The sequence below is a fragment of the Corvus kubaryi genome, unplaced genomic scaffold (genome assembly GCF_017639235.1).
Source record: "Corvus kubaryi isolate FWS band 111438036 unplaced genomic scaffold, C.kubaryi_AGA036_p1.0 75, whole genome shotgun sequence".
In the NCBI taxonomy this organism is placed as follows: Eukaryota; Metazoa; Chordata; class Aves; order Passeriformes; family Corvidae; genus Corvus; species Corvus kubaryi.
Window position 1 is genome coordinate 1 of NW_024582062.1, and position 113,234 is coordinate 113,234.

Sequence of the window (113,234 nt, forward strand, 5' to 3'; positions counted from 1 at the left end):
CACAGAGAGGTGACTTGGCCAGGGGATGCTGTGGCAGAACTAAGAACAGAAGGCAGAAAAACCTGTTTGTCAATTCTACCTCTTACCAGCATTACAGCTCCTGAAAACAACATAATGGAAATTTGCCTGCAAATAATCCAGCTCCTATTGCCCGTTATACCACCCCGGATGCTCTTGAGTGAAAAGATGCTATCACTTCCATGCATACTGTAAAAGAAATGCTAGAATCTGTCATTGGAAGATAGAAAAAACCTTTTCTGAGTCATAGAGTCTTGTGGGGACAAATAACATTCTAGCAATTTCCAGATACAAATTTACCTCCTTGTTTCTTCCTCTCTCCATGTGAGAGCTGGCTTCCATGAGCCATATCCAGATGAAACATTAGCTGTTTCCTTTTAAACCAATCATGCTAGTTTATCAGGATTGCTGTGGTAGCCCTGTGTATGGATTCTGTCAAACACTTCCCAGTCTGGGGTTGAGAAAGAGCAGTGAAGCACCAGGCTCCAGCGAGTAGACAAACTACAGGGATGTACCAAATGACCCACAGCCAGTTTGCTTCAGGAGAGGTAAAAGTGGGAGAAGACCAAATGGAGAAAGTACACCTGGCTGCTCAACAGGAACAAAGGGCAGGTGCCCAGGAGTGTGAGATGTGCTTGAGCTGACAGGCAGGCAGTAGGTGAGTCCCATACTACAGGACTAATCTTCATGGCCCACTGGCCCCAAACCCAGGCAGACAGCTGGAGCAGTGCAGGCAGGTCTCCATGCTGGGGGCCACCTGCTCCACCCAAACTGCTTGTTCCCACAAACCCAGCTTTGTCTGCCACTTGCTGTTGGAATGGGCTGTTTTCTACCACGCTCCACTGAGCCAACAGGGTCACAAGTGTGACAATGCTACCAAAAAGGAGAGGATGTGCTGAGCCAGGGAGACCCACAGAGATGTAAATGGGGACCAGGCTGCTGTGAATCTGTTCTGGAATTAAAGAGCAGTAATAAAATAACTGTTACCTTGTGAGCAGGGGTGACTTTGGAGACAGTTTCTGCTCACATACACCATCACGAAGCCTGTGGCCCTGCTGACAAGAACAGCACAGCCAAAACCTGTATGTCTGGCCTGGGCAAGGCTGAGTGTCTCTTCCCAGCTGGGAAGGAGTGAACAGGGTCACATCAGAGCACTTACATTCCAGTGCCCACAGTAAGAATGGATCTCTAAATCCAAACAAGTTCCCCCTGAGTTCTGCTACAGCTTCCCTCAATATTGGGCACCTCTTTTCCAGATTCCTTCATATTCCCTAGTGCCCTTCCCTCACATTCCCTCTGCTGCTTCCCCTATGTTAGTCTGTCCTCCAGCCTCTTTGCAGATGCTGCTGACCACCTCCCCACCACAAGATAGAGCACCATCTCCTTCTCCAAAGGAAGTAAAATAACTCTCTGGTGATAAAACTTGCTTTTTTTTTTGTTATCAGATAGAGTTCAACATATAGCACCAGGATTGTTCATTGCTACTGTTCCTACTCCATGTGCATTAGTTGTCTGACCTTTAAGAAGGCCTCAATTTTTATTTTTTTTCCCTAACCCTTAAATGCTTAGGACCCTGTACAGGAAATGGTAAAGGTCTTCCCTTGGAACAATAAACATTTCTGATTATTCTTTCCTCTTACCACTTTCTCTGTTATCTGACTCACCCCTTCCGAAGATGTTTTCCTTGATGCTCTCCTACCCTCAGTTGTACATGGCCTGAGTGGATTTCTGTCATTTCACAGTGAGGGCAGATCTCTCTGAAATCAGTGCACCTGTGAACACAACTATGGGAACCTGGGGTGGGTATGCTCCAGAAGGAATTTCTGCATACAATAACTAGAAAAGGCTTGCCTCTCCAAGGATTTTGTCTCACAGTTAGCATGGCTCCAGCATAGATGCAGAGTGGGTTCAAAAGTACAGCAGAATATGCTTCCACAATCACTCAAGAGAACCTCCATCTTTTTGTGATGAAGGCTGCACATACAACATGCAATGGGAGAGGTTTTATCATTCAAGAAAGAGGCCTCTGACCTCTCCTCAGATTGTCTGTGCAGCAGCAAATACTGGGCACTGCAGGAACACAAGCTATCACTGTGTCTGGAACCAAATACCACATTAAGGAATGAGATAACTTCTCAATTGCTCTGCTCTATGGCCTGGATATTTGCTGTCTTTTGCCTGTTTGTTGCCTGGTCTGGGTTTAGGCCACCATGTTTTAAAGCACATAGCAGAATCACACCAGGCTTCCAGAAGTTTCTGGTTCCTAAAGGTAAGGCACTCAGCTGCAGCTGAAAGAAGAGTTAAAATACTTTCCTGTCACTGGAACCTGTTGGGGTTTTAGGAGCTCCCCTGGGTTTTTTTTGTTTTTTTCTGTTAAAGGAATTTTCCCCCATACATGTTGCTAGGGGAACAAATAGCCAGGTGCTTAAGAAGAACAAAAGACCTGGCTGCTCTTTTTGTTTCACCTGGGTGTGTGGTCAGTGGGTCTCGGTGGGAGAGAGTCTGCTTGCTTGGCTGCTTTTCCTCTCTACTGGAGAAGCCCTGGGATCCCAAGCCTGCCTTCCCTGCCCCGCTCGGAGCCAGGCCGTGGCCGCCCGGCCCCACCGCTACTTTGAGCCTTCGCTACGTTGTAGCCCTGCTTGCCCTGCCGGCCCAGACCTCCGGGGGTGGTTCCCCGCTTGGATACATCTCATCTGCCACCCGGGATTTGTGCTTGTCCCTGCCATTCCAGCCTGCCGTTCCAGCCTGCTGTTCCTGAGGGTCCGGCCGGACACTGGGATCAGCTGCCCAGGGGTTTGTGAAGCCTTTGTTCCATCCTTCCCGGGATCCCAGGCCACCAGTGCCGCGTGCTCCCCGAGCTCGCTCCGGAGCGCCCCCTGCAGCCGCGGGGGAACCATCGCACCTGCCCTGCTCACCGGGAGCTGCCAGCGCCCCTGCCGGCTGCGAGCGGAACTGCACCCGAGGGGAAAGGGCCTGACAGCCGAGAAGGCTGGGACTGGGTTTGTGATTGTTTGCTGTTACTGCCATAGTTGTTGTTTGTTTGACTTGTTATATACATATAGACATATAATAGTAAAGAACTGTTATTTCTATTTCCCACATCTTTGCCTAAAAGCCCCCTTGATTTTAAAAATTATAATAACTCGGAGGGAAGGGGGTTGCATCTGCCATTCCAAAGGAGACTTCTGCCTTCCTTAGCAGACACCTGTCTTTCAAACCAAGACAGATCTCTTGCTTTCTGCCCTCAAGTTACAAAGGCAAATGCAACAAATAAAGCAATAGTTAGCTGACAGTTGTGAGCCTTCCCGGAAGGAGAAACCAACTCGTTCATAGGCTTGAAATCACAGCTCATTAAACAGGCCAGGTTTGCAGTTTTGCCTGGCACTGTGCTCCCCAGGGCCCTGGAGGAATATGCAGGTGGCTGTTTTAGCCCTGGCTTTTCATTGGCACTAATCTAACAAACCCAGGAAAAAGACTGCAGGAGCCTCATCCCTGCTCAGAGCAGGTGCAAGGAAGAGGAGGGGAGGAAGGATTGTGGGGATTCTGCTCTCACAGCATGCATGACTACAAGCCTGTCACAGTTCTCTGATGAGGGGGAGTTGTGCTACCTTCTCTGTCTACCAACCCCAAAGGGACTGCAAGAGGATGAGGGGAGGGCAAGCAAAATGCTTCAGGAGTAGGCTCAAAGCCTTCTGTTATTTTACTGCATGCAAAGTTAAACATTTCAATTATTCCACCAAAAATCTTCCTCAAAAATAACTACTCACTATGAAACACTTCAATTTAAAAATACGTGTTTTCCACTGAAACATTTTGCCTGGCTCCAAGCAGGCAGCATTCAGGCTGTGCAGTCTGGGGTTATTATCTACTGCCATGCACTGACCTCTGTTACACCAGACTTGTCCCATTGGTGGCAAGATTGGCTGGACAAGAGTTGGATAGAAACATTCCTTTACAATTTGGATTACCTGAGGGATTGCTTATGCACTACACCTCATGGGAATTCCAAGAGCTCACCAGGGGCATTAACACATGGGCCCGTGAGACTGTCAGCACTACAGAAGGCACTGCTCGGCTGGAAGAGCCTTAGTCAGGAATTGCGGATAGTGTGGGGTTCTGGATACTCCTCTCCTACAGCTTAAGAAGGCAAAACACATGCAGGGGCATCATATACATCATCTTGTTCTTAACACAGAATTAGCTATGTTTAGTAAATTCCTTGCTGAAGATGCCTGGCTGGGGGTTGCTGCAGCAGCCCTCAAGTACCAAGGAGAGGCCTCCTGTGGGGTCCCTGCTTCAGCAGCCCATGGTACTTCAAGCCCCTTTAGCCACAGAGCTGTTGTCTTTGAAAGGCCTGCACTGAGATCCCTAACATTTGTAATAATACCCCCTTATAATGCCCACTAATAATACCTGCTTCACACATCACTGTGCTGTAACTGCAATTCCCTGACTCCAGCTCCCCATCTTTCGCGTATTTTAAAAGCACTAAACTCCTACACATGAGTAGGAAAAAGTATTCCGCAGACTTCTCAGTATTTAACTTCGATTTTTCATCTTACTTTGTTAACAGCATTTGGTCTGGTTCTTCTGGTAGACCCAAGCTGTTGTTTCATGTTGTCCACACTTCTCCCTCTTCTTCCCCCATCATTTTAACAAGGGAACTTTCTTCTCCCTGAACCCAGTTGCATTTCTTAATACTTTTTTGACTGCTTGCTTACTGAGGCTGCTGATGAAAGATGAATGTCATTCTTCAGCAGCCTCTTGCTCCAGTCAAGCTTTATCAATAATTCAGCCAGGCCTCAATAACATTAGCTCTAGGTGAATATGACACTCATGCCAATTAACTGACTGAAAGGGCTCAAGAGGTACAGGCAAGAGGTTTCTGTAAATTTTTTGAAACACTCTTCTGAACTTCTAAAAATTGAGTTAGTTCAATGAGTAAAGCTCAGAGCAGTTTGACACAGTTCAAAAGGTGCCAAGAGACTTAAGCAATGGATGTGCTAAAGCCCATCAGGCTCTATTCCCTTGCTTGTCTCCACCTGCTCTGACTGACATTACATTGTACATTACCTGGGACAAAGCCTATCCCTGTTCATATGCTCCTGGCTTAATGAGATGCTGGAACATGACTGCAGCATGTCTAGACAAACATCATCTTTGTGACTCTTTGCTTATGAACAACCTTGCTTAACTAGCCTTAGGCAAAAGGCAGCTAAAACTCTGAAAAAGGTTACTCAGGTATTTTAGTTGCCCACCTAGAGACACTGCCAGTGCTCAGTTCTACATGAGACTCCCCAGTTTCCTCCTGTTGAGCATTACCCAAATTTCCAGTGTCTCTTCAACCCCCAGCATCCCTTGGCCACCACATTCTGCAGTATAACACCTCAGACACAAATTTGTGGAAGAGATGATCGATCTGTAGACACAACTGCCTTGCAGGTGCCAAACACCATCCCAGTAGCTCACAGGGCACATAGACCTGTGGCAGTGCTCAGCACAGGGGTGATTTTAAGTCGTGAAGCTTGGAGCTGCTCAGGTGGAACCAGCTATAGCTGCACAAGTCCCTGCTCCCTCTCTTGCTGCATTCATTTAATGAGTGCTTGATTCAGGCACTGATCTCTGTCTTCTCACATTGAAGGCACTGAAGTATTTGGAATGGTCTGTGGAGAACAGTGACTTGGCATCACTCAGAAACTATATATATGTAGGGCCCTGTGGACAGAATATGTATGACTTGGATGGGAAACAGTCTTGTCTTCCTGCTCTCATCACTGGCCACTTGCTGAACTTACATATTTGGAGAGAGCTCAAATAACCAGAAGGAATAATTAGCTGCATGGAGGCCAACAACGGGTTTGAGGAAGCTCTTTCCCTCCTGGGCATTGTTGTACTCACCAAGGGTGGGTGAAAGGCTTGAACTTGTTACTAGTTGGCTGCTGCTCTAAGGCCTTCCCAGACTATAGTTCTGGTCTTGATTCCCATTCTAGGGGAAAGTGCCAGAGCTAGTTTTCTGTCAAGGATGAAGAGCTGAGTGAGGTTCAAGTGCCACAGGAATTTAAACAGGAGGAGCTAGAACCAGCCTCCATTACTGGTCTGCTCCTCATAAAAATACAAGAGTTGAGCAATGAAAATGCCTCATTAACCCAAACTAATTGTGTGAGAAAGAAGACAGTCACCCAGACAATTAAGAGAAAAACAGGTGTTATCTTCTCAACACAAGAATACAGAGATCTAGACTCAGCTCAGCAGCTCAGCAATGCTTTGCAAACACTTGCAACCACAAAGAAATTGCACCAATATTGGTGGTAGAAGGAGACACTGAGAAAGAAGTTGTAAGTCTCATCAGAAATAGGAGAAAGCAGGAAAATACTGACCCCACAAAATCTTTGCTGTGGGCACACAGTGGCTGGACCACCTACACTGTTTGTAGGGTCACTATTACGGCAAAGCTCAACACCAAGCCTTGCTAAAGTCTGCTTCTTCTAGTTCTCTCTCATCAAGCCCAAAAGCCTCTCAGGAGGAGTATTTTTGTCTTCTCCTGATGCCACCTAGTGCCCTTCCCCAGCCTGCTCAGCCGGAGCTCAGTGGTTCAGCCCTCAGAGCCCCTGAGCCACTGCCATTTCTGCAAAGGAAAGGAGGGTGCAGCTCAGTGGGGCCAGGACTGACAGGAACTACCTGATAGCAGCAGGGATATGGGCAGCTGGAAAACCACTTGGAAAACTGTACCAGAGGCAGCATTTGGACTGGAGAATAGCTTGGATAGGAGGTACTGAGTCTGCAGCACAGAGGATGACAGAAGCTGGAGGAGCTATTGGGCAGCTACACTACAATACAAAACATGCAATGGGATCACTCTTCAGAGCTTACTTTTGATGGTAACTTTTCATCCCTGAAGATAAGTGAGGGAGGAAGTCAGACCAACTATAGAGTGCACCTGGAAGCACAGCAAACCTTCAGGATCTCTGTTATCCCCCGACCACTCTCTGCCCAAAGAACACTGACCCACACTGATGTCACCTTAACCAGAGACGAGTGTTTAATCGAGTGCAAGGGAGTGACAATGGCACAGTGGGTTGTGCTGGGAGGGTGATTCCCACTGCGCAGAGGTACGGAATCTTCAGAACAGAAGTAAAGAAGAGGAGGCAGATCCATCTTACAGAGTACAATGAAAAACAACTTATGCATCTGGATGCAGCAGTGGAAATAACGATGCCTCCTAAGGACTTGCAAATACCCAGGCCTGAGGCATCTCAGCATAACTGAGATGACAGATTTGTCAGCACAACTGACTCCCCAACATCAGTACTGAACAGCAGGCAATGGAGCTAAGGTTTGTTTTTTATACATATATATTTATATATATAAATATATATATATAAAGCGCCTATCACCATATCAATAAACATTCTTTGGAACCACTCTGAGGGCAGAAGTAAGAACAGGAGTCAGCCTGTTGGTACCTCAGCACTTCTGTTTCTAACCAATTAAAAAAATTAACAACAACAACAAAAAAAACAAACCCCACAAGACTGCTGCCAGCCTGCCTGGCTGGTGTTTAATACTGCTATTCCATAGGGTTGGAGGGAGACCTATTGTGAATGGCAACAGTTTGCACTGTGACTTCTCCAGCTGTGCTGCAGAGCAGTACAGGAGTCACAGGAGGGCAGTGGGACACAAAGGCTCAGACTCGTTACCACTCAAAATGTCTCAGCAGCAGGGAGCTCCCATGAGGAGAGAGCAAGCTAACTGTGCACAAAGCTCGCTCTCTCTCTGTGCTTAAGGCTGAGTCAGGGACCCTTTGGACTCTTCCCAGACCACCAGACAGAAATATGTGTCAGTTATAAATACATCATGTCAGTTGGGGGCGTGTGGGGTGTGGTTGGGATGGGAGAATTTAGAATGGGTGCAGGGAGGAGAGAAAGGAAAAAGACACCTTACGTTTCCAGCACCGGAAAGAACAGTTTTGACCTCACGCAATAAGTCACTGGACCTTTTCAATAGTCTTATCTGGCTTATGCCCCATCATCTTTTAACACATCAGATGGAATGTTGGCTGGCCAAGGGTTAAACAATCCCACACAGTGGAGAGCAAATCTGCAGTCTGCTGAGAAGGTCCCAGCCACATCACTGACGACCTCAGAATCCAACTTGAACGAAAGAAACAGCGTCTTGGTCTCACACATCACTCAGGGCCTGCAGAGAGCCAATGACAAAGTGTCAGGATGGACCTGCCACAGCTCTACCAGTCCTCAGCAGAAATATGAATCACCACCTCTGCAACACAGTTATGGTATTTGCCTTCATCCCTACGACACTCTAAGGAGTTGTTTTCTGGAATCTGCAGTTGCAGCCCAGTGGGGAGATGATGGAATAATGCAAAAATACAGACTATCCTTCAAGAAGCCTGACTGAACTATGCTGGAGCATCTTTTCTTTACCCTCTGGTTTGCACTAGTAACCACAACCACATTTTATCTAAGACTTTTGGAGCTTTCCAGTGGGAAACACCAGTTCTGCAGGCTCCTGGACCTGGCTTTGGTAGGAGTGATCTGTCATCAAGGCATGGGATATCAGCCCGAAGAACAGCTCCTAAATGAACTCCAGTCTTCCCTGACTGACTCATACTCTGTCATACAAAATGCTGTCCTGCTCCGACTTGCCCATTGAAGTCTTTGGGGCTGCAGGAAATCCTCAGTCCTGTCTACTCCCACTCCTACCTCATCCTTGAGGAAGGCGTTGTGGCACAGCCTGGCTTACCTTTCGTGCAAACTCTGGCAGCACAAATGCTGCCCGGTGAATATCAGAGTTGTAGTATTTCAGACTCCTCTCCTCTACTTGCTGCTGCGAGAGCTGCTGCACAGGCTCCCGGAAATTTGTATTCTGCAAAAATAAAGCCAAGTAGCTCTGACTATTCGGGTAAGGAGCCAAAGACTGTGTAACAGGCACCCTGATGCATGGCAGAGAATTGAGACGACTCACAGGAAAACAAATAACTTTCTGTTCTAGTATGAAGTCAAAGGTTCTGCGCAGCCCCAGTCCCAAGAGCTGGGGTTTATGCTCTGTAATTCCTGTGACCAGCCCTTATGCACAGATGTCAGTGCATGAGGTCAGACTGCATGAGCCATGTACCAGATGAAGCTGTGAGAGTACCCAAGCATCCAAGAAGCAAGGCTTTCCTCTTCAAAGGAGAACCCATGTTTGTGTGAAGTTTGGTACAGTGCATGCTGCCAGCATCCATATTAATCATGTACAGCAGCAGCAATGCTGGCACCCAAACCCATCTAACAGTCACATTGAAGCAGACTGGGAAAAGAGTAAACTTCAGTGGTCTGACAGAGTTACCAGCCCACATCCTAACATTGACTCTCACTTGGAGGCCTCTGTGAGCAGATTACCAGCCACAGGCTGATTCTTAGCAGGTGCCCACTTTTTAACAGTCAGCATCAATAAGCCAAAGCCTTAACATGTTCTGGAAATCGGTAGTGACTTCCTCCCTTCCAAGTTTGTTGTACTAGACAGAAAATTATGACCATTTCTAAAGCAACTGGTCAATTCTGCACTTCATTCATCACCGAGCAGGCTGCATTGCAGCTCTGGGGCTCTGGGCTGGCAGAGTCAGGGCCCATCAAGAATCTCAAGGCCCCACAGCTGGGAGACTTCAGTGCCACAGCTCAAGCTCTGTAAGGGACAGCCTCAGGCAAGTTTCTAGGGAATGGAAAAGGGCACTTGAGGTGCCTGAAACTCACCGGGTTCTTGCTGCAGAGCATGAAGCCAATCTGCCCGCTGGGATATGTGGGGATGGTGCAATAGGCGTATTCCACAACTGGGAACAGAGACTTGCAGAACTGACGCATCTCCTTAATGAGATCCAGGTGCAGCCACTGGCACTCACCTATGGGAGAAAGGAAGTCAAGATGCAAGGTGAGAGCTGCCCCTCTTCTTTGCACAGAACTGTGCCAGGTGGTTCCAAGTCTCAACCTGTACAGCTCACGTAGTTTCAAAGACAAGACCCTTATGCCACTTTTGCTAAGCCCAGTCCAGCAATTAATGAAGCTGACATAGATCAAAACCACTGCTTTACCTGGGAGATGACATGTTTCATTCCCTGCATCACATGTCCCCAAGAAGAGTCCCCTCTGTGCCTCACACTTGGTATGTAAAAGCATAAGCCTCTGCCCAGGGACAGCATCCTCACCTTGGCAGCAGAGAATCCCATCTTCTCGCAGGGCTGTCTTCATCAGCTGGTAATAAGATTCTTTAAACAAACTTTCTGCAGGACCTGGGAGAAAGGTGAGTAAAGAAGAGTTTTGACCCTGGGTGAACTCTGGCCTGCACCTACCAGGGCAAAACAGTCAGGATTTTACCTTTGCTAAATAGCCAGCCCACGTCCCCTACCAAAGAAAGTCCTAGCAGCTGCCTCTTGCTTCACAGAGCACTTTTTAAGCAGAACTCCTGCTCCAAACTGCCTTTTGGAGATGCCTCTCTCTGTGTTGACTAGAGCAAGACTGAAAGTGACTCAGGCACTCATTGATGGGTTTCTAAAATGAGGTGCCATATCTACATTTGGTCCCTCTCTACCTCAGCTTCACCCTTCAGAAATCCAGCTGCTTCACCACAGCCATCTTGAGGGTAGGTGCTGCAACAACAGTGTGTGAGCCACTGCTTTATCAGCAGGCACATGCGCAAAGCTGCCCTTGCCAGCATGGTGCTGTATTCCCCATCGGATTGCTGGACTCAGGAAACAACTCTGCCAGAAGAAATAGGTGCTGGAGTTGAATTTTGAGGAGAGAAATGTAACAGCTGGCTTGAAGGCCTGCTAATACAATTTTATGGTTTCCATCTTTCCCTTTCCCCACTAAAAGAACCAAGTTGGCAACAGTCTTTTCACTTGAAAGGATCCTGAGTAAGCTGGCATAACTTCCAAGAGGTAGGCAGAAGGAAAAAAATGAAGGAGGTGTGTGGAAAGCAGTGCTCTTTTATGGCTAGAATTCTTACCCATGGGGTCAGACGAGTCTGTGATAATCACATCAAAGGCTTCTTGATTTTGTTTCATGAACTCAAAACCATCTCCCACATGCAAGGTCAGCTTAGCACTGGAATACCCCACTGCCATCCCTGGGAGGTACTTTTTAGATACCTGGATCACGTCCTGCAACACAGAGAGCACAAGTGGGTCAGAGGAGGCTTACAAGAAGCTGCTTCTCAGACTACTGTGCAGTTGTGACTGGAAGAACAGCACAATGAGTCATTTCCTTCCCTACCTTCAGCGCAAGTCTGACTCGCCCATAAAATCCACAAGAGCTGCCAGCATCTTCAGCCAGCAAGCTACTCTCAGCCCTTTCTTACAGCCTCAGGATTCAGTGACACTGTTGGATCTGTCCATGCCAAACTCAACAAAAACCTGGAGCTTCAAAAGCTCCCTGAGGAGCCGACCAAATATGATTACAGGTCAGACTGCTCTGTGCTCCTTTTCCCTACGGAACATCACTTGCATAGGTGATCTCAGCTAAATCAATTTATTTTTCTTTCTAAGTAAAACCATGCCAGCAGGTTTCTGAACGCAGTATGAGAAATATCCCCATCTCTGCACTATAGCTCTTATATCAATCCACCTGTAAGATACAGTTTTCTCTCAAAAATCATTAGAAAGCCACTGCCCTGGGCCCAGCAATTGTACTGACTACTACCAACTTCTCATAACTGGAAAAAACAAAAAAATATGCCGGTGTCAGGCAGTGCTTGCTCAAAATCAGGCACATTTGCCTACTTAGCTGGCAGACAGAGCACACAGTCTCAGATAGCAGTGTTTCTTGTTCTTAACAGAGCTTTGCTCTGAGCAAAACTTTCTGGGAAAGTAAAATATCAGAACAAACTGGCTGATAGAAGGACTGGGAAAAGAGTAAACTTCAGTGGTCTGACAGAGTTACCAGCCCACATCCTGACTCTCATGTGGAGGCTTCTGTGAGCAGATTACCAGCCACAGGCTGATTCTTAGCAGGTGCCCACTTTTTAACAGTCAGCATCAATAAGCCAAAGCCTTAACATGTTCTGGAAATTGGTAGTGACTTCCTCCCTTCCAAGTTTGTTGTACTAGACAGAAAACTATGACCGTTTCTAAGGCAACTGACCCATCTGTCACAGAAGCTGCTTATTTCCCGCTTTTGGTTGCAAGAGACTGCTCAGCAAAGCAACCATCCTCCTCGGCCAGGAGCAGTACTCTGTTCGGCAGCGAGGCAGAGGGAAAAGCAGCACCTCCACAAAGCCAAGGCACTCCTCCAGATCCCGTGCTTGGCCCATGTCTGCCTGGAAGGGCTTTAATCGTATGTGTGTGAAAGAAATCACATGGAAGAGGCATCCAGCTGCCACGTAGATGACTTGTAAGGCAAAGAGGTGGCGCTGTCACTGTCACGCCAGCAGAACCAGCAGCAAACACGCACGGTGCTGACGAGAGACAGGTGAAACCGCAGCTCCCGTGGATGCTGTGAAGTCGGGCTCGTTTTGCTGGGCAGCCCGCCCGCCCCGAGGCCCTGGGGCTCCTGCACGCAGCCGGGGGCCCAACGCACCTCATCGATTTCGCACTGCACCACGGACTCCACGGTCGGGTGTTTGACCACCTCTCGCAGCACTCCCCCGTCGCCGCCGCCGATGATCAGCACCTGGCAGAGAAGAGGGCAGAACACAGGCTGTCAGCGGAGTCGGCTCCGGCGAACTTTCGCTGTACGGCCAAAGGAGAACGGCGTGAAAGCCCTGAGGGCCCGTGCTGCCCGACGACCGGAGATGAACTGCGGGGCCCACGAGGCTGCCGGCCCCTCTCGCCCGAATGGCCCACGGTAGGCCCCGGCCGCAGCAGCCCTGCAGAGGCCGGGGTGGGTCCGCAGACCCCGGCTGGGGAGACCCCGCGGTGGGGACCGGGGACGACTCACCTTGCGGGGATCGGGGTGGCTGCAGAGGGGCAGGTTGGCGATCATTTCCTGGTAGGAGAACTCGTCCCGTTCCGTGCACTGGATCACACCGTCCAGGACCAGGACGTTGCCGTACGTGGTGCTGGGCAGAGCGGGGAAGCGGGGTTGGAGCGGGCCTGGGGCCGCGCTCCCCCGCTCCCTCTCCGCGCCTCCAGGCCCCACCGCATGGCGCTGACCGGCCCCGCCATCCACCCACCGCCCCGGGCCGCCCTCCCGCACCTGCGGAAGACGAGGATCTCCTGGTAGCGGGAGCGCTGGTGGTGCAGGAGTTCCTCCACCTGCAGCGACATGGCCTGGCCGGGCCATAGACGGCACGTCTCGCGGAACCAGCCCTCGCGGATCAGCGCCGCCGCGCCGCGCTCCATCCCGTACCGGAGCGGAGCAGCCGCTCCCGGACCACCTGCACTCCACTCCCGCCGCTGCCGCCGCCGCCTGACCCCGCCGGCGCTGGAGCCGCGCGCAGGGCCCTGCGGCGCCCCGCCCCCGCCCGCGCGCGCCGCCATTGGCCTGGGGCGGCCGTGACGGCCGAGCCACGTGAGGCCAGTGCGGGCGGAGCGGGGCCGCCCCCGCCGCCACGGGGAAAGGGCGCGTCCGACCCACACCGCCACAGCCTTTCCTCGGAGGACACCGAGCGCTCGGCACTGCTCCGCCCTGCCTGTGGAACCACGCGCGACCAGTTTTCGGGAAAACGAAGAGTCTTAATTTTTTAGGGGTTTTAAGGGTTGGATGCAATGAGGATGATTGGGGGGAGCATCTCTCAAGAAGAAAGGCTGAGGCAGTTGGGCCTGTTCAGCCTCGAGAAGAGACGGGTGAGAGGGGACCTCATTAATGTGTGTAAATATCTAAAGGGAGAATGCCAAGAAGAGGGAACCAGGGTCTGCTTAGTGGTGTCAACTACTGGGACATAAGGCAATGGCCAGAAACTGATGCACACGAAGTTCCACTGGAACATTAGGAAGAACCTTCCTGTGTGGCTGTTCTGGAATGGATTGCCCAGAGAGGGTGTGGAGTCTTTTTCACGGGACATATTCCAGATCCATCTGGACACAATCCTGTGCCATATGCTCTAGAATGACCCTGCTTGAGCAGGGAGATTGGACCAGATGCTGTGGTCCCTACCAACCAAACCCATCCTATGATTCTGTGGATGTCACAAAAGCAGATTTAGTTCTAGTGCTGGTGGGCCCAGGCGAGGGCTTGGCTGCCTTACAGAATGTGGTGTGTGCTGTGAGGAGCAGACTTTGGGAGAAATACACCAAGGTTATACTGAGAGCAGTTCTCCAACCAGGTTACACAAAGATCTCCAACTGCTGCACAACAGTATAATAACCTCACAGTAGGGGACTCCAGTACCACAACTTCACAGACACAACCAAGTGAATAAAACACTATGTAGTTGCTAGTCACTTCCATTAAAGACATTTTTAAAACCTATGGCAACTCATAAAGGGAAAACAGAAAAAGACTAAAATTAGGATCATCCCTGAAATGTCACTTTCCTTGGAATTTTAAGTAGAGGATTTTAACTACAGAGATTTTAACATCCCTGGGGCCAATGAGGCTTTTGCTAACACTTACTTGTTCTTCAAGTTAAAGAAATAACAAGAACTGGTAAGGCTGACAAGGAAGGAACTGGCAGGCTCTGCAAATGCACTTGGAGACAATTGCTATTTAACTGCCTTTTTAAGAAAACATTCTCTAATATTCAGCCATGTAAGCAGATTTTATAAGCAGAAAGAGACTCTGTTCTACTATTACAATGCTGCTTAGTTGGCACTGTTCGCACTAAGATACCTAATGAGAAAAACCTCTTCTCTGTTCCTTCCACTCCCTATTTCCCAGAAACAGGGAAAAAGATTGAAAACAAACTAAATCTCAGGCCTCCTCATAGTCTTTGTAAAATAAAGCCCTGATAAAATGTCATGTTCCCTACCTCTCCACAGCAATATTACCAGCCGTCAGAGGTCTGCATTAGAATAAGCTCTGTAACTGACCCATCAAATACTGATTACACTGTTTCTGATACTCTTTCTACAAAGACTTAAGGATAACTCACTGTATTTAAAACTTGGAGATGTTACTTTAACTGCAGAGGTTCAGCTGCAGCCTCTTACTTTCACTCTGTAAGTTTATGGTGAAACCATTGATCTCCTATACCTCTTTTTTTTCCCCCCCCTTAAAATACAATCTTTCCATTACAATACACAAACACTGTGAGGTAAACACACTCTTTTTCCGTATTACTCTGTCTTGTAAGAGATGAGCTGTGCAGTTCAATTTGTAAGCAAGGTCTATCATGAAAGACACTCTGGCCTCACTTCCTCCTCTGAACTGCTGGGGTTTGAGTCACCTCTACTGCATCTCTATCATTTCTGTGCTACCTTTAGAGATGCCAAGAGGTTCCTCCCATACTCCAATAACATGCTGATCTGCACTTCAGGCAGCTCCAAGAAGTGACGAGTTTAGCCTAATTGTGTTTGAGGACACAGGATAAACTTTCAAAATTATAAACAAAGCAATGCTGTGAGTACAATTAGAAAAAAAAAGCAACGTGAATATAACAAAAGTGACATCAATTAAAATGTTTTTCCTTTTGGAAAAAAAGTGATTTTAATGGTTTTAAAAACTTTCCTGTACAAAAACCGATCAATGACCAGTATTTGCTTTCCCATGGTGACAACACTTCTAACTATTGTTTCATTCAGCAGCAACTCCCACAGGTCCTGTAACAAAGATTATCTCTTTGGCCAGTGGTGTGTTGAACCCCTGCAAAAGAGTTAAACAAACACTTTAACTCTTCCTCTAAATTCACTCAAGACTGAAAACTGACAGTGTTACACCGCTTCTATCAAGAAAGGGTCGTGAGGCAGACAGAACTCTTCTCCCTCCAATACCGCCCTTAGACAGTGTTGCTCTTTTATGACTAAGTAACACACAAGAATCAAATCCTGTAAGGTAAACATTAAGTATCTATTCAGAATAAGAATGTTCATATGCGGCAGTACTGTTATTCCTCCCAAGCTAGGCAAGTGGTTCTCTCCACTTCCACCTATCTCTGATCAAAAAAAGCAACTCCCACACCCATTAACACAAACTTTTACCTCAGCATTTCAAACCTCCCACCCAGACTTGTTTTTGATTGCATTAATCCTAAATTGTTGGGGATTTTTTTTTCTTTTTTTTTTTCCTTTAAACTGATGTCAGTCTGTGATGAAACTTCTTCAACTAAACATATGCTAAAGCTCCCACACCAGTAGAGGACAATAGCTAAGCTCTGCCCATGGCTCTGGGGCAGGAGTGCGCAAACACTCCAGCTAGATGAGAGCAGGCTAACAACACACCTTTCAGCTTTCCCCATCAGGTAGGACATGCTCCGGTTTCCAGACTGTTGAAGTTTGTTAGCTCCAGCAAATTTCTGCACAAACAAATAAAACACCACCACAGTGAGGTTCCTGCTAAGTATATTCCATGAGATTCACGTGCTGCCAGATCTTTCCAGCCTCACAGAAATCTGCTTGTCGACTTCCCTGTGCTGGTCACAGACTTCCCTAAGTATGCATAAAAGGACAGCACAAAACCAGCAAGCCATGATTTGTTTATGGGTTTTTTCTTCTTTTCAATGTCAGTTAGCAATAAGTTAAGTAAAAAACCTCTGAGGTGAGACTATTACTAATAACAGTACTTGGAGGAGTTTTCCTAATAACAGTACTTGGAAGAGAACATGAGCAACACGCAAACTTGATGTGTCCTAGAACCACTGGAATATCTGTGATTTTTGAGAACTGAATTTGGTACTGGAATTTGTGGTGGTTTGCTGTGGTCCAAGTGTCATGCTTGTGATGTATAGAGGCACAGATGTGAGCAATGTATGAACAGGTGGGAAACAACAAGGGAGTCTGAGGGACTCCAAGGAAGCTCCCCCTGAATGGGAAGAGGTAGTAATACAAAGCATGAACCTGTGACTGGAAGCCGCATCTCAGCAGCTGTTAGGGAACATTCTGCAGATGCAGAAAATATCATATGCCCTCCCAGAGAGCCCCCAGCTGGGTACGTATGATCGCCCACATTTCTGTTCCTCCTTTCATGACAAGCCCATACCTTGCCTTTGTAACCTTGCTTGGCAGGATCAAACTGTGGCGACTCTTTTGATTTGCTGCTTCCTAACGGAGAGAGGAGAGAAGCTGTCACTAAAATTTTCAGTAAAGAACAATGCATTCCACAGAGTTCCTCTGATGATATGGAGGTTTCACTACAGCCTTCCACATGGTAAAATCCAGAACAATCTTTTAAAGGCAGGAGATGTTTTTGAATAGGTGCTTTTTTACAAAGGAGTTAAATCTCCTTTGCCTCCTAGTTCCTGGGTCCGGTTAAACACGTAGAGAAAAGAAACAAAATCCAAGTCCACAACCCACCTGGCCAATTGTTTCAGGATTTTGTTTCCAAATCAGAAAAGGGATACTAAAGTCTACATTCCTCAAGTCAATTTCTTCAAGTATTTCCCCACTATAATGTAAGCACGTTGTAACAGTCTGTACTGCACTGGCACCCACACTCACACAGCCTTGTCAAGGCTCAGCTGGCAACATTTTCCACAGCGTGCAGCACTCTAGCAAGGGATCAGATCTTACCTGCAAACACGTTGAAGTTGGAATTGCTGTAATCAAAGGGGGTAAACTGCCTTGGTGCTTCCAGCTCCTCTGGTTGCTGGGGGGTTTTTTGCCGTTTCTTTTCTTGTGTTGGCAACTCTACTCCCATTTCTGCTCCCATTTCACTTGTGTCTCTCTCCCTCTTCCTAGTAGCTTGTTCCTGCTGTGAAAGCAACCCACAGAACAGAAAAAAAGGTAAGTTGAAGAAAGGAGAATGAAACATCTCTGCGGAGGCACCAGTGTGCAGATTAACTGCCCAATGGAGCCAGGCTCCAGTGATTGCTCTTGCCTTTGGCAATAGTAGCATGGGGAGAAATGTGCTTTTCCTGGGGCCTAAACTGCTATTCTTTTTTCTCCTCACAGTAGGGACTTTTATGAAAAGCCAGATTGTCATTCCCCAGGATATGGGAAGCTGAGATCTGCTGTGGCCCCACTGGCATATTTGGGGGAACCTATGCAGAACAACTGAGGATCCTTAAAGGAAGTGAGGAGCAGAGGTGCATCAGTGGAAAACTCCCTACTGAACACATGGAGGGATGTGACGATGTCCACAGCACAATTAGCAGGGGCCTGTTGTTACACCCAGGGCAGCACCACAGAAGGACTACTATCAAAACACTGTCATTCAGGTATTTCAGTTACAGGGCTCAGAGTTTCATTCTGAACTATCTTATAACAGTCAAAATGGACAATGGCTGGAAGGAGGAATTCTATGACATACCATGGCTTGCTGACGAACAGATACAATGTTTTGTGCTGCCTTTTTATGCAACTTCTGTGTCTGGACACGGGCAGCTATGGAGACAAACAAGCATTACTGTAAAAAGCAGGAGTAAGTTAGCCAGGGGCTTAGAAAAAGCAAGCAAAGCAGCTTGTATCAAGTCTCAAGTGAAACAGAGTACAAATGTTAACAAATAATATCATTCATCAGGAAATCCATTATCTACAGGAAGCAACCTATGTGCCCTGGGAAAAGCATGCTGGCAGACACACTAAGGAAGGGAAGAATGGCTGTACCTGACTGCTGGGCTGCTGTCTTACTGGTTTCATTCTTGGACTTCTTCTGTACTGGTGCCTGACTCATCAACTTCCATCGATTGCTGATCTGCAACAAAAAAATACTACCTGGAAACACTTTCTTGAAAGTTTTATGGCAAGAAGTTGTTTAAAAACTTGCTAAGACATGCTGGTCTTCATTAAGACTACCAAAGATCAAATTCAACTGTAAAAGAGATTAAGATCTGCTGCACCAGGTGAAGTAAAAGCAAATGCTTTATAAGTTCTGAGCTACAAATAAGCCTTGAGAACAAATGCAGATACTTCAGTAGAGTTTTCAGCTTTGACAGACAGGGACTATACATCAGAATGTCTCCAATCCCTGGTTCTTCAAAGGATATGAATGTCACAGAAACATGTAAAGTTTCTCAAGAAATACCCAAGGAGAAAAAAAAAAATCTATATTGCTGAGGCTCCTGATGGAAAATAAACTACTTATTTGTTTCTTTTGTACTACTTGGCAGGAAATTTTAGCATCAGTCTTACTTCATAAATTTTTGATGATGGGTCAAACTTTGCAGATTGTGAGACATAGGCAGAATTCTCCTCTGGAGGTAGGTACTGTAGAGAGGGAAAAAAATTTGCTTTGAATGCAGCATGTGACATTTAGCTCATTGCTAAAATGCTACTTGTTGTAAACCGGTGAGTTCATTTGAAGAAGTATTCTACAGACAGAACACCTTGTGGAAAAAAAAAGTTACCACAGCTATTGCCAAGAGAAATATTAAAGAAAGAAACAACTAAAAACCCCTCCCCACAGAACCAAAACACCCCCAAACAGACCAACCATCAACTGCACACCAGAAAAATTTTTGATATTATTTTCTAGTAATTTACCACTCCAAATGTATAACAGTATTCTATTGTTATTCTGATTCTTTACAAGAGTAGAATCAGCTCACTAACCCTAGCCATAAAGTACAGATGAAAATGTGAGGCAAATCTAGCATAAAGCATTAAAACTAGCTTTAAAAAACCTAGTGAAAGGTCTGTTTACTATGTAGAAAGACTTGTATCCAAAAGGTATTTAAACGTGTTTTGAAAACAAGTCCACACGTGTCTTTGCAAGAAGGACAATCCCTTCACTCTAGTCAGAGAGAAGCAGCAGCTGATGCTCTATCAAGCTCTTCTGATATGCCTGGAAAACCAGCTCAGAGCATCCTCTGCACTGGGTAATTTGAGTTCCACTATTGGGAGCTTTTACCATTTTAAATGGATTTTCAAAGGACTCCATTATTAGCTGAGCTTTCCGCTGTGCAGTGGTTAAAATCCTCGTATTTCCTTTGTTTTCATCACATTCCTTAAAAGAAAGGAAAAAAAAGGAAGAAATATTAACATGAATATTCTTTTGGTTTGGCTACTGCCATTTCATGCCATGCTGCTTCTCCCTCTGAAATCCCACTGATAGCAGTGACCCTCCGACATGGAATTAACTTGCTGGCCTCCTAACCCAGTTGTCTTGGTTAGGCCATATGCCTGACAAAATTTAGTACTGTTGCCATGCATTCCCACCTTATTTCTTTCAACACTTCCACACAGTTTTATCAGATTATTTAAAGTCTGTTTTCTAATACTTCAATACTGACACTGTTACAAACATACTGCTTACATTGAATATGCTGACAGTGGCAGTAGCAACAAGACATGTTGACTCTGGCTGACGATCTTGAATTGTCCTCTCAATGTCTGAAAACAGGCAAACATCTTCCAAAACTGGTGCAGGGTCTGCATGAAAAGGAGACAAAATTTTTATTAGATTCTTGTGTATTTTACTGTTCTTTTGTGTCATGAGATTTCCCTTAAAGTTTTTTCAGGACCACTTATTTCCCCCACGTCAAATCTCCATCACTGCATTATTAGCACAGCTTTTAGGTTAACTCTAAATTACCCAAGGCAGAGTTATTCTGAAAATCATCCGTAAGAATCCGTGAACTGTCATGTGGTCCAAAGAGGGCATTCTCCAGCTTCTGCAGAGAGATTCAGATTATAAACACCATTAACACACTATAAATCTATTATTTTCACATACTGCAAAAACACTTCAATGAAAATTCCAAAAAAAGGGATGAAATTCAGAGATGGAATATCTTAGTGTAGCTGATATGCCAGAGCACACTGCATCTGGCATCAAAAGGCTACCTGTGCAAATGCCCACGAGCTAATGAGATGCTTTACTTCATACACATGATGAGGGAGAACGAGTCAGCCTTAGAAACTCATCTGAATCTTCTCTTCTTACAGCTCAGTCAATATATTCTAACATACTGACACTGTCCAGCAGCCAGAGTGTTTGCTGATGAAACCTTAAGTGCTGCTTTATAGTGGTTTGCAAAATACCAGTTTACACCTGGTAATATTATGAGTCTAGCACAGAAAAGTACCATTAAGCTAAAGCAGAGAGACTTGTAAAATGGATGACATAAGCAATTTACTAGCAGGTAGAATTTTGATACATTTGTTTCCAAGTTTAAGGCTTAAGACACTAGGTAAAAATATAATGCAAACAGTACCTCAGGGTTGGGTAGAGGTGCTCTCTTCTTGAATACTGAAGTAATCTCTGACTAGAATGGGAGAGAAAGGTAAGTCACTTAAAAGCCCCGTTTCTTCTAGGTTGGCCACCTTATCAATGTTTTCAACACATTTATTACAAGCTAGCAGGTTAATAAAATTACTTTCTTCTTCTGCAGTGTTTGCACTTGGCTGTACATTTAAACACCTCACACAAGGGTACATTCTTGCTCACAAATGGTTTTTTTCACTACAAGAGGAAAGCTGTATTAATATCAACATGCTGCTGATATATTTTAACTAATGAACTTCTTATACCTAAGCTGATTTTTCTTTTTTGCCTCACCATAGCTGTAAAACATTTATGAGTCCATTTACACAGCCAGCAAATTCTGCAAGGCGCAGTTCTTCCTCACACAGGCAAATGTGATGTGCAGTATAAAGATAGACAACTGCCTTCTGTTCAAGCAGTGTCTGTTTGTTTACTGCTCCAGCTTTCCAGGAAACTAAACTGTGTGTAAGCCACCATACAGCAGACAGGCAAGAAGTTGCAACAAATCTTTCTGCTCTACTACAGAACACTACATTCAGTGTTCAGAAAGCAAACTTCAGCATACACATCATCACAGGTCACCATTCAGCTCCAGGGCCTCGCTTAGGGGATGCCAGTGATTAGTCTCAAGCTACTCCTACCTTGACAAGAGGCATCTCCCGGGCCTGCTGAATGAGCAGATGCAATTCATTAATCTGCTGGCGAACAAGTGGTGGGACAGGGTTACAGCAAGCAATGATACCCTGGGTTTCTCTAAAGAGAGAGAAGGAAAATTCAGTGTGCTGTATTTATGGCTAGTATGTTGGGCATTTGCATCAAAGGATGTGCAACTGGATATAACCACTGCCCTGACCGTGACAGAGCAAGACAAGTCAGATTAATCTCTGTGATGAAATTCTGCATCAGGTTTGTGCAGATGAGGAGAAGCTATCAAGTCAGCTCTCCTCTCACTTTTCTGCGGTCTGTCCTCATCATCATTTCATTCAGTATTACCTATGAAAGCTGAGCCCAGCAGTGGACCTGCCTTTAAAGATGCGTTTTTATTATTCTCAAGTATGGATGTTAGGTGATGAGTACCAAATGTTTGAGGAAAATATTGTATAAATTGGGTGTTTTAAGGGATCTGCCCCTTGCCCTCCCCACCCCTTTAGGAATTGCAAATAAAATCCAAATAAATTTTGGGGGAACTCATCCCTCTCTTGCTCTGTAGAAGTGAAGGAATCTCAGAGGGAACACGTGACATAGAGCAATGCAAAGGAATGTGGTTTATTAGTGCAATAAAATCCAAGTGATGTGTCCCAGAAGTCTGGAGCCTTCTGAAGGAGTATTGCTATTTATTTCTCTTCCAAATTGAACAACTATAGAGAAGAGCAGTACTGACAGCTGGAATGAAGGGACCAACTGCAGAACTAATTACACACTTGGAAGTGACTTGCTGGATATTAAAATTAAGTAAGACTCCTTCAGGGTGAACAAAACTTACTTGGGCAGCTCCTCTGCGATCTTCAACAGCATATGATTTGGTAGCACATATCTACAACACAAAGAGGTGGTGTGAAAGTAACAGAATGTTACACTTAAAAAACGACTTCAAAGTAGACAACTCTGCCCCCATTACAAGGTCTGAGAAGATGAAATCAGTTAAAAAGAAAAGAAACATAACAGGACTTCTGTGTAACAAGCAGCCTGAGGCAGTACAGTAATTTCTACAGGTAACAAACTAGTCCCATCTCAGGGGTGGAAGGGGCATAATCCAAGAGATTTACTGAAGCCAGTGTCCATAACAAAAGACTTCCTACCCTGTGCTCTCGTCCTCTTGACGTGCTATCTTGTCTCTCCATGCAAACAGCAGCCTAAATGCTGCCAGCTGCTGGGTGTCAAGATGTTTTTTCTGCCTCCTGTAGAGATCAAGGTAGGATTCATCTGTAAAGAGGGGCTTGATGTATTTCTAGACAGGAAAAAAGGAAGCACTCGTGAGCTTTCTGTTTTGCCTCTCTCAGACAGAATCTCACAAGGACACATCAGGGGACTGAATACACTCTGGTACAATGTATCTTTGAGCTTTTTATCCTGAACTATTGGTAGGAGCCTATTTCTGAAAAACACACATCTCATCCATTGTTAGGGGAAACCCAGCCTCATCAAATCCAGGAACAGCTTCACTGTCTTCAAGCTTTACTACATTACACAAAGCCTACTTTCAGTAGACAGTGTTTTCCATAGGCACAATATAGTTGTCTCAGAATGCAACTCTCCAGTAAGGCTTTGAACTTTTAGGAACATCCAGCAGAACCAGAAATGTAACATCTCTCTTAGAAAAGACACACCTGAATACATTGTGAGGCCAAGGAATACTAGCATTCAAAAAAGAGCAGGAAGGCATCTGAATCCAAGGACCATAGCTAGTGAAACAAGTGACTGCACAAGACTGAGTCAGAGTTTATACAGCTGTTTTCAGACAAAAAAAGAGGAAAAGATGTAGAATAGGCAAGGGACTTTCTCTCCTACTCCCATACTCTGATCCAGGTAATCAAACCAGGTGAAGCTTTACCTTCAGGCAGATGTCCCTGCTGCGCTGCCACACAACCTGCAGCTGTGTGGGCTGCTCGTTCCCTCTCTCCCACAGTGACTCCCTCACTTTATCATAGATGTAGAGCAAGTAGTGAGTGTCATCACGGGCATAGCGGATCATTTCTTCTGGCAAAGGGCTAGAAAAAGAGCCACAATTAACACTAACACATTTCAGTTGTCCCACCAAACTGTCACTTTTCTCTTGCAAGGCATATTATGGCAAACTGCGTATGAGACATGCCAAGAACTAACATGGAAATGCTTCTGTTTTCTTAGTGAAAGATTGGTTAGGCAACAGCAGTAAAATGCTGTGCACTCTCCAATTCAGATTCTTGTTTGTGGGCTGGATAGCCGAACTGCTGTATATCTAAGTCACACGGCAGAACAGCTTGCTACGGTATTTGTAATAGCTCTCTTCTCTCTGCAGAGCCTACAAAAGTAGACTTGAGATCTCTGTGGTGTGCCGGGTGCACCTGCATAGCCAAGCTCACTGCTCCAACACCATCTGCTCTACCCTGCGCAGGTGACTAAATGTTTTTGTGGGGGCAGTAGAGGAGCAAATACTGTCTCCATAACACCGCAGTGGTTAAGAACTGTTCCTAAGAAGTGGGCTTCCAGGAGATTATAATTCCTTCATCTTCTCAGATCTTTCCAAAAAGAACTCATTTTCTAAAAAACATGGGAAAATATAACACTCAAAAACTTTGGACATAGCCAGGTAAATGCTGTGCTCATTCACTTTGAGATTAACCTATAACTATGGGTTCTGCAAGTAGAAGCTCTAGAAATGCAAACAAGGAGAAGTGCTACCTTGCAGCTCCAGCCTGTTTAGGGGTCAGTTTTTACCGTATCCTCCAGTCAGCCAGCTGGTACTTCTTGTCAGCATCTACACTGCAATACAGCTTTAGCAAGTGGTCCAAAGAATGTCTGCCAAGATTGAGGAGGCGAGCAGCTTGGTGAGTATCAAACACATTCACCAAGTACAGACCAAAGTCTCTTTGCAGCCATTCCACGTCTGAATCAGCACCGTGAAGGACCTTGAAAAGCATAAAAATTTGGGAATGATATGAAGAACATTTCTACTCCAGGCTGGTAGTACTGTGCTTTCATACTCATGTGTCTAGGACCAGATTTCTTTTCTCCGTTTTTTACTGTTAAGTATAGAACTACTAAATGAGTGCATCTGGCAAGTAATTCACAACTAACATCAAGGAAACAGGCTCCTGAACAAATTATAGTGAAAGCAGAATCAAGCGACCAAGACAAAGCACACAGTGTGATTTAAACTAAAATAAAGCTTAAACTAAAACAACAATAATAATAATTAAAAAAAACCCCTGGTGAATTTGGCAGCTGACCTTCACAATTGCAGGGTCTGTGAAGGTCTCATTGAGGATGTTCATGTCGCTGCGCAGTTCCAGTGTATCAATAATGAAGTCTTCTGTTCGGGTGGAAATCTGCATCAGACACGTCAAGCCAAGGAAGCTCCTGTAGGAATGGTGCTGAAAACAGGGAAGAGAGATGTAACCTAGGATTCATTACAGAAACAATACTATAAAACAAACAGCACTCCAAATGAGGGAAGAAAGAGCAACAAGGACTTCTTTGAGAAAAAAAGACAACTGGATGAGCAAACTTTCTCTTTGCAGTTACTAAGATGACATAAAAATCCTAAAGATTAATTGAAAGAAGATCAGATTCACTAAGAAGTGTGCAGCCAACCATGCCATTGGAAAACTTCTAATACTGACACAGTTTATTTCAACCTTACAGATAATGTCTGACAGATCAGGGGTCATGAACTGTCTTTTCATGTTGGGGAGTACAAAAACCAGGAGAAAACCACAACCCCCCCCCCCCCTCCCCAGAAGAATATAATGGTCTCTTAGCTCCTAAAAGTACATGTATAACTTTTAAATAGAAAAGGCAATTGGATTACCTCTAAGTCCAAGGCGAATTCTTTACAAGTCATAAGCTTTTCATTTAGTTCTACCAGCTCATCCAGTTTGGTGATAAAATGACAGGGTGTTTCCTCAATGGGCCTGTACATCTGGCAGAGCAAATGAATTAGGCATGGTATGTTCACTGTCAACTCCCACCCCAACCTCCACCCTCAAACCTGAAATTTGTCAAGTATGGCTGTAAATGTACTGCATCTGTAGTTTAAAATTAAAGTGGGCACCAACCTGGAGTTCAGGTTTCTTGAGAACTCCATCTGGTGGAGAAAAATGCTCCAGTTCATACTGGTAAGGATGAGCAAACCTGTTGAAGTTAGAAAGAGACAAGCACAGACTAAATTCCAGTCCTCTTAATGAGGACAGAGCACAGAGGCTTTGAGAGCTGTGGTAATTTCCCTATTCTGTCTCTTTTTAAGCAGAGGTTTAACATAACTGCAGAGGTCTAAAGCAAATCACACACAACATAGTGTGGACACAAACACATGCAGAACTGTATACATGATGAGCATCAGCACAATCTGACCACACAGGTTCACCCAGGGGACTCCAAGCACCTTGCTGTCAGGTTAGTTTCTTACATGTCTTGCTCAGTTTTCTGCGTCCTCTGCTGATGTATGAAGTCTGCCAAAGCAGCTGGCACATCCAAGTCCTCAGGGCGCTCCTTTCTCTGCCGTCCACTTTTTGTGAGGGCTGAACAACCAATATTGAATAACTGGACTGGGTCCCCCACATAACATGTTCTCAGACTACTACTATCTCCCCCTCCACCCACCACAAGAGTCTCTGAATTACCAAAAATCTTAACAATTTAGTGCTGCTGCTTTTGCTGTCATTTTGTACCTCAAATAGCAACTAAGTTACTTGGCTGTTTTTAGGCAAGACACAAGGTGGTTCTGCTCAAAAGCTTGGATACAAATTGAAAAATCTTTAGAAAAATTTTTCAATCATTCCCAGTTTCTGAAAGTACAACTGCATCAGTGCAGAATACAGATGAACTGGCAGCAGCAGAATGTGTTACTGAGACAGGGTGTGACCAGCAGCTTTGATAAAGCACCAAAACCAAAGGTAGGTCTCTCCACACAGCTGGTGCAGCTCACTCATCTGAAAGAATATCTGTAAAGCCAACTAGACTAGTCAAGACTTCTCATACAGAAGTGACTCTCGTGTATGTTCAAGGTGGTAAAAAGCAACAGCAGATTATCTATTTGGAATAGATTATTTGCTGTATACCAGCAAGAAGATGCTGTTTGCTGACCTATCCTGACATTACACATATGGAAAAAACAGTGTCACCAAGATCAGTACACCCAAATATTCAACATCTCCTGCTATTTGTTTTTACAGTCAGTGATTTCTCCTCTAGACTGTGAGGACAGGTTTGTGTCAAATACTCACAACAAATTACCCAACAAAAAGAAACCCCTTACCTTCAGGCAAAGGCTTCAAAGCATTTGGTTTGATAAAAAGTTTAGGTACAAAGGGAGTATTGGAATTGTCAATCTTTTCATGAAACTTAAGCTGTGGTCGAGAAATATTCTTGGCATGAAGCAGTCGGAACGTTTCAAACTGAGTTCTCTTGTGGAATTCTCCTGCCTATTTAAAACATCAGAGGTAAAACCAACATGACTTATCAGACATTCAGAGTTTCTTTTACTCTGATCTAACATTCAGAGGAAGAGTTATACCCCACACTTAAAACTGAGTCACTTTTTTTCAGTGAGGAATGAAAGTGTTTGGACTCAAGGTCATGAATTCATAAGCACAAGAAAGGCTGTTGAGCATGTGAAACTGAAATGGCATTTGAAAGCACATAGATTTCAGAATCAGATTTTCAGAACAGGAGAAAGTAAAAAAGAGAGTTACTTAGAATGTGTGAAAAACATGAGAGAACATTTAACTACTCAACTCCACTGGAGAACTGGTAGTGCAATGGCAGGGAGAACAGCTCAGCTAACACAGCCAAACCAAGCTCAAGGCCTCACCTTACGGTTCCAGCTGGAAACGATCATCTGTGGGGGCTGTAACCCGGCTGGCAGGACTGGCTGCTGGTTTCTGTTCACTCCTGATGCTTCATCCAATAAAATACTCTAAAATCCAGAAAAACAATGTGAAACACCTGTTAAATCACCCCACTCAGACACTCTAGTCAGACTGAGTAAAGAAAGTCGTGTAGGTAGGTACCTCCATAGTCATCTCCCCCAAATTCTGCACAACACAAGACAAACATGGGAAGAGTATGGTGAATATCAGGGATGGGAAGAGTTTCTTCAGAGAAGCACTCTAAAATGTACAGACATGTTCTCAGGCTGTGAGGATTTTATGTCAAACTGTATTTAGTTTCCTCATGCATCCCATATTACCTTCCCTCCCTTTGGCCCACCTGCCTTAGCTGCTGGGATCTCTGGCCTAGCATATGGAAGGGTTTTTAAAATAAAAAGGGAATACATCAGATTGAGGAAATAGTGACTAATTGTGAAAGCACTGCCACTAAAGTTCTTGCAATGAAAAAGAAAACTTGTGGCAACTGAACACTTTATAAAAACCATATCCAGAAATAATTTGCTTACCACTCTTTCAAGAATGACATCATTGGAGTCAACCAGCATATCAAATTTATCTTCCAGCCCTGTCACTTTGCTGGAATCTTTCATGAGGCTCCGGCAGCCATGGTACTGCATCACCTGGCTCATGCTTGCAAGAGAACAGCACAGCTGTCAGCAATCTGAAAGCAGGCAATCTAAACACTAAAACATCCAGTTCTCTTTGACTTTCTATACTTCGAAGTCCGAAAATAAATCATATTATAGATACCACCACATGAGCAGTGAACAGAAAAAGCACCTATACAGTATTAAGTGTTAGAAATAATTTCTCACAAACACGATTTTTAAAATGGACAGCCTAACATGTTCAGTATCAGGTGCTCCTCTCTGCACAGCTCTTCACGGCAATCATTATGAAAGGCCATCTTTAAGCTTGTCACTTCAGCTGCCAAGTGCTAGAAAAGCAGCTAAAATCAGATGTGTAAAATAAACCACCTTTTCACCCATGACAAGTTTGGAGTTGCCAAAGTAGGGGGCTACCTTCTGGTTTGGATTGAGAGCTATTAGCAACAGCCCAGAGATGCAAAGGGGCCCTTACCAGCGGAGCAGGCGGTCACCCTGCGTGTTGCAGTATGCACGGAAGCCAGGGAAGCTGCAGTAGAAATCATACTCGTCGCCAGGCTGGGGGAGCCCATTAGATGCCTTTGTTGCAGCCACCACTGTGCCAAGAGCATACTGTGCAAGAACACTCCATTATCAGCATTTTGTCAGTATTTTGTTCCTGTTTACCCATGATACTCTTTGACAGAAATGCACTTTGCCTGGCTGTTTGGAACTGCGTGGTTCTAATGTGTGGTATTTCACCAGGAGTAACTTCACATTAGCTCATTTACACAGCTTTAAATTATGAAAGTCTAAAAGCTAGATTTATAACTCAATCTACAATTACAGATTTGACCTGAAGTTGTGTCAGGGGAGGTTTATGTTGCATATCAGGAAAAGGTTCTTCCCCCAGAGGGTGGTCAGGCACTGAATAGGCTCCCCAGGGAATGGTCATGGCCCCAAGGCTGCCAGAGCTCCAGGAGCATTAGGACAACGCCCTCAGGCACAAGGTGGGATTGCTGGGGTGTCTGTGCAGGGCCAGGAGCTGGACTCGATGATCCTTGTGGGAGCCTTCCAACTCAGAATATTCTACAATTCTAAGTCTGCAGGAATGCAGATAATTACCTTATTACTTAAACAAAATACCCCAAATCCCTACAACTCTTCCTACTTGGGAACTAGCAGCCATTCCCTCTCTGGAAGCAGCATCGTGCATAGGTAAAACACACGGGGGCTGCGATTCATAACGCCGGGAGCAACTCCCATCGCGACAGGCCCTCACGAGGGTCCCGACTCCTTGGCATTCCCAGGAAGCCCCGGTGGCTGACAGGGTCAGGGCTCGACCTAGGCCGGTAACAGGCCCCGATACCCCTCTCTGGCCCCCGCACCCACCGGCCCGGCCCACACCTTCCCTCTCGCACTGGGTGACACCCTACGGGTGTCACCCGCTCGGGCTGGGGTCCCCACGTAGCCCCCGCGGGCCAGAACTACAGCTCCCGGCATGGCGCGAGCGCACACGGCACGCCGGGAGCAGTAGTGCCTCCTCCGCTCCCCCCGCCCCTCTCCGACCGCACCTTAACGAAGGCGTCGGGGCTGTCGAAGCCGGGCAGGGCTGACATCGCGCTGCTTCCCCCAGTGTCCGCGGGCGTCCCGGAGCTGCCCGCCCGCCCCGCCGGGCTCCCCTCACGGGCCGCAGCCGCCATGTTGATGCGCGGCGCTATCGCGAGAATCAGCCGCTGTTGCGAGAACGCAGCACTGGTGGCGGGAAGGGGGGAGAGGAACAGCGGGGACCGCACTCGCCCCCAGCGGCAGCACGGGGCAGGACAAGCCCTGTATGGGATAGCAGGCCCTGAGGGAAGCGCTGACGGGCACCTGGCTGGGCTTCAGTGCCGCAGACGCGGCCTTTTTCGCCCCACTAACACCCACCAGTGGGACCCATAGAATTACAGAAGATCCTGAGTGGGAGGGGAGCCAGAGGGGTGGATCATCGAGTCCAGCTCTTGGCCCTGCACAGACACCCCAGCAATCCCACCTTGTGCCTCATCTCAATGCCTGAGAGCATTGTCCTAATGCTCCTGGAGCTCTGGCAGCTTTGAGCCGTGACTATTCCCTGGGGAGCCGGTTCAGTGCCTGACCACCCTCTGGGTAAAGAACCTGTTCCTGATACCCAACCTAAAACTCCCCTGACACAATCCCAGCCATTTCCTGGGGTCCTGTCCCTGGTCACCACAGAGCAAAGATCAGTGCCTGTCTTCCCTCTTCCCCTCGAGGGGGAAGTTGTAGACTTCGATCAGTTTCCCCTCAGTCTCCTCCAGGCTGAACAGACCAAAGTGCCCTCGGCGGCTCCTCTTCCCCTCCAGGCTCTTCAGCATCTTCATGTTCCTCCTTTGGACACTCTCTAGCAGCTTAATAATCTTCCTTATATTGTGGTGCCCAGTCTCCTTGATGGCCACACCAGTGCCTAGAGAAGGGCTAGGGCAAATACGCAAATTTGTGACTGCCACCTCCCTATTTCCCAGTTTTGGAGTGCAGCGCTTGCACAAGCAGCTGGGGAAGCCCAGGGAACCGTGTTTGACACTCCATGCTGTGCCTGGAACTGTGGCTGTGACCCTGAGCCCAAAGAAGCTGATGTTCTTATCACAGAGATGACATCACATCTACTAGGAACAAAAATTTAGGGGTTGTATGGTCACAGTCTTTTTATACAACTGACAGACTTCATTCAGCTCTTACCAGAAGGGAAATAAAGCCAACAACCTGAACTGATCAAAAAGACAAGTCAATAGCAACAGGAAACTCAAAAAAAAAAAAAAAAAAAAAATTTAAAAAAAAAAAAAAAATTGTAATCTGCTTCCCTGTCCCTGCCTAGTAAAGACTTAGGAATAAACAGGAACACAGCCAAACTGTTCACATTTTGATGTAATTTATTAGCACAAAAATATTCAAATACAACATGGCATCTAAACATGGCTACTCTGTTGTATTTTGTGCATTGTTTTTAACATTTTTCATTCATAAATCATAACTTTATCTTCAACCTCATGTTTAATAACCATTATTTTCTGTTTCAAGTTACAACCAGTTCTACCCCCCATCTGCCTCCTGTGCCAAACCCTAACCTTCCCTAGTTATTTCCCAACACTGCTTTTTAACCCAGACACTGCAGGAAGCTCCCAAGTGGTATTTATTTGTACTCTACATCCAGTTTGCAGAGTGATCGGTGGCACAGAGGCAACCTGACTTTGCTCAGCTCAAGGTTTTCAAATCTTGGACGTGGTCAAAACCCTGATCTAGTCAGAAACGCAAATCCTGAACTAGTGTAATGAGCAGACAGACAATTTCCAATTTTGAGGCAAGAATCAAGTTTGAAAACAAAGTACAGGAGGAAACAATGGTAAAATTCTACTTCTCTTTCTTTCCAGTTATGCAGCTCCCCCCAAACCTAAATGAAGCCTCCTGCACAAGCGCATTGAGCTTACTGCACCCACATCAACAGGAATGACCAGGGCAATAATTAATCTGCAAGTTATTTAGTTACATTGCAAAGTAAGTGAAAACCCGTATAGTTATTTTCAATGGATCTCCAGTTCCCCAAAGACCAAGTAGAACCATAGACATCTGTGGTACAATCAGTCTTCACTGTCCTGGAAACCCAAATCAAGTGTTGTGTTTCAGACAGCTTGTTTTTCCAACAGCAGCTATACATTGGCTTACACCAACTTTTAATATACAATAACTCTCTTCATTTACATTTAAAAATATTTGACAAAGGCTGTATTTCAGTCCAACGTTCAGTTTCTGTTTGTAGAAGAGCAAGTTTGGAGTGAAAAAGCCTCCAGAATAAAAGGCTGTGCATACTCTGGAATCTTCTGTTACCAGAAAGGACACCTAAAGAAAAGAAAGATATTGTATTAATGTTGACTTGCATGTAGTTTCACAAAGGCAACACTGAGAAGGAGTGAGATTCCATACAGACTAGGCACCATTTTAGCACAGGAAAAGTTGCCAGGTGATCTTTGTAATTTTTAAACATTAGCAGGAAAGAGATCTACTTCCTTAAGCATAGTTCTAAGTTATCTAACTCTCAAAATGACACTGAATCATCTTTGTTTGGTTCTTCAGTGTAACTGACCATCACATTCCTTATTTCAAACACTTAAAATGTAAAATCCCTGTCACTACTTATAACAGCAACTTTCCTAGAGGACTGTCTATGGCATTGCCATGGGCTTCCAAAATCTACCAGAGCAGATGCAGTATGTGGTAAGGCTCCTATAAATAACTAACTACACAAGTGAGGTTCTCTTTAGTAGTTCCTTGCTCAGACTATTCCAGAACAGTTTTGCCAGGTTAGCTGAGTGACAAACTCACCATCCAATGTAGCACTGGCACAGGTTCTCATGAGAAGTTGCTTGTTTAATGAGCAGTTCTACTTGTGTGGGTACATCAAGAGTTTCATCATGAGAGAAGTCTCGACCTTGGAAATTAAAGGATGAAAAAAAACCATGAAAGGAATCACAAATCCTGGTCCTAATCCCTTCAAGTACATTATCTGGCAGATCAGGAGTAGTTTCTTATAACATTTAAAAGTGTAAAAGTTTGCAACTAAATGCTGCGAACTATGAAGCCAGGACAGCAGAAATTCAACTTCCACTAACAAGCTAAGACATGCAATATATTAAGTCTTTGTCGTTACAAACACCTCTGTACTTTTCAAATCACACTTATTTGTATCTAAATGCAGGCACAGTACTTAGGTTTTGGATAAAACCAGGAAAATGGCCTCGTCCACTTAATCAGAATATGTTAAATTCAAGGATTAACACAAAATACAAACACTAAGGATAGTGCTGATCCACCAGATTTTATGTTTCTTTTATATAAACATAACTACATGCTCACCAGTGAGCTTATCTCGAACCCTGTTGATGATCTGAATTGCCTTCTTATTTAGAGCTTCTGGCTTCACCAGACCATCTCCTACTAAAAGACAGAGATAGGACACAGAATTAGGACTTCATCTGAACAACAAAAGCATTTATTCTGCGGTTAGATGTGCCCTTTCCAAATACCATTTTGAGAGCAAACCCAGATGCATTTTCTATAGATACAACCGTTTTTGTTGGAGTTGAGAACTCAGGTAATTATATTCCTCATTTATGCTGACAAGAGACTCTATCTGTCCCATCTCATATAATTGCATTTGGATCATGATGAAATTTTCTGATCTAAGTTTCTGGATCAATATAGAAACAACAATGAAACTTACTGAAGGAATGGATGGATTCAGGCACTGTGGTCCCAGTTTTTTTATGGGCTGTCTCACCCAATTCCACACTGTCCAACATTTCTATTGAAAAAACCACAAAAACACAGAAGCATCAATGTGAAGCTGAAAAGCAGCTGAAATATTCTTCTGGAAACATTAGCAAGACTGTTAATCGGCTCATTTGAAAAGCGTATTTGTGACGTCTACCATCTTTTCTACTCACCTACTGACTGACTGGCTGAGTAGGAGTCTGTTCTTGTTCGCGAGCGCTTATTGCCCTTTGTATTTGCTGCAAGAAAACAAGGAATTGGAAAGCATGAACTGGAGTTTCAGTGTTTCAGAGCAAATTTGTCCCCAAACAATACAGATTTGGCTGCCTTTCTCCTTCTCCAGATCTGATGTCACCTGAAAATAATTTCAATCTCCTGATCACTGCTGTAATTTCATATTAAAATCCCTAAAATCGTGTGCACACAGAAATACCACATGCAAACTAACAGCTTGATCAGATTGTTAGAAAACACAATGGATTTCAGGCTTCTGGATTTCTTGTATAAATACTCTCTTGCTGTCACTATTTTATCAGAATCACTTACTGTCCATCAATCTCCAATTCAATAAGGGATCGTACACAAAGGCTTCCAGCACAGCCATGACACTGTCCTTGTGTTCACGCAGCACTTCCATCACCGTGTGACAGGTGATTCTGTAATTCCCATCAAGGCCTGTCACCTTTGGAAGAAAAAGAAGTGAATCAACCACTGCTTTGTTCACTCTGCAACTCCAACCGCAACACTCAGGGAGCAGGAAGTGGTTTTGAACTGGAGTTCACTATGCTTTGTTAAGAGAACAAGACGGATGTTAATTACAAACTAAGAAGCTCTTTTCTCCATGAAGATGATCTTTGTGAAGTACCATGCAACTGACTGTGTCTGCCTGATATAAACAGCTATTTGAAATGGGGAAACTAAGGAAGGCCTAAGAAATAGGAGGAATTTCTAGTTTATTTTCTAACTAAAAGGTTGCTTTCCACTGTAATGTATTGCAAATATCACCAGAGATATTTTAACTCACAGAAAATTAAACTGAAATATTAACACCTCTGGTTCTTAAGGAGTGGTAAAGTTTAGCCACAACAAAAAATACAGGAAAAACTGAGAAATGGTTGCCATTTTTCCTAGGAACAGTCCCCTCCAAATCAAAGAGGGGATGCTTACCTCCATGGCATTTGTCAGCATCCTTGTTAATCTAAATGGAATCTTCTCAGGAAACTTTTCTCTTGTCATTGCAACCTAAACACATGATGATGGAGAATAAGTAAATTAATAGGTAACCTACTCTTTATTAAGTACTGGGATCTTTTTGCTACAGTCCTGAAGATTTTATTCCAAATAGGAAATAAAGTCACAACTTTGTTCCTCATTTTTCACAAATTACTGGGAGAAGCCAGATGATTAACTTGCTAAGAAAGGGAAAACTCAAGCATGTGCCCAGCAACACAGACTGCCTATCAGCAGCTTAAATAGCTCCAAGAAATTTCATGGAAGTGATGTTAGCACTGCTTGCTTGTTCCAGTAGTCAGCTAATCACCAAGACATGCCTCTGAGATGAAGTGTCTATTATTTTCATCTTGCCTGTAGGTAAAGGGAAGCTAAAAAGAGAGCCAAAGGGTTTGCCCAGGATCAGACTCCAAGGTCAGTTTGTCCTGGCTTATAGATTAATTTCTGTTCCACTGGAAAATGTGAAATATTACCAAAAATGTCATGTCGAAATACAAAGACTTACCTCAAAACAGTCCCCAAAGTCGATATGCAGGATCTTTCCACTCAGTCTGTCTAACATCAGATTGGAAGGGTGTCTTTAGTGAAGGAGTAGGAGAAAAAACAGACCATGGGTGACAAGACCATTACAAAAACTCAAAGTAAATCACAGCAGCTCCAGTCTGAAAAGATATTTATCTTCATGAACAAGACAGCCAGTGATAGCTTGCTTGTTCAAGTTCTTCAGTCTCAGGATGAACAGGACCTTCCTGACAGTACATCTGTCACATTACTTTTGTAATTACCTCTCAGGAGTTAGAGATCTTCTCACCTTGGAATATAAATAACCTCCTGGACCAGAACTATCAGTATATTTCTTGGATACAAATGCTTATGAATGTTTTTCAGTTAGGATAAATATTTCTGCTTGTTTTATGCTTTTTCATTTTTTTCAGTATAGAAAAATGTAATGCATTATGCTACACTTGAAGTAGCACAAATTGTTTTACCACCAACAGAGAAGAAAATCAATCCAGGCTAGCCAAAAGCAAAACTACAGTGCTGTATTCATGCTTACATCTTCCAATTTTGTTTTAATTCCATTTTCAAAGATTTATAATTTCATGTTAGAGACTTTTAAGTTCAGAAATAAGAGCTCTTGTTACTAAAACATTTAAGGGTTCAGCTGTTTTTGCATTACAAATTTTAAATCTAATATACATTGTCTTCAAAAGTATTTTGGAAGTTATATTGTTAATAAAATGGATGGAGAAAGATTTCCCATTCTGTAAAAGGGCAAAATTAGAACTTGTGGTCGTTGATGTAGTTCCATCTGTATTCATTTCAAAAAGAAAGAAAGCCTTATTTGTACTCAAGATACACAAACTGCATCTCATACCTGCAGTGCTGAGAATAACAGCAGCACAATTAGGACCTGAAAGATGGTATCACGACAACACAGCAGTAACCACAATGGAAGATGTTATCACAAGATCAGATCCAAGGAATGAACTGATAGACCTTCACAGTCTGTGCTTTTAAATAAAAGAAACCTTTATAGCTTTACGTACCTGTCCCCAAGGCCCAAAATGTACCCAACCATTGACATCACAGCCAGTGAACGGGTGTAATTTGTTCTTCTGTCAAACCATACCTACGAGTGGAGACAAAATAGAAAAAGCCAGGCAGGCACGTTGCATGTTTCAGTTTATATTTTAATTTATACATTAACCATTTGCATTTCGCACAAAGCAGAACTGTGATATGCTTAGGTTCAGTAGTGCCCTTGAATTAGATGTCCAAGTCATTAAGAGAATATATTCTGGGGCTTCTGCTTTTCTCTCCCCTGCAGAGTATATGGAGACTGACAGCTCCAGTCTTGTGCTTTGCACTTCACCTGTGTTCTGAGCCTTGTAAGGCCCCTCGTGTGGGGACACATGTGTGGATATGTGTTCTGCAGTGATTTGGCTGGGGTTTAGGATGAATAAACTCCATCTCTCACTCATTCTGCAGAGAAGATAATTACACACACTAATGTTTGCCAGTACTTGTGTTGAACTCACCTCCGAGCTTGGACTTTTCAACCACAGCAGCTTGGCAAGGTCATCCCCAGCCGTGTTATTGACAGCATGTTCAAATACTTCTACTTTCTGCATCAGAGTCAGGTGGTCATAGTCTGGAGCCATCTGTAATTCAGAAGTGACATTCAGCAAATTAAAAAGCCACCTCCAGTAGCCTCTGGTTGTACTGTGAGAAACACAACAATCATAATTAATTTCATATCAAGTTTATACTTAAATTGTTTGTAGACTGACTAGTATGTTTTGAACACAGTGAGATGATCATACAACAGTGAAGAATTCTTTTTAAATGGGATAGCAAATGATTTAGTATCCACAAAGTCAGTAGCCCACAGCCCTATTTAACCAGAAAACTGCAAAGGTAAGTATTTTTCAAGAACCATTATCCAACTAAGTCTTCCGGGCTGGAAAACACTTTCCTTTTTGGCATGGAATTCCAAATTTTCTAGTCGTGTTCAGTTTCTCCCATCTGTCTAATTTTGGCCCTGCTGCTTAGACACAACGTTTGCAATGCCAGCAGCATGGCGCCTTGTACGAGGCACATCAATCATGCAAAATTCCAAACACATATCAGTCACCAGATGGCAACAACTCGTGGTCACTGCTACAACTGGAAAGGAAAAACAAATAAACATATGGCAAGCTATAACTCTTATCTAATATTTTTTATTTATTTTAACAATCAGAAAAGAGACAGAGGAAGAAGCCTTGCACCATTTTCCTTCATTAAGACACTGGTGTCCTAAAAGAATGTACCAAAACCTCTGCCAGCTTTGCCTCTTACCCTCAGCATGATGCGATGCTCAATGTTGAGCAGGATCTTTTTCTTCTCTCTGTAGTCTCGGATCAGTGCGTGCAGCGTGTCACAGTGGGGCACCCAGCCAATTAAACCTGAATTTGTTGACAGTGGAATAACAGCATATCTCTGGATGCTATAGGAGAAATGGAGAATCACAGCTCGAATTGTTGTTTATTGTGAATTACTAGATTTTGAGATGCTTAAAACAACTACTGTTAAATCTGATTCTGGTCCAAATTGTCTTGTCAATAGTTGCTCTGCTTGTCTTTTCAAACAGAGTTCAAACATCCATTTGCACAGATTGTTGCCAGATAATCTACAGACAAGCTCAAAGTTTATGTGGTTTTCACTGAAAGGCTGCTTTCAGAAGGTACATGTTAGTCACCTACGATGATCTGTTATTTGCACATGATATTTGATGTGTTCTTGCTTGATAGACGCTCTGCAGAATTGCACTCAGTGACTCTTCGCCAAGCTATTTAGTGACTATAATAAAAAATCCTCGGCAAAAACCCATTCTCAGGCTCCTAAGGCAGTGCTCAAGGTGTCTTGAAATAGGCGTTGCTTCAAAGACCGTAACAATTTACAAGATAGGACTTCAATTAAATGAAACAAACAATCCCCTCAGATACATTTCCTCCGTGTTTGAATTCTATGAATGCTGTTTTTCTTTTTAATTAACTTAGTTCCAAGATTTGCCATTTCTTCACAAACCAACTGCTTCTGCCAAGGTTTACTTGTGAAGCTGCACCCACATAAGGAGTCACATATGCACAAACACTTTCAGTGATTACCCAGAGCACACACCTGAGGTTTTTACGAAGAGAAGTTGGGTCATTTGCTAGCAGAGTGTTGACCAACCCAAAAAGCTGCATCACTCTTTCATCTTGGCGAAGGTCTTCATGACCTTTCAGAAGGAATACAAACTCATGCCCATTGCTTCCTGCAAAAGAATTAGTGCACAAAAGTTTATTCTCATTGAACAAACAGACAAGAGTAAATACACATGCACCCAAAAACTGGAAAGTGTGGCAGTCAGACTGACTAAGAAAAACCTCACCTGAAAGGAAAGGTTGGAGAGGTTTTACCAGGTAAATATGTAGTTTGACCTGAGAGCAACAACTGTTTAAATACTGGCATAGCTAAGTGAAAACTGCTCTCTCTTACCCATTAATGTCAACTTCCTGGGCCGCTGCTTGGAGGTGATGACTTGCAGTGAGGGTGCGATGGACTGAATCCGTATGATGGGCTGGTTGGGATCATATGTTCCTGGCACTGCCAATTCCAGATCCCGGCACATTAAGAGTTTTGGTGACACATACTGTAGTTCCAAAGAAGTGAGCTACCAAAACCAAAAGAAATACACCCCCTTAGAATTTCAGTTCAATCTCAAAGAAGCACCTGAAGAGTTCATGCTGTCAAGGGACCTAAAACAGTTGAGGCAGTAACCAATACTTCAGGTACTTACAGGAAGTGCTGCACGAACACCAAATTTGCAGCAAACCCTATGCAGTTATCTCCAGAATACTGAATTAGTATGTTTTGAATAACCAGAAAACATAAACCAAAGGTTGGTATTGACAACTTGCACTGTAAGACCCACAGAAGAACTGAATCTCCCCCCTCACCTGAGGCAGCTGCTTTGAGATACGTCTGAACACATGATAATAGAGATCCCAAGCCTGAGTTAGGTCTTTGACATTTCCTGATTTCATGTACTTCCTGCACCATTCTTGAGCTTCCATAAGATCTCTGCCATAGGCCTAGGGAGGAAAACAACAGAAGAAAGAATTTTAACAGACTGTAGTGTAACAGGTGGAGACCACTTAACACCTACAAAGAGCATCAGAGTCTCTTTTCAAATTGCACTACAAATACTTGATATCACATTTTTATAGCAGATCAGAATTAAAGATCCAGAAATTCCTGGATCCAAGATCTGCACTGAATTTATCAAACAACATTGCTCGCAAGTAGACTTCATTATAGGAGGCAACTAAATGCTTAGAATCACCCTTTAACAGTAGGCTCACAAGCTCAGTTAATTCTCTGTTATCTGTGCTAGTGCTTACTGTGAGCAAAGCAGAATAATTAACTGCAGAGCAGTCATTGTTTTCCAGTCCCTATCAGGCACCCTGCCAATACAAGACTCCAGGGCAATCTGGACCACCATGGCCCCTTATAGTCACCAAAAGTGACACCGATGTGAAGATAAATGTCAATAATGAACTCTGCAACTAACATAATGAATCCCAAGGGATTCACTTTTTGTGTTAAATGGCAAAGGTTCTTGTAACACAGCTGGGGCAGGTGGCTGTCCTGAAGAACAGCCTCTTGGCTGTTTGCTGATACCTGATTGAAGGATGTCTCCTTTAAAGTCTGAGGCCCACGCTCCATCATTGCATGAAGTGGTTCCAGCACCTCAAACATTCCCTTTACATTTCTTTCTCCAAAATAGAGACGAGATGCTTCTTCCAACCCTTCATGCCACATCTCGTGCCATAGGATGGCCACACGGATTAGCTCTTCACTCACCTGTTTTAGGAGAGAAAAAAAAGATTAAACGCCTAAAGAAATCCCTGGGACTGCATCCTGACTTAAAAATGCAAAACTCCTTTCTTCTCTAATGTTATGAGATATTTGTTCCCGGCAGCCAGAGGGAGCCACAAGAACTACCACAGTGATGGCACATTTTTTTCTGCAAGAAGCTTCTTGCAGACCAGGCTTTTCTCACCTTATTTGTTACCTTTGAAATTTTTTATATGCTTGTGTAGCTTGCCCTGAAAGCACTATTTTTCATTTATTCATAAAAATCTTTATCAAATTAATTAAATTACTCTTTCCATGCTATGCTCAGTAAGTTTTGTTTCTATTTTCCATTAAGCAGGAACACCTCTTTATGGAACAAACACTTTTCATGTATTTCTTCTCTAAATTTATTCATAAGGAAATACGAAAACTCAGTAATTCTCAGTGTGAGAATTATTTTAAAATAAAGCATTCTCTGGAAATTACACTAATACTGTAACTTCTACCAGTTGCAAATACCCCAAATTAATTGTACTTGAACAGAATCAACAATGAATAGTCATTTTGTGTTATTATAACTGACATCCATCCATCCAACATAACACACTTAATGCTATACTGAGCACTCACCATCATTGCCTGCTGCACCAGAGTGTTGCTGTGCTCACACATGTTTTTCAAGATCTTATTTGCAGCATTGTGCCGAGCAGTGGTCGTAGATTTAGAAGCCACAGTCAAAGGATAGATCAAAGCCTGCAAGGGACAACAATCAGTAATACTTTAGAACCCCACAGAAGAGCTACATAAATTTAATAATTAGCAAAACATCAATAAACAGCAGCCTTAGGGACAAACAGGAGGAAGCAAGCTTGCTTCTGGAAAGTGATGATAGGAATTTGCTACTGGAAGTCTTCTGATCCAAAAGGCTTTCAAGACTTTAATCCACTGAGTAGCAGAATGAAATTGAGAGCCTCTTTCAAACTAGAAGAACAAAACAGGTTTTAGGATTTTGTGATATTCCACACTGTGGAAAGAAATTTAGATAAAACCTGTGAGGTAGGTTCTTAGTAGTTACTTAAAGACATTTAAGGTGATTTGCACTACCCAGTAGACATTAAATTACATTAGACAAAGAGTTCTTCCCAGGCTGCATGGCTCATTCACCTCTTTCCATTTTTATATGAACAGTGCTGAGGTGAAAGCAGCAGCAGCAACAGAAATTGTTCTCAGCCTCACTGTCATCACTTGCTCTGACTTCCTGTGCAGGCATCTGGATGTGGTGAAATGGAACACAGGAAAGGCCTTAACTGACACCTGTGAAAATTCCTCCTCTAAGCTAATGCTTACCTGGGGATGGTACCGACCAATGTCTGTGAGCAGCTGATGAATGAGACGTCCTACCAGTGGTCGAGGGGTGTCAATTCTGGCAATGAGCTGAGGGATAACCTTAGTAGTAAGGATAAGGAAAATAAACACCCCTGTCATCTCATGTGTTCACTGCACCAGATGTTCTGCCCTCTCCTGGAGACCTCACAGCCTTTAAAGGGGACAGGGAAGCCCGCCACTCATTTTTGAGTTGGTCAGAGGGTAACACAAGGTTCCAAACAGAAATGTGCAACAGCTCAGTGAGATCACAAGTGTTCTGTGCAAAACTGTTACAGGATCCTACTATGGAAAGCTGCATCTTGAAGTATAATGCTTAAATAGGAAATAAAGTATTTATAATTTAATTACAAGAGTCATTCTACAAGGCAATCCTGAAACAGATTGTGAACTACATCAGAGCAGGACAGTGGTATTTTATACTTGATCATCACTAAATCCGCATCATCTTTAAGAATTTTCATTCTCATTAATATGTACTAATCTGCATATAAATACAGAAACATTTCTCATTTTTGTGTTCAAGATGCTTATTAAATCAGTAACAGACTGTACTGCACACTGCTCTCAGCACTCACCTACAGAGGATCATTTAGCTAAGGATCATCAAGGATATCATGCAGCAAATCCCCAAACTAGCCCCAGAACTGGGATTTCTCTTTGTGTTATTTACCTGCAGCCAAGTGTCTATTTGGATCGCCTTGACTCCTTCTACCAAAGCCTCATTCACATCAGGCCAGTGACCATAGTCAAACCACAGAGTAAGGACTCTAAAAAAGAGAAATACTTTTGTTAGGAACAAACAAATGAACACACAACCAAAACAAAGCAAAAACCACCAACCAACCAAAAAAAAACAACCCACCAAAAAAAACCCCAAACAAACAACAAAAAAAAACCCCAACCAAAACTCATTTACAAGCAACTTCTCTTCCCAGAACCCTCAGAGAGCAGGGATAATCTATCTAACAAAAATTAGCCTGGACTGAAGCATTCACTTAACTCAACCGTAACAAAAAATAGCAAAAATGTGTTCTACCTAATCTGCAACCATGTGCTCTTGTCAGCTGGATTTCATTTACTATGTGCTTTATTATGTACCTTAGAGTGTCTTGTAGGTTGTTTCCTCGAGACAGAGAGATGGATCGAAAGAAACCCTGGACAGCAGGGACTGTGTACATCAAGAGGGTCTTGGATAAATCCTTTTGGAATGAAAATTGCTGCATTAGTTCTATGCAAGCACATCAGCCCACATGAATCCTAAACTCAAGAAGGGGAAAGAGGAAGAAATATGTGGAAATATAGATGTAATCCCCATTGTAGCTGACGTCTGCTCATACTCTTCATTAGGACATGTTGCTCCTAGGATTTAATGTTTTGCTTGACTACACAAAGGTCTTTCAGCCTGGCAGGGTAAACGCTGTGAAATGGTTTTATACTTCAGTTTGTTTGCAAAGCTATGGACAGCAAAGCAGCCTAAAAACAACCACCTTACTATAACTGGTAAATGAAAGAGATTCCTCACAGTCTTCTGTGAAGGGCTTAAGTAGCAGTACTTGTTAATGCACTGTATCACCTATGACAGCCACCTCAGCCTCTGCTTTAGGCCACAGCTAATAATCATTTGCATTAATTTAGCCCATAAAATTTTCCTGTGTTTAAGCAGTAAGTACCAATCTCTCAACATGAAGAGGGAGGAAGGAGGTTACCTCAGTGACTTTTTTCTGCACTGGGGATGGGATGGGGCTGTTCTCAGTGCTCTCTGCATCGCTCTCACTGTTGCTGCCCTCAGCGTTAGCACTGGTGACACTGGCTCCGCTCGCGTGACGGAGTTTCTTCTTCTCATCTCTGGCTTGGTTTTGATGTTTATAGTGAAGCACTGCTTCAAAGTTCATCACTGCCCAGGCATGCCAGGCCTGCCAACAGGAGAGAACAGAAGTCAGAAGGAAGATGACTCCTTTCTGCAACATGCACTTTCTAACTGTTAGATACAATCCAACCTTTCTGTGTTTGCAAACAACAGCAGTAAGTAATACCCTGCCGACAACACAATGCTTTGATTTCTCTAATTGCTTGTAATTTGAACTGTCTTATTATCTTAAATAACATCATGTTGAGTTCTTGGCCAGGAACTCCCTGTTGAATATTAAAGCAAATGAGCTTGGTACCAAAAATTAAATTATGTTTGCATATACCTTAATTTTTCAAAGGCTAAAATGAAAATTAGTATGTTAGGACTTGGGGATGTGTAATGGGAAAAAATGCAGGAGATGGCTGCCCCAGAGAAAATCTGGCACCAAATATTAATTGAAATATCACAACCCTGAAATCAAGGGCTCTTTGGAGAATTAACAGGGCTACTTTCCTTGTTCAAGTTTACTGACTGAGAACAAGTTAAATTTCTCCATTTTCTTTCTCCTTCATTGCTAACTGACAGGAGAGAGTCTCAAAAGCAAGAACAGAAACTGAACTGTGGCCTAGTTTTACCAACCAGATAAAATTCTAAACAAGAATCTCATGGTTGCCTCGGGCCACTTTCTCTGTTTTTTGGTTCTGTTTTGTTTTTTTTTTAATCCTACTGGCAGTAACAAGGCAGACAGTTATAGGAGATCTTCCAATTAACATATTCCTTTCCTGTAGTATGGGATTTGATCAAATTTATCTGGCAACTTTTCTGTAATGACCTTGTACCAGTTGCGATCATGCTCCGTTGCAGCACTGTAGTATTGCAAGACTTTGGGGATGGTGCTCTCGTTGATGCCTTGCAGGTTCAGCTGCCACTCACCCAATTTCAGGAAACACCTGGTTAAGCAAAGGGATTATTGATTCAAAACCTAAAATGAAAACAAAACCTCTGGACTAAAAGGCAAACTTGTTATCTGGATCTAAAAGACATTCCATGTGGTGAATCCAGTCAGGAAGCTTCTCCTGCAGGCTGGATGCAAGGTTCAAAATATCTCCATCTTGCTTGTAGTGTGGAATTAACTAGTTGAAGCTTTAATTTAAGAGGAAAGGTGGGGATCAAACTTTTTTCCTCATCTGTAAGAGTTATAAAATAAATGTAAGAAGATGTAACAGCAACATTGAAAGACTTCATCAGTCTCTGCTGATAAAATGCATACACACGTGGTGATGAGCTGCACTGAGCACCATATGAATGAGCCTTTTGGGGAGAACACTGACAGACAGACAATGGAAACACAGAGGAACTGTTCTTCCCCCAGCCAGAACCCCATTAAGTCATTGCCTCCTAGAGGAAAGGAAAAACAACGTATTTTTACTGCAGCAGGGTGGGGTTGTCAAGGTTTGTGCAAAACTTAATACTTTGCTCCCTCAGCAGACTTTAAATGCCACAGTTACATGGCTGTCTTTTCTGTACTTTGAGTTTTCCAGAAAGCGTTGTGCAAGACAAAGATTGTATGCAAATCATCACTAATTTGTTTTCCATGATAGTCTCTGAAAAAATAAGACAATGGTGTTACCAAGTTCCCCTCCCAATAAAAGCAAATTGAGTGCATGCCTCCCTTCAAAAAAAGCAAACCTTCAATAGAAAGCACTATGCAAATTTTAATTTAAACAGAAAAAAACAGATCTGGCACCTACAGATCCACAGAGAAAAATGGAGAAAGGGTTTTTAATGCAACAATATTATAAGAGACCATCACATGCTGAGCACCTACTGCCCAAAGCACTGCTGTTCTGCTTGGCAGCCTGTGTACCTAATACAGATGTGCCAGGTGTGTGGGAAGTGTTTCTTTCCTAGTGACTGCATCTCCTGAAAAGCAAAGAAACAGCCATGCTGAGTGCTCTGCCTTCTGCCAGTGAGCCACAGTGCTGGAAAAATACAACTAGCCACCAGCAACAAATACAAGCTTGTTTAGGCTGATGTGTGCCAGTAACATCTACTGAACATTACATGGTAGATAAGAACGTAATACCAAAGCAGCTAAATGAGAAATCCCCTGTTTTTTTAATCAAAGCATGAGCTTTGTCTGAAATGTGTCACCTGCAGGGACCCTGCACCTCAGGAAAGCCTTCGGTTTCAGTCTAGAGCTAAAGGGTGCCCCAGGACCCTGTGCTGACCGTGCCATGAGCTTATGGAGCTCCTGCTTGTGCTGCTGGTCCTCGGTGGCGATGGCATGCTGGGCCTGCTGCTGCATGGTCTGCACAAAATGCTGCATGTGCTGGAACGCGTCGATCTGCAAAGGGATAATGGAGGCAGTGAGGACCACAGGGCTTAAATACAACTTCTCAAGGGAGAAAGACAATGAGGAAATGAGTTTTCACTGAAATAAAAATCTATGGTTTTCTTTCAAAGCTTTTCAGCCATTGACATCCCTCTAAAGTCACTTTACACTTTGAATATGTCCAAATAAATGAAGAGGTTAGAGATTGTCGTCTCTGAAATGGCTAAACTGAGGAACAAATAATTGCATCCTTCCAACGCCAGGCACACCTTCATTGTCATACAGACAGATAGTCAAAGGTATGACTGACCATAACAGAAGTTAACACCATGCTCTGATGTGCAAGAACTCAACTCTGCCAAAGCAACAAGGTCACATGTACAGGGAGAAAACTTCAACAGCAGAAAATGTTCTGTTACTGCCCACGCAGTGCGAGATTCTAGTACAGATACAGAGGTATCTCGTTTGCAGCTGAGCACGAACTAAGTCTGGCAATTCCAACAATCGAATGTTTATAGGTTAGAAACTGTATCTGACCAGGACAATACCAAACAGACAGGATCACAAATCCAGAGAAGCCTACCTATAATATGCTATGGCCAGACAATAAAAAAAAGACAATTCGAGAAAATAATGCCTGAAGGAAAACCTGCAGCTTCCTGATCTTTCCTCCTAACCTTCCGGCTTTGGCTAGGCTTGAAGTACACACCATGGGATGTTAACTAACGCAGTACTTGTGCTCGTGGCACGAGCTCTGGTGTGCCCAGGTCAGAGAGGGTCCAGCTGCGTTCTGTGTGTCGCTGAAGCGACTTCGGCATCAGAAAAAGTGCTGCTGACTGAGCTAGCTAGCTGGCATCTTTGCAGAGGGAGACACGGCAGAAGCCGATGATATCGGCTCACGTTAGCTCGGAGACAAAGGAAGAGAGAGGCTGTTCTGGTCTGACGCCTAACAGGTTTATTGTTAGAAGTTTCGCAACCTGAACAAGCTCGGAAGGGATGGAAGGCGATGGGATGCTCTCCCAAGGCTTGTCCTCAGTTTTATCGAGAGCTTGAAAACCCGCAGTGAAAGGGGAAAACAACCAATGAGTTACAAGCCAGGGGGAGGATACAATTTAACAAGAACCACTGAGGGAAACCGAGAGGCGGGAGTTATAACAAAGAACCAATGAACAACCGAGTAACCGAGAATTTTCCCAGACCAGGGGAGGTGGCTTGTACCCGGGCACCGCCTGGGGGGGGTGTGGCTTAGGCTTCTGAGCCGCCCATCGACCCACCCTCTGAGTCTGCCTCTTCAGGAAACTCGATCCAGGGGATGGGCTGGGATTGATTGGCATCATGCTGCCCCAGACCCACAGTGGGCTGGGTCACAGAAACAATTAACGTTTGAGTTGCTTCAACAAATTGAAGTCTAGATTTCTCCTAAGGTTATTGAAGAAGTACAAATGTGCATTGCTCCTTTGCCAGAATACATAGGGCAGTAGTGCTAAAGCAACTTGCACTACCAAATTCTGAGGGAAAAAATATTTTTAAAATTCCTTGGAAAGAATTCTGGGGTAGGAAAACCCAAAATTAAAGATTTAAGAAAAAAGTATGCACACTTCACTGGAAAGAACTAAGACTAAAGCTCCTGCAATCTGCAAGGTAATTTCAGGTTAGGAACTGCAGAATATGCTGTTAGAAGCCTAATTTACTTTTGCGAATCTATAGGAATGAGCTATGTTAGAGATACGAACCACCTGAGCTCAAATGCCTCATCTATCCCTTTCAAATGTCAGCGTGCACAACTCCGTGGTGAGGAAAAAGGGTATTAGCCCAGGGTGAAAAAAAAAGAAAGGCTCATACTCTTAACATTAACGTGGTGGTGTATTCCACAGCTGGTAACCTAGATAGAAGGGACGGGGCGGGGGGGGATAACAATCTTATAAATAGTGATGCTAGACATCCATTAAAAATAGAGAAAATATATTGCCAAACAGTATCAGCGCAGAATGTTATCTTTTTATTATGTGCCCCTCTCATATCTAAATACACGCAACAATCTGTTCTTCAGTTTCCATTAATACTGAAAACGGATCGCCAAAAACTGACACATGGAGCACTTAAGACTGAAAGCAGTAAGTCTTCCAGAACAACTGAATTCCTAAGTTTTTATGCAGCCTTTTTATGGGATATGGCTTAGAACACAGCTGCTGGCAAAGGTCCTTGTTAGAAGAAATGTAATAGGGTTTACTTATCCATTTTTATCTGTTGTTTGAGAAAAGACTGTCGTGGAGCTCTGCAAGTGCTGTGTGGTTGGTTTCCTTCTAGATGCCATCTTTTTTCCTGCTGGATTTGGCAAGTGCCAAGATGGCAGTCTGAAAACATTTTAGACCAACAGAGGAACCTTGAACTGCTCAGCTAGAAAAAATGGTCATTTCCCACCATACCAGCCTACATCAGCAGCTTATTACTTAGGATATCAAATGAAGTGAACACACACAGTTACATAAAACTACACACATCACCAGGTGTAACTATGTATTATTTATCTATTTTGGTATCAGTTTTCCCCCATTTTCATGGACTCCACCTATTCTTGCATCAGTTAATTTTAGACATGTTCTCCCAGCCCCTTAATCTTTGTGCCTTCTCTCATTCTGCTTTCCACAACTGCATCAGTGTCCTGCACCATGTCCATCTATTTCTTAATCACAAGTCAAACACTGCAAAACACGGTTTCCCTCACAGAGGCAGGCAAAGACCCCACATACTTCTGGGGTCATTTACTGAAGAAGGTAAGAGGCAATTTCACTGTTTTACAGAGCCAACAGAACTGGGCCTCAGCAACAGCTCCTCTTGCCTTTTTAATTCAAATAAAGAATAGTTAGGTCATGGCAATGTTCCCACAGCAATGGCTCTGCTCCAGTGCTGGCAATCCCAAAGGCAGAAAAAATAAAAAATACGTGGCAGAACATGAGGATAAATGGAGGCTTTAATGTACATTAAAAAAAAGATAACTTATCCAGTCTGAAGCTTATTGGATTTGATTATGTAAATTCTCCCTGTGCTGCAATGTCAAAAACATTCACCCTGGGCTCTCTGGAGCCAAATTGTTCCCATGACAGAAGCCCCTGTACTTTCCAGTTCTTTCAGTTAGAAATTTCCAATAATCTCTTTAGTAAAAATCAGTTCTGCTCAGCAACTAAGTGCAAACTGTTCAGGACACTTTTCAAACTGGTAATAACCCCCCCTTTACTTCCCTCTTTCAGCATGTAACCCTGACCACAGGTACAGTGTAGAGACTTGGCAATCAGAACAGTGGATGAAAAATAAAGTACCAAACCTACACAGGACAAAAGAGCTACTACTGACCATTAATCTTGGCTACATCCTTTGGGTACCAGCTACTGGTTTAGCAAAAATACTCTTTCTATGTATGAAATAAAATTAGGGCCAGGTTTTCTCTGCCTTACAGAGTTTTAAAGGAAAAAACCAGCTTACAATCTGAATAACAATAAGGAAAGGAATTAGTTACTCTCTTTTAGGGGAGCAAAAGTAAAATCTCCAGCCTTGCCTTTGTTCTGTGGGGAACATGAAGAGCTATTGTGTATGGCATTTCACAAAACCTGAGCAGTGAAACAGAGTGCTGTGTTCTCCTGTACCTTACGGGCGCTCTTCCACATGTGCTTCATGTACGCGTAAGTCACTTGGGGATGGACTGTTGGCAGTGGGTGATCCAGCTGTCGAGATGGATCTACTCCCAAGAGCAGGACAAGAGTCTTATGGGCCAAAGCCTGGAGAAAGTGGCAAAGACAAAAAGCAGGTTTAAACAAGCTCATTGTTACCTCCAGCTCATATTGCTTCAGAATTGCCCAACACTAAAAAAGTACATCTGACCCTCCAGATACAACACAGACACAGCAGACTCCCTGGACTCATAAGAATACCACATGATAAACCTTATGTCTTCCTTTGGATCAGAGCATTAGATTCTCATTTCAGAAACCAGTAGAAAGTGTAAAGTCTCTGTTTAAAAGTATTTGGCAATAAATTTTGTGGTGACTGTTAAAATAGAACTCTAATGTTTAACAGTAACATCACATTCTAGATGCTCTAGCAGAGAGAGCTATTATAATAATCTCCAGTGCTGCATAAAAACTTACAGTTATAGCATGCAATAAAAAAATTGGCTCAGGGGTTCTCATGTATAATACCAGTCCCACAAAAATAACCTTGGGTACAAGCATGAACTCTATGCTGGTTACAATTTTAGCATTTCAACAATTTCTGACTAGTTTCTTCCTCAGAGGAGAGCCCATACCACCTGGGCAATGAAAGCATTTAGGAATGCTCAAGGTTGAAGCAGCACAGCAAAGCAAATTGTCCGAAAACTTGCTGAAGAGGACAGAGCCTGACAATGCTCACCAGCCTCCCACTCTTGCCACACAAGCTGGCATACTTGAGCCAAGTTCTCATGTCCTCATGAGGATTCACAACAAGAGATCGGACCATCAATATTCTTTGCCAGTCTTCCACGATTCGCTGACAGCCCTGAGAGGAAAAAGAAGGGAGAACTTACTAGTGTTTGGTCTCCAGTGTACTGCACAGAGCCTTGATTCAGAATCTGAAGGGACTTCCATCAAGAGAGAGAGTTCTGTGCCCATAATTCACAGCAGACTGACATTACAGAATCACACAGAATCACAGAATGAACTAGGTTGGAAAAGACCTTTAAGATCATCTAGTCCAACCTATGATCTAACACCTCCTCATCAACTAAACCATGACTCTGAGTGCCACGTCCAGTCTTTTTTTAAACATGCCCAGGGATGGTGACTCCACCACCTCCCTGGCAGACAATTCCAGCACACAATCACTCTTTCAGAGAAGAATTTTTTTCTAAAGTCTAACCTAAACTTCCCTTGGTGCAGCTAAAGACCGTGTCTTAAGGAACTGTCTATTTCTTTAACACTGCAGTGCATGAAGAAGGTTCAGTCCCTAACTCTCACAATCTGCAAGCAGCTCACTGCTTGCAGTCTAACGATATCCTCTAATGGAAAAAGGAGAAAAGCTCCTAAAGCTGAAATGCATCCAAAAATCAAGAAAGCTCTTAGTACAATTCCACAGTGAGTCAAAGTGCCTTCCAAAGTACCTTCTCAACCTATTTTTGGTTTAAATATCAACATGGAAATGGTAGAAAACCAAATGGTTGCAAAGATATTTTTGTTACTGCCCTTTTCCTTGCATGTATTGCTTTTGGAGGCTGGCACCTCTAAACTGGTTTTCTGCCAGAAACTGCAGCTTCAACTGCTGTGCTGCTTGTGAAAGCATTGTTTGGTTCTTGTCTGTCTGATGGGAGAGGCACAACACTGTCAGAGCAGGATGAGTCTGTATTTCAAACATTCAAGGACGCTACAGAGAAGTAGAATTGTGGAAGGGACCATAGCAACCAAATCCATGGTGCTTTATATAGTGGCCAAGTACAGGGTAACAGTGATGTTCCAAAGTTTCTATTCAGCCAGCAACTACTTAGTTTTGAGGTAAATAAGAGATTTTCCAGTGGCAGCAAGGACCTTAGCACCAAAGAAGTTATTCTTTCCCTTCTTCCCCCAAGTTGAGGGCTGGGAAGGCAAAGCTTGTTTTCTAACACCCAAATAAACTTCTTCCAATAGGCATTTAAAAAATTATTAAAAACCAGCTATAAAACGTTAAAGAACTGTATGTACTGCTTTCAGGACTATAAAAAGCTGTATTCAGACATTACACTTCCTGCCACTTCATCTTTCTACCCCAGTGGACTGGGCCTGAGCTTTTCCAGACAGGAATGCAGATTGGAGACTAAAAGCTTTGTCACAGTTTCCCAAACAGCTAAAAAGTACACAGCAGGCTTTCATAAGGCGGCAGATTATAGCAGTCCCAGTGAAGAACTCTGCACAAAAGTTCTTCCTCCAGGCAGCATTTTACCTTAGTTACGCCCTTTTCGTCTTTTACCCCCTTCTCTTGCAGAAATCACCTCTTTGAACAGTATTCCTGTATGTACTACTGCATCTGAGGATATTCACTTTCACTGTAGGGACGCCTCTTATAAGGAAATAGTGTCAAATATTTGTCTGATTTAAATTTTCAGAGGTACTTTGGATTTTTGATGTCTAGAGTAAGAAAGGCACAAACTTCTCTTTCAATACAGGAAAATCAACATTGCTAAAGGTCTCTTCTGAAAGGTCAAGGTTAATCATAGCATCATTTAAATTGGAAAACATCTTTACGATTATCAAATCCAACCAGAAACCTAACACTGCCACTGCACCACTAAGCCATGTCCCTAGGTGTAACAAATCAGCTGGAAATGTTCTTGTAAGACGCCCAAAAGGAACAGAATAATCTTTTATTTTACAAGCATGTGAATTCTCTGACCAGTTTTCCAGAATTTGGAGAGAATTCACTTCTTAAAATGCAGCCAGCCAGGTAAAAAGTTCAAACTAGCCTGATCCAAACCAGTATTTCCAGATGTAATCCACTATTGAGATAAGCAGCCTTGGAGATGTTACTAGTGTCTCTCTTCTGTATACATCTATTTCAAGGCTTAGTTCACCCTTTTAAAGTGTCATATCAGGACCTCAGGAACATTAACCTGAAAAAAAAAAAAAAGCCCAAACCAAAACCCCAGACAACCAGGAAAAGCACAAAGGAGATGGAGCATGCAGCCATGTGAGTGTGGATGTTACTGGGATGGAGAGAGACATGGAAGGATTTACTGAGCCACCACACTGATTTAAAAGGAAGCTCTTCATTCCAGCCCATTGGCATCTCCATCCTTGACCTTTACATGGATGTACCTGCAGTCTTTCCCACCAGATCTGGCGGATGATCTCACGGCGTTCTGGTACAAGTTTATACTGGATAACCTCTTCCAGCTCTGACAGCATCTGGCAGGATACCATAGCCTGAAGGAAAAATTCACATTCCATCCCAATCACTACAGAACAAATCTATAATTAAGGAACAGTGTTTTGGCATCAAAATCTTAAAATACATAGGCTGCCCAACAGATAAAGGACCAACTGCTATATATTGGTACCTAGACGACCTGCTGATTCAAACTCCCTAAATGTCAATTTTTATTTCTTTTGAGGGGGTAGAGCTCACTTCACTTTTAGTTTGTCCCAAAGCTGCTCCTGCAAAGCTGTATGTCTTGTCTGACAAAAGCCATTTAGCTTGTGGGCGTACATAGGTCTTGAGACAAGCACCACTCTGAAGTTTTATGCACATTTTAGAGACGGTCTGAAGCAGCAATGAAGGGAATGAAGTCTGAGCGCTACACTTACCCCGTAGGCTCGACTGTAACTCTCTCCTGCCATGGCAGTCAGCTCAGCATCCAGCAGGTCTCTGGCTTTGTCGATGCACTGAAACAGAACAAAATATTGGGGCAAAGGTAGTGTGTTTCATCTAGAGTCAACTGTTGACACTGCTGTTCAGCTGTTTCATCTCATGGACAAAGCTGGCATTGTTCCAACTCTCGAACAAGAACTAGGAAAGGATCTTATCAACAGAAAGATTTGACAGGAAAACAGTGTCCAGGGCATATATAGGGGGAGTCAAGGTGTCTTGGGGTGACTTTATGATGTGTATCCCATATCACTGCCGTATGCCCAGAAATTAACTTTATGCCTTTCTATGCCTCTAAATTGAGCCTGAGAGGGGGAAGGAAAAACTGAGCAAAACTTTTTCAAAGCAGTTTGCAGCTTGTTCAAGGTCACACAGAGATAGCAACTTTTGCCCAGCTGCGGCAGGCGAGGGAGGAAGCACCCGGCTTGCTGTTTCCCGAGTCAGTTTTTTGGCCAGTGGTTCAGCTTCTTTTTCTCCAAAGAGAGACTGAGAGTTGGATTTTTTTCCCTTCCCTGGAATTTCGGATTTTCTCCCTTTTCCACTGGACTGCTCAATATTAGAACACATCAGGAGGACTTTCCACCAAGTGCAGAGGGCCTGGCCCTGGGCCAAGCCCCAGCTCTGAGGAGACCAAAGGGAGGACTTTAACACTTTCCCAGGTTTTTTTCTCCACAGCGAGAGATTTTATTATTTAGCATTATTATCCTTTTCCCGTGTGTTTGCTAAATAAATAGTTTTTATCTCTTTCACTTTCCTTTGAGGAAAATTTATTTTCCCTGAACCTGGTGGGGGAGGGGTGGTGACCTGCCTTCTCTCAGAGGATATATTTCTAAATTTGGCCAAACTGGAACACAAGGGAGCTTCATTCATCACCTGCACAGTTTGAAGTTTGTCTTCCTACAAAATCAAAGTTTGCAGTATTTCTAATCCTACTGTCATTGTAGAGATCATCATAAACAACACTTGTAGAGGAAAAGTTCACATTTTAGTGCATGAGAGTTGGTTACAAAAAGGAGCCTCAAGAAATGAGCCTCTTGATACCATACAATGAAAGAAAATAGCTTTTGTTGTTTTACATAACCCAACAGGATTTTATGAATTTTACAGGACAGCAAATTCCATGTCTCATCCTCAAACTAAGACAGGCTCTTCAAGCATGAAATAAATCCTGCTCTAGTTCTAGTCATTATATAATCTCTCACCTATAGCTTTTCCTGTTCAAAATGTTAAAGGTTAATCACAAACTCTACTCTTTTGAATGCCTGGTTAATTTTACTGTGCACATCACCCAAAAATTTATGTACGGGTTTTGACAGCACAGATTGAATTACTCCTTTATCTAAGTTGGCAAGCCAGCACAGAATTCTGAGAAATGGGACTTGAGCTTCCTTGGAAAGTAAACAACACGTTTCACATGTACAGAGTCGCTCTGCAAATCTCTGTGACAAACAAGCATTATCAATACAGCTCTGTTTAATAGACTCATTCCTTGTCTTGGTATCTCAACCTAAGATTTAAGATTTATCAATGCTACCAGAAAAATTACAGTTATTGTACATGATACATATGAGCACTTCACCGAAACAGCTGTAAGAGAAAGAAGTGCACAAAAAATCCATTAGGAACCTTACAGGTGTCTCAGGCATTCCTGGCAATTCACAATCAGTGCCTTGTAGAATGGAACCTCTGCTGACATAATCCTTGTGCCCTGCCTGTCTAGAAAAGAGGCACAGAAGTAAAAAAAAACCAAAAAAGACTAAGGCATTCTTATGTTCTACAGCACTGGACCACTACCATCTGTACATACATTCACTGCTATGTTTCTGGAAATACAAGGTAAGATCTATCACCCAGGTCTAATATATCCATGGAAAAAACATTATTGGGCAATTCATAGGTTATAGTCAACCTCTTTAAAACAGACTGTTTTTCTATTAAACTCTGTAGTCTAGAACATCTTTAACCAGGTTTTGGGATACCAACAAGGAAGATAATTACTTGCTGAGCCAGTGAGAAAAGGTCCTGATGTAGTGCCAGTACAGCCCTGTAGAAAGCACCATCATGGGTATCCCTGGGGATCATGCAGGTATATTCTTCCATGCTGTCCCACTGACCTGCAGAGACACAGATATCTTCAGTAATGCAACGGCCTTCTCTGCAATGTGAGAACAGAACAGAACTATGATGTCGTGCTTAGACATCAGTGCCTAGGCCTGAGTGCTGTCTGGTACTTCTGCATTTAAGTCAGCTCTCCGACAGCTTATCTTTGTCAGGGACACTGTTACATATATAAACACACACATAGCTACAGACAAGAAAAACATATGCATTTTTCTTCTAGACAAATTGTTATCCTTGTGGAAAAGGTTCTTTCATTCTTTGTGATGAAAAAATTAAAATTCTGACACTTCCAGAACATTTGAATTAATTAGTACCATACAAAGAAAAAGATGAATTTTTCTCAGCAAAGGCTGGCAGAGAGCAAGTGATTCATAAGCTTCTCTAATAAATATCTCACTATCAACATAAATGGACATTTGGACCACTACAGATTTATTCCACTTAAGATTGTCTACTCAGCAGACACAACCTCTAAAATGCTCAACAGATACTGTTCTTCTTGTAAATAAGAGTCTGCCACAAATCTGAGAAAGTCTTTTTATCTCATTTCCAACCTGAGCTCTGTTCAGTGTAAAGCCAAGCAAAAGGGAGCATTTAAGCAACTGATCACCTGCTCAGATCACTCTGTTACTAGAGACCACACGGGGAGACTTGATGTAAATGCAGATTTTCCAAAGGACTTCAATATGGAACGACACTTACTTCATTTCCCAATGTAAATAATGCAGTTCCTTGATGTTGCTGTTTCCTGTATTCTGTAGTTCTGAAGTAAGTTAAAACTATCTGTACTTGCACTTCATAGGCTGTCACACCCCAGCACAGGAGGATACTTTACCTAGACCCCAAGCAGCAGCAGCAGCCATCCTGGCCATCTTAGCTTGAGTTTCATCATTCACCTGGGTCCACTTTTCACAGCATTGCTGGTGGAGCTGCCCCCTAAGAAGAATCCACAATTTCTGATCAGCAAAAAGCCTCTTCCAAGAATTCTGCCTCATTAAACAACCACTTCCCACTGATAAGACAACAACTAGCCCCATTGTTCTTTTTATACTGAGTGGAGAATAGGATTTGACTCCTCTGGCCAACTCATGCTAGTCTGACGATAAATATCCTATCATCAGAAAATAATTTTAAGGCACACTATGTTTTGAAAATACACATCCAAAGAGAAGTTTGCATTTGTTCCTCAGCAGCTCTTAATGCCTACTTTTACAAATTGGACTGATATTGCCAGTCTATAAATACAGGAGAAAAAACACCTAATTCTCAAGAAAACAAACAAACCACCACCAAAAAAAGGATGCTTAAAATTTTTGCAAGTGTCATTAGAAGAAACGTATGATCTAAAACGCTTGGGCATGGCTCCTACTGGCAAAAATTTTGAACTAACTCATCAAGTCTGAAGAGAAAGACTGCAGAATGAATGTTGCTGTAACCTCATATGAGGACTTGTCATGGCAAGATCTCAGAGGGAATCTGAATCTTTCATCTCCAGCAGAGAGGAAGCATCAGGATTTTTTATATTATTTCTTTCAAATCAACTGTGAATGCTCCACTAATCAAACCAATTACCCTCGGTGTTGCAGTTCCAGAATTTCTCAGGCTGGATACTCTGTAGCAGTGAAACAGCTGCCAACTGTGAGGGAGAACAACTTGCCTTCCCTACTGTCACCCTCCCCCCTCCCAAAAAGGAAGATGAGTTAGTCAAACAGAACCAATGGGCTGCCACAGGCAAGGCAGTAATTCTGACAGCTTAATGGCCCAGGAGGAAAAAAAACCCAAGGCCAATGAAAAACAAAGCCAAACCTAGCAACAACAGTAAATCAGGACCTCAGAGATGCTGATAAAACACTATGGGTCCTACAGGAATAACTACATGAGGAGACAAATAGCTAAGAATGTTTTGGCTGTACTCTCAAAATATCACAGCAGAGTACTGAAACAATGATGCTGCATAATATAATTCTAGATTATCTGCCTTATCCTGTCAAGCAGATTCCAGCAGCACAACCAGTCAAGTTGAATGCTACTGAAGAGTATCAGCAGCTGAACTAGGGAATCCTCAGCCTCAGGACGGCCTCTCTAGAATCAGCTGCAAGGCAGCAGACAGCACTTTGCAAAAGCACTTCTGAATTGTAAAAACATCTGCACAGAGTTGTAGTCCAGTTCCACAAGAGAACTTGGAGACTCTGATTGCTGTCATCACTACAGACTATCAATAGATCCCTGATATCTCAGTCCAACAGAACAAAATTGTCCTTCTGTTGTTCCATAGATTTGTTGCTGATACATGAATAAGTAGGAGGTTCACAAAGGACACTTTACACAAATACACATCCTCCAGGAGGGAAAAATTCTTCAAATCCCTGATGAGAACTGCCTACTCGTAGAAATGCTGATTGAGGAATGCTCAGTAAGAGATCTATTTTCTGTACTGGAAAAGCTACACCCTGTATGTCTCGCCCTCGTTCAGAAACAAAAAGGGCAGAAAAATGCTGCCAGAATTTGGTTTCTCAAACAGTCCTGTTTCTAGCAGTAAAATGACTTTAGTGAAGAGGAATCTCCTTACTGTGGTGCCATCCTGTGGGTTCATGTCAGGACCCATCAGGAGAGAGCTTGTGACATACAAAGCTCAGTAGAAAGGTGGAATCTGGATGAACCCACACCTGCCCCTGGGTAGAACTGCATGCCACAGTGAACAGGGTGCCTTCTTCAATTACCTTCTTGGAATTGAATAGCGAGGAAAAACCGAAGCCCCCCGTTAAGTAGCAAGCTGTAAGTCACCAGCAGCTCACCCTCTCACAAACACTGACTTGAATCAGTTATGTGTTGACAACAGACATTTGACACAAAGCTTGAAATACTAAATGTCCACAAAGATGAGGCTTAAGAAATGCTGAAAAAGACTAATAAGGAAAGCCTCATCCTTCTACAAGGCATAGGTCTGACACTGAATAAACACAGAACTCTCTCCTGTTTTAATCAGAGTTTAAAAAGGAAGGTCACAATGAACTCCTTTTATGACTGTTTCTGACAATTTCTGCTCAATTAATGTTTTCTCTATTTACAGTGTCTTTCTCTGTTATAAATGGAGTTGACTTGATTACAAGATTGCAGATTCTCTTCCAGAGAGACCTTAATTCACAAGATGGCCAGTCCCAAAAGGCTTAGAGATGTTATTACCAATTCTGACTTCAATGAACAAAGTGAGATGCTGCACAAATACTCAAACTATTAAGTACACGGGAGTAAATAGGAATTCAGGCAAAAAAATTGCACCTGAATGGTAACATCCAGAGAACAGATAAACACCATCTCCCTCAGTCTTCAGGCATTCCCTGCTTACCATTCACCAAGTGCTTCCAAGCAACGCATCCGTCCCAGCATCAGCTCAGGATCATCTTTGTTTGTGTCCATCTTCTTGTCATAGGCCACCAGAGCATCTTCCCATTCATGAAGCTTTTCATACCAGGTAGCTTGAATTTCCTAAGGGAAGGGAAAAAAAAGTAAAAATAAACAGCAGGATTAACATTGATCATTCTGTATTAATTACCACAGCTTTTCCTAAAAAATTCTGTGTCTATGCTGGTCACTTCATCCTTCTTTCATTCTAAATATCATCATGGACTTCTGTGATATAGAGAAGAGCCTTGAGCTAGTGTGAAAACTGGAATCCTGGCATTGCTCCACCTGCCCAGAAATGAACTCAGGTTTACCAGAGGGATTAATCCAACATCACCCCCTTACTCAGTGCCACTGAAATGCCAGCTCAGCAGCTGGTGCTTTTCTTTTTGGAGAGGTGGGGTGAGTGGAATAGGAAAAAGGGTAAATCAATAACATATTCCACTCCCCATTGTTGCACATGCCTGCATTCAAACATGAAAAACAGCCCTGTTTTGTAAAGCTCTTAAGTGCAGCTGTTTGAAAAATCATGCCTTTAAACTAACTGTAAAAAAAAGCCCAAACTTCCCATCTGGCTACTGCTAGGCAATTACTTAATACAGCAGGTAGTATGAAGTTGGGGTCACACCCTTCACAAGGGAAGGCTATGGTTTGTAACAAAGCCACTAAAAGTTAGCAAAGCAGTGATCCTTATCAGCTAAACACTTTTCTTCAGTCTTTATACATTTTGTTTCTCATTTTCAAGCAATAAAATGCCTTAATATATTTCCACACTTTTCTCTGCCAGTGTTTTTCTGCTCAGTCCGTGGAAGCTCATGTCTTGACATAGGCTGCAGAGCAGATTCTTTTCCCAGATCTGTGGGCAGGGTCACTATAAACCATGCTTTGCATGGTTGCCAGGTCTTCCACTTAGCCCTTTAACTTCTCAGCTAAGTCATATTTCAATTAAGTCCCTGAAAGTAGAGCTCACAGCTCCTCTTAGTTTTCTTTTTATTGCATATTCTGGCAAACTCTGTGCTTTGAACTACATTTACTGCTAGAACTATATTGCTGCTAAAGAGTGAAGTCAGAATTAGGTAATGCAGAACTTTGCTCAATCCACCCAAGGAATTATAAGAAGCTGCAAATATGTTCTGAAGTCCGTACTTCTCCCAGAAAGGACTTATATTCCAGTCTAGGTTAAAACCACACATAATACTACACCAGAGGACTTCCACCATTTTGTGCTTATACCTAGTCCCCCCTTTCTAGTGGCTACTACTTAAAGAAGCTGGTCTACTGTGCTTCCAGGGCTGCCTTCCTTTTCCTAATCATCCTAAAATGCTACAACAATTACCACTGCAAAATCATCTTTTTACCAGTAGAACTGTCAGGAGAGCACAGGTGGTTTGGTCCTTGAACACAAATTAAATGACTTATAAAATGAGAAGAAAGAAAAAAAAGGTACATTATTCTGAGAAAGACACAGAACAAATACATAATGGGGTTATTTGATTTCAGTGAGCAGTCTAAATTGTAAGGGACTGGTTAACTTGCTGTTCTAAATATTACCTGTGAACACTTTTGAGAGAGGCTAGAGGCATGACCTCTATTAAAATCCTTACCTGGAAGGTGTTGATGCAGTTTCTCAAATCCTTCAAGGTTAGAACAGGAACTTACTCCCTCCCTTCCCAGCTTATGCTAAATAAAAGGACTTACGGTGTCAGGTTGCTAGTTGCTCACAGCTGCATTTAGTATCAACAGCAGCTGCAAAATTCTCCTCCAAGTCAGGTTCTTGCAGCTCTCCCTGTACCCAGCATTTGCTGCAAAGCACCCACTGAACATCCCTGTAGGCAGCAATGCCCTTCACTATGAACAATGAAATATTATAAGCAGGGATAGAACCTCCATGTGATTGATTGAGAAAACACACCACCACCCACCAAAAAACTAACTACAGAAACCATAAAAACATAAGACATGAAGAAGCAAATTACCCAGCAGGACTCACCAGCTCCCCAAAGTGCTTCATGGCATATTCTAGCACCCCAGCAGCTGCTTCTGGCTGTTGGAGTTTATTGTTTATGCTGGAAAGGCAGGAAAAGAAATATGATTTAACACAGTTGGCATATTAGGGGTTGGTAGAAACTTCTACTTGATAATACCAAGCTCTATCATTTACCAATGGAACACTCTCCTTTTTGTTTAAGACTTCCACATGAACAATTAAACTACATAAGGCACAGAAAGACTGTATTTTCAAAACAACAGGTGCACATGTTCTCTGCACATAATCTGTTACACAAAACAGAGATGGTATATGATTATCAATTCTAAGTAACAGCCTGCATAGTGAGAAGAATTGTTGCCAATAATTTTAAAGGCATGATTTTTCAAACAGCTGCACTTAAGAGCTTTACAGTACTAACTTTTTTCCTTCCCTTTCTCTTAAACAGATCAACATCTCCTTTAAAAATCAGAGTAGAGATTTTAATGATGCAGGAAACAGTCTGTATCATTAAAACAGTTGACGATTATCACCAGGAAATTACATAAAAAGTGTGCAATCCTAATTTCAGTTTCACATTTAATACAAAGCCTCTGCATTGGTAGTAACCAGCACTGGTGCTTTTCTTTTGCTGGTTTTCAAGAACATGCCAGAAACTGGTGCCATCACAACCAATCCTCAGTCTGTACCAGGGAGGCACTTGCTTTGCAAGGCCAGCTGAATTTTATGAAGCACAAGCAAACAGGCTACTCTTGAACCTGATTCTCTAGTTCATGATGTACAGCTATTCCCTTAAATAAATAATTTCTATTTCACATTGGTTTTCTTATCTTTCTATCAGAAACGGGGTACTCAGTGAGCAGCACTTCTCCTAAACCCCAATTTAATGAGGAAATTAACTTTTTATTAAGCTTCTGGTGTTTTATAAAGCTCGTTTATGAACAGCCTCTGGTTCATTGCCCTCCTCTTTCCCTATTGACACTGGAGAACCAGAAGTGCAAAATGTTCAAGGCAACATCACAACACCTGAGCACCAACAACACATCCTATAGCCCAATATTAACATTAGTTAATGTTTGGAATGGAAACAGCGTAATTAACAAAACAAAACATGGCAACAGAGAGCAATGCAAAGAGACTTTCTTTCTGCAAAGAGTCTTTGAATAGGACTATACACACAGGCAGCTCTCAGAAATGCTCTTTCTTGCCTGCCATCATCAGAATGGCTACATGATTTCCCCCTTATAAGAGAGCAGGGGATCAGTAAGAGACAAGCAAATCTGAATTATTAAAAGGAGTAATATACAGACAATAAAAGGGAAATTTTTCAAATGAATGCTATGTTTCTTCTGTCTCTGGAAGCCTCCTTTCCTGACAAGTAAAGAATCAAGCTCCTAGACATACTCTGGATACCTGTGAAGATCAAGTAAAATACTCTTGGAAATACGACTTTAGATTGGTTGAGCTAAAATCAGATTTAGCCAGACTAAAAATACACCATAATCACAGTTCAAGATGACTGGCACCCAACAATGGGAAGCACTTGAAACAGACCCATGCCATTTTTTTAACAAGATAGTCAAAGATTTCACTAACTCCAGCTAGCTTCCCAAAGGGAAAGCTTGGCAGCAGCCTCATAAAAGCGATAAATGGCTGTCACGTTTCATGCCCTGATGATTTTGAGAGCCATTGGCAGACACATCACTTCCAGCATGTCAGACAGTTAATTTCTTCCAAGTTATCTTTCTTGACAACACTTGACAAAGTTGGCCATTATCTTTTATTATCCGACAATGAACACTGCTCTTCTACCGCCCTGGTGCACTCAACTACTCATTTTGTTTCTTACTTTCTTGGCTGTCCAAAGTAGAATTAAGTGTCTCAAATCTGTTAATGGTTAGGTTTAAGCAAAGAGAAGGAAAAGATGGGGAGGAAAAGGAGAAAGACTTTGATTTACAAGAATACACAGCAGTAGTTGTTAATCATAAATTACTCTCTTGTAACAAATGATCTAGAACAGAGTGAGCAGTGACAGGTGATTTTGTGGACTAGGATAAGCCTCTTACTGGGATATCTCCTGGCAGCTGCTTCTCCCCGTGCTTAGGACCATTTCTGCGAAAGCAGTAAATGTGGTTCCCCGCTCCCAGCCCATTTTGTGTACACACTCTTTTAACCTGGTACACTCAAAACACACATTTAGAAAATACAACATTCTGTGCTTTCCTTCCCTTTCACCTTCCTTCCATGAAGGCACTGCCCCTCTCCCTGCAGACCCGAGGAGTCTATGCTCAGACAGAATCTTCCTAAATGTCATAACACTCTTAAAAGCACTACAGAGCTGTTTTCTAGCCACTGTGCTGGAGACTGAACAGAAAGAAAAACACTGCAGAAAAGCATCCAGGCACTCAGAAAAGGCCCTGGCTAATATTCCAGCCAGGCAGAGTTGCTAGGGACTTTTAGCCACAGTGTTGCTGCTGGAAATCAGGGCAGTTTACCGGATTAGGATCAAGGGGATGGATTTCTCCTTGTATCTGGAAAAAAAAAAATTACAAAATCTCTCCGTATTAAAAGAGAAGGTAGAAAAACATCTTTCAAGATAGAAACAATGCTGTTGGCTAACTTGTCAGACAGTAATTTAAAGTCTTTGTTTACTGGCAGATGTCCTTGCAATTATTCCTAGTTCAGAATAATGTTAAGTTTAATATTAAAGGAAAAGATCTTGTTCTCCATGCCCACTGAGGGAAGAACATATTCATCAGTTCATTTTTGTTAAAAAGCTAGAAAAACCCCACCACTATCTCCTACTTGAAGGCTTGGCAGGAGGGCATAAAAGAACATTTTTAGGGCATTTAGAACATTTTAGAATTTTTAGGTGTACGTTTGGTAGGTCACAGGTTACATCTCATCTCTCAGGAAAGGCCCAAGTATTCAGCTCTGCTGCCAGCTATGGGCTGGCAGAGCCTTCTAGTACTAATGCTCAAGGAAAGTATTTCAAAAGTATGTATTTTCAATGCTAACATACTTACCTAAAGTATTTGGAAGCTATTTCAAGACAGAGCTGTCCCATGCTTGCAAGTGGGGCACCACAGAAATAACAAGATTTCTTGAGTCATATCAACTAGACTTTTATATACTTAAAACTAATGCACTATTTTCAGTGCTTAATACCCACCATTTTGTTTCACATTTTTTTCAACAAACATTGTGATTAGAAAAAACAACAAAACAACAGAAGATCCTTATACTTTCCGTCTAAATGAGCAAAAAACAGTTGCAAAACTAATTCTTATCAGTAAAGTTTGTATGAGTTCAGCCCACTTGGGCTCACTGCATAATTAGATTATGCAGAACAATATAATTTAAATCTGCCCCCGTTTATTAAAAAATATCTGTACTGTAGCCAGAATAATGTCCAACCCTGACCTATTTGGAGCACTTTATCATGATGAGTGGGATATTAAAATGTAAACACGCCTCCTGATAAAAAACATTTTCCAATTTATGTCACTCTATCCCCACAAGAAGTGACTCCCTAATATAAAAATCTTGGTCAAAAATCTTACATCTTCAAATTTTATTAGTAGTGAAAGGCTACATAAACCTACTTTTTGATTATTAAGGTATCAACACTGTAGGTCTTACATGTACACTGAGTTAGAATCACAAAAAATAACAATATTTAAGAGAAATATACTCCTACTGCTTGTATATTTTAAAGGTTATTTAAACAGAAACTAGACATGAACTGGGAATCAAAAACAACTTTACTGTCTTCAGTGGGAATCAAACTGAAATGATGGACTTCTCCCCTCCACAAACCCAAGGCATAAATGTGTAATGTTTACTAGAAATGTCCTCTTTTATGCAGTCCTGGGAGTTTTCTGTCTTCCATTATCTTTGATATTGACGATATTCTCTGTCACTCAAAATATATAACATTTTCAAGAACTCAGAAGCAACCAGACTCTCTCCATCGTCTCATTAAAAAAAACCCCTTTATTTTAATAAAGCCTTTTCAAGCGGTCCCAAACTTATCCATGAGGGAAAACACACATTTCCTATTGCCAAGAATGCATCCCAAAACATAATAGAGAAACGTTATTTTTGCAATAAAGCAGCTTGTATGCAGAGTCTAGACAAGAAGACAAACTCTTCTTTTTTTCAGTCTCCTCAAGTTTGTTTAAAAAGATTTTCTATGTGATAGATTTTACCAGCCTCAGTCAAGCTTGTTTTTCCTTCTGAAGACGTGCTGAGAGCTGCCTCTGGAATTGGAAGGCACTGCTACTTTGTGGAGACTTGGGGGAACAGATAATCCCCTGGCAAAAGGAACTGGCTTTGTTGGCCATTTTCCCCAGTTCTGTGATTTATTTGTGTTCAGGCATCCCCCAGTCCTTGACTCAAGAAACCTCAGAAAACAACCGACAGTCCCCAAAACAACTCAGAAAACCAACGCATGTCCATCATGCCACTAAAAATTATTCCCATTCCAGGAACAAATATGTTTGAGAAACTGATACCAGGAAAGAACTGTTTTCAATAAAGAGTTGTGATGTTCAAGTGCTTCCAGGCCAGAGCAGCCCCTTTGGCTTCCAACAAGGACATACCACATTTCTCACAGGCATCAAAACTGGACAAATTCCCAATCTTGATATAAATGCTTGCAAATCAAATAAAAACATTCATCAGATGTGAAAGAAAAATCAGTGAAAAATGTTACAATAAATTTCTTAGCCAGCCCTGCTGCTTAGGCTGCAAAAGGTTTTGTATCACCTATTTTTTATTAACCAGAAAGCAGAGAAGAAAAAAATTGCTAAGCAAAAAAAAGGTGAAACACAGAGCTAGACTTTGTGATTTGTTATGCAAAGAGGGAATGCCTTAAATAAAAAAAGAAATCACAAATGACAGCAGGAAGTAGCAGTGTTTTGTTTCTCATTGAGCCCTCTCCCCTGTTCCACCTATCCCATATAACTTCAGAGATTTACAACACAGTCCCGACCATGAAGCTGTAGCAGAGTGAATGCTGGAGCATTTATGAACATCTCCAAAGCCAAAGGTGAGCAGTTTCACACTTCCTGGGAGTGAAAAGCAGGATTTCAGAGCTCCAACCAAGTGTGGACTCCATGATGGGCCAGCTGAGAGCTGACGAGAGCCTTTGCCACCTCAGCAAGCATGAGGAATGCCAGATTCTAAGCATTTGCCAGATGCATATTAAGAGGTTTGCGATGAATGGCTACCAAATAAATAGCCACAGGGCACTGAGCTTTTCTTCTTGTCTCAGCTTCGCATACACCTGCCAGAACAGCTTCCCAGAGAAGGCAATCATTTAAACTCACTTCTAATTTAATCTGGCCCTCCAGGGACAGGAGATAACTGGTTCTGATCAAGTAATACTAATATATTTGAATTTAGTAACTTCAATCAACATTATAAACATATGGCACGTACAAATTGAAACCATGTTTAGCTTCAGTTCTCCCAACCACTTCAGAACTACATCATGAATGAAGTCAAAAAGGATTTGTCTCGATCTTGACCTTAGGATCTTGTCTTTTTAGCTATCGTACCACAGTATTTCCACATACAAAATATAATGGAGGAAAACTAGGGTGATGGATTTCAGGCCAAATAATGCTCAATTTCTCCATCAATATTGGGGAAAAGAAAGAACAGGACCCACTCAGTAATCATGGAATTCATTTCTCCCCAGCTATGCTGCAAACTTTACCTCTTTACAAAATATAACAGGATCCAAATAATCATAAGTAGAATAGTACAGAACAGCGGAACAGCTTTTGTCAGCTCCAACTACTGACCTAACCTGGCAATGACTACCATCTGTAGCTATTGCTGCCTCAGTGACCACATTCAGTTCTCCATGAAACTGGGAAAGACCTATCTTTCAAATACTCATTAAAATGTCAAATTCCACTAAGGCTGGTATCTCTGCCAAGGGATGTCTCTGCCCAAATCTCCTTTAATGCTTTCTCGAAAGTAATGACAGATGGGAAGATTTGTGCTCTCTTCCATTCCCGCATAATATGTCTGTTGTCACCCTCTAACACAGAACGGAGTATTCTCTTTTAAAACAGATAAATCAAAGCACCCAGAAGAAAGATGGCTTGCATTCAGATATACAAATTAGAAGCTGAATCCAAAATAAAACCGTGTCTCATTTCCAATTAAATACTTCAGTTTAGAGAAGGGATTTGGAGGTCTTTTTGCAGTGTTTTGTAACATGTATTTCAACTGAATCTTGGATCCTTCCAAAATTTGTATAAAGAGGGAATGCATGAACCTACAAGTGGCTCCCCTCTTCCACATCTGCCTAAGACAGGAGAGTTATGGTAAGTGGGAGCAAGAGCAGAATGGACTGAAGTCCTGTGTAACACAATGGAGGTGTTAGCAGGGTGGCTTTTTGGGGCAGAGAAGCAGAGCCTGGCCTGTCCTATTCTCTGTTCCAACTTTGACAAAAACATGTTTCTCATCACAGGAAGCCAGAGAAGAATTTGCCCCTGGGAATGACAGAAGATCCAGCTGGAAGAGGGCTCAGACAGGATTAGAGGCAGAACAAAAAGGTCAGGCTTTCATCTGTGTGCAGTGGCACTTTCTGGTCTGAAGTATAAAAAGCAATTTTGCTATGGAAGGTTTCTGGAATGTCCATGACAAAAATTGGCTGAAGCCTATGGTCTGCTGTGGAGGTACCCTCAGTGCTTTAATCAAATTGTACTTGCATATCTCTAGCAATATCTCAGCTCACCAATCCCACACAGTGTCCTCGCCAGCTGACACAACAGACCCACTGGTTTTCTCTGGAGCACAGCACACAGGCAGTCAGTCACCCACAAGACAACTGCTTGTTTGGAGAGCTCTAATTCTGACCTCCTCCTAAAGATCCCCTCTTCCTTCTCTATGAATATTCAGGTTTATGAGACACCTGTATTCATAGTCCACTCCTGCAGTGCTTTGATGCCTTCATCTCCCAAAATCTTTGCACTCTTGTGGGTCTTTTTTGGAGAAAAACTATTAGCCAGCCCCAGTGCAAATCATAGCCAATAACAAAGCGTCAAGCAACAAGTGTAGCAGAGCTGAGGAGGGAGAGAAACTGCATCAACAAGCAATTGGGCTTTCTATTTAAAAGCAAATGTCCGCAAGGCTTTTCTAATGGTTCCTAATCAAGCAGAAATCCTGCAGCCACTTTGGATCAGCAAAAGAAGCCAAGATGGGATAGTGAGTGTCAGTTGGGTTTGCCCTAACGTCCTTTGTAAGAGGTGCAAGATTAGCTTTCTTGTTTGCTTGGACATCAAGAAGCTTTCACAGCTTTTATGCAAGGAGCAGATATATGAGGCATTTAATCCTTTATTTCATCTTATTTCTGCCCATTATCATAGTCAGAAATTTTGCAGGAAGATGCAAGAACCCACATGTTAGGCAATCACAGAGCAGCTGGTCTGGGGAGAAACAACTTATCCTGAAGGATCTAGAACTAAGCCTGCAGACTCTTTGCAGAAGTCTGCACCTTTGCTGAAATGGTTTTAGTTGGGGATCAAACTGCTATAATAAAATTCTGAACTGGTAAAAAGATATAAAAGAGGAGAGGAAGTTGCCATTTCAGCCAGCTGAGACTGGACCAACACTCTGAATGTCTATAAAAGTTTTAAGATTTACTCTAAAATCTACTCTTTATGTAACTGTGAATGTTTTGATTACCCATAGATTTTCCTCTCAAAATCCTATTAATAAACTGGCCTTCATAACACTGGAGTTAGATCACATTGCCTGTAAAAACAACCATCTTGTGTCAATTTTAGATAGACTCTCACCATTACTTAATATCCTTTCACTTGCCCACTATGAATAAACAGAGGAGTGGGTTTTTACTTACATATTCTGCAGATTTCATTCCATCCCACCCTCAGATATCCCACCTCTAAAAGAACAGCACTGGATTTTACAACACTAATAGTGTGAGACCCCAGTGTCCAGAGAGAAAAGGATTAGATGCTTAACTGACTAATTTGCTAAAGTATTGTCTAAATTAAGAAATACTGCAAGCATAGAGTTACCCCCTACAACTTCTGGGGAATATATTAGTACGACTTGTAGCAGCCAGGGCTACCTTCTAGGGAGTTACCGTCCTTGAACTTCTATAAACTCACCCATTTTGAGCAGCCTTTTCACATTCTGCATCTCTAATGCTCTCATGTTATTAACTGCCAGAACTAGTCACCAAGATGGCTCCAATCCAATAGGCAATAATTGCTGGAAATTCTCCTCATTTCCTAGCCTTCTCCTACACCCCTCAAGACAGAACTGAGGGAAGTCTCTTCTGCTCAACATTTCCTGGCTGAAACCTGTTCCAATATCACCCTGTAAACACCTGATATGAACAGATGAACTGGGAGGGGCCAGCAAGCTCTTCATAGTTTCAGGGGGGTGGAAGTAAACAGAAAAATAGTATATAAGATGCTTTGAGACAGACTTCTAAAGTGCATAGACTCTGACAGGAGGGGTCTGAAAAAAAGCCACTTCTTCAGGCTCCACCTTCAGAGACTCACTTCATTGGAAGCAAGGAAGGTACAAGGCTGCTGCAGGAAATTTCATACCTACCCCAGCTGCATTCAGACTACTGCAGTCAGCCGGAAGGTTTCTGTTGCTGTAAGCAAAAATGCCAGCAAGACCCACAGTTCAGCTGGCATGGCTCTGCATTGTCACCGTGTCTGTGGCAATCTACCCAGCACTGCTGCAGAAGCCTCCCAAGAGGAGAATGATCAATGGGAATGCACAGTTGAAGATGCCAGGCTGCTGTGAGGAGATCAAGGAGCTCAAGCTGCAGGTAGCCAACCTCAGCAGAATGCTGCAGGAGCTGAGCAAGAAGCAGGAAGGGGACTGGGCGAATGTGGTGATGCAGGTGATGGAGCTGGAAGGGAGCACCAAGCAGATGGAGTCCCGCCTCATCGACGCTGAGAGCAAATACTCCGAAATGAACAACCAGATAGACATCATGCAACTCCAGGCAGCTCAGACGGTCACACAAACATCAGTTGGTAAGGAGGGAGTCACCAAGCTCCCAGATACATCTCTCAATGCACAACTAATGACTAGTTCCTAGTGCTAGCATGTTCCGCTAATGTGGTTAGCAAGTATGCATACTGAACACTGCTGCTTAAGCAGTGATCCTGAGAAAACTAGTTTGAATTTGTTCATCTGTATTTTTATATCTATGTCTGTTCTCAGGGAGTGCAGAAACTGAACAGGTACTGCATTTCTACATTTCATATTCAGTCCAGCATTTCATTTTCTGAGCACTACAGTACCAATCCTAAAAGAATGAGAGCTGTCTTTGTAAGGGAATGGCTCTGGCAGTAATAACCTCTGAGTTCACAGTGCTGACAGAAGACTAGAAATTGTTAAAACAATTAGAAATGCTCTCCAGGAATTACTAAAGATTTGTAATTGTATCTTTACAACTGTCTCTGAACCAGAGTAAAAAAGAGTGATCCATTATTTTTGAATGATAATTCTTAAAAATTCAAGGCTATAGATGATGCAAGATACAAACTGTAGTATAAACCTAGCCAGACCAGTTAAATTCTTCAAAATTCTCTTCCCTGAGGGAAAATTTCACTGCACATAGTGATTGCACAGGCCTGTACTAAATGTGGAATGCAGGTGCATTTTTAGATCAACTACCTGGAAAGGCACTTCTACAAGAAAGCATCCTCTTTGTTGACTTTTCTCTTCAAATGAAATTCACTGAAAAGAGCTTAAATCTCAGTCTCAATTGGGTTTGCCAAAAAACTTCATTTGGATTTTTTTTTACCATTAAGGGAAAACTTCTAAATCTATTTACTTAATTCTTCCTCTAAAATAGTTCCACCTGGTTAGTTTTGACACATCCTTATTTACAGTAGGCCTTAAAAAAAAAAAAGTCTCGCCATTAACAAGTCTCTTTGAAGCTGTAGAAAAAACAGTAACACACAGCAGAAACTGGCCCAGAAGGTATTTAAGACAGATGTGTCTCACCTCATCTGGTAAGAGACATTTTTGAAAACTGTCAGACAGGATAAAGCCTTGCTTCAGCTCATTTATCCTCCTCAGAATAGCTGTGCATTTTACCATCTTCAAGTCAGTTCCTGCACCAGGAGGAAAAGAGGCTTTCACAGACTGACTGCAGCTAAAAGGCACCTTCTCTGTCACAGACACCAGTGCAGAAAGAGCTGAACAAATATCCCTCATCCACAAACTTGGCCAACATGTTCACACACTCAAAACAGACACCTGGCAGCAGGCCTGGCCATCCCATTAGGTAAGTCTTTATTACTGAGAGAAAGGGTCAGCAAATATACCTTCCAGCACAGACACACAGTGGCAATGTGAAGAGAAAGCAGAGATGTCTTTTTGCATAGCAGAGGTTAAAAAAAAAAAAAAAAAAAAAAAAAAAATTAATAAAAATCACAAAATCCCAGTGTTACAACACCTTTTGCCAATGCATACTCAAAACGAAGCCATTTCAGGAAAACATTTGACTTGTGGAAAGCCTTCTTCATTACTCCTTGTATTACAAACTAAACTTTGCAGAAACCACCTTCACAGAAGAGGAGTTCTTTCTGCTCAGATTCTCACTTTCTGGTTCTGATTCAAGTAGATGCTGTTTATGACTGCTCATCACTTTACCAGAGGAACTACAGAATTTCTGGTGTTTACAAGCTACCTCCTGATGAATTTTTGGGAATTCCAGAGCTGGAGGTAAGGATGTTTAGTACACAGTGTATATGTTTTTAAAAATAGAATCAAGAAATACTTCTCTACAGAGATGAAAAGAGCACACACTAAGTTTTGCTACCTTGCACTTGCCATCAGCATCTTTACGTAAGCAAACTTCAAGGAAGGAGAAAGTGTACACTTAAGAGGGAAAATAGAAAAAGGGTTTATCTAATAATTTTTTGCCATGGATTTTAAACAAAATAGAAATTTCTTCAGGTTGTGAAATCTGGAACAATGTCTTGTGTTAAGGGAACTGAACCTTTCTAAGTCTACTGACAAGTAACCACTGCCTTGTTTTTCTATTCAAGGTGTTCTGTGACATGGAGACAGATGGAGGTGGCTGGACTATCATCCAAAGACGTAAAGTTGGTTTGACATCGTTCAATAGGGACTGGAAACAATACAGGGAAGGATTTGGCAATATTAGGGGAGATTTTTGGCTGGGAAATGAAAATATCTACAGACTTTCAAGACGCCCCACTGTTCTGAGAGTAGAGTTGGAGGTAATTAATAAGCTCTTAATTTCAGCAGCAAAAGGCTTTTTGTACAAAGTGATTCCCCAGTACCAGATACCATCTCCTATTTCTGTAGGAGGCCCAAAGGATTTGCAGGCTTTAATTACAGGAGGAGGAAGTAGGATCAATCTAGGGATACATTCAAACACAAGACAGAAGTATGTTCTCTCCTGTGCAGTGGCACAACTTTCTGTCTGCACATAGACTGTGTCTTCAGAACGCGTGTGGTTCTAGGAAATCCTGCAAAAGCCACTGCAAACGGAGATCAAACTGCTGACCATCTCAGATTTAAAAATTCAAAAAGAGATGTCCCATAAAGTTTTCAAGCCTCTGAGTATTTTCATTGTGCAGCACTTCCTTCCAGCCTGGGTACAAGAATTTGCATTGCTTTACCCTCAGTTTCTTCAGTCTGCTAAAGGCTTGGGTTTGACTTAGACTAGTTTATAGCTGGCACAATAGCTTTGAGGGATGGGATATGTATAAACTGAAAGGCTTTACATCTAAAAGTCACTGTTTCAGAGAGGAAAAAACATTACTTGAGGCAGCATGCTGACACAAGGATTTTGAATGCAAGAGCTGCACATCAGGTTTCTGACATATTGTACAATACCAGTGCAGGTAAGACTTGAAGTTTCATGCTTTGCAAAGGAAAATTCCTTTGCCTTAAAAGAGCAGTTTCTGCAGTCCAAGATAGTAAAAATATATGTATATAACCATGGATGTTGGAGTCTTTTCATAACCATTCTAATCGGACTGATTTCTTCTCCCCTGTTCTGTGCAGGACTGGGAAGGTAACACACGCTATGCCCAATACCGGCAATTCACCCTTAGCAATGAAATAAATAGCTACCGGCTGTTTGTGGGGAATTACACCGGGAACACAGGGCGGGATTCCCTGCGGTACCACAACAACACAGCCTTCAGCACGAAGGACAAGGACAATGACAAGTGTGTGGATGACTGTGCCCAGTTCCGTAAAGGTAAAACACACAAACCCCTTCCTGTCCCAAGAGAGCTGCTTGGGTCAGTTTTAGAGAACCCAACACTCCCTCCTTCTGTGCAACTAGTAACATCTGAATGGTAAATCAAGGGAGAGGTGACCAATTCTGGAAAATACACTTATGTGGAAATCTGGCAGTTAAAGCTCATTTACAAAGAGCCAGACTGTGTATTACAGACATCGGTACTCTTAAATAACTTTGTGTGCTCTCACCTACACACAGTTACCCAGCCCGTAATAGTATCTGCCAGACTATCTCACATGCTGATGCAATACAGTGATACAGGAAGTTATTCCTTAATATCTATCAGGTTCTTATTTTTTCGTACGTTTTCAAGTTGTAATATTAGGCACCTGTAATTCTTCTCCTATACTCACCTCCACATTCAGCTTGATTTGTGATCTTTATTCCTACCTTATTACAAGACTCTAATGAGGTTACTCTCGTCATTTAATTTAGTATTTTTATTTGAGTTCAGGAACTTTTTAAACACCTTAAGATGCTCTAGTGAATTACCCAGATTCATTTCCTATGCTAATTCACTGAATCAGAGTCAGAAACATGTCAAGGAAATATTCTCAGAGGAATGAGCAACTAAATGAAAAGCTATTGGACTAATTTGACTATAGAACTGTAACGCCTTTAAGTTCCTAAATATCTATGTTAAGTTTTGAATTTACCTGCAATCCCAACTATTAGAGTCCTAAACTCCAGGGATTAAATGCTGCATTCTGCTCACTGTCTGCCAGAAAAAGTAGTAATCATTAATACAAATGACTCACCAGGAATCTATTAATTTGTTTCCCGACAAGGTGGATATTGGTACAACTGCTGCACAGATTCCAATCTCAACGGGGTTTACTACCGCAAAGGAGAACACACCAAGAACATGGATGGCATCACCTGGTATGGATGGCACGGATCAACCTATTCACTCAAGAGAGTGGAGATGAAGATCCGGCCAGAGGATTTCAAACCATAGAAGGAATTACCCTTTGATTGTACAGCTACATGATGTCATCGTGCAAAAGGTGGGCAATGAACAGCCAAATAGTTTTTCATTTCATCCAATACATGCAACAGCTATGTACTGGTGATGTACACAAATGCTGCGACACCAGGCACAGCCCCCAGTATTATCAGGGCTCAGGCTTATTTCCTCCTCTTCGGGCTCTTTCCAAAGGGAAAAATATTGTGTTAGAATAGGTTAGAACTGAACGCACTTATAGCACCTTCAGAAAACCTACGGGTGTGTTTTCACTAACAGTGTGACTACTGGGTTGCCTTAGTATTATTAACCAGATAGGCAGGGACTGAAAAGCAAAAGCCTCTTGGCTGCCTTTCCTTCAGTGTCTGGAGCAAGCAGTGCTGAGCAACTCCTTTCAGAAAGTACTCAAACCACAAAAGTTATAGACTCATTTCAAGCCAGAGGAATCAGTCAGAAGTGTCCCTGATGCACCTTTCTTTAGTGTATAGTAAGTGGCTTACTTTCCCACAGATGAAAGGAACAAAGCTCAAAAGTGTTGCATTAATTAGCATTGTCCAGATTCTCCCCTGAAGGTTTACTGCCACCTCCTGTTGCTGCCTCAAATAATCCCCACTGAAGGCTGCCCTAACAGATAGTAACACTGGAGGAGGATTTGTCCCATGTGCCCTCTGATGTTTATTTCTATTCACACAAATCACCTAAATGCTGATAAACGAGAAAAGCAACTTTCTGGGCTGTCCCCAAATTATGTTCAGGTTAGAACACAAACATGCTATATGTCAGTAAGGCTGAGAGTGAACAGCAGGTTAGCCAAAAAAGTCCAGACCCAGCCAAAGGACCCAACTCCAACACTTAAAATTACTGTATTCATGAGCAGAACACTAGTACACACCAGAGAATCCCTAAGCACCAACAGTTATTTCAATGTAAGGGGATGTTCACTAGCACAGCAGACTGAAAAGTATCAAAATCTGTTTTGAAAGCTACCCCAGTTGGAAGTTACCTAGAGATGGGCTGTCAAAAATAGTACACTTCTCCCTTGCATAACACAATGTTAAAGATAACAGTTAAAAAAAAAATGAGACTCCTCCTATAGCCCTACCATTGTTTGAATATGTTGGAAGAGATCGTTATCATTAATATATCTATTTTTAGTCACCTTGAAGAGAGTTTGAACCTAGATTAGATTGTTCAGTCTTGTGTGAAATGGAAGATAAAGGTGTCTTGGGAATTTACGTGTGTTCAACTATTCATACTGCAAATTTCAACTGTGTGGACCTATGATTGGAACTATTTTAACTATGGTCTATAAAATAGATTTTTAAAGGTTTCTAAAACTTTTTCATTTCTAATAAATTGTTTCATTTTTAAGTGTGCTTTATGTCAATTTTTTGCTCCTTGCTTTTTTGATACACAAAGAAACAACTGCATGAGCAACTGAGACCAAGAAAAAAAATACACTGAATTCTGTATTTTCCTCAATGACATGAGGCAGAACAAAGGGTGAAAAAATAAAAGAGGAGAAAAAAAATTGGAAAACACAATTCCAAGGGAGTAGGAGGGTTGCAAGATTCACTGCATAAAGACAAAGTTAAGTTTTTGCTCAACCAAGATCAATTTCTTCATCTTAAATAGCTAAGCTAACATTTCTGTGATATGGAACACAGATCCACATTTTAAAATATGTAGTTAAGCACCAAATCCTGTGCAGGTATTTCAGGCTAACATCTGTGTTGCTGACAAAGCTCAGAAACAACACATACTTTATCATATCTTCTATTTCACATATAAGCAATGAGACCTATCTAAGCTAAATCAGCAGAATGTGATGAGAAATTTTAATTTAGAACTTCAACTTTTCTGACTTATTTATAATGCAGGTGTAGAAATCTGTCTCATTTAACCTGCAGCCATTTCATGAAATTCCATAGTGAACTTGAAGGGTGAGAAGGGGAAATCAGAACTTTTTCCTGCACTTCTTCCTGCAAAACTTCCCTGGGCTTCTATCATAGTTCTAACCACACAGTAGAAGGACAGAACTCAGCAGTTAAAAGTGCACATTTGCAGGTAGTTTAACTACATCTTGTGACAGAGACTAAAATCCTAAGAATTGCCTGGATTAATCCTAGTGGTATCTTAAATTGTAGCTACTGCAAGAGCAGAAATCTCACCAGTTGTGGTCCTACCTGATGAGAGACTCTAGAATAGCTGGGGTGGGACCTTTTTGAAATTCCAGCTCTTTGTAGTGAAGAGCCTTGGCATATGCTCGACATTTGGCAGCTCTTTCCCCCAGAAGGACAATGCCATTGTCATCTCTCAAAGGCAGTGGGCCCTGGGAAGAAGCACACACATCAAAAGCAGGATAAGTATTCCAAACTAGTCATGAACTTGTCACACCCCTTCCACAGAGTAGCCACCAAGCCAGCACTAGGAGGAGCTGCCCAACAGCATCTCTACCTTGTCACTGTGCTCCATGAATTCCGCCAAGTTCAGTAGAGTCTGAGTGACTTCTGCAATATCCTGAGAAGTCAGGGCCAACTCAATGCTTCGGATCAGCTCATCCTGCTGGTCTTCGTTCAGTTCAGACCAGCATGAAACAAAAGCAGCATTGAAGAGGTCTCTGGGGAGGAACACAAAAGACAGTGAGAGGTGGGGACTCATGAGGAAAAAGTCTGACAATGGGCTCACCTTTTTATTCAGAGAACGAGAGCTACAAAATACACCTACGTGCCTACCTGCAATAAATAGTGATTAGTTCTTATAAAGCTGAAACCTTCATTTAAAAAATAAAGAATAGGCTGGTATACTACAATAATAGAAATATTGTACTATCACATGCTATCAAAGTTTCTCCAAACATGCTGGTTGCAAAAAAGCATTGCAGCTTATTCCACTCAAAGGCATTTTTATTCCCCACAGTAAATACTCAAAACTATTTCATACTCTGCTGTTTTTCCAGCTTCACTTATTTGCCTTATCTTATTTCTAGACTAATATGCAGAATTCCAATGAAAGATTTTGTGCACATCATGGAGCAGCCAACTAGGAAGGGTGGAAATGAAATCAAGATGTTGGCTCTTTCATTTATCCCAAAGCAGGAACTGTCTCTATTTATGAAACCTAAGAGCTTCTAAATAACTTTATTTTTTCCTTATAGTATCTGGCTTGCATCTGTCATTTCAAGTGAGATAAAAATCCAGAAATACTGTACCGAGCCATGGGATTATAGGCCTGAGCCAGGGCCCAACATGAGCGCAGCGATGGTGAGGAAGAATCTTTCAGCAGCTCCAAACTCAGTCTTCTTAACCATTCCAACCAGTCATCTTTGGAAACTCTTCTTGCTGCTCCCCAGGCCTGCAGTACAAAGGAAGACAATTCACCTACCAAACAAAGCACTATCCAAGAGCAGAAGAAATCCATCAGCAGGCAGCATTACTTCTTTACAGCTCTAAACCACATGCTGAGAATCCATTTTCAATTTTCTGAAATCCATCACCTTTACCAGATAATCTGCAGTACTTAAGTCTCATGTCTAAGAAATCTTCCCTAAATGTACTCCTGTCATGACATGGCAAGTATTTAACATGAACAATCCTTTCTCTACAAAAATACATGTAGAGCTGAAGCCACAGTGAAACATCAGCTTAAAAATACTTAATGCATTTAGAATTACACTTTTAAGTCCAGCATTTTCAAACCAATCCATCCCATTACTGAGTGCTGCATGCACGTACTGTTCAAACCTAGCCAGTGCTCAGCTTTAATGTTCTGCCTTCAAGAAAATATAAAACTAAGACAGAAGAGGAGCAAAAGCAAAAATACGAAAAAAGGCAGAGGCTCTGAAATAGATGTCTCTAATAGGGAGAGATTATTCACTGTGATCTAGAAAGTCTTGTTCATACTTAACAAGTGTAAAGATTACTACAAAGCTATTAACAGTCTAATAGTTCAAAGTCTCCTATCTTTAAAATTGCTCAGCACCTTTTAATTTTAAAGTCTTTGACCTCACTACTTTGACCTCACTTTTGTACAGAATAGAAAAGCAACATAAAAGCAATATAAATAAATGCAGTTCACATAGCACCAGGCAAACTCCTTCAGTGTGACACATTAGCTCCTCCCTTCAGTAGAAAATTCATGCTGTGAAGGCTCCAGTCTTACCTTCTGCAGGTTGATGGTGCTCACGTGTAATTTCTTCATGGGACCTGTTTCCACAGGACCACTGGCCAAAGTTTCTCCCTGGCTGCTTCTCAACATTCGATGCTGATAAATCAGGGGATCCTCCTCTTCATCAGCAAGAGTGTAACCCTACAATAATTGATTTACAGTGAAGATCACACCTGCACATACAGAAGCAATTCTCTACAAGCCAAACAGATGATAAAGTCAGAGCACTTGCAGCAATATCTTACAGCAAAATCTGTGAAGCAAATAACTGTGTTTCATTATAATGATTACACCTTATAAGCCAGAGAACTCTAAACAATATCCCTTTGCTACTCAAGGTAACTGTTAAGAACTCTTAGCTGCTAGTATAAAAAGCCAAAATAATGTACATTAAAACAAGCACTCCTGCCTATTTGACTTGCTGGTTGCTTGTTCCACACAAATTGTAAACCAGTTACTAAATTTTTAAAATGTAAGACATTCTACAGAAAATACTGAGATAACAAGGTCTCCTCAAGTCCTGAAACCATGGAAAAAATAGGATAAATCCACATTTAAGAACTACCAAGAAGAAGAATAGTAATGACACTGGCTACAAGTCTAAGTTCTTCCCTAGAACTTGCCACTATTTTTCTATAGGAAATATTTAATACCAGTAGACAAAAATTTTCCCAACGCAATCTCGAAGTCTCCTTAAAAAGCTGCACTTCAAACAGAAATAGAGCAACAACCATTCCTCATTTTATGAGTAACTCCAAGTGAAGGTTCTAGCTACATGTTTCAACATGACAACATCCCAAAAGTGCAAGCAACTGTATACTTGTCAACTTACCTTTACAATTCTGCAGATGAGAACATCATAGCGTTGATGGTTAATTCTGTGTCGCACCAGGACTTTGTTCACCATTGGGATAAAAATTTGGTACTGTATAAGGGAATGCATCATAAACTTGTTACTCAGCAGCACCAAGAGCAGTAAAATTCCATCACATTGTTTCATTAATAAGAAACCAATTCTGACAGTTTGATTTCAGTAACTCCCAATTCCAGAAACAATGAAGAGAAGAAAAACCAGCTCTCTTGAAAATCCAGTACATTACAAAACTTCAACTTTAAAGCCTTGATCTTTGGGACAGTCACGCATTCTGTGAGTTTTCAAGCCAAAGAGCAATATTACCTTCTTTCCCAGCTGAAACACCAGAGAGGAGAGGGTGTCCATTGCAGTTGTTCGTAGCTCAGGGCTCTGATCTAGTGTTCGTACGATGGGATGAATAATCCGTGATGCATAATCCGTGAAATCCAGGGATTCTGTCAAGCGGTCCACTGTTTCTAGAGCAGCTCTAAAGTCAGAGAAAAAAGAGGGAAGAACTTATCTCTCAGAGTGTTAAGAAAGAAGAAATAAGACTGAAAAATACTTGAGTGCTCAGTCCTTCTAAGATTAATAAGAAAAACAGGCCACCAGAACTCTGTTAATGCAGCCAGTACTTGCAGGACAGTTTGCAAGTGACTAAAATACTGGCAGGTGAGAATCAGAAAATTTAAAAAAATTTTTAAAACCTCAAAGAAAGAAACAAACAAAAAAACTCCCAAAAAGCTAGTAACAGTGCTGTGATGTCCAAACAAAAATAACCTTCCACAATGATTTAACACAGAAAAGCTGAGGAAGGGGCTAAGTGGTATTTCATTGTAAACATTCATCCACTGCAGAAGTTGGATATCACAGGTAAAACTGCAAAGAGAGAGACTGCAAAGCCACCAGCACTTACTTGCGAGCCACCACAGGGACATCTGGGGCATCAAACAGCTTTACAATGGGAGGTAGTAACAAATGAAGGTAGTCATCCAGATTAGCTCCGAAGAGCTGGATTGCATTAAGTAGCTGGAGAGAAAAATCATAGAAGAGGAAAATGTCAAGGGGTTTGAATGGATCTTAAAGATCATCTAGTCACAACCTCCCCTGCCATGGGCAGGGGCACCTAGTCACTAGACCAGGTTGCTCAAGGCCATTACCAGCCTGACTCTGAACACTGCCAAGGTTGGGGCATCCACAACTTCCACACGCAACCTGTTCCAGTGTCTCACCATCCTCACAGTAAAGAATTTCTTCCTAATAGCTAACCTAAATTTCTCCTCTTTAAATTTGTACCTGTTACTCCTTTTCCTGTCACTACAGGTCCTGACAAAGAGTATCTCTCTGGCTGCCCTGTAGCTCCTTTCATATACTGGGTCTCCACACAACCTTTTCTTCTCCATGCTGAAGAGCCCCAACTTTCTCAGCCTGTCTTCATGGGGGAGGTGCTCCAGTCCTCTTATCAACTTTGTGGCCACCTCTGCTCCAACAGTTTCATGTCCTTCTTACATTGAGGTCACTAGAACTGTACATAGTGCTCCAGGTGGGGTCTCACAAGAGCAGAGTAGAAAGGGGAGAATCACATTCTTCAACCAAAATGACCCAGTGTGACTCAAAGTCATGGATGAGATCCATTTTAAACAAGTCAATATTCAGTGAAAAGTTGCTTCAACCCTGCACTTTAAACAACTGTCTGCATCATTTCACACCAAGCCACTGCTGAACTGCACCCGTCCCATTTGATTGTGCAACACACAAGCAAGGAGCCCTGCTGAGCATGGCACGCTGGGAACACACCTGCCTGGGCAGTGCCCAAAGCAAGGCAGTTGCTGCAGCCCCACTCACCTTCACAGAAACAATGCGACCCTGACTGTTGTCATGCATGAAGACTCGTAACATGTGAGGAATGAGCTGAGGCAAGTAAAGTTTGAATTCGCCGCCTAGAGCTACCACAATCTGCTCAATAAGTAGGATAATTGTGCTCTGTATGGAGTTGTTCATAACCCAGAAGTCCTACAGAAGAAAGAAAAAAAAGGGGAAAAAAAAATCCAGCTCAGTTCTTCAGCTGAGCTGTACCAATTACAAGAAAAAAGCTGTAGGAGACAGTCTGTAGATAAATTCAAGATTGCAGGGAAGGACTATACTTTCTGTTTGTAAAACACTCTACACTTCCATGTATATTTATAGTTGTTGAAAACAACCTCTGGACAACTTATTTTTACTAATCCTTCTACGAGTTTGCAAACATTTAGTGAAAATTATGTGAAATTACACCTACTTATGAACTCCAGACATCTCTTGCTAAAACTATGTTTCTGAAAGTAGTAAGTGCACAAAATCCAAGTGCTGAAAAGAACTCAGTCACTACCAGAACCTGAAACTACACTTACTTCACTTACTACCAATAATGTATATTGTGACTTCAAAATAAATGGTATTTCAAAATACAGTTATTACTTCAAATATATGCAATTCTGTACTTCATATGAACTTATGAAGTAACTGTTACTTTTGATAATGTATTTGATAAACATTGTCCACCTTTCTGTGGCAGTAAAGTACTGGCTTAAAGATGGTACTCACTCTCATTAGGGTGACAATTTCATCCATATAGGGCCGAATATGACTTCTGACAAAGGACACCAACATTCCTAGCTGCTGGAACAGGAACTGGAAGGAAAAAATGTGTAATAATCAGTGTAGCTTATCCAAATACCAAAGCCACTGGGTAAAGAGTTTCACAGCATTTGCAAGTTCATTTACCAAACAATAGCATGCATAGCTCCTATGTACTTAAAATCTGGGGCTAAATTTTTGGCAGCTTCATCTCAGGAGTTTGGGTTGGTGGGGTTTTGTGGGTTTTTATGGGTTTTGGTTAATTTTTGTTGCTGTTTTTTAAGAGGGGAGTGGGGAAGAAAAGTGATTTTGGGTTTATTATTATATTATTCCCCCCAGCTTGCATCAAAAAATTTGTGAGCTCAAAGCCTCAGTCAGTCAAGCACACAAAGAGGGGTTTATGAAGTGCCAGCAAATCTATAGTGTCAGAACAGACTTGCAAGCACAGACACCGCAATTACAGAGCATTGTAATTTAGATTTGAAGGATGCTTCCAAAAGTTTAGCCCCTCGTCTTTTCCCCCTGCCTAAAAACCACACTGACACACAGTTTAAGATACTCTTTCTGTACTCTTTACCATCCCCACCTATTGGTGAAAAGTTACTGGGGAATGCAGTTAGGTCCTTGCCAGAAACACCACATTTTTTTAAAATGATGGTTGATTGCACCATCCATTGTTCACCACCAAGAATTTTGACTTAGACAATTTTATTTGGATACATTATGACAGTTTTGCAATTCCTTTTATCACAATACAATCTTAAACATTCAGTTGTGACAATGTTTACTCTTTAAATTAGTATGAAATCACATGGGCTAAATCACTTTGATGTAGATAGTCTATCTTCTCTAGAAAAATAGGAAAATATAAGTTATCATCCATTAAATTTCATTTCTTCATGCAGTTTTTGAAGACTACAGTCACAAAATACAACATGGAGCTCATAAAAAGAGATAACACTTTCATGAGAACTAAATAAGAAATAATCTCAGCTTCTTTAGTTAGAGCAGTACACATACATTTACCAATTATGAACTCTGAGCTCCCATACTGTGCCTATTTTTTGGTGTAGCGAGAGGATGCTTACATACAGGACAAGGACCTTCCTCTTTTAGGCTTTATGTCATGCATACCCACCTCAGCTCTTCTCCCCAGTACACTTTCACCATCTTCTTTTACCTGAAAATTTTTAAACAGAGTGTGCACAACTGCATAGCTTTCAAGCAACTTAGATCAGACAGGTCTAGAACCTCAGCCAACCCAGACGTGAGATGTTTTCCTTCCAATCTGAGTAGTAGTTCAGGCTGGGAGAAAACAGCAGTTCTACAGCAGAGTTGGGATTCTGCTAAGGGAGCACCCATCCCACCTATAAAACACAGCAGCAGTAACGAGTACAAACTGCCCTTCACAACTCAGAGCGTTCGGCTGCCTGAAGAAAAGCCTTGGCAAACAGCAGGCATCTCTGGTTCGGTGAACCTTAAGCCCATCATCATCTTCACGCAATTCTCATTTCCTTCTATAACTGTAACTTAAGTGGGAAGGAAGAGAAAGCACTGCTTTGGAATCAGCACCCACGCTGCTCTAAATGTTAGCAGACTGTATCAAATTGAGCTTTCCTTCTCAGAGATGAGCCAAAGTACACGGTTGCACCAGAAATGTGAAGAATCTACCCTTATTATTTAATAATACTGTTTGCCACACAGTATTAACACAGAGATCACTGAAAGCTCTGGAAGCTGCACAGGTGTTTTCCTGAACAAGAAACATCATCAAGAACAGCTTGATGAAAACACAGAATCAAATACTGGCCTTCCAAGGATTATGCTCAAAGCAGCTGTTTCAATAAAAAGCAGAAAAATTGTTTGCATTGGACATTCCAGTAAATGCTCACAGGAGGGAAAAAGCAAAGCTGAACCTCACTTCTGCAGCATGCCTGGCATCACCACATAGCACAGCAATGCCCAAAGCCAGTCACAAGTCTCTTCAAGGAAATGGATTCTTAATTTCAGACAGTGGAATAGGAAGAAGGAGTGGTCCCTAGCACACTCACCTCTCGGATGGCACCATCACAAACCCGTATTACATTAAGGAACGTTGGCATGACCTGGGGCAGGAACTGCACACACTTCAGTCCAAGGGATTTGAAAATAAAGGTGATGGCCTGAACTACCATAGTGTGGTGTTGGGACAAGGATTGGTCTCGGAAAATTCTCATCAGTGCCACCATAGAGACTGCTGGATAGAACTCATCCAGAGGGAGGTTCCCCATGTTCACCAACATCTCACTGGTGCTGTAGTCCGCTAGGAGAAAGAAGGCAGTGTCATAAGCTAGGTATTAAATTGTCTTGAATATGGGTTCAGGAACATCTGAGTTTAAGTTGAAAACATACACACTAACGAGTTTTTAAGAAGGGGAGACAAACTGGTAACAAAACAGTCAAGATCTCTTTGTAGATCATAAAGCTATCAATCTGACAGAAATTGAGATGCTTACAAGAATCCTGGCTGGATTTGGACTCTGAGAGGCTGACGGCTGAAGCATCTCGAGATTGATCAATCATGCCAATGTTCACTTTGTGTTTATAAGGGTCCAAAGCACCCAGCAGCCCTAACACACGAATAGCCTGAAAAGACATAAAGAACATTCACCAGAACTTCATCACTAGGGCCAAAGACAACACTCAAATCCCCATATTTGAAAAGACCCTGATGATTTAAGAGGGAAAATCCGGAACTAAAGTGACTGCCTGGAAATAACAGTGCTTTCCATCCAGCTGCTGGAGGCCATTTCACTGGCTTGCACATGCACTCTCTTAATTCTGCTTATTGTATTTTGCTCAGCCACAACAATGATCTCTCCCTCCCTGCCTCAAATCTATGCAGGCACGTTTATTCGGCAGCTCTCTCTTCCCAAAAAGGTTTTCTAAGTGGCTGTATTATAGTTTCATGTTCATACCTCTCTGCGGGTGCCCTGGTTTTGCTCAGTCTTCAGGAAGTTCAGAAGCACCTCCAGCAAAGTTGGGTACTTCCTATATGGTTCTACCACATAACCGGTGCTAGCCACAAGCTGCCCCAGTGTCCAAAGAGCCACCTACAAAGATAAAGCCCAGAGAAGATTAGTTTTGACCAGGGAATTTATTATGCCTTCTGGTACATCAGTCATTCAACTTCCGTAACGTTTCTTTGAGCATTTTAAGGTCACACTGCAATGTGTTTCCATGTTTGGAAAGCCCTTAAAAGAACATTTTTCAATAAGCAATAGTAAAGAAAGTAATAATCAACAATATCTTAGGCTGTCACAATTGCTCTCACTCAGGGGTACAATTCAAATAAGCATTCAATTCAGTAGGCCCAAGCCTTCCAATAAAAACAGCTTTTTCCTCCTTCTTGTTCTTCCTCTTAACAGCTCTGTATTATGTCACAACAGGCACTGCAATCCCTCACCTGTGTGCCCTAAGTGTAACTCTGCAGGAGAGACTTGAGTGATTTAAAGGCTCATTTTAGCAGCTATGATGGGATGTGTGGATATTTTGTTACAGCTCTGGTCACAGCAGCTGTCAAGTTTAGTACAGTTGTAAACACCTACTTGTCTTTTAGCCAGCAGGGAGGAGTCCTGTAGCATGTCCATAATTATAATGAAGAGCTCATCCACCCACTTCCTCATTTCCAGCCCACTGACCTATTGAAAGACAAAAATTCATCCTTCATCTGGCATTGCCAAAACCTTAACAAGCACGGTGAAGACGTACCTGTGGTATATCCCTACCTGTGCAAGCTCCCCTATGGTAGCCAGGACATTGTTAATCACGCCTGGATTGGGATCTGGATCAGGATCTTTCAGTTTCACAATCAGTGCCTGGTGGGTGACAGTGGGACAAATTAGAATGTGTTTAAAGAGTACTCAAAATTACCTTTTGTTTACACCTGAAATTGACCCCACAATGCACCTAGTGAGAATTTCAACAGTAAAAGAAACTTGGTGTCACAAACTTTATGCAAATCTGGAATTAAATTGGGCTAAACTGTCACCTACACGCATTAGTGCGGTAACATCTACACCGATTTGTTTTTTTCCTGCTATGATGAAGCAAAAGAACTGCAGCTCCTGAGGGTCATGTAACCACTTGCTGTGTCATCTCATTCCAAAGTCACCAGGAAATGTAGAGATCCTACCTTAAGGATAGGTTCCATATACGGACGGATGAGGCGTGGAGCATTAGAAACCAGGTGACCCAACATCCTGGCACTTTGCTCTTTAATCCTGCCAACACCGCTGTGTTCCAGCTCTGTTAGAATCTGCATAGGAGACAATGGAAGCAAGCAAACTGGGAAAATAAAGGCAGGTAAAAATTCTTTGCTTTTCCTTCTGTCACAACCTAGCACTTGTAAAGGCTGTTTTACATTTCACTCTGTTATCATTTATTCTAAATTAAGCTAAAATTATTAGCAGAAAAGGGATGGCTCCAAAAGAGGTACCATGCATTCACCTAAAAGCACTGCAGAACATTCTTCCTCAACAGAGATGGAAAGCACTCTGCCGCGATGACTAGGGGTGAAATAACAACTGCTATCCTTCCTTTCCCTTCCAAAACAACCATAGAGCTTCAGTTCAAACATCTATCATGTGAAAGATTTGCTGAAACCCACTATCCTGGGCAGTAACTATTTTCCAAAAGAGATTGATTCCCCCACTCTCCATGCACTTACAGCTAGATAGCACAGTTCTTTAACATCGCCTTAGTCTCAGTATCAACTACTCTGTTTTCCCTGCAGGCATCCCTCCTCCTTACCTGGATTAACATCTTTCGAAGGAAAGGCATGACAAAGGCAGGGTTCATGCTGCTCAGGCGCCCCACAGTGCAGATGGCCAGTTCTCGGATTTCAAACACTTGATCATTTAGGGCCACAAAAAGAGCTTGCAAGTTTTCAGCCTGGGCAAGGTGAGCATCAAACCGCTCATCCAGAGAAGCCAACACGCAGAAACGTATATCAGGGTCTGCAAGAACACATTTATTTCTCTTTAAACATGTGTTCCTCTTTTTGCCTTTGTTCACAAAACAGCCTCAAAAATTCTTCACATGAGCTTCCCCAGAGCAAGACACTCTATCAGTGTTTCACACAGAAAAAACAGGACGGGTCAGCCCAGAAATCTCTGTGCTGCTCAACATGCCCCAATAACCAAATCACTACAGTGCCAACATCCTGCACCTGCAAGTGTCACTTTTGGATGCTATGTGGCAACCTGAGATGAGTTCAACTAAAAGAATAAAAAAAATCAAGTACCAAGATTCAACAAGAAGGACCTATTCCTTCCTAAAATTGAAGGCCATGACTCAGAACAGCAGCAAAAGGGGTCTCAGGGTTCTACTTAGTTCAAAGGATTACCAAGGGCACAGCTGGAGCATTTTTCACTAGCATTGTACTAATATCTCGAAAATCAAGATGTGGAAAAAGAAATTGGGAGACTTTTTTTTTTCTAATTTACCGAGAGTGACAGCTTAGTTTAGTGGCAAATACATTCCAATTCTATTACAAATTCTATTCTTAATATCATCACCTGCTCACACGATAGAATTAACGTGGTAGGAGAACCCTTTTCTCTGAATCCCACACTAACCTGGGTCAGTTATTCCAACTACAAGCAGTTTGCTGAGGACATCAGCCACGACCTGCACTGCTGTCTGACTGACCACATGGGCATGGCCACTGATCAAGTGGATGGAGGGTGTGAGCAAGCGAGAGCAAGTGCGGGCCGCTTCCATCCGGATCTCCTTGTGTTCGCTGTTCAGGAAGTGATCTGCGCAATGCCGAACAAACTGAGTCAGGGAGTGGCCTGAAAAGAAGATGATGATGGGGCATTAAACACAGGTTTACACCTCAATTACCAGTTTTACCAGGAGTTTAAAGAACGTGCTCCCAGAATTTTCCTGCTACTTGTACTCTACTCCAAAGCACCAGTGTTTATATCCCATATGCCCTTGCCCCCTGCTTCCTTATTTCATCTTACCTTCAAACTCAAAGCTACCAAGTGTACGAAGGGCAAGGGTGATGCTCCCCACATCACTGGCCTCTGGGATGTTGGTGAGGCTGGGGGAGGCCAGCTGGTGGGCAAGGCCCTTTGGCATGCCTGGATGTCGCAGAGGCTTGTGCATCAGAACAAGAGAGAGCATTTTCAGCAGCCCATCCTGGATATCCTTCTTCAGCTGCGGGATCTGACGGCTCAAGTCGTACAGCACAGCTGTTAGAGCAGGGCTGAGAGCGAGAAGCAAGCAAAAGTCATTAGAAAAGAAACAATGATGTGCATATTTCACCTTTTTGTTTATTTATGCCTTTGCCAATTGGAATATAATTGTGGGCATTCGCATGTGACAGCAACACCTGCCAGCAGAGCATAGGGTCCTTGTGTGAACTGAGGCAAGAGATGACCTTCTTGTATAAACTTGGTGAGCGAAGTCCTAGGACTGCTGCACACATCACTACATTAGCCAGTGTTGCTATAATACTGTTACAAATTCAAATTACTTCTTACACTTACGCTTTTTAAACATAAAAGCAAATAATTCACTTGCAGGTGACAATATTAATATAATTTAAACAGCCTTGTGCTGCCTGAAAATTTTTTCCACACCTTTCCATACTAACAACTTCATTAATTCCTCCAATAAGAACTGTCAGCTCCAAAGGTGAAAGAAGCCGGGAGCAAATATTCAGCACTTCAGCTCTCCTTCCCTGCCAGTTTGATATGGCACAAATCTGCTGGCTGTCAGATGCTTTCAAAAATTTTGCAGGTTGCTGCCAAATGTGTTTGAATAATAGAAAATAAAGGAGATTTCTTTTGAACTAGTTTTTCCACAAAAAGATTTCTTTACTGAGATATGAATTCTCTTAAATAACTCAACAGACACATTAACATTTAAAACATACCCTTCTTCTGAAACAGCTATACTGCTTCTGAAAGATCACTTAAAAGCAATAATCTTCCTTCTCAATCTGAAGCTTTGAAGATCTCACTCTGTATGTTCAACAATGCCATCCTGTGGCTAACAGGAAAATGTATTTATGCTTACCTCAGGCCCACAGCCAGCATAGGTTCCAAAAGCTCTTTGATGTCCTGCTGGATACTGGGTCCCATGGCTCGTGCCAGCATACTAATGCAGGTGAAGACTGTGGCATCAACCTGCACAGACTTCTGCCTCCTGGAAAGGGACCACATAATTACAAGGAGCTGCTATTTTTCAGACATCTTTCCTCATCCTACTTCTGTGTTATCAGTCTTACAGAAATACTTCTGATTTTAATATAAGAATTTGATCCCACATTACAAAAATTATATAAAGAGCAAGTGTTTCCATTTCTTCCTCTAACTTTCACATACTTACTTGTGGGCAAAGTCCTTTGGGGGAAGAGCTGCTTTTATGATTTCCAGGACTTTTGGCAGGTAAGCTTGAAACTCAGACCTCACGGCCACAGAAAGCAAACCCAAGGCCTGGAAGGCTGCTGTTCGCTCCTTCTCCTTCTTCACACAACTGAGAACATGATTCATGGTGTCTGGAAGATACTGATCAGCTGCCCACAATAGAAAACAATACAGACATGAGAATTCATTTAGGTTTATACAGTTGCATCACATTTGCAACTAAACTTTTACAAGTTTAAAACTAGAAAACAGACATAGTCATATTAAATTTGATGACATGATCAGTGGCAAATATGTCACCATATAATAAAAATTTCAAACTACAGAAGGCTTTGTTTTTAAAAAGAAAAATGACCAGAATAAAAGAGCTATAAAACACCCCCAGTGCAACAGGTTTTATATACATGTAAGAGCCAAGCATCTTGGTTTCATAGCGATTGACTGGAAATTTGGAGTAATTAACACAAAGATTGTTTCAACCCACTAAGAGCATCTTGGTGACTTGTCTCCAACTCTGATACTCTCCTAAAATTGCTTGATAAATCAATTGTTTTAAAGCTGGCAGGTATTTCCTAGCATATGCAACAGGGAAAAAGGAAGAGAACTCTACTGATACTTGGGATATACTGAGTGAGAGCAAGAGAGAATTCTCCTCTAAGTCTGACATACTGAGGAAAAAACAAAAAAAGAAGGTCTTTATATCTTATGGTATTGATCAACAAATTCTGACAATAGGTTTCAATCCATTTTCTTCATCAGAGCAACAATTTGGCATCAGCTATCAAGTCACACTTATTGAGAAAAAAAGACTGTCCTCCCACAGAGGAATGTGCTCATCTGACAAGAACCACATTTGCTGTGCTGCACTGCTTGCACAAGTTCATCTGGACCAAAGAGAGCTGGATAACTTCCAGCCCAAATTCAGCAACATTTCTAACATCCAACCATCTGTCTTGTCACCTGTGAATGCTGAAGGACGGAAAGCTGCCAACCGCGGTAGCAGATTGAGAACCGTCATCTGGATCAAAGAATTTTTGCTGGTTCTGCACTTGAGAACCCACTGGCAGACCTGGAAGGAAATAGATTAGGCTTTGAAGGATGGCCATTGGCAGTAATGCACAAATGTTTATTACCTTTGTGCTTTTAGGCACTCTACTGACATTTGGCTTCAGAGTCCATCAAAGAAATGGATAATTAAGACTGCTTCCAAAGGAAGTAAATCACTTGCCCCAAGAAAGACAATGACAAAGTCATGATATATATAATTCTTGAATTTTGAAGGCTCAGTTCAATACTAGGCAGTATTGCCTGCTAAGTAAGCACACAGAGGACAATTCCTCTGCAAGAACAGATGTTGAGAATGTTGGTAGACAAGCTGAAGAACAAACACTTACTTGATCAAATTTCTCTTCCATTAGATCCCTGCAGCATCGACTTTCTACCAAAGTAGACTTTGCTGGGACAGGTGAGGTTGCAAAACCCATAATTCCTTGGTGAGCATTGTACCCCAGAAGACCAGCCAAAGCGTTTGACTGAGATGGCTGAAGAGACTGAAAGCTCGTGAAGGGAGTAATGTGGCGAGGCTTGGTACTGAAGCCCATCAGGTCTTTGCAGTACTTGTCATGCACAAGCTGCTGCTGAGTGATCTCTTCCATCTCCTCTCTAAGGCGCTGGACAAAGTAGAGAACCATTAAAAAAATAAAAAGTAACTGAATAAGACACTCCCAGTACAGTGCTACCCAAATCTCCTGAATAGCATCCTGTATAATCAATATCCAAATGGCTGTAAAAGATCAACTGAGTAAAATCCAGCAAAAATATTTGGGTATCCAACATGCAACAGAGTCCTCATTCCATAGAAAAATCTTTTTCCTTGTATTTAATCAAGTTAATAGCCTTTCTATTGGAGATTAATACCTCTTCAGCCCAAACTTGTCCCTGTTATTCCTCTGACACACTTTAATGCTCAACTCCATGTTCAGATGAGTTTTCCACCCAACAACCCCATTGCAACACTATGGGATATTTCCACAGACTGCAGAGTTGCTATACACTCTCAATCAATCCCCACCTTGTTCCTTTGCTCACCTCTCCCTCCATACTGCTGATTCTCACTAGCTCATTGAGGATCAGTAAGGCACCATGGATTCGGTCATCACGATTCATTCCTTTCTCTTTGGCCAAAGTCTCATCAAAGCCCTTCTCAGCCTCTTCATATGTATGCTTGGGGGAAAAGAAAAAAATCTCTGTGATAATGCAGAAACAAAGCCTGTGAGAATGAGGTAGTACTGCCAGTCAAGAGTTACTGATGTTCTGAATTTTCCAAGAGTAGCCACAAACCTCAACTGAGTAATAACAGAAGTATAACACACGAAAATTCTGATTCATCCAGAAGTTGTGGACACTGCTGCAAAGCATTTTCAACAGCACTAATCAAACAGCATGGTATCAGCTTCATCAGTATCTGCAGCATTTACTTGATTACAAGAAATCCAAGTTCACAACATTTGACTGCAGTGTCCAAAACTTATTTCATATCACAAAGCTTGAATTCATGTGGCAATAGCAGCAAAGCAAAGGTTCAGGCAAAAGAATTCTTACTTTTCTCACTCACGTTATATCTACACTAATAAAACCCTCTACTAGTAAGAGATGACACTAGATAACTGCATGACTGTAAAACTAGGTCAAGTTCAACAGCTGAAGATGAGGTGCAGACAGAACAATATATTCTTGAAGGAGTTAAGTCTTGCTTACTTTTACAGTAGTAGGCTAAAGGAACTACTCACTTTGGAAGCCATTATATTTTCAACCCTTTGAAGGAGAGGCAGTTTGTACTGACAAAGGTGACACAGGTTCTTAGTTTAGCCAGCTTTTCTGAAAACTGGCACTTCATCATCTTCCTTGCATTATGAGGGGCTGCTTCAAAACAAAGTTATTTTCTTACTCTGTACCACTGGGGCTTCTGCATCTCTTTTGGCTCCCGTTGTGTGGTGAGGATAAGGCAGGCTCTTAAGGCAGAAACAGCTCCCTCTCGGATGGCCTGTTTGGGATCCCACACAGCCACAAATATATTGTCAAAGAATGGCTGCACTTGTTGGAAGAAGAAGGTAGGCACGCTGATTGCCAGCTCACGCAAGACAAGAACCTGGAGGTGTGGAGGGAAACAGTAACAGTTTGGAAGATGAGCACACAGAGACAAACCTCATAACTTTTACAGTGTAGTACCATTTGTTTAGACTGTTGATGTCTGTGAGCTATTTCCATTTCCACACTCTGACAATTCCTAGCGTAACTGTGTCTTGGTCTTCATTAGTCACTGGGCTAATGGAGAAGCAATGAAGCAGCACTATGTCTGCCATGAGAGCATTAAAGATTCTCAGACATGGATTGGCAGCCATTCCCATCCTGACAAAAGCTTTTCTGCAGATTTCTGTGCATATTTCCTACCACTGTTCACTAATCCCAACTATCCCATGACAACAAAAAAGGGATCACTTACAGCTGCATGTCTACGACCTTCATTCCTGTCAGCTCCCAGCCATTCCAGAGCTCGTTTCACCTCAAACTCCACATACTCAGCTGTGAAGGTGTCACCAGCCATTGCAAGCCGCCCGATAGCCTTGGAAGCCATCTCCATTACAACGGGGTCATTGGATGGCAAGAGGTTCCTCAGGTAGTTGGCAAACCTGCCAATACGGGTGGCATTACCTCCTTCAACACCAATAAGGCTTGCTGCAGAGAAAGGGAGCAATGCTGCAGTTCTCCCCAAGAGTCAGTGAAGCAGACAGTAGGTAATCCCTGGATGAGAGCCAGTATTCCCTACACATTGCTTAAAGATTCCCATTAAGTCCTCCTAAACTGCAAATCCACAGAAAAAAAAAAAAATCAAGCAATAGGAAAGGGCCACCATTCTTTTGAGCCTGAACTTTTTAAGTGAGCAGGAAAATGCATCTGGTAGCCTCATAGATTTTCCCCATTTTTAGTTTTAAAAGAGAAAAAAATAATTCACCCTGGGTCACAGACCCATTCCTAATAGAAAAGCATCCATCCACATGCAACTACTATGGCTGGTCCACCTCACAAGAAAAGCCAAAGACTGAATGGACCAAGGAAATTATCTCCTCCTCAGCCCTAGAGACAGTCTCTCCTGGCCAGGGTGGAGGCACTTCATCAGGCACCAGCATGGCAGAAGTTTTTGCTGCCAGGGTCTGGGTTGTAGCTGCTCTGTAGATAAAGAGGCCGTCAGTGTCCAGGGTTGTCAAGCTGGCACCTTTCAGCATCACTAAATTCACAGAAACAATTCAAAAGTGATACTGTCAGCTTAAGATCTGATGTTATTAACAAAGATTTCTCTAAGGCATTTATGCTGCCTTCAAACATTGGGATTGGATGATTATGTCTATGAACCTAAACCATAAACATCTCTTTGACTATTAAAGAAGTAGCTGCTACAATACAGGCTACTTGCTTGGAAGGCAAAGTATTTATGCAAGCTGACTTCCCCAATAGTGAGGATTCAGGCAGCTCTGCAATCTCACAGTGAACACACAGACAGAGCCACTGATGGAGAGGCTGATCAGAATCAAAGCACAAGCTATGTGAGCCCCTCTTGGGGATGGAAGCTGCTGTTATGGAACCAGGTAAATTTAAATAACAAGAATCAATCTCTGCAGATGGAAAAGAGTTGAGAAAGTCAGCCTACCCTGATACATATAAATGGGCAGCAAAAAGTCTTCTCAGCTCAACTCCAGAACAAAATTTTCACATGCTCAGCGTTCACATTTGATGCTCAACTCCCAGAAGAGCTCAGGGCCCATTAAGCACCAGGTTTTCAGCCACCCTCAGCAGCTCCCATGCTGACACTTCACACAGATTTTCAGAGCCCAGCAACTAGAACACACCCAGCATACTGAGCTGTCAGACATCAGGCCAGGTGTATTAAAGCTCATTCCTTTTGAAAATCTGTCCCTAAAGATATTTGCATGAAGAGAAAATTCACCAGAGGAATTATGTGCTTTTACTCACCTATTGCCAGAATGCCACCCTTCCTTTCATTTGCATCAGAGCTAGAGACAAGCTCAAATATGTGATGGTTCAGCTGATCGTAAAACCTGGTAGATTCTTCCTGACTCATCTGTAAAAGCAAAAAGTTCAAATCAGCTTTCAGCATTCTCTCCCTCCCTCCTGCCCCAAAACCTCCATGAAGACAATGCTTCTTATGCCACTTAAACAGAAAGAAATTAAATCAACCATACATTATGAACTCAAAATTGTTTATCTTATTTGTGCCCTATATGCAGCAAGCTTACTTATTCTGGTACTTGACTACCCATTTGTGTCCCCAACTCGCTCACCTCTCCTACATGCCAGGGGGCAAAGATAAGTTCCCTGCTGTGCCCCATCTCCTCTCTAAGACCAGCTTCCATATTCCAAAAATCTCCATTGCCAAGGCACCCAGCCCATGCTCTACACTCACATGATACACAAGGATAAATAATCCCATTTGCAGCACTCACCTCACGCAGCTCCATGGTGACATAATGCTGCAAGTCCTTGGCAGCTTTTGCCCTTGTCTCTTCGCTGCGACTCTTCAAGCCATTGGCAAATTGCTGGAGAATGGACACAGTGCCCGACATGGTGGTAGTATGCTGGGGCTCAGGGGCATCAATTCCTGTAAATTCTTCAGAGAGACATATTTTTTACTGCTTGAATTGAAATCTTTGAGCTTCCTTCTTAAGGCTGTCCCTCCTGACTGTTTCCAAAATATACATAAAGACGCTGTGTCAACAGACCATAAAATTACAAGTAATGACTGTATTCCTTAGGCCTTACACTCCATGATAAAACTGTATTACCACATATCTTGACCCCCAGCCTATTTGCTCTCTAGTTCCTCAAATACCAAAATACATTGCAGTAGGTCAGGTGCCCTATGGTGATCTAATCCTAAATCAAGGGTCATGCAAGAGCTGAAAAACAGCAGGGTCAAACTAGGGTTTGCAATTACCTAGTGTAAGTAAGCACAATCATTCCCAGGATTATATCACTATCATATCTGACTCCTCCCTGAACACTTTCATCCAAGTTTCTCCACAGAAATCTCAGTGTTACACCAACACAAGGAAGACAGTACTGAGGGCCTGGCAAGTGTTACATCCTCCAGAAGATATTTAGAGATGGGAAGTCCAGTTATAGCAACACCAATCATTGCAACAGGGGGTTTCCTAGCATAACACATAAACAAACTTTCTCAGGAGCCTTTCTTTACGTTAAAAATATTTTAGATGCTTGACGCCCCCCCCCCGATATTCAGGTTACATAAGACCAAACCAAGCACTGACACTAGAACTTCAACTGCTTCTCCCCAAATATTCCACACGCGGTCACAGACATCCAGCGGGACCATAGGTGAGATGGCTACTGGCAGGAGCCAGGAGAGGCTCCCCGGATCAAAGAGCAGCCAGGGGTTGCTGCTACCCATCGCCCCAGCCCGGTGTCCGTGCCTGGGATTCCCTCAAGGCCACAGAACCCGGCGGACAGGACCCGGCAGGCCCGACGCCGGGGGGGGGAGCTCCGCAGGCCGGGAGTGAGGGAGGGGTGAGGCGGGGGAAGGCGGGCACGGCCGGCGGGGCCGCAGGCGGCACCACCGCGCGGCCGGGGGCTCGGGCAAGGTCAGACCGGGCAGGAAGCGGGAGGTGAGGGGAAGGGGATCCGACGATGACAGGAGGCACCGCCGCTCTCACTCACCCGCCGCCGCCCCTGCCGCCGCCGGCTCCCCTACTCCGGGCCCCGCGCCCGCCCCGCCACCGCTCCTGCAGGGCCGGCGAGCCGCTGCTGGCCAATAGGCTCCCAGAAACGCCGTGATCGGCATCCTCTCTGACCAACAGAAAAAGAGGAAGGGGGAAGAAGAGCTCAAAGCTCCGCCCCTTTCCCAAGGAACCGCAAGGACAATCGCCTTCCGACCAATCATCAAGCCAATCATTAATGACTGGCAGTATGTCTAACCAATAGAATGGCTGGGCTTGCTCAGTAGGCCCACCTTTCCGATGCCGGCTTCCGCCCTTCCGTGAGGCGCCGGCTATGGCCGGAGTACAGCATGGGTGGATGGAGTAGAGCAACCGGCATCATCTTCTTGGGCTTCTTCGAAGCGTTTAGCACTGTCCCGCACGACATCGTGGTCTCTAAACTGGGGAGAGATGGATTTGACGGATGGACCACTCGATGGATAAAGAACTAGCTGGATAGCCGCACGTAAATAGTTGCGGTTGTCCACATGGAGACCAGGGACGAGTGGTGTCCCTCAGGGGTGGTACTGGGGTTGATAGTATTAAACAACGTTGTCGGCGACACAGACAATGGGATTGAGGCACCCTCAGCAAGTGACAGCGAGCTGTGTGGTGCTGTCACATGGTGGAGCGACGGGACTAGAGCATCTCCTCTATGGAAGAAGAGAAGGTTGTGTGGAGATCTCAGAGCAGCCTTCCAGTATCTGGAGGGGCTTACAAGGAGGCCAAGGAAGGACTCTTCACCAGGAACAAGGGAGAATGGGCTCAGACTTAAAGAGAGGAAATTTAGTTTACATGTTAGGAAAATGTTCTTCCTGTAAGAGTGGGGAGGTCCTGGCAGAGGTTGCCCAGAGAAGCTGTGGCTGCCCCATCCGCGGAAGTGTCCAAGGCCAGGTTGGACGGGGCTTGGAGCAACCTGGGACAGTGGAAAGTGTCCCTACCCTACCCATGGCAGACGGTGAAACGAGATGAGCTTTAAGGTCCTTCCCAGCGTAAACCATGTCCCGGGTGTAAGCCCTGTGTGCACCTTGCGCATGCGCAAAAGAAGCAGGGCGCTGCCATGTCGTGCCCCGTGTGTTCCGCTGAAATGTGTCCGGCTGCCCGTGACAGAGCAAGGGCGGTTGTGTCTGTGCCGGGCGTCGGGCGCTCCGTGGCGGCTATGACGTGAATCGTGGTGCTGGCGCGTGCTGCGGGGTGACCCCTCGCCGCCGCGCGTGACGCCGTGGGCCGCTTAATTTTCCTTTTAATTTGTACATCGGGAGGTGCCGGCGGGTGCGGAACCCCTCGCGTAAGGCCGTGGGGGTGGCGAGGCCGGGCGGGCTGGCGGTCGTGGTAGGGCGGGTAATGGCGGCACTCTCGCCTCCCCCACGGGGCGCTATGGCGGCGGCGCCCCTCGCTCCTTCCGGGCCCTGCCGCCCTGCTAACGCGCGCCCCTTCCCCTTCTAGGTGCTGCTGCTGCGAGACGGCGGGGCGAGCATGGGACCAGCAGACCTGGTGCAGAAGATCAGTATCAGCGCCGAGAGCCCTCGCGGGAACGAGAGGAACGGCAGCGGCTCGGCGCTGGCGGGCGTTGACGGGGCCGCCCCCGGCAGATGGAGACACAAGTGTGCAGCCTATGTGCTTGCGCTCCGGCCCTGGAGCTTCAGTGCCTCTCTGACCCCTGTGGCGCTGGGCAGCGCGCTGGCGTACCGGGCCGAGGGAGCACTCGACCCGGGGTTGCTGGTGGGAAGCGCCGTGACCGTCCTGGCTGTGCATGGGGCCGGCAACTTGGTGAATACCTACTATGACTTTTCCAAAGGCATCGATCACAAGAAAAGTGATGACAGGACATTGGTGGACCAGATTTTGGAGCCGCAGGATGTAGTACGGTTTGGAGTCTTCCTCTACACTGTGGGCTGTATCTGTGCTGCTGGGCTCTATGCTGTCTCCACGCTCAAGCTGGAGCACCTGGCCCTGATTTACTTCGGAGGACTTTCCAGCTCCTTCCTTTATACCGGAGGTAAGTGCTGCATCCCGTTTGTTGTGAATCTGAATGTAGATGTGATAGAATCAGCTGAATTGTCAAAGGTTTCTAGAAGACACACGTGATCTATCTAGTGCACTGCTATTAGATGTTTGTGGTATTTCTTGAAGTACTGGTACATAAACTTGCATTCTTTGCAACTGAATGTTGTGGGAAGAGTCATACTAAGATCTTCAGCTGGATAGTGGTGTTGAGGCATTATTATTTACATACATGGCTTTAGATGCTTGTCAGAACTATTACTGAACCTTTCTGTGATGTTTATCTCATATCCTTTAGCAGTGTAGCTAGTGGCGTATTTTCTTTCCTTTGGTGGGAATGTTACTTTGTTTTGGAACGTTTTCTTGTTACTCTTTAGATGAAGCTTCACTATGAATGCTGAACAGTTTGTGATTCTTCTTAATAAGACAAGGATATTTTTGTGTCTTCCTGTGTTGGATAGATACAAACATCATTACTAGGAGAAGAACAAACAACTTAGTTTCAAACTGTCAGACTTTCAGTTATGTGGGTTTCCCTGAAAGAGCTTTGTCAGTTTTGCATTTTGTTCTGAGCATTTCCTGTATTTCTTCAGGATCAGCTTGTAGTATGCATGATCACACTGTACCTTATTTCCATAGATTTCTGCAGAAACAGGTACTTCTAGATGGGTATTAAAACCTGGCCCTTAGTTTTTGTTACATTGTTTGTCTGGAGAAATCCAGAAACTGCTTTTCCTTTGTTATCTTTCATAAAGGAGATAATATGTTTCTTGTCCATAGCTGCATGTGTATTGGTTGTTTGGCAATATTCCTACAGGAAGAGGCTGAACTGTTATGTCATCCATTCTCTTCAGTCATTTGAATTGTTTGATGATGCTTGATTTTATTCTTGTGTCTTGCCACAGGAATTGGATTTAAATACGTTGCGCTTGGTGATGTGGTGATCCTGATCACCTTTGGGCCCCTGGCTGTCATGTTTGCCCATGCAGTGCAGGTTGGTTACTTGTCTGTGTCACCCCTGCTCTACGCTGTCCCTCTGGCCCTCAGTACTGAGGCTATCCTGCACAGCAACAACACACGGGACATGGAGTCGGACCGGCAGGCGGGAATTGTCACCTTGGCCATCCTCATTGGCCCCACCTTCTCCTATGTTCTCTACACCGTGCTGCTCTTCTTGCCCTACCTGATCTTCTGTGTGCTGGCCACACGCTATACCATCAGCATGGCATTGCCACTGCTCACCATCCCAATGGCATTTTCACTGGAAAGACAGTTCCGGAGTCAGAGCTTCAGCAAAATTCCTCAGCGGACAGCCAAACTCAATCTCCTGCTGGGGCTTTTCTATGTTTTTGGCATTACATTGGCACCTGCTGGTGCTCTGCCCAAACTGTGAAAAGAGCTGTAGAGTCAGGCCTCATTTTTCACTAGTCATGCCAATTAACAGTGGATGTTATGAGTAAATGACCCATTATGGACAGTGAGAAGAATAGAAAGACCACCTTGCACTGTTGATAGTGAATGTTATGATTTCTGGTCTTGGATAGCTTACACAGCAGACTTCAAAAAAAGTGATTCATCAGTTCTTCAGAAAGGGTGAACTGTGTGGCTTTGCTTTGAGGAGCAAGGTGACATAAGGTCAAGGAAATGTTTAAAGAACCTCATCCTTTTGCCACCTAATTTTTTCACTTTCAGTTCAATGAAAGAGCCTCAGGTCACACTCTCCATTCACTTCACAAGCACAATGATTGCTCTTATCACTTCTTTTCTTACCATGGTGAAGGAGTTCAGTGGCTCCCCTGTGGGAATCAGAAAACACTGCCAAATGTTTAGCATCACAACGTAGATGCCATTACTTCACTCTCCTGTAAGCATAGTTCATCTTCATCTGTTGTATGTTTTAATTTTTGTTTTGTTTTTCCTAACCAAATTTTGAGCTTTTATTTCCAAGCCCCCTGAAATGCGCTAGATACTGATTCATGAACTATTGCTTCTGCTTGTTCCATATAGTCTGGAAATTTCAAAGTTATAAATCTCTGTTGGTTGTGGTGCTAAAATGGAGCACGATTAGACCACTGCACAAACTTTAAGCCAAAACCAGTAAATCTGTATTGTGCTACAAAAGCTGAAGCTGTAAATGCAAACCATGCAACTGTAAAGCCCTCAATGGGTAGAAAAACAAATGGTTTCCATTTTGGTGTTTGCTTAGAATTTACTCTCTGAAATGACAGGTTTTGAGTTAAGGGGGAGCTGACAAAGTGCCAGATTTCTCTGAATAGCTATGGATTAATGGATACATAGGTGGAAAACAAATGGATTAAAAAATTTTTTTTTCACTTGTTTTTCTCTGCTATTTTAGAGACCCACAGCATTATACTGAAATGTCTTATTCTAAGAAGCCCAGTTCAGCAAAGAAGAAAGATACAGTGTTAGGAAAAAACAAATCTGAATTATTGCATTGGCTCTGCATAAAAAGAAGGACTGGAAATGGGAAGAAACCAATGTTGTTAACATGATTTTTCCTAATGGAGTCCAGAGTTTGTGTCACTGAATCACAATTAAGAGATCACTGAAGGGAAGTTCCCCACAACTTTTCCCCCCTTTATACCTTACAGTGTTGCTTTGTTTTCTCCTGCAGATCTTGCCACTTGCTGTTCACGTGGCCCTTTGGAGAATTTATTGTTTCAGCAGTTATGTAGCTGTGTGAAAAACATGCTAAACATAATGGGGAAAACATGTGCCTTCCAGTCCAAAGAAGGATTTGATCTGTACCATATTACTTAGTGGCAACTGAATTCTCTTCTGTTTTATTTAGTACCTGTACACAGGTTTTAGTGAAAAGCTTGTTTGCAGGAGCTGTGGAAAGCTCAGAGGAATTGACACAGGTGTTGAACTAGAGCTGGTGGTGCCAGGTCACAGCCTTGCTTTTGAACAAGTGTGTGTGTGAACCACTGTATGAAGGGCTTTTACACACGAGCAATAAACTAGCAATAAACTCACATGGTGTTACCCTGCATCTGTCATAGGTAAGTTATGCCCTCTGGAAGAGCCAGGTGTCCCATTAGTGGGTTGTACTGACAGCAGTAAAGCTGAGTTAATGGTACCAGATTACATGGTACAGCTGTTTAGAGACTGGTTTTATGGCTTCATGTTATCCAGTGTTACCCAGCAGTTACATCTGAGCTGAAGTTAATGGGAAGGAGTTTTTGCAGGCCTGTTTAAAGAGCCACAACTTCATCTTTTATTTATTAAAATGGGCAGATGATCATGATCTCTCTAATCTGGATAGGCAAAGGACAAGAAGAGATGGGCTTCAGCAACTGCTTTCTACAGCAAAATATTTGTTAGGATTAAAAATAAAAGAAGAAAATGCAAAAGTTCAGCTCAGATGGATGGAGGGGGATATCCAGAAGGTTTTGGAAACTGTTTTCAATGCAGATATACACAACAGAGTTTCTACTGTTGCTTCTTTGTGGACCTACAGAATGAAGAAGAGCCTGGCTCCAATACGCATTTCACATTTCTGCAAACCAAAAGCTTTTGTAGGGATAAGGGCTGAGCTGACAAACCTGTTAACCTTGCAGTTGGGGATATGTGGGTCTACTGGGTTAGTCCTGCCCTTTGTAGCAGCTGTGTGCTTCATTTTATGACAGCTTGGTTTTGAATAGCTTTCCATTTCAAAGAATGGTTAGTTACCTTTTCTCTACTTCTTTTACAAAAACTAGAGTACTCCAGATAAATTCCTTAAAGTAACTTGGCTTGTATCTTTGATAACCGTAATTGTAATGATGAGAAGGTCATTGGTGCCGTAGAGTACGTAACTCTTATTGTATCTTGGCTACCCTTGCCTGGGTAGGATGTCTACTTAGGGCTGGAAAGGACCAGTGCTTTTTGTTACTGAGATGAAACAGCTCATTAGTACAAAAAGATGTGTGTGGAACACTTTCGAAGATAGGGGGGATTCAAAGTATTTTAATAGTAAAACTGAGATGAAAAGTTTGTAATTCCTTACTCCAGATGCTGGTTACTTCCAATTCCCTCTGAAAAACAGTATCGTTCAGGTTCTTAAGGATATTAGTAATAACTAACACATTCTTCACCATGTGTCATGGTTTAGCAAACCAAACCACTACACCATGGTTTTGAGGAAGTCATTTAACTTCTGTCTCAGAAAACAGCTAATTTTTGCCTACCTCACAGGGATGCTGAGCTGACATAATAGAGAGCTTTGAAAGTAAAAAGTGCTTTATCTCTGTGTGCTTTCCAAAAAGCTTATTAGTACTAGAAAACATTTTAGATACGAACTAACGTAAAGGGTGATTTAACCAATGTAATTAGGCCAAAATAATCTTCACATATAATCATTGAGTAGTAAGAGAGATTCATTTATTGGTTTGCTTTGTGATGAAGATGCTGGGTCTCTTCCCCTACTCCACTTTTCCCTGTCTCATGCTACTTTCCCCAAATATAAACTTTAGAAACTTCTTTCAGGTCTCTCTTGATGAGCTGTATTGCAGTGTGATGAGTGTGCACTGGTAGATGAACAGATCTGTAGCCCATATGTTAATGTGTCCTAAAGCACCTCCTGGCCTTTCTTCTTACCCAATAAGCTGTCTGAATGTTAGTCTGTTAATTATGTTTGATTCTTTTATATTACTCAAGTTGTATATTTGCACATGGATTAAAACATGGTCACGAAAAAAAGAGGGTCTTCATCTGCCACGTTTATAGTATAATTGCCTGAAAAATCATACTTTTTTTGTGTGTAAAAGTCCTTTTATTAATCACATAGTCCTGTCCTTCCCTATCACAAGGCAAACAGTTCTGTAGCAGTGATCATCTCCTACTAACGGCAGACTTAGAGTAGTTCTGGTATATTCATCAATGTGCAGAATTTTCTCTGATGCAGTTTTTTGTGCCATGTACTGTTCAGCATTTGTAAGGAGGTTTCAGCTGAACTTTAATATCTTTAATAAAGATTAACTTCTTCATCCTCACCAGTTTGTTCTGCCAGTTTTCCTGTGCCATGGTCACTGCTCCATAGAACTATGACAGCATAATGCCTCCCCCGTATGTGTCATAAACGAGCCTAAAGCACGGTTTGAAATTTTCCTGCCTTGGCCACTGGTGCAGTGTGCTCCACAAACGCATTTGGAGGTAGTTATAAAGGATAAAATGCAGGACAGCATGGCATCGATACATGGGCTGATCTTCCCAAATAAGGAGGCTGTAATTCTGAGTGTCTGCAGATGGCAGCGTTGCTCTTCCATTGCTGCTGCAGCGCCTTTTCTCTATGGGAACCTGTTGCAAGGGTTATTTTAGTGTTTCGTTGTATCTCACTGGGTCTCTGCTGATGTAAGGGTACTTGAAAGATAAATGGCTGCAGATGAATTTCTGTTGTGCAGATTATGACTGGACAGATGCTCCTGGCCTAGGCAGGTACTGGCAGAAATGGGCATTTGAAGGAAGCCAGTCAGCTCTTAAATTTTAAAGCCTTTGCTGATGGCTTAATAAGCTCTTTCTGGTCAGATGCTGAGGGCTGAGCTTTCAAAAGAGCGTGGGCAAGCTATGCGTGAAGGGCAGTACACTCATGCAGGGAAGAATGCAGTGTCTGCACACTCTATGAGATGTACTTCTGTTCAGTCAATTGCTTTTAACACATCTTGAATCCCCAGTGGAAAATCTTAATACTTTTACAGTGTTTTTAGGAGCTTGGACTCTGTTCTTCCCATTACTTGGGCGAGGAGACAGAGTCACTGCTGCTTACTCAAGGTGATCCTCCTTGGAGGAGAGTACTTGAGAGTTCGCCTTTCCAGTCTGAAACCTTAATAACTAGGCCTTTCCTCTCACACCTTGCTCTGTCTGGTCACTGGTAGATTATTTTTATTTGAATCACTTTCAGTCACTTTATACTTTGAGTTTTACCTGCTTAATTACATGTTTAAGGAATGAAATGCTATTCTGGCTTCTTAAGGCTATTTTTAAGGTGGAATTAAATATCCAGCCAAGATAAAATCAGTGGCTCTCAGCATTGCCTAAACATGTGTAAGTTTCAATAAGCCAGGGCTTATTGAATAAGCAGGGCTGGCTTATTGCAGCTGTATGTCTAAAGGAAACAGGCCCAGTGCTGGACAGGATCATGCCCATGTTTTGTTGTCTGAAACAAGGTCTTTGTGCTTTTCTGAACTCAGAGTAAGACCCAAAATGAACAAATTTGTCAAGAGATTTTTTTACACTCTTTTCTGATGATAACTTTCAATGCTGTCAGTGTTTATTCTTGCTACATCATGAGGAAAACCCATGTTTTAATCCAGATGTTTCAGTGGCCACAAGGATTTGTCTTAATGACAAAAACTTGAAGGACATAGTTAAGCATTCCTTTGGGGTCAGCTGAGAGAGTGTGACTTGCTCCAACATTTATCTCACTGATCTACAGGAACAGTGGGTTATCAGCCAAGTTTATCCATTCCCTCAGAAAGAAACCTGTTTGTGCATCTTTCCCAGGCTTCATACATGCACTATCCTGAGTGAGAAGTTCACACACCAGAGTTCACAACTTCTCCACATGAAGATCCAAATGTTTTTTAAAAGCAGAACAAATCCAAACAAAGCTATAACCCCTGACTGTCCTCTGCTGAATTCTCATTGGCTTGCCAGGACCTGAGTGATTTGAAGAATTAAAAATCTATGGCACCCATCATGCTACTTTATCATGAAACAACAAGGAGAAACTGCTCATTAATGAGATGGCTGATCAAGATGAACATGCTGGCTGAGAGATGTGTCAGAGGTGGTTTGTCAGGAAGCAAGGAAAACAGTGAGAACCTTGCTAAAACACTGGATCTGAAATGCTGTTCTAGAAGCTTGAGAGTGTAGAGAGCTTAGAAACAGAGGAGGTTAGGGTCTGCCTCCTCCAGTCTGCCTCCTGGTTGGCACCTTTCAGATGTCTTGTCCTAGGCTAGAGTAGCACTGGGCAGGTCTGCTAGTCTGGCAGTGATTTTAGGTGCTAAGTGATGTGGGAGATCCTGGCACCCACTCTTTGTTCTAGTGCTAGATTCATGACCGGTTTGTTAACTGGGAAATGCAGAATAGCCCAGCAATTTTAATAAAGCCTAGACTCTTTTTTAGAATGAACAGAAAGGAAAGTTCTTTTAGGGAGTGGTTTGGCTTGTGTGTCCTGTCACTGATGTAGCACAAAGAATAAAGATGATGCATATAGGTGTGCAATCAAGCCAAAAAACAAAGCCTGTGCCCCAAATGGGCTGGTATACTAGTGGTAAGGGAATAAACCAAATGCTGGTTTGATATAAGGGGCAAATTCAGGCAATTTACATCTCATGCAGCATTTGCAAATACATCTGCACAAATCATCGTGCTGTGGGAATTAAGCAGTTTCTCAGACTTTGACCTAATGGAAAGAGAGTCTAATAAACCATCTTCCCAGTCTCGTTAGCTGTTGTCCCAAGGGTTGATGAAATGACTTCAGATAGAGTATAAATTACTTTCTGTATGACATGAGGCTGCTGCCACAGTTAAGTCATATTTTAACCTGTGGGGGATACCTCTACTGCTATATAAAGCTTAGGTCCAGTCAGTATAAATAAAGGAGAGTTTGGGAATAACATGCTAGAGATTCATGTGCTTTTGTGTGTGTTCTAGAGCTTAATAAAGCCTTAAGAGTATACTTGGTGCTGTGCCATACCATTCTTCATCTGGTCTTTCTTCTTCCTTAAATTAGTTCTTAAGTAGAATTTGATTAGCCACCTAGAAACACAAAGCTGCCTCCCCAGTGATGTGCTGTAGGCTTTCTGTAAAGCTCCTTTCTGAATGGATCTTCTGCAGCATCCCTGCTTCTTCAAACCTTTGTTGCTGAGGTTTCCAGGAAAAGGTGGAACAACATTTGCATGTGCATGGGGAGAGAAAGATTAAAGGTAAAGATCAAGAAGGGAGTTGGAGAGATAGCTATATATTAATGAACTTCGGGAGCTGAAATCCGGGTTACTTTGTGTCAAAAAATTTTTCTTCTTTTCCCCCTAGCTCATGTGGCAGGAATCACCTGCTATTCTGTGAGCAATGGGGGGCCTCCGTCCTCCTTTCAGAGGCAATAGCCTGGATTTTAAATCCATATCCTAAATGACCTAGTTTTCAAGGTCATTGGATCCCAGGATTTTAACTTGCTCAAATGCAAGAGAAAGGATGAGCCAGGGAAGGTGAATCTAAACTACTCCAGGTTTAGTAGTGGTTCTGTCAGTATCTCTGCATAAGATGTGGATACACAGAAATTCAGGTGTTCTAGAGAAAAAAAAGTCTTTCTTACATGTAGGGAATTTTTGCTGTGTTACATAGTGCTGCTTTGTAGCAGCACTACAGATATTCACCATTTTCACAAAACTGATGGTGTGGTTCTTAGACTGAAGAACCTGGGATTTGGAAAAGGGAGAGGACTTGGCTCAATGTATGAATTTCGCATCTGCATCTGAGATAGCAAGTCCTGTGCATCTATCTATTGTCCTTCTCCTTGTCTTCTGAAGAGCTATGTCCTGGGAAACCCTTAAGCAGGAAATTAGTCTGTTTCTAGTGTCTATGTGTGTATAGGAATCTTCAGTTTTGAAGAATGTTCATGGCCAGAAACAGCCATGTCCTAAACTCCTATTACAGAAGAGTGTTGGGCTAGGAAGGGTTGCAAGTACAAGTACATACATGAGTGATGCATATTCCCACTAAGAGTTAACTCATCTCCAGATGGTGAAGAAACAAATCCAAGTAATTTAGGAGCCCTGCATGTCTCCTGAGGATTGAGACATAAACAGAATATCAATTTCTCTAGCAAGCTAACTCACAGGAGGAAAAGAAAAGGTTGTTTTCTAGACACCCATATGTTTTTTGTGTGTGAGAGAGAATGCATGTTGCATTCTGACTTGTCTAAAAAGCATATTCTGGAGGAAAAGTTTAAGGGAAGAAATGTTTTCCTCATTTACTAAAGTAAGGCTTTGTACTTTCTAGGGAAAATGGGATTTGATGTAGATTCTTTCTCTTACTTAAGACCTCACCATCCTACTCACCATTCCTCTGCTAACACTTCTGGAGGGAAAACTGAAATCCTATGAGTCCCTGTCTATGTATGGGGGAAGGGACAGGGAATAGTTTGAGTTGCAAGAAGGTATTGCAGTAGAAATGTCTGTGCTGCAATGGGAATAGTGGAAATAGACTGTTCAATTTTCATCTGCCAAACAAGAGCTTTAACAGTAAAATTGACCCAAACTCTCAGGCTATGGAGGTGCGTACAGAAATGTGGCATTTGGAACTTGTGTAGCTTTAAGCAGTTTGTCTAAAATAAGTGTCATAAAACACCTTGGGGCTGGGGCTGACATTGATGGAAAGGGTCACCATCAAATGGTGCCAATCCAGGTGTGAATGTCAGAAACTGGCTTTTGTGGCAGGAGGGCTGTTCACAATAGTGGCACAGGCATTTGTAAAATGTCAGTGGCCAAGCACAGCCTGTGCTCCATTTTTTTGTCCTTGACCTGAGACAGTTGTCCAAAGAGACTATGGTGTTCCATAGTTTCAGCAGGCACTGCTTCCCCTTTCCTGGGGTGACAGCCCTCTTGGACAGGAAAGGACATTTGAGTGCTGGGAGCTTTGAGCTCTGCATGTGATACCTGTCTGTAAAGGATGCAAGCAGCTGTGCTCTTGTGGTGATGAATCAGGAAGAGTCATTTACAACAACAAAGCTGATGTGGGTGGGCACAGGCATAAAGGTGAAGGCAGTGCCTGGTGAAAATCTAATGGTATTTCAGTGCACTTCCAGAGCCCATTCCTGTCTGCGGTTTTACAGGTGGCAGCTGAATCAGAGGTGGAAATTAAATAGTTTCATTATCAACTCCTTACACTTCAGTTTGCTATAAATTGTTCAGTCACTGCCAAGTGACTGACATTGAAGAGAGTCCCCAGGCTTGATGCCCAGCTTGTGAATATAGTTTCAGTCAGTGCTCACCATTCATACTATCATCCTGGATGGGCAGAACAGCCTGGATATGTGGTTATAAGGCAGGACTGAAGTGAGCTGGAAGAGCCATATATGGGGAACCAAGACTGGAAGTGGAATATGGCTATGGGGATCTGGCAGAGCTTTGTACAGTCTGGCAGAGCTACCAAGCATACCAAGCACTGGCTGGGATGTGTTGGAGTCCTGGTGAAGAGGGAGCTGGCTGTCAGCAACCTGCTGTGCTCACCTCTGGTGCCTGGTACCTCACAGCATCATTGCTGGCCCTGGGCTTTGTCCTTTGTCTGCAGTGGTGTTGCAGCTTGTCTTACTGCCTCACCAATTGGGATTTTGTGCTTGGGCTATAAAAAATCTGTTCAAGTCTGAATTCTGCCATAAAACTTGCTACACATGAATGGATGTATTTACCAGGCTGCATAGTGAATTAAGCTCAGCCCTTGATGAAGAAGAAAGTCTTGGTTTATGACAGTTTTTTGCTTTGTTTTAGTTCCAGTATAGCCTTTAACAGTTTCCATAATTTTCTTTTGCAAGCTGATAGCATATTTAGAAAAAAGAGCACACCTGGTTTGCAGTGAAGTGAAAAAAAAAAGACTACAAAGTGTAATCCCTGAGACAGCACTGGTATGTGAGAATATTCATACAAGATCCCTGGCTGCTCAAAAGGTGTCTTGGTTTGAAAGACAGGTGTCTTGGTTTGAAAGACAGGTGTCTGCCTAAGGAAGGCAGGAGCCTCCCTTGAAATGGAAGATGCAACTCCCCTCCAAACTATTGTAATTTTGAAATCAAGGGGCTTTCAGGTAAAGATATGGGAAACAGGAATAACAGTTCGTTACATATATATATATATATATATGTATATATATATATATATAAACAAGGCAGGGAAAAAAACTGATTTAAACTGACAGAGTCAGATACGACCTGACCCTGTTAGTCAGGGTAGCAGTAGCAGTCCGATAAGGTGGTGGCTGCAGTCCTCCTGAAGTGAATGGATGTGGTTCTGTTGAAGAGGTGATCCTGTGTAGAAAGATCTGGTCTTCCTCAGAAGGTCCAGTGGTAGGTATGTAGCTCTTGTCCTCTGGAAATCCAGTGGGAAAGGCTGCCTGTGGTCTTCAAAAATCACAGTTTATATCCAGGATGGGATGCTTGGTTTCTCCCTCTGGGTGGAGCATCTCACAATGGAATGATGAGTCATGAGATAAGGCACTGATGGGCCATTAACAGGACATAGTCTTGAGGGGGGAGGCAGGGAGCACTGCCCCACCTGGTTTTAACAGCTCATGAAGATGGTGATAGAATACATGCTTGTGGGCACATCTTACATTGTATCCTAGGACAAAAGGTCTAGTTAAGAACTTACAAAGGGTACAATAAGCCTTACCCATATTAACAAGTGAATGGGTTTGATTTATCTCCAGAAACTACAAAGGTTGAATTTTCTTTCTGCAATGCTCCGTGTGCTGACACAGCCACTTCAGGTACCTGGAAGGTGACATCATTTTGTCTGGTTGTCAGTGATTTTTATTCCTCTCTTGGCACCAGTCTTTGTCTTGTGTTTCATTAAGAAGGGAGCAGTTCCTTGAGCGTGCTTTCTTTTCCAGAAACACATTCCTTCTCCTTATTCATTGGTAGAGTCTTTGCATGAAACATTCAGTGGTTGTTGACAGCACTAATAGTACTAAGAACACACCAGGTGTGATCTGGAGTATGACCTTCATGAATTATTGTGAGGGGATGCTTACACACCATTGCTGATTTTAGCTCCTGATTTTTTTGTTGTTGTTGTTGTTGTTTAGGACTAGCTTTAAGCCCATTGGTAGTTTCTGTTAACTCCCTACAGAGATGGGCATAGTGTGTTTGACTCCTCTGTGTTTTGTTCTGTATTTGTAAAGACATTTTTCAAGAGGTTGGTTCCACTGTATTTACAAGCTCCTTTGTGCTGTAGCCAAACACTTAACAGTCCTTGAGAGATTATTTTGTGATTTAATATGGGTTCTCTATAAAGAAGAGAACACCTCCCCTCCCTCCATGCTTTTCTGCTGATGCTATTGCCTTTCACTGCCATAACCTTAAGAAAAAGCTGACAACACAGAGCAATACTACCCAGCCAAGGTGGGCTGCCAGGTCTGGGCTGCAGAGGTTTGTATCCAGTCCCGCATAGACAGGAGCAGGCCCTTCCATACTAGCTAGCCCACCAGCATCCTTTAGAAAATGGACTTTATCATCCTTTGTGTTTGTGGATGTTGTGAGCTGTTGTTTTACAGTATCTGGGAGAAAGGTGTATCCCACTCTCCTTCCAGTGGGAACACAAGACAGAGCTGGTCTATCAGAGCCTGACTTCCTTGTACCTGCAAAATCTTTATTTTTTTCCCTGTGATGATTTACAGGTTGTTACCTTGCAGGCAATGCCGAAGCCTGGGCTGGATCATGTCATAAAAGACTAATTGGGCACCTTCTATCCAAGCACAGTAAACTGAGATCATGACCTTTCAGGGATTAGGAATCCAATTATCTGGAGAAATGGTTCCAGATTGAAATACCCTTCTAACCTCTTATTGCTTAGTATTCCAAATCTGTACCACCTTTTTGTACTGGAAATTTCAAAAGTCACGCAATAAAAAAGATGGGAATTACCCTTAAACAGCTTCCATAAAGGTTCTAGCGATAATTCCATCTCTGAGCCTGTTTTGAGTACTTTCTGGATCCAGATGAGCCAAAGAGAATTGATGATTTTAAAAGATTACACTTATTTACAGGCTCTCTGGGGTGAGGCAGAGAGCTTGTGGGACTTACTGCATTTCAGATGCCTGAATTTGCTTCTTCCAGGAAGCAAACACCCTATGAATTGTTTTCTTTAAGTTTTTAAAGCAACACAGAGTTGTGGGGTTTTTTTGTTTGCAAGACAGAAAATATTAACACAACAGGCAGTGTACAATCAGTTGTTCCTTCATCTGGCCACTGCTGGTTCTCTGTAGGATACTGGTACATAATGGGAAGTTTACCACCAAAGGAGTTAGGAATATATACAGTTTGTTTTTGTCTGGGGTTTGAGTCCAGATGTTGCTATGACTGTTGTTTTTTATTAGTTTAATATATGTTGAAGTCTACAAATATATGCTGGGACCCAGGTGGGACAGATGAGATGTGACCAAGTTCTTGGATGATTGATAATGAGCAGGGATGGGAAAATCAATTGTGTTAATTCCTGGTTTGTCACTGGGATGGAGAATTAATGAGAAAATCCCTCTAACTTAATGGTATTTGCACATTATACAGACTGTGATGAAATGATCTTCAGACACTGCTTGGCATCACAGTTATGGGGTTACTGTAGATCTAGAGGCAGGAACAGAAATCCACAAGCACAAAAGCTCCTTTCACAAACAGCCACCAAGCGAAGACACAGACTGGCTAAGAGAGCTGAAGAGAAAACAAAGAGACATCATCTTTGCTGCCGGTAGTGTGCATTTAGGAACATATTGTAGGGGCTGTGGCATTGGTGTGTGATGATTCATATTGCTGAGGGGTGCTGTGCTACTGATAAACACTGTATCCTATGGGAATCCTTCCTGCCAGGGGTCTTACAGCACTCTGTAGGCAGCAGGGAGGCTACTTGTCTTACAGTATGGTGATTTCTAAAAAGCTGTTGAAAACACTTGAAAGATTTTAGTCCCCATCTTCCTCTAAGCTCAGGAATGGCTGGTAATTATGCCCACTGAGCATGAAGTTTGTGCCAGACCAGCAACAGTGTTACGGCACAGAGGGTGAACCAGTGGTGCCAGCTTCCCTGCAGTGACTGCCAAACAAGCCAGGTAGGGTAGCAGCAGATGGCCAATGGACCTCTGGAGCAATTTGTGATGCTGTCAGTAACACCTTTGCAGAACTGAACACACATGTACCTACTTGGACAAGTGGGGAATGCTAGTCTTGTTCATGACTGACTGAAAAGTGGATCCATCTCTGCAGCTGCCTCCTGTCTGCCAGGAGTTTGTCCAGCTGAGACAGCAGGAGTGTAATTGATGGTGTATTACTGGATAAGACATCCATAAACCTTGTGTACTCAGAACACCTGCATCCCTCTTGCTTTTCTTGTCAACCTTCCTGTCCTTGCTGGTGTACTTCATATGCCCTCCCATTCTCCAATCTACATTGAAGTATGCTGAGTGCTTAAAATTCCAGAAGTTCCCGGTTCCCCAGGGCTGTCAAAAGGGGAATAAAAGGAAATGCTGTATAGAAAGTGATACTAAATTTGTTTAGTGTTTTCTCTCTAAAGATCTGGTGCATGTTCTTTTCTTTCCATCTCAACATGTCAAGGTTTTAGTTGTGATGGAAAGTTTTGGAAGAGAATGATTAAAAGTTCCCCTTTCTGACAGGCAGACGACTACAAGTCAGGGGAATAGGCCAGACCTCAAATGCCTCCAGAACTCTGCGGGTTCTTGGACTGCCTGGACTGCTTCAATGTAGCTGCCTCTATAGCCTAGAGGTCCCAGTTTGCAAATCTAATTTTTTTAGGAGAGTTCCTACTGGACAGATCCTAGTTATCTCCTCTAGGTTGTGTTATCCTCAGGTTTTCTACAAGAATATCTAAACTTTCAGTGCCTTTCTTTGTATTAGCCAGATCCTTTTGCTACCAAGAGATGTAAGGAGCATCTTTCTGCTACAGTCTCCTTGGTAAGAAAGGTCCCAGATTTTTCACAGTTTCCAGACTGCTCTAGAAAAGATTCCCAGGTTGTTTTCTGTAGGTTACGGGCGGGTTCGGTCGGGACGGAGACGGATGGAGATCTCTATAGGCAGGTCTTGGGACACAGTCGGTTTATTGTAAAGGGCGTGGGTATTGGGGCACTGCTCAGAGCTGCTAGACTCAGCTCTGAGCAGGCCCAAGAGAGTAAGCAGGTGAGAGAGAGAGAGAGGATGTAAGAGCAAGAGTGGAAGTAAGAGTAGAAGTGGAAGAGAGGAATAGAGAAGTGGAGAGAGAATCAGAATCAGAAGTGAGAATGTCTGAAGTCCTGGTTACAATACAATAAATCATCTTCTGTACTGAATATTCTAATTGTCACTAACCAATCTAATACAAGATACAAATCCTATAGCATTTACATACAGCCTATAAGAGTCCTTATATTACCATAGAGTGTTACATCTTAACTTCTAAAAACTACTCTTTGGACCCCTTCTGCTGAGCTAGTAGGGTCTGCTCTGACCCTTGGACCTGTTTGCAAGCAGAGGGTATTGTTTCATCAAGAGGGGATTACTTCAGTGGCCATACCATTGTTTTCTAGTTGTTCAGTAACTAAGACCTGGTATTTCAAAAGTGGCTTTCAT

The 113,234-nt window shown here is 42.8% G+C and overlaps 5 protein-coding genes across 12 annotated transcripts; 2 read left to right on the forward strand and 3 right to left on the reverse strand.

Moving 5' to 3' along the window:
- Positions 1-7,034: 7,034 nt before the first annotated feature.
- Positions 7,035-13,449, reverse strand: SRM (spermidine synthase). The gene is made up of 8 exons (XM_042051344.1): positions 13,203-13,449; positions 12,945-13,065; positions 12,585-12,677; positions 11,017-11,170; positions 10,217-10,300; positions 9,768-9,913; positions 8,779-8,901; positions 7,035-8,214 (listed from the first exon to the last, which is right to left on the reverse strand). The coding sequence occupies exons 1-8, from the start codon at positions 13,346-13,348 to the stop codon at positions 8,197-8,199; spliced, it is 885 nt and encodes a 294-aa protein (XP_041907278.1). The 5' UTR covers positions 13,349-13,449; the 3' UTR covers positions 7,035-8,196.
- A 2,110-nt stretch (positions 13,450-15,559) lies between these two features.
- EXOSC10 (exosome component 10) lies at positions 15,560-30,161 on the reverse strand. The gene is made up of 25 exons (XM_042051343.1): positions 29,994-30,161; positions 28,916-29,052; positions 28,342-28,465; positions 27,757-27,861; positions 27,202-27,367; positions 26,353-26,464; positions 26,003-26,078; positions 25,756-25,866; positions 25,175-25,318; positions 24,663-24,853; positions 23,797-23,953; positions 23,045-23,193; positions 22,729-22,779; positions 21,887-21,998; positions 21,196-21,246; positions 20,574-20,652; positions 20,295-20,410; positions 19,890-19,985; positions 19,172-19,246; positions 18,647-18,734; positions 18,351-18,424; positions 17,612-17,792; positions 17,082-17,143; positions 16,325-16,398; positions 15,560-15,749 (listed from the first exon to the last, which is right to left on the reverse strand). The coding sequence occupies exons 1-25, from the start codon at positions 30,120-30,122 to the stop codon at positions 15,719-15,721; spliced, it is 2,691 nt and encodes an 896-aa protein (XP_041907277.1). The 5' UTR covers positions 30,123-30,161; the 3' UTR covers positions 15,560-15,718.
- Positions 30,162-31,328: 1,167 nt separating this feature from the next.
- MTOR (mechanistic target of rapamycin kinase) lies at positions 31,329-95,933 on the reverse strand. Of its 4 annotated transcripts, none has more exons than XM_042051314.1 (59): positions 95,871-95,933; positions 94,640-94,803; positions 94,149-94,257; positions 92,623-92,855; positions 92,068-92,268; positions 91,209-91,343; positions 90,515-90,790; positions 90,081-90,189; positions 89,083-89,269; positions 88,771-88,899; positions 87,711-87,955; positions 87,321-87,536; positions 86,494-86,699; positions 85,877-85,999; positions 85,470-85,559; positions 85,290-85,382; positions 84,660-84,794; positions 84,198-84,327; positions 83,754-84,004; positions 82,841-82,882; positions 81,670-81,756; positions 80,932-81,099; positions 80,003-80,115; positions 79,414-79,576; positions 79,069-79,161; positions 78,231-78,377; positions 77,281-77,423; positions 76,527-76,689; positions 76,256-76,401; positions 60,805-60,880; positions 58,759-58,898; positions 56,248-56,348; positions 55,290-55,405; positions 53,231-53,308; positions 52,742-52,849; positions 50,331-50,456; positions 49,568-49,699; positions 45,823-45,938; positions 44,424-44,541; positions 43,449-43,655; positions 42,841-42,941; positions 42,413-42,509; positions 41,704-41,802; positions 40,987-41,109; positions 40,180-40,362; positions 39,456-39,590; positions 38,995-39,169; positions 38,635-38,770; positions 37,813-37,960; positions 37,011-37,133; positions 36,519-36,601; positions 35,474-35,546; positions 34,906-34,980; positions 34,285-34,420; positions 33,912-33,977; positions 33,689-33,769; positions 33,322-33,399; positions 32,791-32,896; positions 31,329-32,307 (listed from the first exon to the last, which is right to left on the reverse strand). In XM_042051314.1, the coding sequence occupies exons 2-59, from the start codon at positions 94,757-94,759 to the stop codon at positions 32,292-32,294; spliced, it is 7,605 nt and encodes a 2,534-aa protein (XP_041907248.1). In that variant the 5' UTR covers positions 94,760-94,803; positions 95,871-95,933; the 3' UTR covers positions 31,329-32,291. The 4 variants fall into 4 exon arrangements, with proteins under 4 accessions (XP_041907248.1, XP_041907247.1, XP_041907249.1 ...); XM_042051313.1 differs by having other exon boundaries at positions 33,322-33,402; XM_042051315.1 differs by lacking the exon at positions 82,841-82,882 and having other exon boundaries at positions 33,322-33,402.
- On the forward strand, positions 68,879-75,440 carry ANGPTL7 (angiopoietin like 7). Of its 2 annotated transcripts, none has more exons than XM_042051317.1 (5): positions 68,879-69,845; positions 71,444-71,547; positions 71,874-72,068; positions 72,862-73,060; positions 73,894-75,440. In XM_042051317.1, exons 1-5 carry the CDS (start codon positions 69,467-69,469, stop codon positions 74,061-74,063), a joined length of 1,047 nt encoding a protein of 348 aa, XP_041907251.1. In that variant the 5' UTR covers positions 68,879-69,466; the 3' UTR covers positions 74,064-75,440. The 2 variants fall into 2 exon arrangements, with proteins under 2 accessions (XP_041907251.1, XP_041907252.1); XM_042051318.1 differs by having other exon boundaries at positions 68,880-69,845; positions 71,447-71,547.
- A 294-nt stretch (positions 95,934-96,227) lies between the features above and the next one.
- UBIAD1 (UbiA prenyltransferase domain containing 1) lies at positions 96,228-102,906 on the forward strand. 4 transcript variants are annotated; one of them, XM_042051372.1, is made up of 3 exons: positions 96,228-96,578; positions 97,355-97,907; positions 98,818-102,906. In XM_042051372.1, the coding sequence occupies exons 1-3, from the start codon at positions 96,564-96,566 to the stop codon at positions 99,303-99,305; spliced, it is 1,056 nt and encodes a 351-aa protein (XP_041907306.1). In that variant the 5' UTR covers positions 96,228-96,563; the 3' UTR covers positions 99,306-102,906. The 4 variants fall into 4 exon arrangements, with proteins under 4 accessions (XP_041907306.1, XP_041907307.1, XP_041907309.1 ...); XM_042051373.1 differs by lacking the exon at positions 96,228-96,578 and adding an exon at positions 96,822-96,888; XM_042051375.1 differs by lacking the exon at positions 96,228-96,578 and adding an exon at positions 96,970-97,180.
- Positions 102,907-113,234: the final 10,328 nt, after the last annotated feature.

What these genes read in the sequence shown, in the direction of transcription:
- SRM (XM_042051344.1), bottom strand. Translation starts at nt 13,348, where the DNA reads ATGGAGCGCGGCGCGGCGGCGCTGATCCGCGAGGGCTGGTTCCGCGAG. An exon ending in GCCACCCCGATCCCCGCAAG is followed by an intron (nt 12,678 to 12,944) that starts GTGAGTCGTCCC and finishes CTTCTCTGCCAG; the next exon opens with GTGCTGATCATCGGCGGCGG. An exon ending in TGCAGTGCGAAATCGATGAG is followed by an intron (nt 11,171 to 12,584) that starts GTGCGTTGGGCC and finishes TCTGTGTTGCAG; the next exon opens with GACGTGATCCAGGTATCTAA.
- EXOSC10 (XM_042051343.1), bottom strand. Translation starts at nt 30,122, where the DNA reads ATGGCGGCTGCGGCCCGTGAGGGGAGCCCGGCGGGGCGGGCGGGCAGC. An exon ending in GCCCCGACGCCTTCGTTAAG is followed by an intron (nt 29,053 to 29,993) that starts GTGCGGTCGGAG and finishes GTTCTTGCACAG; the next exon opens with TATGCTCTTGGCACAGTGGT. An exon ending in GGGAGATGCCTCTTGTCAAG is followed by an intron (nt 21,247 to 21,886) that starts GTAGGAGTAGCT and finishes CTCCCATTCTAG; the next exon opens with TCAGAGATTACTTCAGTATT.
- ANGPTL7 (XM_042051317.1), top strand. Translation starts at nt 69,467, where the DNA reads ATGCCAGCAAGACCCACAGTTCAGCTGGCATGGCTCTGCATTGTCACC. An exon ending in GGTCACACAAACATCAGTTG is followed by an intron (nt 69,846 to 71,443) that starts GTAAGGAGGGAG and finishes TTCTGATTCAAG; the next exon opens with TAGATGCTGTTTATGACTGC. An exon ending in TTCTGAGAGTAGAGTTGGAG is followed by an intron (nt 72,069 to 72,861) that starts GTAATTAATAAG and finishes TGTTCTGTGCAG; the next exon opens with GACTGGGAAGGTAACACACG.
- MTOR (XM_042051313.1), bottom strand. Translation starts at nt 94,759, where the DNA reads ATGTCGGGCACTGTGTCCATTCTCCAGCAATTTGCCAATGGCTTGAAG. An exon ending in TCATCTGCAGAATTGTAAAG is followed by an intron (nt 78,378 to 79,068) that starts GTAAGTTGACAA and finishes CAATTATTGTAG; the next exon opens with GGTTACACTCTTGCTGATGA. An exon ending in CAGGAAGTTGACATTAATGG is followed by an intron (nt 38,771 to 38,994) that starts GTAAGAGAGAGC and finishes ATTCTTTTGCAG; the next exon opens with GAAGCAATGGGCATGAGTTT.
- UBIAD1 (XM_042051372.1), top strand. An exon ending in CTCCTTCCTTTATACCGGAG is followed by an intron (nt 97,908 to 98,817) that starts GTAAGTGCTGCA and finishes GTCTTGCCACAG; the next exon opens with GAATTGGATTTAAATACGTT.